The sequence below is a fragment of the Bos mutus genome, chromosome 5, assembly GCF_027580195.1.
Source record: "Bos mutus isolate GX-2022 chromosome 5, NWIPB_WYAK_1.1, whole genome shotgun sequence".
NCBI lineage: Eukaryota > Metazoa > Chordata > Mammalia > Artiodactyla > Bovidae > Bos > Bos mutus.
In genome coordinates, this window is record NC_091621.1 from 49,127,941 (window position 1) to 49,272,119 (window position 144,179).

A 144,179-nucleotide genomic window follows, 5' to 3' on the forward strand; every position below is an offset into this window, starting at 1 on the left:
GAAACACCACACTGTGATATGAAGGATACACGCTACTGAAGTTTTATTTAAAAGGAGATGATCAGCTCTAAATGGAAACCTCTTGAGCTGCAAAATCATGTTTTAATAAACAATAAAATATAATTAGTTGTATGTATACAGAAAATGTGCAGTATCACAAAAAATGGAAGAATTATAAATTAAAACAGTGAGAAATCTTTTCCCTTGTTTTTGCAATCACAAATAATTTTTAAATTATAATGCACAATCCAAGCATAGGTATGGTGAACTAAGCAATATCAGACCCAACTGCTTAAAGCATGCATCAGTATAACATTTGAAAACCAGTGTGGCACTATCAAAAATTTTTTTATTAATCATAACTTTTGATCTAATCATTCCTCTCTGAAATCTATCCTAAAGCAATAAGTAGTTAAAATATTAACTATCTTAATATGAAAATATTAAATATATAATATTAAATATTAAAGGGGAAGGAATGATACAGGATTCAAATTTATATATACAGTATGATTAAAACCATGTAAAAATAGGAGAACTATTAAAACTTATGTAAAGAAAGAAAGAAAGAAAATGCACTGTTACCAGTGACTAAAGTGTTTTCACCATGCAGAATTCTCTTTTCTTTTTTCAACTGCTCTTTTCAATTCTTTTTTCAATAAAGAACTCTTTCTTTATTGAGTCAAGAATATTTCTGCACAGAGTACATGTGCTTTCAGTGATGAGTTCTCTTCAAAAATTCCTTTAAGGCGAGACTGTAGCAAATTGATCTGAGCTAATTTTTAACTTTTTTGCTAGTGTAGAAATTCAATGTAAAAATATCTATACCAATGAGTGACAAGGCATGTATCTTATGTCCTTCAGTTGTTGTGATTAAGATGATCTCAAGTATTTTTTGCTTATCTTAAAGGTTTCATACAGGCAACTTTCCCATACACTGTTTTTTGATAAACTGCAAAATACAGAAATTAAGTTAAATAAATGAAGTACATCTATATATACTAACATGGAATACTAAGTTGTAGGATAACACATATAACATATTATCACTACCTAAACATGTCTACATATACTTATATTGGCATTGAGAAGATTATGGTTTTCTTAAGGGCTCCAGCTATGTGCCATATAATCAAGGTTTTACTAGCGCAATTGTATTCCTGAAATATGTTCTGTAAAAGCTGTGAGCCACAGAATAGGGGTTTGGGAAATTACAAACTTCCTGAAATTATTTATTAAAATTTTGAACATGTATTTATTTTCCTGGGAAGTGGATTAATAGGTTTCATTGGATTCTCAATGAAGTCTGTGGTTCTAAAAATCTAAGCACTGTCCTACACAAGTGTGATTCAGCTTACAATGCTCAAACATTTTCACTACTCAAGATGCTTAAGACCCGAAAACACTTTGAGATCTTGATAGCCCTGAATCTAACAAAGTCAAATTCTAAAATATGCTCAATAAATGTCAAATAGCATTTACAGATTTTTTATCAAGCATGAATGTCAACACTCGGAAGCAAACACCTGAATTTTAAGGTGCCCTTACAGAACTGGACATGGAACAACAAACTGGTTCCAAACAGGAAAAGGAGTACGTCAAGGCTGTATATCGTCACCCTGCTTATTTAACTTACATGCAGAGTACATCATGAGAAACGCTGGGCTGGAGGAAGCACAAGCTGGAATCAAGATTCCCGGGAGAAATATCAATAACCTCAGATATGCAGATGACAACCACCCTTATGGCACAAAGTGAAGAAGAACTAAAGAGCCTCTTGATGAAAGTGAAAGAGGAAAGTGAAAAAGTTGGCTTAAAGCTCAACATTCAGAAAACGAAGATCATGGCATCCGGTCTCATCACTTCATGGCAAATAGATGGGGAAACAGTGGAAACAGTGGCTGACTTTATTTTTCTGGGCTCCAAAATCACTGCAGATGGTGACTGCAGCCATGAAATTAAAAGACGCTTGCTCCTTGGAAGGAAAGTTATGACTAACCTTGATAGCATATTCAAAAGCAGAGACATTACTTTGGGAACAAAGGTCCATCTAGTCAAGGCTATGGTTTTTCCAGTAGTCATATATGGATGTGAGAGTTGGACTATAAAGAAGGTTGAGTGCCGAAAAATTGATGCTTTTGAACTGTGGTGTTGGAGAAGACTCTTGAGAGTCCCTTGGACTGCAAGGAGATCCAACCAGTCCATGCTAAAGGAGATCAGTCCTGGGTGTTCATTGGAAGGACTGATATTGAAGCTGAAACTCCCAATACTTTGGCCACCTGATGCAAACAGCTAACCCATTTGAAAAGACCCTGATGCTGGGAAAGACTGAGAGCAGGAGGAGAAGGAGACAACAGAGGATGAGATGGTTGGATGGCGTCACCAACTCGATGGACACGGGTTTGGGTGGACTCCGGGAGTTGGTGATGGACAGGGAGGCCTGGCATGCTACAGTTCATGGGGTCGCAAAGAGTCGGACAAGACTGAGCGACTGAACTGAACTATGACTTATCATCTAAACTGGGATCATTTAAAAAATAAAAACCTGTTCTATTAATAATTAACAAAATAGTTAAACTGAGACAGTCCCTGGCAAGCCAAAATGTATTGTTATCCTTCTTTTTTATTTTATTTTATTTTTAAACTTTACAGAATTGTATTAGTTTTGCCAAATATCAAAATGAATCCGCCACAGGTATACATGTGTTCCCCATCCTGAACCCTCCTCCATCCTCCCTCCCCATACCATCCCTCTGGGTCATCCCAGTGCACTAGCCCCAAGCATCCAGTATCGTGCATCGAACCTGGACTGGCCACTCATTTCTTACATGATATTTTACATGTTTCAATGCCATTCTCCCAAATCTTCCCACCCTCTCCCTCTCCCACAGAGTCCATAAGACTGTTCTATACATCAGTGTCTCTTTTGCTGTCTCGTACACAGGGTTATTGTTACCATCTTTCTAAATTCCATATATATGCGTTAGTATACTGTATTGGTGTTTTTCCTTCTGGCTTACTTCACTCTGTATAATAGGCTCCAGTTTCATCCACCTCATTAGAACTGATTCAAATGTATTCTTTTTAATGGCTGAGTAATACTCCATTGTGTATATGTACCATAGCTTTCTTATCCATTCATCTGCTGATGGACATCTAGGTTGCTTCCATGTCCTGGCTATTAAAAATAGTGCTGCGATGAACATTGGAGTACACATGTCTCTTTCCCTTCTGGTTTCCTCAGTGTGTATGCCCAGCAGTGGGATTGCTGGATCATAAGGCAGTTCTATTTCTAGTTTTTTAAGGAATCTCCACACTGTTCTCCATAGTGGCTGTACTAGTTTTATTGTTATCCTTCTTAAATTACACAATGACTCGTGATATCAGAAAGATTTGTCAACAGCTCTTAGTCCAGGATAGTACTTCACCCTCTAGTTCACAATGCAGCTGGATGTTCAATGTCTCCTAGTGATGGTGGGAGTTAATTTTTGTTGCCTCCATGGGAAAATATTCAAGTTGCTCTTTAAAGAGGTACTGCTACTCATATATTTATAGCATCGTTTTATATTTCAGAAATTTAGAATTATGTTCCATATCCTTCTTACTTTCAATCCAGACTTCTTTCAATCCTTCCATCCTTTTTTTTCAACATAACTTTACATTTGGTGGAGTTATGTTACCTATTTTCTTTTTTAAGAGATATTATGAAAATCAGAATCATTCACTTATTCATTCGTTTTTAAATATGTGGAGCATCTACTACATAGCAGGCATCATTTTTAGGCACTAAAGTTTCTGTGGTACACAAAAAAATGACAAAATCCCTACTCTCATGAAGCTTACATTCTAGTGTATTAGACAGAAAAATTAGATAAACAAGTTGGCCAAGGAAGGCTTCAGTGATAAAAACTCCAAAGAAGAGGTGATGGAATCCCAACTGAGCTATTTGAAATCCTAAAAGATGATGCTGTTAAAGTGCTGCATTCAATATGCTAACAAATTTGGAAAACTCAGCAGTGGCCACAGGACTGGAAAAGGTCAGTTTTTCAAATCCCAAAGAAGGGCAATGCCTAAGAATGTTCAAAATACCATACAATTGCACTCATTTCACATGCTAGCAAGGTAACGCTCAAAATCCTTCATGCTAGTCTTCAACAGTATGTGAACTGAGAACTTTCAGATATACAAGGTAGATTTAGAAAAGGCAGAGGAACCAAAGGTCAAACTGTCAACATCCACTGGATCATAGAAAAAGCAAGAGAATTCCAGAAAAACATCTACTTCTGCTTCACTGACTACACTAAAGCTTTTGACTGTGTGGATCACAACAAACTGTGGAAAATTCTTAAAGAGATGGTCCAGACCACCTTATCTGCTTCCTGTGAAACCTATATGCATGTCAAGAAGCAAAGGTAAGAACCAGACATGGAACAATGAACTGGTTCAAAACTGGGAAAGGAGAGTACATCAAGGCTGTATATTGTCACCCTGCTTATTTAACTTATATGCAGAGTACATCATGTGAAATACCAGGCTGGATGAATCACAACCTGGAATGAAGATTGCTGGGAGAAATATCAATAACCTCAGATATGCAGATGACACCACCCTTATGGCAGAAAGTGAAGAAGAACTAAAGAGCCTCTTGATAAGCGTGAAAGAAGAGTGAAGAAGATGGCTTAAAACTCAACATTCAAAAAACGAAGATCATGGCATTCAGTCCCATCACTTCATGGCAAATAGATGCGGAAACAATGGAAACAGTGACAGACTATTTTCTTGGGCTCCAAAATCACTGTGGATAGTGACTGCAACCATAAAATTAAAAGATGCTTGCTCCTTGGAAGAAAAGCTATCACAAACCTAGACAGCATATTAAAGTGCAGAGACATTACTTTGTCAACAAAGGTCTGTATAGTCAAAGTGAAAAAGTGAAAGCGAAGTCGCTCAGTCATGTCCGACTCTTTGCGACCCCATGGACTGCAGCCTGCCAGGTTCCTCTGTCCATGGGATTTTCCAGGCAACAATACTGGAGTGGGCTGCCATTTCCTTCTCCAGGGAATCTTCCCAACCCAGGGATTGAACCTGGGTCTCCCAGATTGTAGGCAGATGCTTTTACCATCTGAGCCACCAGGGAAGTCAAAAGTATGGTTTTTCCAATAATCACATATGGATGTAAGAGTTGGACCATAAAGAAGGCTGAGGACTGAAGAACTGATGTTTTTGAACTGTGGTGCTGGGAAGACTCTTGAGAGTCCCTTGGACTGCAAGGAAATCAAACCAATCAATCTTAAAGGAAATCAACCCTGAACTGGAAGGACTGATGGTGAAGCTGAAACTCAAGCTTCAGTACTTTGGCCACCTGATGTGAAGAGCCAACTCACTGGAAAAGACTCTGATGCTAGGAAAGATAGAGAGCAGGAGGAGAAGGGAACAACAGAGAACGAGATGGTTGGACAGCATCACCAGCTCAATGGACATGAGTTTGAGCAAGCTCCGAGAGACGGTGAAGGACAGGGAAGCCTGATATGCTGCAGTCCACGGGGTTGCAAAGAGTCAGACACAACTGAGCGACTGAACAACAACAAAAATAATGGGTCTGAGGTGGAAGGAAGGGCATGTTGAAGGAACAGCAAAGAGGTCATGAGGTTGCAACAGCCTGAAGATGGAAGAGAACAATTGGAAATGAGAGTAGAAAGGTGATAAGAGGATCAGATCACGTAAATTCTTGTAGATAATAGGTAAGGCCTATAGTTTTCCGTGAGTGAGATGGAAAGCTGCTGGAGGTTTTTCAACAGAAAATTTATAATAACTAACAGAATTCTGGCTGTGTGCTCAGAACAGACTGCAGGAAAGCAAAGGCTGAAGTAGGGAGACCAGTTAGAAAGTTCCTTCTATGAACCAGGCTAAAGATGGTGGCACACATGGGATGATGACAGAGGGAATGGTGATAAACGGTCAAATTGATACATTTTGGAGATAGAGGCAACAGGATCTGCTAACAGACCAGATGTTGGGGGTGAGACAAATAGAAAAGTTAAGAATGGCACCAAGATTTCTGGCCCAAGCAGCTAGAAGAATGGAACTGGCATTAACTGAGACAGGGAAACTTGCAGGAGAAGCTGGTTTGTGAGAGACCATGAGAAGCTCGGTTAAAGACACATTAAGTTAAGGATATCCATTAGACAAGTCAAGTAGGTCCCTGGAAATACAGGTCTGGAGGTCAATGGACAGGAAGAGATAGATCTGGGAGCCAATGTAGATGGTATTTAAACCCAGAAGACTGGATGAGATCACTGTCTTAGGGAATGGACAGAAAAGATGAGAGAACCAAGGACTGATCCTTGGGGAACTCCAAAATTTAGACATAAGGGAAATGAAAAGGAATCAGCAAGAGAAACCAAGATATTAATAGTATATGAACTCTGAATATGTAAAAAAGAGTTTCAGCAAACTTATTAAGGTTGAATTAATGAGAAAAATAACAGAAAACTCAAACAGAACCACTAGGAACTCTGCAATATTGCTAAAATGATGTGTTCTGCAAAGAACCATAATGAAAGGAATGCTCCACTGACTTTATTTTTTTCACGCCAACTGAGGAAGACTAAAGACAGGAAGAAGAGCTTGGACACAGATGCTGGCAACTTAGGGCACTGATACGTTCTGCTTCTTGAGTACTGGCGACATTAAAGGCCAACAGGAGACACCTCAGGGGCTGCAGAGAAGAGCAAAATGACTCACAATCAGGTCCTCAACATCTGTATACAGAGGAGCTATCTAATGCAAATTATAGGGAGTACAAAGAAATTGATTTGTAGAAGAAGTACCTTTCACAGAATATATTCAAAGTCCCATTACATCAGGTAAATTATAATGTAGTGATTTAGCTAGGGTAATTAATTTGTTTTCATCACCTATAATATCATAAAATAGGAAGTAGCAGGAGCCTCATGGTTACATACGCTATATTTTTTAAAAATCAATCTTTGCACAACTGCATATAAAAATAGGCAAAAGGCAGAGGGGAGGGAACCAAAACTTCAATTTAATCCCAAACCCTCAGCCCGAATTTCCTCATTGCTCATTCTCACCCTGAAAATTCAAACAGCTCTATACCCAGTCTCAGTATAAAGCCCAAATCTAAGAGGACTCTTTGAATTGCCATCCTAAAGTAAATAAGATCATCGGGATTAGGAAACAATAATATCCAGTTCATAAATTTAGTGGTAACAATTCTAACAGTGGATCTCCATATATGAGATAACCTAACCCCCAGTGTTTATAATCTACTGGACTATTTCAGCATCAATTCTGTACAGTCATACTACCTATGCTTCCAGTCCACCCCACTGTGGGTGAGGTCAATAATTAAATGCAGGTAGGTTCAGGATTCGGAGAAGGCAATGGCACCCCACTCCAGTACTCTTGCCTGGAAAATTCCATGGATGGAGGAGCCTGGTGGGCTACAGTCCATGGGGTCGCAAAGAGTCGGACATGACTGAGCGACTTCACTTTCACTTTTCACTTTCATGCATTGGAGAAGGAAATGGCAACCCACTCCAGTGTTCTTGCCTGGAGAATCCCAGGGACGGGGGAGCCTGGTGGGCTGCCGTCTATGGGGTCGCACAGAGTCGGACACGACTGAAGCGACTTAGCAGCAGCAGCAGGTTCAGGATTGAATGAGGGAGCCAACACCCTGGGATCATAAAGCCTTTGCTGACCTTTATTCAGAATCTGATAATAAAGAACATCTTAATGCACAGGTGACCTACCTAGATAAAATGGAAATTAAACAAAATCCTCATGACTTAACAGCTCAACTCTGAAAATAAAACTTCCAAGAATCACAGGGAAATTTACCAATGCACCAACCCAAAGACGACCATAAAATACAGCTTCAAAGAAAAACAACACCTTCAAGAAACTGGAAGGATAATTAGGTAAGATAATATCCCATCAGACAGTGACTTAGTACATAGACATCATAGTAAAGATACTGTATTAGAGGTCTTCCAGGAAATTACAAAACAGAAGTTACATTCCTGATGAAGACAGAATGACAGCAAAAGATGAAACCAAAAAATTACCCACAAATATAACGTTAATGGGTATCTAATAAGTTATAGTTAAAATAATTTAGAGGTGGTAGCTATTCAAAGTGACTATAATCAAATTTCATGAAAAAAGTAGGCTAAGGGCAAATGGCAGAAGAAGAGTGCAAGTACTGAAAATCAAAAGCAAAAGCACGTAAGATGGCTTGATACTAAAGTCAGAAGTGAGACTGGATAAAAAAAACCAAATACAACTATATTTCATTTTAAAACCCCACTTTTGGAGACTTCTGTGGTGGTCCAGCGGTTAAGTTCATGCTTTTGATTCACCAGTTCAATCCCTGATCAGGGTTATATGCTGCACTTGGCATAAACAAACAAAAAAAAACCCTTCAAACTTTATAAAAAATTTTGCACAGCAAATAGAACTATAAACAAAATGAATGAACAACCCACAGAATGGGAGAAAATATTTGCAAGCAATGCAACTAACAAAGGATTCATCTCCAAAATATACAGACAGTTCATGCTGCTCAATATCAAAAGAATAAAGAACCCAATCAGTAAATGGGCAGGGACTCCTGTGGTGGTCCATTGGGCTAAAACTCCATGCTCCCAATATAAGGGGCAAGATTCCATTCCTGGTTGGGGAACTAAGACCTGGCATGCCTCATGGTGCAGCCAAAAAAAGAAGATAAAAAAGGGGGGCAGAAGATCTAAACAGACATTTCTCCAAAGACAGACAGATGGCCAAAAAGCACATGAAAAGATGCTCAACACTACTAATTATTAGAGAAATGCAAATCAAAACTATAAGGGGGACTTACCCAATGGTCCAGTGGCTAAGAATCCACCTTTGAATACAAGGGACATGGGTTTGATCCCTGGTCAGGGAGAGGATCAACTAAGCCTATGCTCCACAATAAGAGAAGCCTACGCAGTTCAGCAAAAGAAAGCCTTCAAACCACAACAAAAAGCCCACATGCCACAACAAAGACCCAGTGTAGTCAAAATATTAAAAAATAAATTAATTAAAAACAAACAAAAAACTACAATGAGGCATTATTGTAGTTTACCCCAGTCAGAATGGCCATTACCAAAAAGTCTGAAAACAATAAATGCTGGAGAGGGTATGAAGAAAAGGAAACTCGCCTATATTGTTGGTGGGAAGGTAAATTGGTACGACCATTATGGAGAACAGTATAAATATTCCTTTAAGAACTAAGAACAAAACTACCATATGATCCAGCAATCCTACTCCTGAGTATATATTCAGGGAAAACCGTAATTCAAAAAGATGCATGCATCCCAGTGTTCACTGCAGTATATTTATAATAGCCAAAACACAGAAGCAAACTCAATGTTCATCAACAGAGGAATAGATAAACAAGATGTGGTACATATATATAATACAATGAGATTTTACTCAGCAATAAAAAAGAATGAAATAATGCCATTTGCAGCAACATGAATGGACCAAGAGATTACCATGCTAAGTGAAGTAAGTCAGAGAAAGATAAGTATCATATGGTGTCACTTACATGTGGAATCCAACAACAATAACAAAAAAATGATACAAATGAATTAATTTACAAAACAAACAGACTCACAGATCCTGAGATCAAACTTAGGGTTACCAAAGGAGAAAGGTGGAGGGAAATGATAAATTAGAAGACTGAGATTAACACATACACACTACTATATATAAAATAGATAATTAACAAGGACCTACTGTAGAGCACAGGAAACTCTACTCAATATTCTGTAATAACCTGTACAGGAAAAGAACCTGAAAAAGAATGGAGATACACACACACACACACACACACACACACACATTAATTCACTCTGCTATACACCTGAAACTAACACTGTAAGTCAATTATACTCCAATAAAAATTTTTAAAACTTAAATAGGACTTCCCTTGTGATGCAGTGGATAAGAATCCTTCTGCTAATGCAGGGGCCACAGGTTTGATCCCTGATCCAGGAAGATCCCACATACCACGGAGCAACTAAGACCATGCTCACAATGCTGAGCCTGTTCTCTGGAGTCCAGGAGCTGCAACTGCTGAGCCCCCGTGCCACCACCACCGAAGTTCAAATGCTTTAGAGCCCGTGCTCTGCAACAAGAGAAACTAACGCAATGAGAAGCCTGTGCACCGCAACAAGAGAGTCACCTCCACTTGCCACAACTAGAGAAAAGCCCGGGCAGTGTTGAAGACCCAGCACAGCCCAAATTAATTAAAAAAATAAAACGGCCAAAATACTGGAAAGAACCCAAAATGTCCAACTGGTTAACAGATAAACTATGGTCTATCCATACAAGGAAATATTATTCAGAAATAAAAAAGGACAAACTATTGGTATATACAACAATATGGATGAATCTCAAAAGCACTGTACTTAGTGAAATAAGTCAGACACGAAAGGTTATGTACTGTATAATCCCATTTGTATGAAATTCTAGAAAGTAATAAAAAGCAGACAAGTAATTGCCAAGGGTGAGGATTATAGGGAGGGATCAGAATGCGAAAAGGCATAGGAGAACTTCCTGGAGTTATGAACACAGTCTATATTATGATCGTGATTATCAAACAAAGCAGGACCTTAAGGCCCTTGACCGCCCTCCCGCATATCCTCAGCTTGCTTTTTGTCTGTGGAAAAACATTAGCCAACGAATAAGTTTAATCAGAGAAGTGAGAAAATGTAGAAACAAAGGAAAACAGTCCAACAAGACTAAATAACAACAGTTGTCATAATAACAATAGAATAACAATAATGATATGCTGAATATTATACTCAGCATGTACAGCATGTAATAACTACGCAAGACAGCTGTATAACTGTTATCCAAAGTGGGTGTTCAGCTACTCGCATCTCAAAAGCTGGTAAGTAGACAAGGCTGGTGGAAAGGAAAGTTTGCTTTATTTTGGAGATTGGCTCCCAGGGTGAGTAGGTACTGCTGTCTGTTCAAAGGCTGACTCCCCCGACTGACAGTTGGTGGGCAAGAGCTCTTATAGACAAAGGGAGGGGGCTCCATGCAGAAAACAGTACAGTCAGCTCTGACAGTTATCTTGAAATTGGTCACTGGTGCTCTGATCAGCATCATCTTGATTGTTGTAAGTATGACCCTATGTGAGCCTTTACAACCCTGTGGATTGTAGCCCATCAGGCTGCTCTGTCCAGGGGATTCTCCAGGCAAGAATACTGGAGTGGATTGCCATTCACTTCTCCAGGGGATCTTCCCCACCCAGAAACCCAACTCTTGTCTCAACATCTCCTACAAGCAGGTGGGTTCTTTACCACTAGCAGTATATATTTGTTACAATGTATATACATTTACATACTTGAACTAGTGAATATTTCACTTAAAACATTTGTCAAAAATCACAAAGTTGTAAACTTAAAACTGGTAAACTTGAAGTATGCAAACTAAACCTCAAAAGAGCCTATTTAAGAAAAGATGCTTCAGGGAGCTCTCTCGGGGCCTAGTCGTCAGATTTGGTGCTTTCACTGCCCTGGCCTGGGTTCAGTCCCTGGTTAGGGAACTGAGATCCTACCAGCTGCAAGGCACAGTCAAAAAAAAAGAAAGATGCTTCAAAAAGAGTAAGAGAAAAACTGTGAGTGGGAGACAATGAGACAGTATTAATTATCATTATCACTACCACTGTACATATACTGTATGCCAGGTGTTTGATTATATTTTATCTCAAAAACCACCAAGCAAATTAAGCATTATTATTTCTATTTTCTTCAATAGATAACAAGATTGAATAACTAGCTAGTAAGTAGCAGAGATAAGATGATTTAAGTCAGTCTAGCCTCTTTAACACAGTTATACTCTCAGAAAAGGTTCTACTTTATTGGAGTTCAAAAAGCACAGAACTGAGTACAATATGAGGTTGGGTTATTCATATAGGGAGAGTTTAACAGTGTTCATCTACGGGGAAGACAGCATTTGTAGGTATAAAGAAGATTTTTATTTTATACTTTAAATGCTTCTGAATTGTTTTAAAATACTTTAAAAACAAGTATTTTATACCTTTCAATAACTTATTTAAAAAGATGTTATATAGCCCCAAGTAGTAAACTCATAATGGGTCCCTTTCTTTTAACTGTTATAACTTTAAAACTGTGGAATATTTAGTAAAATATCCTTGTATATCCCGTCTGATATTTAAGAAATGTTCTCTAACATCTAGAAACCAACACTTGAAAATGGCTCCCATTAAACCAAACTATCTATATATATACATACCAAATAAATATTTGTTAAGTATCAGTAATCACACATTAAAATTGTGAAAGATGATGCATCACAATGGCAATGCCTACAGGTAAAACTTCTCTCTGTACACATAAGCTAGCATCTGGAGTTTTTATGTTGAACTCTTTATTAGGAGAGATACTGGGATAATCAACTGCATCTAATTAAAGTCTGCTTAGAACTGAAAATGCCTAGTAATCCTGAAGGGAGAAGACATACCAGGAGATTAAATTAATTAGCAGTCAAAGCTAATTAGCAGTAATTAAGATCAAACACAGGTGGGGTACTAGACAGAAAAGTCTGAAGATTACACATTTGGTTTTAAGACTCCCTAATGGTCTTCTTGCCTTCAGTCTTTCCTCTTCAAATTACAAACCAACACAGAACTTTTATAACTTCAGCAATTTGGTTATGAACAAAAGATCACAAGAAAACTGCAGCAATATGAAACATGCAGGAAACAAGTACTGAAAGCCATTATAAAAAAAATTTTAAGGTGGGGCTTGAACTAAAATATCTCGATGATGGGAAAGAAATAAATGATAAACATGAGCAATGGTATGAATCATAGAAAGAAATCTTAGAATACAGCAGTGACTGAGATATGGAGCTATATAAATGGTTTGCTAACCTGTTTTCCTATAATTTACAAAGAGGGAAAAACAGACTGCATGTATAAACTAAGTGGGTACTGAATAAGAAAGAAAAATCAAGGAAGGGTACATAAAATAGGTGAAGGAATTGAAAGACACTATGGTAGCCAAGAGATAAATGGATAAAGAAGATGTAATATATTTATTTGCCACACACAGCAGCTTGTGGGATCTCAGTTCCCAATCAGGGACTGAATCCATGTCCTCGGCAGTGAAAGCACAGAGTCCTAACCACTGGACAACCAGGAAATTTCCAGTATTAGGTTTAGTTAAATAGGTCAGACAGAGAAAGACAAATACTCTATGTTACCACCTATATGTGGAATCTAAAAAATAAAACAAATGTATATAACAAAATGGGCTTCCCAGGTGGCACTAGTGGTAAAGAATCCAGCTGCCAATGCAGGAGACATAAGAGATGCAGGTTTGATCCCTGGGTCAGGAAGATTCCCTGGAGGAGGGCATGGCAACCCACTCCAATATTCTTGCCTGGAGAGTCCCCTGGAGGACACAGGAGCCTGGCGGGCTACAGTCCATGGGGTTGCAAAGAGTTGGTCACGACTGAAGTGACTCAGCATGCACACATATGTAACAAAACAGAAACCGACTCAAGAGAACAAACTAGTGGTAACCAGTGGGGAGAAGGGAGAGATGCAAGGTAGGAGTGCGAGATTAAGAAACACAAATTACTATGTATAAAATAAACAAGCAACATGGATATATTGCACAGCACAGGAAAATATACCCATTATTTTGTATTAATTTTAAATGGGGTAAAACCTATAAAAATACTGAATCACTAGTTTGAGGTACACCGCAAACTAATATAACATTGTAGGCCAATTATGCTTCAATAAATTAAAAACAAATATTGTTCTAACTTAAAATAGACACTACAGTGGCAAAAAAAAAAATCATAGATTTTTTTCCCCTGGAAACTGATGCACAAGTATCATTTTATTACAGAAAGATTATTAAGGGAGAGAAAGGCTTTTTTTAAGTGGAAAAGAAGAGCTGTGCTTTGTTATAATGAATTTAAAACTTTGCACAGATATCTAGTTAGAAATATTCTAAGGACAATGAATAAAAACAATACTTTAAATGACTATATCACAAAATAGAAAAAATTTTAAGAACCCCTGCAAGATTCCCTGAAAGCTTTGATTAAACCCTCCCACTAAAATAAGGGAAGAAAAGAAGTATACTTTCATTTTAGCTACACTTTAAGTAGATTTAAAAGCACAGTTCAGTAGGTGAACATACTGGGTGTTAACTCCTTCAGGCAAAGTACAACCTCAGAAGGCTGTTAACAGAAACAAAGCTGTGTTATTTCTTTAGTGTTCCGTGAGAGATGAAGAAGAAAAGAAAACACTTACTGTCCACGAGGATACCAACGGTGCTTGGTAGTAAAGAACATTTTACTGAGTTGTTCTATCATGGGTCCTTGCTCTAAGTGTTCACTTTTTTCTTCTAATCTGGTTTTCAGTACTAGATCATGTGTTTCTTCATTGTTATGCACTGGATCTGGCCGAGGGATAGGCTACAAAATAAACAGCAGTGAACATCAACGTGTAGGAATGTTAGCCAGCATCTGATTGAGTTGACAGTAAAATAATTACCACCACAGTATCTCAAGGTGGGTAGGTAAGTCACCAGAATGGTTTCACTGAGTCGCACTGTCAGTTAGCATATCAGAATGTACTGTCCAGTGGTTATTTTTGGCTGCACCAGTCATGGAATGTGGGATCTTAGTTCTCCAACTAGGGATTGAAGCTATGCCCTCTGCAGTGGAAGTACAAAGCCCTAACCACTGGACCATCAGGGAAGTCCCCAGAAATATTTTTCTTCTCATATCAAGTTCCGGGTTTCCTTTCCAATAATAAAGTTATTACTTAAATTTATCTTCCCCCAATAATAAAGTACTTATTACTTTACTCTATATTTCTCAAAACTATAAATCGTGCCCATTTTACTTTTTAACTTAAAAGTTTACAGTCTCAGGATTTCCCTAATGGTCCAGTGGTTAAAATTTGATGCTTCCACTGCAGGGGGCTTGAGTTTGATCCCTGGTCAGGGAGCTGAGATCCCACATATCACATGGCTCATGCAAAAAAAAAAAAAAAAAATTACAGTGTCTACAGTCTCTAACATTAAAGTGAGATACAATGAAAAACCTTTATTTGAAAATGACATTTTTATATCCAAAAGGAAAATTTTTCAGTATTTTCATTTTAGCTGACTGCACTGGAATTAAATGATGCTTTATGATAATTTGAGTAGTTTCTTTCCCCAAAGATGTTAATTACTAAAAAAAAAATCTCATTTCTTCCCAACACTAGTAAGATAGCATATGCCCATCAGCAACAGTGGCTGACTAAAGCTCTTAAAAATCAGTGCCTTGGAAAGTCAGCTTACCTATATTTTAAATATTAAGAGATACGACATGTAACACAAGACTGTAACATTATATTAGTTTTATAAAAAATATAACATATATAAAATAACATATATGTATGTTACATATATATCATATATAAGACATATATATATTTATACATAACATATATAAAAGAGGCTTGCTCCTTGGAAGAAAAGCCATGACCAACCTAGACAGTATACTGAAAAGCAGAGACATTACTTTGCTGACAAAGGTCCATCTAGTCAAAGCTATGGTTTTTCCAGCAGTCATGTACGGATGTGAGAGATGGACTATAAAGAAAGCCGAGCACCAAAGAATTGATGCTTTTGAACTGTGGTGTTGGAGAAGACTCCTTAGAGTCCCTTGGACTGCAAGGAGATCTAACCAGTCCATCCTAAAGGAGATCAGTCCTTAATATTCACTGGAAGGACTGATGCTGAAGCTGAAACTCCAATACTTTGGCCACCTGATGCGAAGAACTGACCCATTTGAAAATACCCTGATATTGGGAAAGATTGAAGGCAAGAGGAGAAGGGGATGACAGAGGATGAGATGGTTGGATGGCATCACCGACTCAATGGACATGAGTTTGAGCAAGCTCAGGAGTTGGTGATGGACAAGGAAGCCTGGTGTGCTGCAGTCCATGGGGTCACAAAGAGTCAGACACAACTAAGAGAATGAACTGAAAACATATATAAGCTTTACAAACACCTTATATATGTATTACAACACAATGAAACCTTGAATTTACAAATGAAACGATTCAAACACAGACGTCTTCTTATATTCATACACTATTAATGACAACTACTACATTCTACCACTGTATTAAATGTTAGAGCACATATTCATATTTATTTAGCTTATGTACATAAAAAAATAAAGCCATTTTAAAAGGCAATCTGTAAGTACATGATGGTGGCGAACTGACTAAGTACTTCAGAAATGCAAAGTAACAAAGACATTAATGAAACATAAAACAGGAGCCAAGTTAGAGCCTTGTCATAGAGTGCAGAATGAGTTCTAGAAGGAATAAAAAACATTACAAGTAAAGCAAAGTAGGTAAAAACACAATAAACAGGTAATCTTAAAAAAGGGACCCTGAGAAAAAAAGATTATAAAAAGCTTTCACAGTTTCAGTTTTCGTGGTTCAGTGGTAAAGGATCTGTCTAAAATGTGGGAGATGCAGGTTCGATCCCTGGGTCAAGAAAATCCTCTGGAGAAGGAAATGACAACCCACTCCAGTACTCCTGCCTGGGAAATCCCATGGACAGAGGAGCATGGCAATCCATAGTTCATGGGGTTGCAAACTGTCAGACATCACTTAACCACTGAGCACTAAGTACAACAATTTGACATAAGTAGAAATAAGGAACCACAGTGTGGGAGGGAATAAGGAGAAAGTATAATGAAGAGGTTAAGAATTTGGGCTTTGGTCAATAACTACTAACTCTGTGACCTTGGAAAAGTTATTTAAGCTCTTAATTTCCTTTCTGTAAAATCTGAGGAGTAATTACCTACTTAATATAGGTTTGATGTGAGAGTTGGGACCATAAAGAAGTCTAAGAGCCGAAGAATTGATGCTTTCAAACTGTGGTGCTACAGAAGACTCCTGAGAGTCCCTTGGACTGCAAGGAAATCAAACCAATCAATCTTAAAGGAAATCAACCCTGAATATTCATCGGAACGACTGATACTGAAGCTGAAGCTCCAATACTTTGACCACCTGACTCGAAGAACTGACTCATTGGAAAAGACCCTGATGCTGGGAAAGATTGAAGGCAAAAGGAGAAGGGAGCGGCAGAGGATGAGATGGTTAAACACCATTACTGACTCAATGGACATGAAACTAAGCAAACCCCAGGAGATAGTGAAGGACAGGGAAGGAAGCCTGGCATGCTGCAGTTCACGGGGTTGCAAAGAGTCAGACATGACTGAGTGACTGAACAAGCTGCTAATGTTTCTTTTAAGGCCTCAAACAGGAAAAAAGTATTAATTTATTATTATTTTTTAAAGAAGTGTCCCTTAAACATTTAAAGTAATTTTATAAGGTCATCTCTTACATATAGAGTGAAATATTAATATGTCTTTGCAAGTTACTATCAGACTCTGAAGGATACCAGCAAACACTAGATTAGAGCCTATAGTTTTCTCTCCTTTAGGTTATTGTGTTGTTATTGTTTTTAGTCGCTAGTCATTCCTGACTTGTTGTAACCCTATGGACTCTAGCCTGCCAGGCTCCTCAGTCCATAGAATTCCCCAGGCAATACTGGAATGAATTACCATTTCCTTCTTCAGAGAGATCTTTCCAACCTAGGGATAAAGCTGAGTCTCCTGCTTAGCAGGTGGATTCTTTACCACTGAGCCATCTGAGAAGCCCCTTAGGTTACTATACTTGTTACTAAAGATCAAATGTTTTAAATATTATCCGCTATTTTCAAGTTAATAAATGTTCATTGTCTCTCTTCCTATTCCCAAACAGGCTCAATTCTAATATATCACAAATTCTCTCTGCTTTGTATAATTAAAAACATTTTCTTTCCCAGGCACACAGAAAAAAGACATTAGAATTAATGGCTTCCTCGAAGTCTAAACCAAAAGCCTCTACAGACTTAGAACTGACTTTTAGGTTGCACTTGATCTCCCTGATCAAATTTCAAAGAAAGGGTACATGAATATTTCAGTAAAAAGGAAAAACTAAAACTGTATGTCAACTTTAAAAAAACATTTAGAACTGTCATCTTGAATTTTCCTTGTTTTTCTTAAGAATTTTTAAAATTTGACTTTTCAAATTTTCCACTAAATCAACCACTAAAAAGAATTGCCTAATACTTACATTTTTACTTTATTTTTCCAAATTATTATTTTTTTGTCCCTGGTTTAAAATCTTTATTTTCCTAAACTAGAAATCATAAATTCTAGAAAAACATTTTTAGTTTTAATAAGACTTATACCTGGGCGAAAGAGAAAGAAAGATCTTTTTACCTGGATATTTGGAATATAATCAACATCTAGATGCAAATGCAAGTTACCAGAAAACCAATCATATAAATCATTTTAATTTTCTTAAAGTCAGTGTCAGTAGGTATTTCTACATATGAACAGGATCTTTGTATGCAATATGCTTTCTAGGGCCTAGACAATTAAAGGGTCCACTAGAGTTGCAGCTGGGCTTCCCTGGTAGCTCAGATGGTAAAGAATCCGCCTGCAATGCAGGAGACCCCGATTGATTTCTGCGTTGGGAAGAGCCCCTGGAGAAAAGGCATGGCAACCCACTTCAGTATTCTTGCCTGGAGAATCCCCATGGACAGAGAGGAGCCTAGCAGGCTACAGTTAGTCCTTGGGGTCACAAAGAGTTGGACACAACTGAGCAACTAAGCACAGAACAGAACAGAGTTGCAGCTACTTCCTTGAAAAAAGAAAATCCAATCTAAATGATAAGTCATGTTTAAATACAGTTATTTAATGCTATATACTTTGTGAAATCTGTAAATCTAGATTCAAAAAGAACATATTTTAACAATGTATTTTCATGAATGTTTCCTATTGTAAATAAAGTCCAATCTGTAATTGAGAAACAAAAAATTTCCAAGCTTCTACAAATTTGTATCTCTTAGCTTTAAAACAGAAAATCATGGAGAGGACCCAATTTATTTAGTTGATCAACAAATATTTATTGTGCACCAACCAAGTACAAAGGTTTTCCAGGTGCTGATGATATAGCAAAAAGTAGAACAAAACAGACAAGGCCCTGTCCTCATGGAGCTTACATTTTAATGAAGGGAGACACACAGAATAGCAGGAAAACATCCATTGTGCCAGAAATGATAAATGCTATTGAGAAAAGCAAAGCAAAGAAGGACAACAGGGACTCCAGGGGCAGGGGTACTACTTTAAATGCAGTGGTCAAGGAAGGTCTCTCTAGGTAACAAATAAGGAAAGACCTCAAGGAGAGGGAATAAACTACAGCATTCAGGCAGAGGAAGCAGTAACTACATGGGCCCTGAGGCAGGAGCTTCCTAAGTATCTACCTTAAAGAACAGCAGAGAATCCACTGTGTAGAGGGATTATGTGTGACCTCACACGAGTGATCTCCTAGACTAGAGAGGGATACTGAAGACACCAGAAAGGAGACAACTGATACAGCAAAGGAAGGGCAACAAAAAAACAAACAGAGACGGGTATGTATGCAAGGGAGTGATGATGATGACGACCATGGAATCGATCCCAGGTAAGGAGAATGTATGAGATACGAAAAGGACTGCGAAAACATGGTTCCATCAATCGATGGAGGTCTTAATGAGGGAATAAATAATTCTTGGAGCTGGGAAGCTAGGAGGAGCTGGTAGCACACTAATGGAATTCTTAAACATCTAGATTGGGAGGAAGAATTATTTGTGATTAAAACCTCTCTAGAAAACTACCATGGGCTTCCCTGGAGGCTTAGACGATAGAGAATCCACCTGCAATACGGGAGACCTTGTCCGATCCCTGGGTTGGGAAGACCCCTTGGAGAAAAGAACGGCCAACCCACTCTAGTATTCTTGCCTGGAGAATCCCCATGGACAGGAGACCTGGCAGGCTACAGTCCACGGGGTCGCAAAGAATCGGATACCACTGAGCGACTAAGCACAGCACAGTGGCAAGGAACAACCATGGGAGTGGGGGCCGCTGTAGGGATAAAAGGTCAAGAAGTCAGAGGCTGGGGTAGTAGACAGATCATCTACACGGACGCTGAAATAACAAAGAATTAGGATACAAACAGTGTTGGTGAGTGTCAAAGTACATTTAAAATCTTCAAAGAAGAGTGGAGGGATGGGGAAGGGAGGATGAGAAGTGAACTGCAGGATGACAGCAAAAAAAAAAAAAAAAAGATAAGGAGATAGCATGATTTAATGATCCAAACTACAAAGCAAGCTAGAAACCGTTAGAGAGGAGGAAAGATGACCTGGATATGACAGTGAAGAGCCACAGGGACATCTATTCTTTCTCTAGGCTCAGTAGTAAAAGGGTTTAGGAGAGAAAGCATAACTACTTAAGAGTGCTAAGGAAGCAACGGGGCTAGGGTACAACCAACTTTCTTTTAAGAGTCAGAAGGCGAAGCCAACGTTCTAGAAGAAGTTAAGGTTCTGAGAGACTTTATAAAGATCGCAAGTTTTAATAGAATGCAGATGTTTTAAGAGTTGGGAAGGACAGGAAAAGTGTCAGATTCGTGGATGCAAACAGCTATATGGAGATGAGAATCTGGATAGTGAGAAAAGACCACACAATCTTGGGCTTTTTAGTATAACTGCTAACACAGGAATAAAGCACACAACCAGAAAACTAATACAAAATAAAAATGGGAGAAGACACAATACAGTACGAGCTAGAGGTTACAGGCCAAAAGCCAGTGACTTACACCTGTTTTCTAAAAGCTGTTCAAAGAAATGAAACAGAAAAGGTACAAAATTACTGCCTATGATACCTAGCTAGAATACAAGGTAGGCAGACAAAATGACAAAATTAAAAAGAGAATACAAAATAGCAAACTAAAATTAATTTTTTCTATCAAATCAGTACTCTAGACTTAATGATGATTTTTAAAAACAGCTACCACTAGATGCATCATGTGATGAACTACTTAAGTATTTTTTCCTCAAAAAGCAAATCAAACATTTCCAAATATAGTAGAAGAAGGCTTAAAGAAAAAAGAGAAGGCAATTCACACATAAAATAATAAATAAAGACTTGGGTCAAGTTAAATAAATTGTATTAAAGTAAAAACATAGCCTCCTTTATCTAGTGCTTCACTTTTGAAGAAATATGGAAAACATTAATTAAACTAGGCCACTTAAAATTATGCCCATGTTGGCCCATTAGAAAAAACTAACCAAAAACAGGAAGAAATTCACCAAACATTAAAGGATGATCAGAACCAACACAATATAAAAGTTATGAAACAGCACTCTAAAATACAAACTTCTCATAATTTATTAGCCTGCAGTATACAGTAGCATGGCACACTGTGTTTTTAAAATTTATACTAAGTGTGTTTGATCCCTAGTCAGTAACCTGCCAAATTTTAGGCAAGAAATTGATGCCATAGTTGTGTTTAAATGGTTCACTTTGTGTATTGAAAAAAATCTTTAGAGAAAGAGGAAGAGAAAAATCAAAACAGTAAAATAAAAAAGCCAAAAGACAACACCAAATAAAGAAAATCAAACAATTCCCTTCTCTTTGGACACTGTAAAGAAGTGTATTTCAACAGCAAATTAAAAATCATAAGAGATCTGCTTATACATACTTTTGTGTGTTCATATGGAATGTCCACAGAAGGGTGGTAGCATACAATTGTCCTGGCATCAGATGTCAGAGCAAGCTCTACTTTGCTTTAAAAAAAAGAAGAATGAACATTTCAGAGACAGGTTTATACTGTATTCAAGGCAAAATGAGTATTAGAGCTCAAATCTGTTAATCACCAATCCTTGAAGAATAAATGCCTTGTCACTGGACTGGCAAAGGAGGTACCCGTATCACAGCAGACAATTCAGACCATCCCACAAAATATGTCAATTTAACTACCACAACAACCCCATTACCCATGATTTTATCTATTATCCTTTGAATTACTTGTTTTGTTAGTTTGTTCTCCAAATCTTTGGAAGAGATCTTCATGTTCATGCATCACTATTAATAGAACTTCCTTTCCTTATCTAAAAGCTACCTTCAAAAAGCTGTAAGATTACTTGAATTATTAAAGCTGAAGATCAGCAAAATACATAATCTTCCAGGTAAAGGATCACCTGAATTTCCAATCATAAAGACTGTAGCTGAACACTTTTTCTAGATCAGCATTTCTCCAAGCGCCCTTGGCATAATGCAAAACATGTAAGATTCAATCTTTTCAGGTTCAAAAAGTGCCACCTATTATCTAGTCTTATTGCATCACTATCCTAATACTTACTAAATTTACAATTAAAACTGGTGTCAAGAGATAAGAAAATATATTTTTACTAAATTTCACAATAAAACAACTTCATGGGGCTTTCCTGGTTTCTTCAGTGATAAAAGAAAATCTGCCTGCCAATGCAGGTGACAGGGGTTTGATCCCTGGTCCAGGAGGATCCCAGATACCACGAAGCAACGAAGCCCACTGCGCCACAACTACGGAAGCCCACATGCTCTAGAGCCCCGTAGCTCCAACTACTGAGTCCCCCGTGCCTAGAGCCCGTGCTCCACAAGAGAAGCCACCAAGATGAGAAGCCGGCACACAGCAGTGAAGCCCCTGCTCACTGCCACTAAAGAATGCCCAGGCAGATCAACAAAGACCCAGCAGAGCCAAAAATAAATACATAAATAAAATTATTTTTTTTTAAAAAGTAACTTAAGAAAAAAAAAATGTTGTAGCTTCTGCACATAGGACTCTGCTATAAAGGACAACATTCCATTCATATGCTACTCCTAGCTCTTAGCATACTGACTAGAACTGAATAAGTACCAAATAATTTGTGGTTAAATTAAATATTTACAATTTAGGATTATTCAATATCAACAAAAGATAAGATAAATAATTGTTTAAGCTAACGGATAAGAACTCTAAGAGAAAATCATAAAAGTAATTAACTTTTCAAAAAAACTAAAGAATGCTTCAGGAAGAAAAGACAGCATTTCTATCAGCACATCTGTCTTAGAACAAATGAAGTATTCACTGAAACACAATGATAAATGATTTTTATTTAAAACATTTATAAGTCCAGACACTGGGTAAATAAGATCACTGAAATATTTTTTAAAAACAAAATTAAAGAAAGAACAATCAGAAAAGAAAGCAGAAATACCAAAACAAGAAATAAAACAATCATTTCAGACAGAGCTAAGAGACTCATTTTTTTTTTCCAACTGGATTTCAATACGTACCAATTATAGTCATCTGGAAGAGAAGAATATGTAGATTTGTGACCAACACAATATAAGGCTCCATCTGCAAAATCCCCAAACAGTAAAATGGATTTAGTTCATTTGAGCATATGTTCTCACACAAATGTAAAGTTAGTTTTACCCATTCAACCAATATTCACTATATTCACTATGAAGCAGGGCTGTACTTGGAGCTAAGGATTCAGTAAGTTAAGATCCTGCCCTCAAAAAAGGTTCAAACCCGGCGAGAGAGGGACACGTAAACGAACAACTCCAATACGAAGATAAGCCCTGTTAGCGCAGAAGAACCGGGAGTAGAAGGGGCACACCGACAAGTCACAAAACAGGAGTATGGGTTCAAGAATATGGATATGATCTTTAGGGTGTTCTGAAGGATGAAGCAGTAAACTGGAGTTATTAGTGGATAAGTACAACGTTCCTTGCTGCTGCTAAGTCACTTCAGTTGTGTCTGACTCTGTGCGACCCCATAGATGGCAGCCCACCAGGCTCCCCCATCCCTGGGACTCTCTAGGCAAGAACACTGGAGTGGGTTGCCATTTCCTTCTCCAATGCATGACAGTGAAAAGTGAAAGTGAAGTCACTCAGTCATGTCCAACTCTTAGCGACCCGATGGACTGAAGCCCACCAGGCTCCTCCTTCCATGGGATTTTACAGGCAAGAGGACTGGAGTGGGGTGCCATTGCCTTCTCCGACAACGTTCCTTAGAGAGGTAATAAAAAGTGCCAACAATCAAAGGAAAGAAAGAACATAAAACTTTAGTGTTGGGAATTCCCCGGCGGTCCAGTGTTTAGGACTTGGTGCATTCACTGACAGGGGCTGGGTTTGATCCCTAGTCAGGGAATTAAGATCCTTCAAGCCAGGGAGCACAGTCAAATAAATAAATAAAAACTTTAGTGCAACTGGAGTGCACGGTCCATAAAAGGGGAGTGTTTAAGTGACAAAATACAAAATAAACTTCAAAATCAACTTTTCTTAATCAAAATGCTGACATTTCCTTTTTTTTAGAATACCTGCAAATTCAAACAGAGAAGGCAATGGCACCCCACTCCAGTCCTCTTGCCTGGAAAATCCCATGGATGGAGGAGCCTGGTGGGCTACAGTCCATGGGGTCGCTAAGAGTCAGACACGACTGAGTGACTTCACTTTCACTTTTCACTTTCATGCATTGGAGAAGGAAATGGCAACCCACTCCAATGTTCTTACCTGGAGAATCCCAGGGACGGGGGAGCCTGGTGGGCTACCGTCTATTGGGTTGCACAGAGTTGGACACGACTGAAGTGACTTAGCTGCAGCAGCAGCAAATTCAAAAGCCATATTTTTTTAACGGTTTGTAAAAGGTTTCTCTACATCCAGAGTAATGGTAATTCTTTTAAATATAAAGGAAAAATGTAGTTCAGTATGGTTAAAAAAAATTCTGAATAAATCTTCTGTAGAGATCAACTTCTCTCAACTAGTCTCTTGCTCCTCAGTATGGAATGCCATCCCAACTTGGTTCAAATACCACTCATCTTTCAAAAGTCAAATGCTACTCTTCCATGAAATTCTTTTTCCCTTTTCCCTGCCCGACAACCCCCATCACAGAAGAGCTGTCTATTCTGCATGCTCCACAACCAACACTCCATACAACATTGCTATACCATCTCTGTGGTCTTTTTTTTCAATGCACCAGTTATTTACATGTATCAGAGATGTCTAAACAAAGTTGCATTTTCCATCTTTGTATACCTCTCCTTTCCCCAAGGACTGTATATACTTAAGAGTGGCAATGGCACCCCACTCCGGTACTTTTGCCTAGAAAATCCGATGGACGGAGGAGCCTGGTAGGCTGCAGTCCATGGGGTCACTAGAGTTGGACACGACTGAGCAACCTCACTTCCACTTTTCACTTTCCTGCATTGGAGAAGGAAATGGCAACCCACTCCAGTACTCTTGCCTGGAGAATCCCAGGGACGGGGAAGCCTGGTGGGCTGCCATCTATGGGGTCACACAGAATCGCACACGACTGAAGTGACTTAGCAGCAGCAGCAGCAGCAGGAGTTCTAAATATAAATCCTTACTCGAATACATTAAAAAGTACCTTAACAAAACTCACTAGACCGTAAAAGATTCTTCAGCAAAATGTTGACCCCACAATTCCATTGATGTAAAGATAACAAAAATACAAAGAATTAGAAATATAACCTCATCTTTCAAAAGATTTATTAATTTTCATTATTTGTGCTAATACAGAAGTGTACTCATTAAGACAAATCAGAGGGTAATATAAAAATCATTTATACATATTTTATTTTCTTATTTGACACTGTTGGGGATCTTCTTAACTATGTATGGATTAGTATTAAAAGTCATTTGTATTCTCTGAATATAAACCAGCTAAGTGATCTACATGCTTGCTGAAAGAAAGGAGGGTTGGGTGGCAGAGGAAGGACAGAGAGAATTTACCATTTTTAGGTAGGCAAGAGGGAAAACTCAAGACAACAAGACTTTCAGTTCAACAGAAACTGCAAAATTTCTACTCTGCACTTACAGACATTTGTTTGTACCCTCATGACACATACATTCTACCTTCTATTCCAGGTATTGTTTCCATAGTTGTCTATTTTAACTACGAGTCTAAATAAATTCTTAAATGAACATCCTGCTTATTACTGTGCCCCCTATCATGCTTAATAAAAAAGAAGAGACTGCTAAACTGCCTCTGAAATGTTAATTTCTGTATAATTAATACTCAAAAAAACTTATTTGACATTTTAGCAAGAGAAAAATTCTAGATATGGTTAAGTATCAGAAATTCTAAAGGCATAATTAGGACTGATGGCAAAGTTAACGTCAATCAATCCAAAGCAACTCAATACGCCAAAAAGAATCTCCCATGAGAGTCAGTTCTCCACATCTCAAGGACTTTTCCTGTTTTATGTATATATTTATACATACACACAGTTTAATTGCATTATGATATGATCTGTAAAAGCTGATAGTCCTATTCATTTTCAAATGCTGAATTATCTTAAATTACTTCAACAAAGACAGTATAGCAGAAAGTATATTGAGAAGACACAGTTTTGACCTTAGCTCTAATTTATCAGATATGCAATTTGGTTGAGTTTCTGAGGGCCAGAGAACTCACGCTCCTTCATCTTCAGAAAGACAATATCACATGATAAGTAAATTATTGTGAAATTCAAAGTTGTAAACATCAAAAGACTTAAGGTGCTTAAAAGTTGAAAATTTTTCACAGTGGCTATATATTTCAAAAGGTTTTAAATGTCCCTTTCAGAGTACAGGAAGGCCTTTTTATTTGTGCTCGTTGAATTTTCCAATAACCGTTTGCTTTGCCTCTAATCTTTTAACATCCTTCCCTTTTGTATAAAATATCAATAGCAACAGTAATAATAATATTTTACCTTCACTAGTAATAATACAAATTGTGTAGAATAAGGGGCTTCAGGATGCAAGAGGTTAGGTAGTCCATGATTATTAGGATGACTGAGTGATGATGGAGTTATTTTCTGGGATAGCCCAACTGGTGAAGTCTACATAGACATTTTTAACTTTGCCATGGGCAGATTAACTGGTTTTCAGATTAACCTGAGTAAGGACAAACTGCTGTTTCAGGACATGGACTAGGTAAAAATTGATTAGGCCTGATTTCCCATCAGCCCTGGGGCTGAGTTCCTATCAGGGCAAAAGAGAGACTAATTGCAGCAGAGCTCTCTCCCCAAGTTCTCAACAACAAATGCTCCTAGGTAATCAAGGGCTGACTGCAGTTTTGTTTTCACTGATTTTAGTGTGTATCTAAAGACTCTTAGCAATCTCATCCTCTGTTTACTTAATTGTACTTTTATTTATATCGTTTTTAACCCTCTAGTCTTCAAATAACTCTTTTCCTCTTAACTCAGTTCAGTTCACTTGCTCGGTCGTGTCTTTGCGACCCCATGAATTGCAGCACACCAGGTCTCCCTGTCCATCATCAACTCCCGGGGTTCACTCAAACTCATGTCCATCAAGTCAGTGATGCCATCCAGCCATCTCATCCTCTGTCGTCCCCTTCTCCTCCTGCCCTCAATCCCTCCCAGTATCAGAGTCTTTTCCAATGAGTCAACTCTTCACATGAGGTGGCCAAAGTATTGGAGTTTCAGCTTTAGCATCAGTCCTTCCAATAGAAATGTTCAATTACAAATGGCAGTCAACAGGAAACATGAATAAAGAGATTAAGATTGGGCAGAGATGAGTAAAAATGTTGGCTGACTAGCTAAACATGAAAAAGAAAACCTACTGTAGCATTCTAACCATGTCTGCTTTAGAAATGGGAGAATGCAGTTCACAAACAGAGGAAAAGGGAAGAGAAAAGAAGGTTGGTCAGGAAATAAGATTTTAATTGCCTGTTTATTTATATAGGTCAATGTTTTGACTATCAAACATGTATTACTAGGCTTTGAAGAAAATATTACACTGTTTCTTCAAAAAAGGAAGAAATTACATTTTTTAAAAAAATTACATAGAAAAAATACAAATACACCAAAATATTAACAATAATCATATCTGTAAGATGGAATTGTACATTTGGCCCTTATTTGCTAATTTTAAGAACTGCCAAAAAAGTAGTATATGAGGACTTCCATGGTGGCTCAGTGATAAAAAATCTGCCTGCCAATACAGGAGACATGGGTTCAATCCCTTGTTGCGGAAGATCCCACGGGCCAGGGAGCAACTAAACCCTAGCACCACAACTATTGAGCCTGTGTTCTAGAGCCCAGGAGCTTCAACTACTGAAGCCCGAGTGCCCTAGAGCCCTTGCTCCACAACAAGAAAAGCCACCTCAAGAAGAAGCCTGAGCACCGAACAAAGAGTAGCCCCTGGTCTCTGCAACTAGAGAAAAAGCCTGAGCAGCAACAAAGACCCAGCAGAGCCAAATAAATAAGTAAATAAATAAATACTTTTTTTAAAAAAAAGCAGTATGTGGAAACATAAGTAATTCAAACCAGAAAAAGTTCCTCTTTATTAGTCCTTCACTTGGCCTCAGTTAAATCCCACTTGTGGTCTACAAAGATAACTTACTTGGTCCACATCTTTAACTCTTCATTTATAAATGTTGATATACATATACAGGTCAATCATCTTTCAAATGCACAAATTAGATCATAAAATAGATACTGTCTGACATACACCCCTTTCTATATAAGGATCTTTCCACATTATACAATATGTGGAATAGATATGCCTCCTATATAATAGCAAACATATACAATAACTAAACACTGTAAATTTTCTTCAGTGAACACATATTATGATATTATAATATTTGAAAAAGTTTAAAATCTTTTAACCATTAAAAAAAAACAACACCCAACTTACTTTCAACTGGAAATAAATGTTTCAACATAGTTCTGCTTGATATTGCCCATTTTACTGCTGCCAATGCCATGGTGAATCAAAATGCTTATCAGGTGGTATAAAGATGATTTGAAGAGAAACTGCTTTTAAAATCTGCTTCTAGATATAACAATCTTCACCCCTGCAAAAGTGATAAAGAAAAATCAGTGCTACCTATGATAAACTGAAGCGACACAACACACTGAACAGCACAAAATAAGATCACTACCTAAAACCATAGACACTAACGCAAAACTTTTTAAACAACTTTCCGCTTCCAGGCAATATAGGACAAAGAGCAACACCATCAGATGTTATAGTTATTTCCATTCAATGAGTGCACAGCCAATGTGTAATTACTCTTAGAAACAGTCACACATGCTACACAGAGCATTCTCCTTTCATAAAGCTAATGTGTCAGTGTACAACTTCCCAGGTACCAAAGACAAGATCTTATTACATCTCTTACAATGGTATTGTTTCTGATTAAATGAAATATTAAACAAGATGACCCAGCCGTGGCTTATTAAATATTGACTTAGAGAAACACACATAAACATCCTATCCTAAAGCCCCGAATAAAATTTCGCCCTCTTATATATGTATGAGATTTCTAGCTTTCCAAGGTGCTTTCACTACCATTCATCTTACTCTCATATTAATCATGGGAAGTATCTTTATTTTGATTCATGAATTAATTAAAGTACAAAATTTAAATAACTTGCTTCCAAGAGCTTCAGAGTCAATCATTTACAAACCGGGAAAGTTTGGGCGAGTCATTAAGCAATCCTCCCTGTCCCTTCCACGGTAAAACGCGGGGAAACAACTCCAGGCTGCTGTGAATAAATGACATACATCATTCGTTTGCAACTGACTATTCTATGACTATTCCCCACACCCCCATCCCTGCACAGTGATAACATCGTACTTTATCAATCTTAGTTGCTAAACTATGCAGATGACTCCTTGCACGGTCAGTACATTAGCACTGACATCCCTGAGTTCCTTTCTACAGTTTACAACCCATTTTCCTATACATTATATGCTCTTTCACAAGTGTAGAAGTTAGGCATCTCCACTTAAAAAACTAAGAACCTAGGCTCAGAGAAGTCAAATGGTTTGTCCGCCCACTTTACCGCTGCTTAATAGGTGGTATGGAGGAAACGCAAACCCCTATCTTCTAACTACGAACTGAGGAACAGAACGTTTTAAACGACATTCTCTCTGAAACCCAGGGATCAGATTATTCACCTCAAAGAGAATTCAGAGGGTATATCCCTTGGCTTGGAATTCAACTCTGAAGAATACAGGGTTGCGGGGAGCCTGAGAGGGGCTGAGGTTTGAGAAATAGGCTATCAGAACTAGCACCTTTCACCTGGAGCGTAGCTCCCACACGAAGCGAGAGGACACACGCCAGCCCTTCTGCAAGACAGACTGAGTCTGGTAATGCCAGAGGCTTTATCCTGCCGTAGGATAGGACATAGGAGACCTCAACACTTGCCAATAAGCCTCTGGGCCCGCCGAGCTTCTAGGGACCCCTAGACGGGAAAAGGACAGGGCAGCAGTTACCTGAACTGCTGCTCACCGCGAAGCCGCCATCTTGCCTCAGTCCCGGCTCTAGACGGCACAACTCCACGCGCCTTCCTGGCCCGCGGGGCACTCTGGGAAATGTAGTCTCCGCCGGAAGGAGCCCATGGTGCCGGGGTTGGGGGTGCGCGGCGACGGCGGGTGTGGAGCGGGGATTCATCCAGCCTGCTCCCGGGTTTAGTTGCAGCAGTTCGCCAGCAAGTTTACTAGCACTATCTCCAAAAACAAATTCACTGTTCCCCAGTCATATCCTTAAGAAAGTAACAAACACTGTCTTTTTTAAGTTTATACCAATAATCGGAGCAACTTGAGATCCATCCTCGGATGAATTAGGTTTCCTACGGAAAGAGACATTTCAGAGAAGCATTGAAGGAGTAGTGGCGTTGGATTTAACGTTTGACATGGGGAAGCGGGGCAACCCTTCAACCTAAAAGCCCAGCATTATGTTTTGAGAACGGTGCTGGTTATTTATTATGAGAGGAAGACGTGCAGAATCCTGAACCTTGCCTTGTATCTTAGAGGGAAGAAAAGGCCACGCTATAATGTCTTTCCGGACTATGCTGTAGGGGAAGACAGGGAGGAGAAACAGATTGGAAGGAACGATCAATGGACTCGTCAAACATTCACTGTGCAGAGCTGAAGAGAGACGAATCAAAGACGATTCCACAGGACACGTCTCAATGGCTGTGAGCCGAGTGGGAACCACTGACCAACAGGGAGGCTCAGTGGGGCGAAGAAAGGTTCACAAAGCTGAGACCAGAAAAGAAACCAGCCATGGGCCTGTGCACATAAGGAGTGAGTGTAGAAAAAAAAAAGAAAAGTACCCAGAACCTAGCCAGGAAATTCCAACGTTTAGCGGTCCGGTGGAGGAGGACAGCCAGCAAGGGCCTCTCATAAGCAGCCGGAGAGAGGCAGTGTGAAAACCAATAATACACAGTCTGAGAGTGTGTCAGGAAGAGTTTCATAAATGTAGAGTTCAGTGTCAGCAGTTTTAAAACTAATTTCCAACATGCTAACATTTTGATGTGTAATCTTGCACTTTTTGTCTTTTTGTGTATCTGTACTATGATAGTAGCTAACAGTTATCAGACACATTATGTGTACTGTTTTAAAGTCCTGTGGCCAGTAATGGAGCTGAGACATGAACCTGCCAGCCTGATTCTTCTTCAGTCTCCCTCTCTTTCACACAAACACATTATGTTTAGTTTTTCTTTTATTACTGTTAATATATTCATACATATATCAATAAACACACATACATGCACCCTAGACTATCTTTTCTAATATACCTTTATTCCACTTACCTGTGTATCATGAAAATCTTTCCTACAAACACCTTAAATATTGTCAGTTTCAAACTGCAAGCCTCCTGGAGATCATCAGGACTTATTTAGATGATCAGAGATTCTCACAGTATAAAGTTTTTTCATTATTAGTTGCTTTTATGCAACTCCTAAATTTTAAATTTATTCTACTGCACTCATTCATTCTACAAATATTTACTGAGCACTTATTAGATGTACCAAACACCTGAATAACAGTCTATGTATTTAGAGATTTCACATCAAGTGGGAACTGCAGAAAGTAAATGTATAATTGTATAAGTAATTTATTATCATTGTCTTGAGTGCCTTGGAAAAAATGCTGTGAAACATATAACTATGGTTATGATCATATTAAATTACATACGTTTAATAGCATTGATAAATGATCCCACCAGAAACCATAAGAAATTTACACCAAAAACTGTTAAGTTCTTTCTCCCTTTCCTCCATATTAATAGAACCCCTAATCTTTGACTGAGTATACATCTATTCTGAATTTTAAAATTTACATTTCCCAGCCTCCCTTTCAAACATAGGAGTGGTCATGTGACTTAAGTGCTGGCCAATGAGATATATGGACCGAACAGAAGCAGAAGATATTAAGAGGTAGCAAGGATACACAGAAGAACGATACAAAAAAGATCTTCATGACCCAGACAACCATGATGGTGTGATCACTCACCTACAGCCAGACATCCTGGAGTGCACGGTCAAGTGGGCCGTAGGAAGGAAGCATCACTATGTATCAACAAGGCTAATGGAGGTTATGGAATTCCAGCTGAGCTATTTCAAATCCTAAAAGATGATGCTGTTGAAGTGCTGCACTCAATATGCCAGAAAATTTGAAAAATTCGGCAGTGGCCACAGGACTGGAAAATGTCAATTTTCACTCCAATCCCAAAGAAAGGCAATGCCTAACAATGTTCAAACTACCATAGAATTGCACTCATTTCAAATGCTGACCAGGTAATGTTCAAAATCCTTCAAGCTAGTCTTCAACAGTACATGAACTGAAACCTTCCAGATGTACAAGTTGGATTTAGAAAAGGCAGACAAACCAGAGGTCAAATTGCCAAAATCCATTGCATCATTGAAAAGCAAGAGAATTCCAGAAAAAACATCTACTTCATTGGCTATAATCTTTGACTGTGGCTCACAACAAACTGGAAAATTCTTCAAGAGATGGGAATACCAGACCACCTAACCTGCCTCCTGAGACATATGTACACAGGTCAAGAAGCAACAGTTAGAACTGGACATGGAACAACAGACTGGTTCCAAATTGGGAAAGGAGTACAAGGCTGTGTATTGTCACCCTGCTTATTTGATTTATATGCAGAGTACATCATGAGAAATGTCCATCTGGATGAAGCACAAGCTGGAACCCAGATTTCTGGGAGAAATATCAATAACCTCAGATATGCAGATGACACCACCCTTGTGGCAGAAAGTGAAGAAGAACTAAAGAGCCTCTTGAAGAAAGTGAAAGAGGAGAATGAAAAAGCTGGCTTAAACTCAACATTCAAAAATCTAAGATCATGGCATCTGGTCCCATCACTTCATGGCAAATAGATGCGGAAACAATGTAAACAGTAACAGACTATTTTTTGGGGCTCCAAAATCACTGTGCATGGTGACTGCAGCTATGGAATTAAAAGACGCTTGCTCCTTAGAAGAAAAGCTATGACAAACCTAGACAGCATATTGAAAAGCAGAGGCATTACTTTGCTGACAAAGGTCTGTCTAGCCAAAGCTATGGTTTTTCCAGTAGTCATGTATGGATGTGAGAGTTGGACCATAAAGAAGGCTCAGCACCAAAGAACTGATGCTTTCAAACTGTGGTGTCGGAGAAGACTCTTGGGAGTCCCCTGGACTGCAAGAAGATCAAACCAGTCAACCCTAAAGGAAATCAGTCCTGAATATTCAGTGGAAGGACTGATGCTGAAGCTGAAACTCCAATACTTTGGCCACCTGATGCTAAGAGCTGACTCACTGGAAAAAACCCTGATGCCGGGAAAGATTTAGGGCAGGAGGAGAAGGGGTCGACAGAGGATGAGATAGTTGTATGGCATCACTGGCTCAATGGACATGAGTTTGAGCAAGCTCCGGGAGATGGTGAAGGACAGGGAAACCTGACGTGCTGCAGTCTGCGGGGTCGAAAAGAGTCGAACACATGAGCAACTGAACAATAACAATGAGATGTAAGCAAATGTGCCTTTGCTGCTGCTGCTGCTGCTAAGTCGCTTCAGTCGTGTCCGACTCTGTGCGACCCCAGAGACGGCAGCCCACCAGGGTCCCCCATCCCTGGGATTCTCCAGGCAAGAACACTGGAGTGGGTTGCCATTTTCTTTGGGTCTTCCCAAATGCTTTGCAAAGTACCTGACACATAGTAAAGCACTCAATCAGTACTAGCAATAATTTTACCTTGTAGGTGGTTAATAAATACTTGTGTAATAAATTTTTATGAATATCTTACCCAAAGAGATTACCTACTTCTTAGACATTGAAATGTAATCCTTCCCTTTTGACTGTCAGGAATAATCCAATGAATGCAATTAAAATTTAGAAAATGACTTAGTCTAAAATGGAAAATAATGATTTCTAGCTTTAAGTTGGTATATCACTTAGTCTCAGAAGAAAGCAAATGACATACTCAGCCGGTATCATTCCGAGCAGTTTATTTACAGAGGAATTCTTTAAGGAGGTATGAGTGGAATCACTCGGAGCAGTAGTAGTATAACCCAGGCTTGGTACTATTGGCTGTTCCTTCCAGATCAGAAGGAATAAACAGGGGGAGCAGTTCCTAGACTCCAGGAGAGAATCCTGTAGTTGGCTACCTGGAGGAGAGTTGTCAGCTGTTGAAGGGCATCGCCAGCCTGATGTGACCTTGCCAGGAACAATCCAGGGTAATAATTACTCTGACTTCTCTATCCTTTCCCTCTCCAATCTCCTGCAAGGGCTTGTCATTGGCCCAAACCAAACAGAAACCAGAGATGAAAGAACCCCCTCCATGCAGCGTTGTCTAATCAGGTTAACTTCCAGGAGAACACAGTGGATGAGGGGAAAGAGTGGATTTGGAAAAGTGAAAGGGAAGTTCTTGGCACCATGTCAGAGTAAGTGTCCTTGGCATGTTTTTGGTGCTCTGACTGTAAAGCCAGAGATTGGTAATCCAATTTAATGTTATTTAAATATAAACAGTATGATCCTCCAGTTTTAATGGAATAGGAGAAGAATTCTGGATAGCTTTGAGCAGTAATACTTTCATTGAATATGTTGATAAATCAAATAGTGAAATCAAATAAGTGAAACAACTTGGGTAGGAGATTGGAGGCTCACATCACACTGATAAATTAGGTAATAGGTGTAACATGAATTCAGGTAACACTCCATTTGGAGGGTATGGGTGGCAACCATAAGAGGGGGCTCTGCTTCTCCTTCCAGGTCGTGTGGAAGAAGATCCTGGAAGACTGCACTTCCAGACCTCACCCTCACAATCAGCCTAGAAGACATCTCAAATTGCTTGTGTAGGTTACCCCAAGGTACTTGGGGGTTACTTGTTTCCTTCAGTTTTTGAGTGACTTTTAGCTCCTCAGAGAATTTGGAACGAAGTGTAGAAATGATGACATAAATCAAACACACCTATGGACTTCCCTGGTGGTACCATGGATAGGAAGCTGCCTGCCAATGCAGGGGACAAGGGTTCGATCCCTGGTCCGGGAGGATCCCACATGCCACTGAGCAACTAAACCCGAGCACCACAGGGTCTGAGCTTGCATGCCCTAGAGCCTGTGTTCCACAAGAGGAGTCATTGCAATGAGAAGCCTGTGCACCACAACGGAAAGGAGTACCCACTCATTGCATCTAGAAAAAGCCCATGAAACGAAGACCTAGCACAACCAAAAATAAATAATTAAATGAATGAATCAAACCCACCGTGTAGTTTATTTTCCAGTTAGGGTTGAGAACATAATACATTCACAAACAAGTATCTTCTGTGTTTATATTGAAGTATTTAGAATATATAAGAGAATTTGGACTATTAAATTTGCTTTGTGGCCTGATAAATTAGCTTTGATTCTAATTTTTAAAAACTTTTTATTACAGAAAATTTCAAACACATACAAAATTAGAAATAGAAGTATAACAAACCACCACACACCCCTCATTTGGCTTCAACAGTTATCAGCTCATGGGCAATTTTGTTTCATCTATGCTCCTACCATGTACCTTTCCCTACATTATTTTGAAGCAAATCTCAAGTAGCCTATTATTTCATCTATAAATATCTCAGTGCATCTGTTTACTAAGTCACTTCAGCTGTGTCCCACTCTTTGTGACCCTATGGACTGTAGCCTGCCAGGCTCCTCTGTCCATGAGATTCTCCAGGCAAGAACACTGGAGTGGATTGCCATGCCCTCCTCCAGGGGAATCTTCCCTACCTCCAGGGATCGAACCCACATCTCTTCTGTCTCCTGCATTGGCAGGTGGGTTCAACATGCAACTTTCCAAATGGTTCATGAATGTCATATTTTCTATTGAGTTTGCTTGTTTGATCAGATCCAAATTAGATCCACACTTTTCAATTGCTTAATATCAGGTTTTAAGTCCCTTTCATTTAAGAGTTCCTTCCCCATTTGTCTTTCTCTTTTTTCCTTGCACTTCTCTGGTAAAGAAACAAAGTGTTTGTCTGGTAGAGATTCCCACAATCTGGGTTTTGGTGAGTACATCTTGGAGCAAACTTTAACATGTTCCCAAGTCTCTTGTGTTTTCCGTAAATTGTGATTCCAATTTGAACTTTTCATTAGGTGACTGATCTAGGCTTATGATTCTATGTTGAAAAGTGTGAAATAATTATATTGTTTGGAAGCAGTGTTAGAATACTTAATAGATGATTCACTGTATTTAAATTGTTTTTAATTTATAAGAATTATTTAGATGTTTGGGAATGTTTACCTATCCGAAAATTGAAGGGCTGCACAAGAAAATTGAGTATGTTAAATTTACAGGTGCAACTTAAAAGTTCAAATGTAGGTATTTAATTTTCTTTTATGGAAAGTTTCCTTAAAAGAGTTTTATTTTAGTTGCTAGTCTAATAAGCAGAATAATATTTGTAAATTGAACTTAAGGAAAAACTAGACTTTACTCTCATTTCAGTAAATTGAATGTTAATTAAAACAATGCTACTTAAACTAATCTATGGATAATCTCCTTGTGCAGTAAAGCTACCTCAAAAACACCAAAAATGCTCTTATTGGTATAAAGATGTTTTTGTCCTCTACTTTCCAAAATTATACTCAAACAACAAAACAGAGGTGAATGGCAAGAGATGCAAGAATGGCACCTGATTGAGCAGACCAAGTCTCAAACAACTGGTGTCACCACCTATTCAGGAAGAGGGGGTGAGGAAAGGGCTGAACGCTGATAATATTTGAAAGTCAGTATAAGGTGCAATTAGATCCAAGTCTCCCATACACATCAGCCCACCCTGGTCAGAAATGGGCATCTGAATCTGAGAAGCTCTGGACTCAGGAGCACCACACGCGGAGGAGGGCATGGGAGAAGCGCCCAACAGGAAACTGGTGAGTGAGTGCCCAGGTTCCCGTCCTTGTGCAGCTCTGGAATGTCAGCACCCTTTGTATTTTGAGCCTGGTCTGCAGCCTTCCCTGTGACCATATGAACCACCAGATGTCCTCCCAATAAATTCCTTATCTGTTAGTTGGAGTCAATTTCTATGCCTGCACCCAGAAACCCTGGGCATGTGGGATCTTAGTGCCCCAACCAGGGATTGAACACGCACCATCTCAGTGGAAGCACAGAGGCTTAACCACTGGCCCGCCAGGCAAGTCCTCTATCTTGCTCATAAAAAAAAAAAAAAAAAAAACAGTTCCTAGGGTGGACCTAATACGTCGTAATAGGTAGAGAATGAAGGAAAGCAGGAAGAGGTGATACGTGCTGCTAGACACATAGCAAGTAAGAACATGGGTGGGTAAAAAGGCAACATGACATCAGTGACAAGGCAACAAGGTGTGAAAATGATAGAACACAGGTATGATGGATCACGGGATTTTCAGAGCGATGATGAGATCGTCCCGACTGTGGGCTGAGGTTGCCTTTGGGGAGCCGAGATAGAAAGCAAGCAGGAGGTTAAGAAAATGTCAGTTGGTTTTGTGATTAGAAGGTAACAGGAGTAAGTTTTCTAATTGGTGAATTTAAAATAAAGAACTGGGTCCTCTCAGCTGTCTCTTTCCCGCTTCTCTTTCTGTACCTCCCTCCTTTTCCCCTCTGGTTTTCCTTTCTCCTTCTCTCTTTCTTCCTCCTTTCTTTCTCTTCTTCCTTTCTTTCCCCCCAGCCTGTCTTCTGTTCTTATGCCTGCCCACCTCCTCTGTCTTGGTTTAAGGGGCCTGCAGTTGCCTGACGGTACTAAACAATTGGGTGGCTACGCCTGCAAGTGGGAAGCAGGTTGGGGAACTATTAATAAGCTCAAAGTACTGCAGACTTAGAGTTGTTTTCTTCCATTAACTTTACTAGTAATGAAGGCAATGTTTTGGTCTCCATCTCTTTCAATGGGTTATAATTTCAGGAACCTAAGTTAGGTTTTATTTATTGGCTTCCTCAAAACCCAACAATCTGGAATACTGAACACCTGGACCACCTTAAAACCCAACAATCTGGAATATCTAACACTTGAACCAAGTGAATTAGAACAGATAAGAGGAAAGATATGGGTATTGGACCAAAAGGAATTAGAAAAACAGGAACAAGAGAAGTATAAATCAAGGTTGGTCTTATAACTGTTTTGCTTTCTGGAGCAGATCAGATAATACTGGACAGCTTTGGACCTCTCAGTGGTATCCAGGGAGCTTGTTAAAATCACAGGCGCCTGTGACTTGCACTCAAGATCTTGGGCGGGGCTCCTGCACCTGTGTGTTTCACCAGCCCCTGAGGTGATTAGCACTCCAAAGTTTGAAAACCTCTGCTTTAGAGTATATTACAACCCAAATCATTGTACTGGAAAGCAAAACAAAGTTTTCAAAACACTTCTAATCATGCTGGAAGCAGGCCAGCAGTTTTCTGCAGAAAGAGAGAGACACGAGTGAGAAGCATTTGAGACGTCAGTAGGACTGGAGAGAGATCAGTGATGGGTGGAGGAAGAAAGGTGATGGGAGTGTTCTGACGAGAAGCCTGGGCAGGGCACACCAGGGGAGAAGATGTGGGGAAAGAGCTTAGGCTGGGTAGGCTGAGTAAGCGCTCACAGGTGGAGTCATCTTGGGCAACTATTCTCTGGGGAACCTGGAAGAGTGACGCACGGAGGCCCGGGGAAAAGCCTTGCTCTCAGAGCTCCCGTTCCAGTCAGGCTTCTGGCCAACCCTCGAGTCACCATCCTCTGGAATCTTGTTTCCACTGGGAACTGGCCCAAAGAGAGGAATACCCTCCTTCATCCAGAATTAACGAGGGGCTAATGTCTCCAGGGGTGCATGCACTTAAAGCTTCCTGTGGGTAAGATGGCATTCAAAAATGCTTGGTAAAGCATCAGGTGGTGAAAAAAAGGCCAGTCTTATTACCCTGATCCTCTTAGGTCTCATCTTTCCAGAGTCTTTCCACCTTGAGATAGTGCTCCTATGACCCTGGGTGACCTCACTGGGTTCCTTCTCACAGGCTGGCATTGTGTGGGCTAACACTTTGTAAGTGCTCAGCTATTTATGTTGAAGTCACGAATATGAACCGGCAGGGTTTGTTTTTTTTTTTTTCTAAAATCAGTGTGCAGCCATTTCTTCCTCCCCCACCCACTTCCTCCCCGAGTCAGTGTTCACGAACCCTCTTCTCACAGATACTTCTGTCTTGATCGCCCACGAAACAGTTTTCTTATTCGTTAAGAAACAAAAAGTGTATTGCCAACAAATAGTTCTGCATGAAGACTATTGCTCATAATGGAAACAGGACCTCTGTTAAAGGTGACCGATCTATCATTTTCCAAACTGATCTACTCTGTCTTTAAAAAGCATGAGACAGTTTGTGAAAGAAAAAACAAAACAAAACAACTCTGTTGTCCTCCAGGAAGTCAACTTGAAAAGTTTAGGGATGAACATCAATATCCTGTGTTTTCTGTAAGCAATCACTTATGGATGAGGAATTTAGGCAGCTGTTCTCAAACAGGTGCTTATCTTCAACCTGAACTCATGGATTAATTTCCTTGACCAGTTCTTTTTGGGAGGTCTGATGCAGATCTAGCCCTGAGCTAGGTCCCAGGGATCCAGAGATGCCCAAGATAGAGAAGATCCATGACTCTGAGGAGCTCAGGTATAAATGTCCTAAGACATTACCTGCAGGGTAGATAGTACATATGTTTCTGCTATTATGGCAACCCACTTCAGTATTCTTGCCTGGAAAATTCCGTGGACAGAGGAACCTGGTGAGCTACATGGGTCACAAAGAGTCAGACACGACTGACTTAGCAGGCTGCAGTGAATGTCTGAAATATCGGTGGGAGGGGTGGGGAAGGAACAGGAAGCACTAAAATAGTATTTTGAGGAGTAAGAATTTCAGTAGAACAGGAGTCCTCTAAATTCTCCAACACAGCATTCTTAGGCCCTCTTCCCTGTATTATAGTGCAAAGGCCCTTGGAGTTTGAGTTCTGAAAGGAGCAGAGCCTGGGGAAAAAATATATATATATATATAAAAAAAAAAAAAAACTGGACAAGAAGAAGGTCTGATGAAGAGCCAAAAAAAGACTAACTAGCTAAGAGTTCTGCCTAGCACTGTTCACTTTAGTGAGGCTATTTGGTTGTTCTTATTTATTCAATACTATGGACTGGCATTTTTTGAATTTTGAGTACATGATATCATTCTCTTTCTTTTTTTAAAATTAGTTTTCCTTTTTTTTTCTTTAGTTGTATATCATTCTTTTTTATGTATATATTTATTTGGCTATATCAGGTCTTAGCTGCAGCACGAAAGATATTTGTTGCACCATGTGGGATATTTCGCTGCTAGTCTCTCTAGTTGTGGCTCAGGGGCTAGTCTCTCTAGTTGTGGCTCAGGGGCTCACTAGTTGTGGCGCATGGGCTTAGTTGCTCCTTGGCATGTAGGATCTTAGTTCTGCAAGCAGGAATAGAACCTATGTCCCCTGCATTGCAAGGCAGCTTCTCAACCACTGAACCACCTGGGAAGTCCCTGTGATATCATTCTTGGACAGCATGTAAAGAACTTTGAACACCTTTTAGACGCTTGAAATTAGTGAATTGGATTATTTTATGTTTGGAATAGGTAACACATTCAAAATCCAAAGGTTCAGTTTAGTTCAGTTCAGTCGCTCAGTCCTGTCCAACTCTTTGCGACCTCGTGGAATACAGCATGCCAGGCTTCCCTGTCTATCATAGAGTAAAAGTCTGTTTTACTATTGTTCTCCGGCTGTTTTGCAGATATCCTTATTTTATTTTTTCTGTATTTTATGGCTATAGTAAGATTCTTAACCAGCTTTCTAAGCTGAGAATAAACACTGCATCTCAGCCCTGTGGCAACCTGTCCTTCTAAAATATATCCTGTTCTACAGGACTTACATAAATCAGAAGTTTGGAGTTTATTTTCCAGATGAGTATAGTGTGAGCTGTTCTCAAAGGGGAAAAAAAAGGGTAAAGACATTTATATACAAATATATATATACATATATGTATATATGCATTCATGCTAAGAAGCTTCAGTCGTGTCCAACTCTTTGTGACCCTGTGGACTGTAGCCCACCAGGCTCCTCTGTACATGGGATTCTCCAGGCAAGAATACTGGAGTGGGTTGCCATTTGCCATGCCCTCTCCAGGGAATCCTTCAGACCCAGGAATTGTCTCCTGTGTCTCTTGCATTGCAGGCAGATTCTTTGCTGCTGAGCCACTGGGGTATTATATTTTATATATATAATATTTATCTAAGAGAATTTCATGCCATCAAACCTATCTTGGCCAAACAAGCTATACTGACAAGTTTTAAAAGAACTGGTTTCCTGGGCTACCCTGGTGGTCCAGTGGTTAGGAATCTGGACACGGGTTTGATCCCTGGTTTGAGAACTAAGATCCCACGTGCTGCTGGGCAACTAAGTCGGTGCATCACAAATACTGAGCCTGTGTCTAGAACCTGTGTCAAAGCAACAAGAGAAGCCATGGCAATAAGAAGCCCAAGCAATGCAACTAGAGAAAGGCTGCACGCAGCAGTGAAGACCCAGCACAGCCAAAAATACAAAAGAGCTAGTTGCTTAAAGTGCTTTACAAAAAAACCTGCTTTCCTATAGAAAACTATACACGGTCCTCATCAAGACTACAAAAATAATAGCCCTATATGTTATGAAGTGTTCTAAGTACTTAATATGTATATTTGTATATCACTGAACTTTCACAATAAGCACATGAAGTACACCTTCTAGGTGAAGCAAAGATCAGACAAGCAAATTGTTTTCAAATCTAGGTGGGGCTTCAGTGCCCTCACTCTTAATCTCCATGACTCTCATTATCCATTCTGATACAGAATAGTCAAAAGAAGTCACTGGCAACATTTTTGCTGTTTATTCAAAATCTTTCATTCTCAAATTTTAGGATCTATCAACATTACCCACGATGTTTACATGCAGAGTTCCAGGCCTCAGCACTGACCTAGAAAATTAGCATCTCTGGAAAAGGGCTCCCGGAATGCTATTTTAACCAGCGTTGTGGATGATTCTAAGGCAGGTGGCTTGTAAACACGTTGTGACAAATATACCTGTGGCAGTTTGTGTTTCTCAAAGTTGGCCACAGTCGTATTTTCTATCATATGTATACCCTGCTAGTTTCTAGAATATGCCGTTCTTCTTTGAAGAGAGGGGGACCATGTCCCCTAGCTTTCAAACTGGGTGGGTTTTTATGACGAGAAGTCAATGAGTAGATTATGGCGGGAGTGATGCTACCTGATTTCCAAGGCTAGGTCAAAAAAAAAGGCGATTCAGCTTCCACTTTTGCCTGCTAGAACACTTGTTCTTGGAACCCAGCCACCAGGCAGTGAGGAAGCCCAGGTTTTTCCAGGGAGAGGCCCATTTGGAGCAGGACTAACAGCTCGTACCAACTTGCCTGCTGTGTGAGCCACCCTGGAAGTGCTTCTGGTTCAGTCAAGCTACCCAAGCTGACACAGCATGTAGAGAGATGTGCCTTCCCTGCCAAGCCCTGCCCAAATTGCAGATTCAAGAACTAAATAAATGATTATTGTCCTTTTCAGCACTAAATTGAAGCTGATTTTTTATGCACTAGATAACTGGACTAGAACCCTTCTAATCCCATATTCACTCTGCCTTTCTTCCTATCAAGGTGGGTTCCTGGACCTCTCTGAAATATTCTGCCAGTATCTCTGTCCAGTGTCATTTACTTTCCCAAATTCTTCTAATGACAGAACTACTCATTTCAGAGTTCTAGATATTCAAAGTTCTCATTACTGCCTCTGAGGCTTGGTTTCTCATCTAAAAAACAACAGTAATAAGACAGCCTACCTTATACACTTTATCATTAAATGAGATAGTCCATGTAATCATTTAGCATCACGCTAATGACATTTTCTCTTGTTATTCTTACTAGGTTTCTTGCATTCATATTCTCTATTCTTTAATGCACTAATTTTTTTTTTTTTTTTCTTACAGCTCAATGCAGTTCGCAGGCTTTCTAGGCCTGGCATGCTCCCCTGACCAAGTCAGATTCTTCTTCATCCTTAAGGATGCCACTTCTCCTTTGAGGAGCCTTCTCTGACTTCTCAAGCAATTAACGCCTCTCTGTGTTCAAATAACATCTTGAAGGAACCTCTACTATGTCCCTTAACGCACTGAATTGTAATTGTTGACTTGTCTCTATTCTCCACTGTACTCTTCAGTTCTTGGGAGGCAGGGTCAGCCTCTTTGTATCCTCATCCACTAACACAGCACCGGACACTTATTAAGTTACCGTCTACTGTCTGTGCTACTGGGCGAGGAAATTCCGTAGCTAAGTAGTTAAGGGGTCCATGTTTTGGCAGATCTGCCTCGGAACGAAACTTCCCACACAACCTGGGGAAAAGGGAATGTCTCTGAGCCTCATTTGTAAAGTGGAGGAAGCACCTTAAGGTTGCTATGATGAGAAAGTAAAATAATACCGCATAAAGTCCATCACATAGCAAGCAATCAATCATCAGGGTGTTACGAAATGGTTCCCCAACAATCCGATTTTCGGGTACCCTCACTTTAATCCTTTAGCATCCCAGCACTCTAAGGGTAATCCTTCTTTTAGGGATTACTCTCTAATCCTCCACTCCTAGGTCATTCCTCCAGCGATTCAATCGGCAAGTCAACCGCTAGGGCCAGGCATTCAGAAACCATTCTTATTCCCCGCCCCCAACTCTCTCCAAATCCTTTTCTTTTAGCTTTCCTAGGACTAAGGGGTGTACCGAAAAGGCTCGACTTATGCAAAATTTAGGCACCAAAATTCTGGCTAGAGTTTCACTGGAAAACTTTAGAGACCCTACTTGGGAGTTTCGGTGTTTCGCTTCCCTTTGAGGAAGGAGCCCGCGATCAGTTTGACCTGTCTTTTGCCCACCGCCAGCCCAGACCGCGCGCAATGCAGTAACGTTGAAAGAGCCAACGAACGGATGAATGGGCTACGTCGGCGGCCAGGCCTCTGTTACGTCGCCCAGTGGCGCGGGCGTGGCCGCGGATAAGAGGCCTGCGGGGCGCGGACCACTCAGTGCCACCAGCGAGCGGCAGGATCGGCCACGAGCGCCGGAGCTCCGCGCCGCCCCGTGCCGCCTCCCCCAAGTCCCTGCCCCGCCGAGGCGCGTCACTTCCGCCACCCCGAGGCCGGGGTTGGGGCGGGGAACGCGGGGGAGGGGGCCAGGTCCGAGGGAAGCCCGCCCGCGCCCGAGCAGGAACTACATTTCCCGAGGGGCCTTGGCGGCGGCGGCAGCGGAGGCGGGCGCGGCAACGTCCCCCGGAAGTGGAGCCTGGGACTTCCACTCGTGCGTGAGGCGAGCGGAGCCGGAGACGAGACCAGAGGCCGAACTCGGGATCTGACAAGATGGCCGGGCTGCCCCGCAGGATTATCAAGGTAACCGCCTGGGCCTCCCGCCTCTGTTCTTGCCCTGTCGGCGTACCGGGCGGCTCGGCCCCTCGCTTTCTCCGGCCCGCGGCCCGCGGCAGGAGGCCCGAGGCAGCGCGGAGAGGATTTGGATGCGGCGGCGAGGGAAGTCGGGTGCTGGGGAGGGGGCGCCGGGGAGACTTCCGGCCGCAGTGGGGCAGCCGGGTGGCGGCGATCGGGGGCCCCCAGGAGGCTCCCCCGCGAGCGGGGAAGGCCTGGCCCGCGCCTAGGCGGAGGGTGGGGCTGCGGTGTTGCGGGACTCTGGTTTTGGGCGCGGGCCTCCGCGGCCTCTCGGACCACCCCAGAATAGAGGCCGCGGGCGCGCGGGAATCTCGGCGGGGCCCGGACTCCGGGCAGGGGTTGTGGCCCGACGCGGTCACTCGGCCTCGGAGCCCAGTCTCGGCCGGGGCGGGAGTGCAGGGGTGCGGTAGTCGCAGGTTCAGAATGAATGAACCGGGAGGGTGAGGCCGGGCGGGGCCCTGTGCCTCAGGAGGCGGCTCCGGGAGGGCCGCGAGTCCTGCAGCGCCCGGCACATGCTCGCCCCTTGCTGCTGGGGTCCAGGGACTTGGGGGCTCCGCGCCCCACCGCCCTCGCTTCCGCGATCTCCTCTGCTTTAAATGCGTTTCCGTTCGTTATCTCAGCGAAGTGATTTTACTCTGCTTGGCAAACTCTTCGAGAGCTGTTTCTGTTTGGAGGAAATAGTTTTAACGCGAGACCGGGCGGGAATTGGGGGAGAGAGGTATGGGGGACCTTGTGAAATTTTGGCCTCTGGATTTCCTACACTTTTTAAAAATCGTTTTTTGGTTTCTTATGAATATATACTTTGACAAGTACGAATAGAACCGTAGAAAATTCATCTTGGTTTTGTAAGTTCTTTACAGAAACATCAAATGCTCAGATGTGAAATGTTCCTTGAAGTCCACGAAGACAAAACCTTGAGAATTTTTGGTCATTTTTAATGAAGGAAATTAGTTGAACCTCTGTGTTGCTCACTATGCGAGTTCAAGTGCCTAAATTGCAAAAACATTTGCTGGCTATAACCTGGTGAACGTGTATTTAACTTGTCGTTAAAGTTTGGGGGAAGATGCAAGCTAAGTGAAGTGATAGGCCTGTTGAAGGATGATGTATTTGTGTAGTGTTCCTGCAGTTGCAGTGAAATATATCTGAGATGGGGTGTCTCTGACCTAAAGGTTCTTGATTTAGAGAAATACGACGTGTTTTGTAAGGTAGAAAGTCTTACTAGAAAGTACAGAAGTAGGACAGATTGTCATTGTGCTCTGGAGTCTGAATGATACGACCCTTCGTAGTGTTGCATAAAACAAACCTTCATTTGTTGTATTAAGGATTTGTCTTTGACTCTGTCCAAGGCAGTTTAATGGCTGTGTGCTTTGGAGGGTACTTACGATGTGGTTTTATATGTAATATAATCGCATGGCCGCAATGGTCATGTTTATGGAGGCTCCAGTTGAATATGAGGGATGGAGGATAGGGTTATACACAAAATATCCTTGGATTTTTATTTACTGTTATTCAGGTTATCGAATAGGTACACAGTACACATTGACATTCAAGATAACTCTCAAAAATACATAATGAACTAAATACTTTACATATATTTTTCCATTTTTGCTTAAGGTTGGATATATTCTGCAATAATATGAAAGCCTTGGATGGGAAAAATAAATTCTGTGGGACTTTGTATATGAACTTACAGATAGGACTTGAAGCAATAAGTTGAAGGCTTGAGATAACATCTCTAGTGAAAGTTTCCTTGGTTTGGATTTTATCTTGCAAGAGGTGGTTTTACTTCAATGCCATTTATAGCAAAAGGAACTGTTTTCTCCTGTTTCTAGGATGGATTGAACCATGCTTATATTATGTAGGCTTTTATTTTTTATATCAGAATTAAGAAGTTTGCCTGTTTTCTGTCAACTACAATACAGGGTTCTATGTGGAATATAATGGTGGTGGCAGTGGGGTAGCACTGCTGTCCTGAATGATGGGAACATAGTGTCTCTCATTGGCCAGTGTGATGCTTTCTGCCTCAAAAAGGGCATTATTTACATTTGCAAAAGACTTCAACCATTTGGTACCTGCAGAAATCTTGTGAAGTGAACGATACATGTTTTAGGGCCTAGAAACCCATTCAAAGGACTTTTCCTAGGGCTTTTCAAGGCTGGCAGAGGAGGCAGAACTTGGATCTTGACCCAGTGTGACCTTCCCCTGCCTCTTGTTATTGTGAAATGACATAATACATGTAAAAGTACCTTAACAACTGTAACTATACACATAAAGATGATTTTTTAAATTACTCTTCACCCAGTTGCTATTACAGTTAAATTCCCATTTCTTATCCAGCAGCAAATTCTGTAGGCTCTATTTTTCAAATCTCAGATAGTAAAGAGTCTGTCTGCAATGTGGGAGACCTGGGTTTGATCCTTGGGTTGGGAAGATCCGCTGGAGAAGGAAATGGCAACCCACTCCAGTATTCTTGCCTGGAAAACCCCATGGATGGAGAAGCCTGGTGGGCTACAGTCCATGGGATTGCAAAGAGTTGGACATGACTGAGTGACTAACACACACATACACACCCACACCCACTCCTGAATCAGATATGTTTTCCTCTCTCTGAAACCACTATTCAGTTCCATCATTTGTTGCCTGGCCTACTGTATTGATCTTTTAAACAGCAGCTAGTGTTACTTTTAAAAATATAAATCTAGTCATTCTCCCACTCAGAACTCCGCAGAGGTTTTTCATTGTGTTTCCTCCTAGCTACAAGGCTCTCCATGCATCTGGGATCTACCTCCCTCTGAGACCATGTCCTGCATTTCTCTCCTTGGGTCACCCCGTTGCAGCCATCCTGCTGCTTTGCTGTACCCTGAACAGTAAGAGGCTCTGCATGTTCAGTCACAGGGCTTTCCTTCTGTTTATCCCATTGCTTACTTTGCCGTATTACTCGGTTCTCGACTTACATGTCCTGTCCTCAGAGAGGTTTACCTAAACTGTCCTAAAACTGGGTCCTCCCCCCTCCCCCGTGCTGCTGCTGCTGCTAAGTCGCTTCAGTCGTGTCGAACTCTGTGTGACCCCATAGATGGAATCCCACCAGGCTCCCCTGTCCCTGGGATTCTCCAGGCAAGAACACTGGAGTGGGTTGCCATTTCCTTCTCCAATGCATGAAAGTGAAAAGGGAAAGTGAAGTCGCTCAGTAGTGTCCGACTCTTAGCAACCCCATGGACTGCAGCCTACCAGGCTCCTCCATCCATGGGATTTTCCAGGCAAGAGTACTGCAGTGGGGTGCCATTTCCTCCCCAGTAATTGCTCTTTATCCCCTGTTTCCCTCTTTCCTGTGTAGCACTCATCATTACTCAAAGTTTCCTCTTTGTCTCTTCTGCTGCTGCTAAGTCGCTTCAGTCGTGTCCAACTCTGTGCAGCCCCATAGACGGCAGCCCACCAGGCTCCCCTGTCCCTGGGATTCTCCAGGCAAGAACACTGGAGTGGGTTGCCATTTCCTTCTCCAATGCATGAAAGTGGAAAGTGAAAGTAAAGTCGCTCAGTTGTGTCCAACTCTTAGCGGCCCCATGGACCGCAGCCTACCAGGCTCCTCCATCCGTGGGATTTTCCAGGCAAGAGTACTGGAGTGGGGTGCCATTGCCTTCTCCGTCTCCATGAAACTCCATGAAGGCAGGAGTTTGCTCAGATCCCTCCAACACATCTACAGATCTAATGCCTAGACTTTGAAATACTGATTGAATGAATGCTATTCAGTCTCTTTGGAAGAAAACTTTAGGAGAGTTATTCTATATAATTTATTGTTACTGCCTTGTAGAGTCTATCTGAATTGATGTCTGAGCTGAAAGTTTGTAATTCTACCCATAAGATTCATTAAAAACAAAATAAATCAGTCTTTTGTTGACTAGGAAATACATGGAGCACTTTTGAAAAGTTCTGAAGGATACGTAGAGGAAAATTAAGACTCATCTGTTATTCAGCATTCTAGTTCCCCTCCCCAGACAACCACAACTTTTATTGTATGTTTCTCCTGAAAGACCAGAGAGACTTAGCGAGTCTGTGTTAGGCCTGTTCCCCTCCTCCCCAACAAGTGGGCTTCCCCGGTGGCACTATTGGTGTAGAACCCGCCTGCCAAGAGGAGTCATGACAACCCACTTCAGTATTCTTGCCTGGAGAATTCCGTGGACTAAGGAGCCTGGCAGGCTACGTACAATAGGATTGCAGAGTCTGACACAACTGAAGCGACTTAGCACACACACATCAAGTAAATACTATATCTTAATTCCTCCCTTTGCCCCTAAATAGATCTTTGAGGTGACTAGTTTTTTGTAAAGGACTGCTTTGTGAAACCTTGTGGTTAGACCTTAATTTTACTAATTGCATATTGATAACTTCTAGATTGTTCCCTGTCTTTTGCTATACAGACTGCTGTGATGTAGTCTTACACAGTGATATTTTGCAAATGTATGAGTTACACTACATCTTGGTAGTTACGTGTTTAGCTTGAATTATAGAATTTGCTTTTCTTTCCTCTTTTTTTCCTGGGCTAAACGTCTTTTAGTCTATATAAAAATGACAGAGCAATTAAAGCTTAAAGTCACATGGGGTGAAAGCTCCCTAAAATAAAAGGTCCTCCTTAATCTATCTGTCATAAAGAAGCAGAGTTGGAAACAGATAAAAGAGATCTGTAGTTGTGGCTTGGTTAAAAACAAATTTATGTGTTTTACATGTTACATTGACAGAATGATATTCCTTTAATTTTCTTCTCAAAATTAATCATGAAATAAATAAAATATAGCCTAAGCAAATAGTTACTAACTTACTCAAGGAGTTGACTTACTTGATTAAAACCTAGCTAACCAACCTTCTGAGATTAGAGTTTAATCAGTTTTTCCTATAATTTGTTTTTCTGTTTCATGAGGTTTAGTTTCAAATTCTTAAAAATGTAATTTGAAACTAAAGAGAACTGAAGACTCAGTACAATATCAGATTTCTTAAAAATGTAATCTGATGTTGTACTGAGTCTTGAGTTCTGTTTTTTATTTTAATAATTTTTATTTTGAAAAAATAGGGTTTTTGTCACTAAAAGTGATACATATTTTAATATCATTTGATATGTATTTTAGTACATAAGGTAGTTTTTAGTAAGTAATTCAGAAAACCAACCCCTTTTTTATGCCCTGAAAATCTTTGGCTGATAATGTGTTTTTTTCCCATTTAAGAAAAAAAAAAGGCATGAAAAACTTACCAAGATCTAAACCTGCACTTGTTATAAATTGTAATAAAAACATTTTTAGGAAGCATATAACCCTATATAGTAAAAATATGAGTAGAAACAGTGTGGTTTTTAGCTCTTGTGGTGGTGGTTCCAATTTAAGAATCAGGTGTATTTTTTGCATATGACTTCTGGGGATTCAGGTTCTTGACAAGCTTATTTGTGAACTCCCTCAGGCTCCATGGATTCCAGGTTGGAGTCCCTGAACTGCTTTTGGTGATGATTAAACTTTCAGGCTGTATGGATATTGTTTAATATACTACCTGATGTTTTGATTATGGAATGTAGGCATAATTGAAAGTAGGTTAAAAATAGCAGGCAGTTGAGTTTTTTTTAAGCTCCTCTTTGTCATGCACTTTGTTCAGCCCAGATTGATCAGCTCTCACACAACAGAAATTGAGTTTTGTCAAATTATTAAGTACTTCCTGAGTAACCAGCATTCTAAATAATTGTATCAGAAATATTTCTCATTTGCTTTGTAGAGGTTCTGAGTTTTTTCCACACTTGTGATGACTTCCAGCTTATTATCCTTCTACTTCTCTGATGAGGAGACTGTAGGCCAAAGAAGTTGGATGACTAAGATTCCTGGCTGGCAAGTTAGTATTTTTACTTTTTTCCCTGTGCTGTCACTAGTGATTTGTTTTACCTGTGTGTAAATGGATTTAGGAAGAAAATAACTTTCCTGCCTTGGATTCAAGTAGTATGGATTCTGAACAGCCATTTGAGTCTGAGTTATGGATGCATAAACAGTGAGGAATACATAGCAGAACCAAGGAAATAAGGATGGCATTCAGCAGGGGCTTTGGACATTACAGTTCTAGTCAGCCCGGTTCTCATGTGGCTGCTTAATGTTACATGATTTTACTTGTGAAAACCAAAGTGGATCTGAAAGGCACAGTGTATGTAGCAGTGTTACATTAAGAAATAAGGATTCTTTTTTTCCCCCCGTATTAAAGATTTCTTCTTGGTTTATTTGCAAATGTAATATAGGACATCAGTGTGGATTTACAAATTAGGAGATGAAAAATAGGGATTCAGTTAACTTCAGTTAAAATCTTAGCAGCTTTTTAATATGCTTCCCAGGTGAAGTTTTTTTGTTTTTGGTCTTTTTAATATTAAGTAGTCATCTTTGATTGTAGATTACGTAGGATGTAGGATCACCATAGTCTTAAGAGAGTGAGATCTGTGGCCCTGGCATTTCTGGTGACAGAAACTATTAAATGTGTGGTTGGAAGAACTGGGGAACTGGGAATCTACAGAAAGAATTCTTCATTATCTAGTTTTTCAAGAGCTGCACCACACCTTTGGGGTGTTGTATGTTTGTTAAAATTCTGGATGTAGCTATTGTAAAATCCCCTGAGGATATTTAGGAATAGACATTTTTATAATTTGGAGCTGGCCTATAACTCAGATGTTTCTGAATAATTAGAATTTGGCTGTAATTTGAAGTACATTTAGGTACTGATTTCAGAATCTAATGTTGACATATTTTGCCTTTTTTTTTTTTTAATTGACTATTTTGTCTTCATATTTTCAAATTCCTTTAGTAGTAGTCTTGCCTGGGAAATCCCATGGGCAGAGGAGCCTGGGGGGTTACAGTCCACGGGGTCGCAGAGTCAGACCTGACTGACACGACTTAGCATGGGATAGCGTTAGTTTTCAGTGCTGTCACAATATGCCAGTATCAGAGGTTTGGTCTGTTTTGGGCAAATCGGTTTTTGTTTTTAAGAGTCTTACAATCCAGTGATTGAAGGCTCTGTAGTCTAGAAAAATACTAGAAAGAAAGGCAATAAATGTTATCTTTGTGTCTGGAGACTATGGGTGCTTTTTATTTCTTCATAGCTTTCTAAGATTCCTTTGTAGTTTACACTAAGGAAAGTTGTTGCTGTAAAGTCAGTGTGTTTTTAGTGACCTTTAAGGGTCATTGGGATTACCATCCCCTTTACCCTCTTACCCTGTTGTTCAGTCACCGTGTTGTTCAGTTGCTCTGTCGTGTCTGACTCTTTGCAACCCCATGGATTGCAGCATGCCAGGCTTCCCTTTCTTTCACGATCTCCTCGAGTTTGCTCAGACTCATGTCCATTGAGTCGATGATGCCATCCACCCATCTCATCCTCTCTTACCCCCTTCTGCCCTCAATCTTTCCCAGCATCAGGGTCTTTTCCAAGAAGTTGGCTCTTTGCATTAGGTGGCCAAAGTATTGGAGCTTCAGCTTCAGTCCTGATGAATATTCAGGGTTGATTTCCTTTCGGATTAACTGGTTTGATCTCCTTCCTGTCCAAGGGACTCTAAAGAGTCTCTCCAGCACCGCAGTTGGAAAGCATCAATTCTTTTCACTCAGCCTTCTTTATGGTCCCAACTCTCACATCCGTATGTGACTACTGGAAAAATCATAGCTTTGGTTATATGGACCTTTGTTTATGTCGGCAAAGTAATGCCTCTACTTTTTAATATGCTGTCTAGGTTTGTCATAGCTTTTCTTCTAAGGAGCAAGTATCTTTTAATTTCATGGCTGCAGTCACCATCTGCAGTGATTTTGGAGCCCAGGAAAATAAACTCTGTCACTGTTTCCATTTTTTTCCCCATCTGTTTGCCATGAGGTGATGGGACCGGATGCTATAATCTTAGTTTTTTGAATGTTCGGTTTTAAGCCAGCTCTTTCACCTTCATCAAGAGGCTCTTTCGTTCCTCTTTGCTTTCTGCCATTAGAGTGGTGTCATCAGCATATCTGAGGTTATTGATATTTCTTCCAGCAATCTGGATTCCAGCTTGAGCTTCATAATGCAAAATTCAGACTTAAATTGGAGAAAAGTAGGGAAAACCGCTTGGCCATTCAAGTGTGGCCTAAATCAAATCCCTTAAACACCGGAAGTGACAAATAGATTCAAGGGATTAGATCTAATAGAGTGCCTGAAGAACTGTGGACGGAGGTTCGTAATGTTGTAGAGGAGGCGGTGATCAAAACCATCCCCAAGAAAACGAAATGTAAAAAGGCAGAATGGTTGTCTGAGGAGGGCTTACGAATAGCTGAGAAAGAAGAGAAATGAACGGCGAAAGAGAGAAGGAAAGATACACCCATCTGAATGCAGAGTTCCAAAGAACAGCAAGGAGAGGTAAGAGAGCCTTCTTAAGTGAACAGTGCAAAGAAGCAGAGGAAAACAATAGAATGGAAAAGACTAGAGAGCTCCTCAAGAAAATTAGAGATACCCCTTACCATTGGACAGTGGCAAAAGTGGCTGTAGTAAGCTAGAAAGAGCCCAAGGCCAAAGTTCAGTCTTCTATAACCTTGTGATTTGTCTGCCTTCTTGTTATCCATTCATAAAACATTAAATTTAAACATTAAGTTCAATTAAATGGATGTTTATTGACTGCATAGTATGTATTCACTAAACCAGGTAAACAAGACAGGTATCCTTGTCTGCTGAAACAGTTGTGAAACAAGAAATTACTGTGAGGTGTGTTATGAAAGAAGGAAAACCTGGAGTATACCATGGTCAGAGGAAAGGCATCTGCTGAGGAATGCTTTTAAACGTGAAGAGGAGGAGGGAGAGAGTGGACGCAGGGAATAGCAAATATGAATACTGGAAGGGGAGAGACAGGACGAATGTACAGTAGATTGCAGAAGTCCAGTGTGGGTGGTGGGTAGTGCCTTATGTAGTTCAGTTAGGGGCCTTTGCGTGAGTCCTGTTCAGTACTGCAGTTTGCCTCGAGATGGAATGCCTCTCTGGGGCGGCAGGTCTTCTCCTGCTGTCCTGGGCCCCTGGATCTGGGGGCGTCTGGGGTTCCAGTGAGAGGGAAATACAGAGCAGATGGGGAAATACATTTGAGGTGTCACTGCCTCAGACCGTAACCTCTCCAGTGTGTTTGAAACAAGATGTTTTTCATTCAGTAAGCCTAAAAATAGATTGTCTTATACTCATTTACATATTAAATTGAATTTTGTGTTTTCCACTCAAGGGAGGGTATATACCTACTTAATTTCCTCACTGCCTCAGAGAGACTAAGGAAAAGTACTTTCCAGTAAAATTCCCCCGGCACTTGCACATACTGTTATTCTTGCTTGGGCTTTAAAGAAGTCATTTCTTTTCATAGTGGATGGCACAGTGATTGACAGCTATAAAGCTTTTGAAGTCTTTTACCTTAGTTATAAAAGAGCTATCCCCATTAGGTGATAACCGCTGCCCCCCCAACCCCCCACCCCCTGTGAAGTACTGTCTACCCTGTCTTTATTGTTGTAGTTCAGATAAGGGTTAAACTAAAAGTGTTGCAATCTCAATTCAGGTTCCTGCCACTGACTGTGATTAGAAATCAGAACACTTGGCCAGACCTTGTCTGTTTCTTATCACAATCTTTTTCCCGTTTAACTGGGCGGGTTGCTGATGTATTGAGTGGTAGGAACTAGAAGATATTTTCTGTGAAGACTTGTTTATAATCTGAGCAGTTAGTTTATGGTTGTGCATCAGAACTATTTGGGCATTTATAAATTAAACAGTTGTCAGCCCCAGCTTGTTTTTTTGTTATGTTTTGTCTTAAGCTCTCCAGATGATTTTGTAGGGTGTACCTTGCAGAAACAGTGGCCTTGCATGTGCTTGGCTTCAGTGCAAAGGTAGGTAGAATGTGGTGGAATTAAAATCACATGTAAAGCTACCTTCTCATATATAGAAAACAGGCATCAGTGAGGACGTTGAAGACTGACATTCTGAGACCCCTCCAGATTGGTATAGGGAAAGAGGTTTTTAGGGGGGTGACGTTGGAGCTGAATTTTGAAAGATAAGGGGAAAAGTGGAGTGTGGGGAGAAGAATGTTATTCCAGGTTAGATATACCAAACTCTAGGAAGACACTTGAGCAGTGCTAAAACCGTAACGTGAGTCAGCACTTACTCGCTTGGCCTACAGACACTTCATATGCAGTCTTTTAATTTGAAGTTTTTTTTTCCTTTAGAAGTGTAGTTTATGGATTTATAGTCATTTACTAAAAATCCAATTAATATAGTAATACAGAATGTACATACTAAAAATAATCAAGTAATATGGATAATTATTTCCCCTTTACTTTCTTTTACTATTCTGATTTCCACTTTGTAGATAAAAATGAATATGAATGTGAAAACTTACTGAATATGAAAGGAAAACCAAATGCTTCCATTTTTTGATGTACAAATCACATATCATAAAATTCATTCTTTTAAAATGTATAATTCTGTGTTTTTAACATATTCACAAAGTTGTGCAGCTATCAACACTATCTAACTACAGAACTTTTTCATCACCTGAAAAAAGAAACCCTCCATCTTCAGCAGTTCTCTCTCCTTACTCCCTCAGCCCCTGGCCACCACTTAGCCACTTTCTGTCTCTATGTATTCACGTATTCTGGGCATTTCATATACATGGAATCACATAATATGGTTTTGGTGTGTGAGCATGTTTTCAAGGTTAATCCATATTGTAGTATGTATCAATACTTTATTCCCTTAAAAACTTTTTTTGGGGGCTGTTTTTCTAAATAAATACTTTAAAGAAATTAAATGTTGAATGAAGCAAAGCAGAAGTTTTAAATCTGTTGGTTTCCATAAAACTAATCACATTTGAAATCTGCATTGCTCTAGAAAATTTAAGAAATTTCTTTAGCCTTGTGAGCCATTATTATTTTTAAATTGTCGGTGGGCAGTAAATTTTTATTTTAAAGACTGAATTTCGGGAATTCGGTGGTGGCCCAGGGGTTAGGACTCAGCACTCTCACTGCTGAGTGGCTGGAATCCACTGCCTGCATTCAGCCCTTGGTCAGGGAATTAAGGTCCTGTAAGCCTAGCAGAGAAGCCAGAAAAAAAGAAAAAAAAATTGGATTTTATCGCTGGATACTGAGAAATTTGAGCCAATTCTGGTAAATAATGAGTAAGAACCAGCATTGACTTTTATTTTTGTCTCAAGGATTAAGAAACTATGTGACCTTGGCTGAGTCAGTTTCCCTGGGCCTCCATTATATCTAATTCCTTTTTTAAAACTTTTCATTGAGAAGAAGCTATGATCATTTAATCCTGGAACTGGTTTTCCTTTTTGGCTTTTAAATTGGTCCTTAAGCAGTTCTCAAAAAAAAAAAAAAAAAAAGGCACAACTGCTGAGTAGTAGCAGTATTCTGAAATTTTATATAGCTTTCTAGTATAATTAATAAGAAGGCCTTTGTCCTGGGTTTCAGGTGTCTCCAGTTGCCTACCAAGTCTACTTAGATGTCTTGAAGACGTTTTAAAATAAATTTTTATTTTACAGTGGAATATATTCATTATGCTGTTACCCCTCCCTTGCATCAGTACTTCCAGTGTTTCTTTTCTTTATTAATTACATTAACATTAACTGAGTTGCCTGCCATTTACTTCTCTCCCCACCCCCTTAGACATTCAGTTTGTTACTAAGCCAGTGGATTGAACCGTAGAAATTCCTCTGCTTCTCCTAACCTATTCCTGTTTCTCATCCTTTCAATTATCTTTGTATGTGGGCTCTTACCCTCTCTGTACTTTTTTTTTTTTTGCATTAATCAGAGAACTCATCTATCTTCACTTACACACACACGTGTGCATACTCTCTCTCACTCTCTTCATTTTCCACCTTGCCACATTATTCTAAAAACACCCAGTGTGATCATGGTGAACTTAGGCTCGAGTCATATTCCTTGACTTGGCAGGTAAGGCTTTTTCACAACTTGGTCTTTTCTTCATTGGCGTTTCTTTCCTTGTCTCCCCTCTCCCATACAACTTCTGATACTGATGGTATTTACAAGTTAAAATGATACATTTTGTAACTTTTGAATTATGCCACCTTGGCAAGAGAACATCCTTCGTATGAAGTGTTACTGCCCAGCATTCTGTGTTGGTTGAGTTTGGGTTATTTTCTTTCCTCTCTTCTTAGAGAATCTTGACTGTAGTCATCTTGGTTATATTCCTAGCATCCAGTATATTGTGGTTTAGAAACTAGCATACTATTTTCCAAATGAAAAGAAAAGCAGGCATTAATTGCAGTCGTTTGCTTTATTTTCTAGGATCCTATAAAGGCACTCTAGGAAACAAATGTCCTATTGTTAATTGAGTCATCGTAGTGAAAAAATTTTTTTAACTTTTGACAAATAAAAATTGTAGGTATTTAAAGTGTATGAGGTGATGTTTTGATGTATGTACACATTGTGAGATGATTACCACAAGCTAACATCTGTCCTTACCTTTGTTGTTTTTGTTCTGGTGGTCAGAATACTTAGTAGCAAATTTCAAGTATACCATGTATTAACTATAGTCAGCTGTTGTACATTAGGTCACAAGAACTTATCTTCTGAAAGTTTATATCCTTTGATCATATCTTCTCTTTCCCTCCTCCTCACAGACTCTGATAACCACCCTTCTAATCTGTTACAAGTTTTACTTTAAACAAATTTTTTTTAAGATTCTGCACATAAGTGACACCATGCCTTTCTGTGTCTGGCTTGTCACACTTAGCATTGTATCCCTGGGTTCATCCACATTGTCACAAATGGCAAGATTTCTTTCTTTTTTACAACTGGTGAAAAGATAATTTGTTCTCTGTAATCAGACAAATACAGTATTTGACACTACTTGGGTCAGAGTTTTGAGTGCCTTTTATATGCTTATGTTTTGTTTTATTTTACATTCTTTTTTTGGCTACACCATCAGCTTGTTTCCAACCAGGGATTGAACCTGTGTCCTCTGCAGCGGAAGCCTGGAGTCTTAAACACCAGACCACCAGAAAAGTTCCCCATGTATACTTCTGAAAATGCCTGCCCTCGTGGTTCCTGCACAGATACACTAGCCTTTTGTTTTCTACTGCTTAATTGATAATAGTGGGTTAGTTGTAACCGGGCCATAAGCAGGTGGTGCAGAAGCCCAGCGTCACCGCCCGTTGTTGCAGGGATTGCACCAGCAGGTCTCTACTGTATTAGTATGCAGTGGGGCTTGGATAGCCAGGAAGCTAGTCCTCATCCGTGAGCAGGCTTTCACTCCTTAAGCCTCTCAGGTAGGACTTTACAATGCAGGTGTTGAGGTTACCATCTTCTGAGGTGGTGAAGTGGTAAAGAATCCACCTACCAATGCTAGAGACGCCAGAGACAACAAGGGTTTGATCCCTGGGTCAGAAAGGTCCCTCGGAGTAGGAAATGGCAATCTGCTCCAGTATCTCTGCCTGGAAAATCTCATGGACAGATGAGCCTGACGGGCTACAGTCCATGGGGGTCACATGGATTGGAAGTGACTGAGTGAGCACGTGTGTGCACGCACATACACACACACGCACACATATAATGAAAGAAGAAAATAGAACTTGCACATGTTTCCTCTTTTATAACAATTTTCATGTTTTAAGAGTACACACATATACTCCTTTACTGGAAAGTGTTTACTTGATTAGTTCATTTGGATCATCAGGCCAATTAGGGTTATATATTTATGTAAATTATGACCAGTGTATGTTAATATTTTAAACATTAAGAGTATTAGTATGCTGAGTATCAACTGTGTTCCTTATACTGATTGTTGACAGGTATCTGTTGTTTATGGCAGATTAAAACAAATACTTGAGATAACTTTTTCTGCTTGGTACATATCAGCTACTTCATTTTGCTGTTAGTTGGCATGTGTAGTCAGAATGTTTTAATTAAAATATTTGATTTTAGTATATAAACACACTAACATTCATTTTTATAAAAAGATCGTGTCTCCCCCCCCAACCCCCAACACACACCTATTTTTTTATTTAATTTTTGGGCCTCTTCGTGTGGCATGTGGGATTAGTTCCCAGACCAGGGTTGCAACCCACACCCCCAGTGGTGGAGGCGTGGAGTCTCAACCACTGGACTACCAGCAAGTACCAGAGATTGTGTCTTTTAAAGCCCCCTTGGATACATGTTGCAATCCAAGTCCAAAGATTCATGTTATAATTATAAAATTGTAGGTGTTTTACATGATCATACTATTTATTCTGTCATTTATATTATAGAGTTAATCATACAACTTCTGTTGGAAAACAGGTGTCTTGAAAAAAATGTGATTGTGAACTACAGAAATGTTGCCCATTTTGCTCAGTATCAAGAGGCTTATTGTTCTCACATCTACTGAAAATGATTTATAGTGAAAGTGAGAAAGATTGAGATGGGATATTTGTATCCTCTGGCAGGAAAATCACTTTCCTTAATATTGATGTGTGCAGCATGCTTTTTTCTTTAGATTATTTTTGACGCCCAAATGTGTGAAGTTGTTACCTCAAAGTATTACCAAGCTGTATACAGAATTGCTGGACCCTAAATCTTTAATCAGGGTACTGGAGGTTACCTGGCTGGGGAGAAGCTGGCTGTATAGTCGTTGGGAGTTCTCCCATGATTGTGAAATTTTGTTTGGGTCATTCACACTTGGGTGTGGCTTACTTTGAGCATGTTATCAGATTGTTTTCTAAAGAGCATCTAGCTGAGGTCCTCTGCTTTGAAAGGAGAGGAAGGGTGGGTCTTAGTTGGTACAGGGTTGGTCCTGACTTCTGTGAAACTCACTTTGATACCAATATATCACCTTTGAGTCCTGAGTTTGATTATTTTCTCCTTATTGGATGTGGGCACTGTGGCTTCCACCAGTGTCAAGTGGAGGGGCTCCCAGACACCTGGGGACTGAGGTGCTTGTGTGGGCAGCTCTAGACTTGGCATTTCCTTAACTGGCACCGCTGCCCTCCTGCTTCTTAGCTGTCCTTTGTGTCTTGCGGAGTGTGGAGGGTCAGGGGGTGGAGTGGTACCAGGCAGTGTGCAGGCTGGGCTCGTCCGTTGCTCTGGCAGTTCTGTGGATGCCTGCGAGCTGTCACACGTATCAGGTTGTTTCTTAGGTGACTAAAGGATGAAAAGATGTTTCAAGGGACTGTGGATGTAGCAGCTATAGGACGCACACACTGTGCTAGAGCAAATTGAAGGTATATTTTCTGTTTGTATCTCTGATACCTGAGAAGGAAATGACACCCCACTCCAGTGTTCTTGCCTAGAGAATTGCATGGACAGAGGAGCCTGGTGGGCCATAGTCCATGGAGTCGCAAGAGTTGGACATGACTTATCTACTAAATCATCATCATCATCACACCTTTTAGTTATAAACTCCTTGTCATTCTCCTAAGTCTGGGGTCAAAAACAAAGAAGTTGAGGTTATTAAAATTTAGCCACTGAGAGAAGGACCTCCAGCTGGAATCCAGAACTCTAAAGAGAGTCTAGCCCTCTGATGTGGGTTCCAGGGGGATGCTCTGACAATCAAACTGGTTCTTTGGGCTGGAGGGCCATCTTTGTGGCATTAGGAATCATGTTCTTTTTTTTTTTTTTTTAATTTATTTATTTTAATTGGAGGCTAATTACTTTACAATATTGTATTGGTTTTGCCATACATCAGCCTGAATCTGCTACGGGTGTACACGTGCTCCCCATCCTGAACCCCGCCCCCCCACTCCCTCCCTGTACCATCCCTCTGGGTCATCCCAGTGCACCAGCCCCAAGCATCCTGCATTGAACCTGGACTGGCGATTTGTTTCTTATATGATATTATACATGTTTCAATGCCATTCTCCCAAATCATCCCACCCTCTTCCTCTCCCACAGAGTCCAAGAGACTGTTCTATACATCTGTGTCTCTTTTGCTGTTTTGCATTCAGGGTTATCGTTACCATCTTTCTAAATTCCATATATATGTGTTAGTATACTGTTGGTGTTTTCCTTTCTGGCTTACTTCACTCTGTATAATAGGCTCCAGTTTCATCCACCTCATTAGAACGGATTCAAATGCATTCTTTTTAATGGCTGAATAATATTCCATTGTGTATATGTACCACAGCTTTTTATCCATTCATCTGCTGATGGACATCTAGGTTGCTTTCATGTCCTGGCTATTATAAACAGTGCTGCGATGAACATTGGGGTACACGTGTCTCTTTCAGTTCTGGTTTCCTTGTTGTGTATGCCCAGCAGTGGGATTGCTGGGTCATAAGGCAGTTCTTTTTCGAGTTTTTTAAGCAATCTCCACACTGTTCTCCATAGTGGCTGTACTAGTTTGCATTCCCACCAACAGTGTAAGAGGGTTCCCTTTTCTCCACACCCTCTCCAGCATTCACTGCTTGTAAACTTTTGGATTGCAGCCATTCTGACATGTTCTATTTAATGGCCACACTCAAGAGAATATTCTATTCTAAAAGACTCCCCGCAGAGGCTAACAGCTCCTGCCTCCTTGAAAGCACCGGATAGGAGGATGGTCCCTCTAGAGTACCAGTTCTGAGTTAATATAAGAATGCGTGGATGGAGAGGCAGGCAGCCGCACAAACAGCCACATTTCTAGAAGTTTCTAAGCAGTGCGCAGGGCAGTGGTAGAGGGAGTAGGAATGAGCAGGTGAAGGACCCGGGGTCATGGGATTATTGGGCTGGCAGAGCCAGTGGCCGGGGAGGTTCTAGTCTGTTCTGCCTCATGGCAGCTTTATGTGATCACTCTCCCTGGACCTGGAATCGGGCCGCACCAGCTGCCTCTAGACCATGGACCCGCGCAAAGTGAGCGAGCTTCGAGCCATCATGAAAATGTGTAAGCAGGACCAGAGCGTTCTGCACACCGAGAAAGTGCGCGTCCTGGGGGAGTAGGTGGAGAGCATTGGGGGTAAAATACTACCTGCTGCTCATAAAACTAAATCGGAAGAAAATACCAAGGAAGAAAAAACATAATAAGAAGGTGGAGGAAAACAAAAAGACAGACAAACCCATCAAGTGAGGAAAGTGATCTAGAAATTGACAGTGAAGGTGATTGAACCAGACGCTGATGCCTCTCGGGAAATGGGAGATGAAAATGTAGAGATGACTGAGGAGATGATGGATCAGACAAATGATAAAAAAGTGGCTGCCATTGATGGCCTAAATGATGGTGGTGAACTCCAGAAAGCCATTGACTTGTTCACAGATGCCATCAAGCTAAATCCTGGTTTGGCAATTTTGTATGTCATCAAATTAAGAAGTCAAATGCTGCCATCTGAGACTGTGACAGCTATTGAAATAAATCCTGATTCAGCTCAGCCATACAAGTAAGTGGCAGGGGGAAGCACGCAGACTTCTGGGCCATTGGGAAGAAGCTGCCCATGATCTTGCCCTTGCCTGTAAGCTGGATTATGATGAAGATGCTAGTGCAGTGCTGAAGAAAGTTCAACCAAGGGCCCAGAAAATTGCTGAACATCGGAGAAAGTATGAGCAAAAACGTGAAGAGCCCAAGATCAGAGAAAGAGTAGAAAGGGTTAAGAAGGCTCGGGAAGAACATGAGAGAGCCCAGAGGGAGGAAGAAGCCAGACGACAGTCAGGTTCTCAGTTTGGCTGTTTTCCAGGTGGCTTTCCTGGGGGAATGCCTGGTTATTTTCCTGGAGAAATGCCTGGAATGGGAGGGGGCATGCCTGGAATGCCGGGAAAGCCTAGGCTCAATGAAATTCTTAGTGATGCAGAAGTCCTTGCAGCCGTGCAGGATCCAGAAATTATGGTGGCCTTCCAGGATGTGACCCAGAACCCGGCAAATATGTCAAAATACCAGAGCAACCCAAAGGTTAGGAATGTCATCAGTAAATTGTTGGCCAAATTTGGAGGTCAAACTTAATGCCCTTCTGACGTAAAGCCCCTGCTGGAGGAAGAGCAACTTAGATCACTTAATGGATGTTGCAGTGATACAAACCAGCGTACCGCTGACCTTCTCATAAAGAAAGCTGGGGTGCTTTGAAGATAATCCCTTCCCCTTTGCCCCAAATGCAGCTAAAAACATTTTACAGCGGTTTGCCGTTAGGGTATTCATTCAGATGTTTTCTGACTAGAAATTAAAAACTTGAAGCAATTTTTAAACCTTAAAAATATTTAAAATTAAAAAGGTGTATTAACCCCTACATTTTTCTTTACTAATCATTTTGATTTTTTCCTCTGAATTGATTAGGCAAGGAAGATACATCAATATGGAAGATTTATTTTTCCAAGTTTGAGTGAAGTAAAGATTTGTTAGTGGGAGGCTAATACAACATTTAAATAGATAAAGTCTGAGTTGGACATACAGTTACTGAGGCATTTTGATTTGTCTTTTTAATTGCTTTGTTGTTATTATTTTAAATGATTTACTTCTGTAACTCTTGGGACCACCAGTGTTGCAGTAGGACCTGGGGAGGGACTGGAAGTATTTGGCAGGGCAGCAGCCGTCTTACTACATCTTATATCACATGTCCTCTTGTGCACATGCGTTTAAATCTTACACTGTGGTGAAGGCATGGTTTTTATAATGCTTCAGTAAAATTGGATTACTTAGCTCTGTTCTTGTCTGATATCTAAAATAAATGTTTCATATTTCCACACAAAAAAACCAAACTGGTTCTCAGTGTGGAGTAAGCTGCAGATTAGATGAATGTGCTGCTGGGATATTGGGTGATGCCTACAGGCACTTCAGGTGGGCTGGAAGCCTGGAAGAGGCAAGTCCTTTCTTGCAGTTTTAGCACCCACCTGTGTACAGAGGTTAACAGCGAGCCCCTGGAAGAGTAAAAATACGGTTTGCAAAGTCCCACCCCCAGAATCATAAGTATAGAATTTATTTCAGTTGAAAGATATTTAATCTGGCACAGATAAAAATTTCCCAGTGTAGAGGTTTTAAAGACAGAAACTGTCTGACTTTCTGGTCCAGCCCTTGATAGGGAAGAGCAGGAGTCCCCTGAGATGTGGCGATATTTGGCTTGACTTGAGTCCTGCAGAGGTAGGAATATATACAGGTTTTTAAAATGTGTGTGTATTTCTTTTGATTCTTTTTTTTGAAAGCATTATGTACTCTTTGTTCCATATCGTTAAATCCCCCACTTTGTTTAGTCAGCCCTCAAATCTCAGGAAAGACGGAACTGCATGCCTTCAAGTGGGGATTAGAGAGAGAGTATGCCAAGGGAGACAAGGTCGCCTGTCCTTGACCCTGCATCAGCCTTAAGGACACTGCTTCCTATATACTACCAGAGCAAATTAAGAGACATGTTTATTCACCTAACGTGAATGCAGAGGTGTGAAGCTCTGATGGATGCTGAGGATTCCAGACTCTTAACTGTGATGTATGAGAAGAGCTCTTGACTATAGAGTGGCCTTTTGGTCTGTCTTGATAGGTTTCTGTGCACATTTCTGAGGATTAAATGAAACTGTATAGTATATGAACATCCAGGTCAATTTTAAGGATTAATCCAGTTGTCAGTTCCTGCACCTTAGAGTTCTAACTAAATGCATCTAGCTATCCAGTTCTTTAGGCTCTGAAAGTTCATGTCCTGCCCAAAGTTTGGCCATTTATTAGTAGTTTAATGTCTTAAGGTTTCCTTTTGTGTATGTGGTTCTGGCATTGTACATGCTATAACCCAGACAGGGTCTTTTAGTTGCAAGCATTTTGCATGTTTAGTGATTTTTATTGAGTTAGGAGTTTAGCAGCAAATGGTGTGCCCTACCTTGTTGGCTCTTGGGTTTTCTCCTCTTTTCTCATTTCTCTTGCATTGCTCCACTGCTTAGATTCTCTCGTGTCTGGTCAAATTGTGTTGCTCCTGCCCCCAAATCCTAGCAATTACTCACTCAGGCTTAGAATAAAGAACCCTGTTTCCCTAAATTAAGACCCGTTTCCTTCCCTCAGTAAGCTCATGACACATACTATACTTTTTTCTTTTAAATCAACTTTAAATTTACATACAATTACATGCACTCATTTTAAGTGTACAGCTTGAGTTTTGACAAATGTGTACAGTTATGAAACCACCATCCAAGTTAAGATTCAGAACATTCCATCACCCCAGCAGAACACTTAATTAAAAGATCATACTGTTTTGAAGTATGTTTTCAGTTTATATAGAAGGAATATTTTTCTACACTGTTAGATTTATAGCATCTTTTTCCCCATAGACTTTGCTGTGATTTAATCTTTGTTCTGAATTTTAATTAAGGATTGTCTTGATGAGACATTATTACTTTGAAAATAGGGTTATTCAAAATGCACATTCAGTTTCTTTAGGTGATTTTATTTAGTGTTCTTGTTTTTTGTTTTTGATAAGTAGTACTTGCACGTTACAAAATTCAACAAAGGGGTACTCCTTGAAAAGTGTCCACGACCTCTGTGTCCCAGTCAGCAAATTCCTTTTCTCAAAGAAGCCGTTGTTTACTTGGACAATTTAAATCAGTTATTTTATGATTTTGTAACATTTTTTTGGTTCAGATGTATTTCTACATAATATATTACTCATAATATGTTACTCATAATATATTACTCATAATAGCTCACGTTGCCAGCAGGCCCTCATTCCAGCATTTATATTCTTTAAATGTTTGATCACGTTGTTTTAGAGACTCAGGCTGTCTGGATGAAGTGGATGAATTTGACCCAGTATTACTGTACACAGGTGCTCTATCAAATAATACTTCGGCCTTAGTGTGTAAATTTGTGCCTATTTCAGTTATATTAAAATCTGAGTTGTTGTGGTCATTTTTTCCTCTGGCTAAATAGCACAGGACAAAATAAAATCTGAAATCACAGAAGAATAAAAAAAATTATATGTACTGAGTTATACTTCAGTTGGATCTCTTAAGATTATTTAACTTACAACCAAATTGATAATCTGTGAAATATTGAAATCTTTAACTTCATGTTAGTTTGGTTTCTTGAGCAATTTTATTTCAAATTCTGCCAAAAATCTTGAGGTAGAGGATGGAATCTTTAATATGTCAGCGAGTTAGTATTGAGCAAATTATCATTATTAAAGTTGAGGAATGTAACTGTTGGAGCCTCATGGTTGCTAAAGGGACAAGAGAAACAAGCCTGCTTCCTCCGGTGCTTATTAGTATTTGGTCCTTTTAAGTGCACAACCTGTACAGAGGGTATCAAGGCCAGAACTTTTTAGCAGAAGTTTGAGATAGTGTGTGAAGATTGGGTTTGAAGTTTTAAACAGTCTTCTTTCTGCGTACTTCAGCGGGTGTATAGCCACTGTCTGGCTTGTTAAAGCCTTGAGCCTACCATTTTTGAAAGTTAGATCTGTTCATTCATTTGGAATGTGAGACACTGTGGTGCTCAGTTTTGGGACTGTAAACCTTAGTGCGTACGTACTCAGTCGCTTCAGTCATGTCCAACTTTTTGTGACCCTGTGGACCGTAGCCCACCTGGCTTCTCTGTCCAAGGGATTCTCCAGGCAAGAATACTGGAGTGGGTTGCCATGCCCTCCTCCAGGGAATCTTACCGAGGTGGGGATTGAACCTGCGTCTCCTACGTCTCCTGCATTGGCAGGCAGGTTCTTTACCACTAGCTTCACCTGGGAAGTCTATAAACCTTAGACCTGGGCCTTGACCTGTAGGAGCTGGTGTGGCTTGGAGACTGGCAGTAGGGTGGCAGGGCGTGCCAGGGGTGCCCTTCTGGAGGAGGCGCACCCCTGCTTTGCAGCAATATTAAGTAGCATTTAGTCAGTTGCTTACGTGTTATGTGACAATTGATTTTCAAAATGGTAGAAATGCTGCTTTGTGGGCAGAATAATGTCTTATGGCTTAGACCTACTTCCTGATTCTCAGGAGCTAAAGGATTTTGTCTATGTGGAGACGTGTGGTAGGAGCATAGAGTCTGGGGCCAGGCTCTCTGCACTTGATCTCTAGCCCTGCCAGATACTAGCTTGGACATCCTCACTTGACCTCTCTGCTTCTTTATCTGCTTAAATATACTAATCTTGATCTAGGGTGGTGGGGAGGGTTAGAGTACAGAAAACAGAGCCTAATGTAATTCTGAGCCTTATTTAATATTGCAGATTACTGTTTTCTGATTTTGCAAAGATACTGCCTCTCTGTAAGTCTAAAAAGAATGAACATCTTTTGTGTGGGAAAGCTATGATTGTCATTTCATGTTCAACAAAATAGATGATATTAAACATAGCTCTCTGAAGTGGGGCATAGATTTTTAAAGTAGAGCAAATGTTCATTTGTCAACAGTCGGTAGGAAAATGGGATGTTTGGGATAATCATATATTTTGATTTTATTAGAATTATATATATATATTGAGAGAGAGAGGAAGAGTTAATTTTGCGTGTGTTAGACAGTACTAAACTATTTTTACAAATACTAAACTGAAGTTTTATTCTTTAACCCAGAGTGTTTAGGATCTCGCGCTGCATAACTTCACGGGGTGCCCCTCATGCAGACTGAGCGGCACGTTCTTGGAGTTGTGCAGTGTGGCACAACTTGTGAAAGGATGCTTATTCGGAGGAGGCAGAACTCTCAATATCTGATTGTTTCCTCATTTATCATACAGTTGCATGCACAGTGTGAAAAAAACTTAATTTTTCCTTTCTGGTGGTTTGGATTTCAGACAGAACTGTGTCAGTGAGACAGTTGGATTGAGAGGGCAAGTCTGGAGCAACTGTAACTTGTTTTTGTTTGCCTCACTGAAAATTTCAGCTGCTCTGCCTCCATCTGTCTTATTGTCTGTTAATATCAACAGAGGCCTTTCCTATTAGTGGAGTCCTCAAGCTTTTAGCACTTGAATTTTCCTGTGATTGCCATGTTTGAAACCTGAAGTAACTAGTAATCAAGGAAAAGGATTGAATAGATGATGTCTAGTAGTGGTAGAGGTGTAGCTGCTAGCTGGTAGGCCGGCCAGGGGAAGTGCCTATTTATGTCATTTGGTTTGCAAAGAATATTCATTATCTATAAAGCAACCAGGAAAGCACCATGCAGTGACATAATAAATCAAAAAGTGTAAACGTATTAAACTGTTTCTAAGGACTTTTGTCTTTATCAGAACAAATATGTGCTGGAATATTAACCAGATTTTGGTTATTAGGAGTATGGCAATTTTAAGATTTCTTTTTTTTTTCTTTTAATGAGCAGGTGAAATAATCTTGGGGGGAAAGCAGGTACCATAAGCAACAAATTTCTTCCTTATTTAGATATTTAAGCATTGGCATAGATGCTGGGGATATAATACTGTATGCATAATATCCCTTTTCTCAACAGGAAAGATGAAATATTGAGTATTGAACAGTGATTACACAAGGTTAAAGAGTATTACAGAAGGGGACTTTCCAGTAGAAGGAAGCATACAGCAGTAAGATTTAATCCATTCCAATAATGTTCAGCCAAGTTTAGTGCTAGAGAGAACCTTTGAAATGTCTAAGGGACCACATTTTAGTAGGTGGAGGAGGTAAATGAATTTGTATGGTTTTATACAATTAGAACTGGAATTAAATTCAGATTCTTAGCTCTAAAGTTTTTTCCCTAGGAGGTACACCAGGCTGCCTAGTTGAAGTTAGCTGTCTAATGTGAAGTTAGCTCCCTCTTTAAAGGCCCTTAAACTTGGTAGAAGTTCTTTGATAAAGAGATTACCCAGCTTCAGTGCTCTCCTCCTCTGACCCCGCTTAATTCGCAAAGATAGCTGCTGCTTAACCTCTTCACCCCCAACCCAGGCCATTAGCTCTTAACCTTCACTTTCTTTTCTAATTTAGACTTTATTTTTAGCAAGCAGTGAAAGCCAGCTTTGGCTGTTTTAATCCGCAGTAGTATTTACTGGGTTATGATATATCTAACACAGCCTTCAGGAGCTCCAAAGGGAGAGGCAGCTAGGAACAAGGCTCAGACTCACATCACTGACTTCACTGCGGACGTTGCATGCATCACACACTGCAGTGTGGTTGCTGATGCTACACTTGGCTGTCTATGGGTAACTCCTGCTGTTCCTTCCAGAAGGGATTCTTATTTCGTATCTTTAGTTTCTGAAGCACAGGTTTTGAATGCGCCTGGGTCTCACATGCTGGGTTGCAAGAGAGTTGGGAAATAAGACTAAAGCTTCTGTTGAGGCAGGTGAGGATCTATGAAGGTTGGGGAGTGTAATCTCCAAATATATGGGGAGTGTAATCTCCAAATCTTCTAGCTGTTGGGTAAAGGAATGACATTGCTGTCAGGTAAAGGAATGACGAATGTCTTCTGTGAATCTCCTTTTGCCTTATGGTGCCAGGCAGGCCTATGTGTGACCATAGATAATTTTTCTTTTCCTGTAACAGTTACTTCAAATTTTTGCATTCTTCTCAAGCTCTCAATCTGAACATTGCACTAAGGAGGAGGAGGGGAAGGTATGAACAAATGGGGAATTTTTATCATTGCTTAATAGTGGACCAATTTATAGATAAATGGCTAAGCTTACACATACGGGCTTTAAAATGAATTTCCAACTTCAAACAATGAGTTAAAGCTTGGAGAAAGAAACCCATAGTCTAGATCATTTTTAACTTATCTGAATTTTTTGAAATGTTACAGGTTCACTGGTTTTTGCTGGTGTAGCATCACTCATAATTAGTGTTCACCATACAGGAACAGGCATTCAAAAATCTTCTCTATTTCTGTTCAGGATAAATTCAGAAGACACCCTTACACGTCCCCTCACAGAATCTTAAATATGCGAGTTTTTTTTGTTTACAGTTTATTAACAGTGCCTTAAGTGCCTTGGCCAATAGCAACCCCAGTGATGAGGTTTTACTGTTTTTCAGCCCTCCCTTCATTCAGAGTTCCAAGATACCATTCCGAAGATGGAATTCATTAAAACAGTTACGTTATTCAAATCATTAAAGGCTTATTTTTATTTTTTGTCCTACAGTCCAGGCCATAAAGTTTATGGCATCCATCAAATAAGAAATCAGGAGAAATGGAGAAATAGCTTCTATGAGTCTACTCATGTCTAATTACAGTGCTGGGTATTCAAAGGACATTTTTATCACCAAGAATTTCATGAGTGTTACATGAAGGAGTAGTTGATATCGTCTTTAACTGTGATGTCAATATTTACAAATCCTATGGAAAAAAACGAAGGGAAAAAAAAGATGGAGATGTAAAGTTTCCAGAAAACAAAGTGTCTTTAGAAACAGCCAAGAAAAAATATGCCCTGATCTAGTCCTGTTGTTCATCTAGTGTCTCTGACTCAAACCTGAACCTACTCCAAGACCTTGACATTCCCATTCTAAAATGCATCTTTAAAAGACTGACTTATGTATACTTTATGAAATTTTAAGTCAAGAACAGTGTATGCTTTATACTCAGGTTGAAATGAATTCCTGGGGTGGGAGGGGGCAACGGACTCTCTTACTCAGAGTTAGTTGATACAGTAATACTATGAGCAAAGTAAGGAATTAATACATTTGTTAGTAAGTTTGTATTTCAGAGTCACAAGAACATTTTAGAGCACAATGATTTGTGCAGTATGAGAGATAAAATGGCTTACCATATAACAGATAGTTTGAGGTCAAAATTATGTATGCCTTTCCGTCTCCAGGGGATCTTCCCAACCCAGGGATCGAACCCAGTCTCCCACATTGCAGGTGGATTCTTTACCAGCTGAGTCACCAGGGAAGCCCAAGAATACTGGAGTGGGTAGCCTATCTCTTCTCCATCAGATCTTCCCAACCTAGGAATTGAACCGGGGCCTCCTGCCTTGCAGGCGGATTCTTTACCAACTAAGTTATCGGGGAAGCCAAAATTATATATGTCAGGTTTTAAATCAAATATCGCATATTTTTTTTACCTTATTTATTTCAGTAAGACTATATACTTTTTCATTTGACAGTCCCAAAAGAAAAATAAAGGTGACATGGTTTAATTTACCTTTTTCATGAAGCACTTCTACATCACTGTGAAGCCTTCCTTAACTTCTGTGCTATTTTATTGTCATGACAAACATTTGAGATTTACTGTTGTTATACTGTAGTGGTTACTCTTTTTCTTTTTTAATTTTATTTTGGCTGTTCCAGGTCTTAGTTGCAGAGAGAGAAATCTTTGTTGCTGTGTGCACGATCAAACAGAGATCTGATGTGAGCAGAGATCTCAGATCTGCATGATCTGAGCAGAGGTCGAGCCCCAGGACCCCCACTTTGGAGTGCAGAGTCTTTGAGCCACTGGACCACCAGGGAAGTCCCTGTCAGTGGCCACTCTTGGTTCATCATTTTCCTCATGTGTAGAACGGGTGTGAGGATTAGAGGAGTTAATGATACATTTCAAACATCAGGATTTGACCTAGTTTGTTTTTATTACTTGAACTTTTCTACTCTCTGTGAGTCAGGAAAGTTTACTTGATAATTGCATGGAGCCCCTGACCTCATGGAGTTTACTGACTAGTGGTCGGGAGTATAAGACACAGACTGCAGCATGTCCTCGTGCGTTTAGTGGGGAACAGTAGATGAGGGAATCAAGGAATTCAGCCTAACAGCTTTCCTTGGTGGATACACAGTTTGTTAGTAAGAATTTTCAGATTTTTGTCCACTGTCAGTGATTGAAATAATTGTACATGTCGTTCCTGGGGTGGAAGTTACTAACACAGCAGGTATGGTAATCCTTCTCATTAGCTCTGTGTGGAACCTGAGTGTGCTTGCTTTTATTCCTGGAAGAAACCTGTATTTAGCACTTAAAACTACCATTTGGTAGCTGGAATGCTCATCTTCAAATAGTGTAGGGTCCAACTAAGTTAACCAGATTATTGTGCTAGTTATAATAAGGGGAGTGGAGGTAATTAATGCACAGGAAACTGGGAGTACAGGGGAGATGCTTCCAGACTAATCAGACCTGAGGAATAAGTTGGTCAGATATACTTAGCCTTTGAAAAGTCCTTCTTTGACTCCTAAGTCTCCATTCCTTTTCACTGAACTTAACACCAAAGTATTGATCTGGTCTTGGATAGAGGAGAAAAATTAAAACAGATTTCTTGTGCAACTCATCCCATCCCATCTCTTGGGTATTACTCCAAGTAGAATGGTATTACTTTCCTAACAGTTACTTAGCAGTCTGACAGGAAGTAAAGTTTTTCAACAAAGTGTGATACCTTGGTCTAAAATCTAAGATTTAGCCCTTAGTATCCAGAGCCTTTGAAACAGTTACCTCCATTTTTCCTTTTCTGAATATACCACCTAAAAACAAGTATGTGGGAGTAGAAAAAGGGAGAAAAAGGAGGAAGAAGAGGGTGTGCCTTGTGAATATACCACCTAAAAACAAGTATGTGGGAGTAGAAAAAGGGAGAAAAAGGAGGAAGAAGAGGGTGTGCCTTGAGAATCATCATTCTCATCTAAGTTTAGAATAAGCCGTTTTTAAAAAACGGTGAGTTAGGATAACGTGATTAATTTTTATGATCATCAGATTTTTCATTTACCAAGGAAAAGGAATTAAAAGTAGATTATGTCTTATATCCACTAGGGGGTAGTGTGAGCCATAAAAATTAAAATTATTTCTCACTGATTAACCTGTTTCATCATGAATTTGCCTTGTTTGAATCAGTTTTTCTCCATGCAGTGTTTTTTAATTGCTATAAGTCATCATTTTCAAATACAGTCTTATGACTGTAACAAACAGTAACACACATTCCTGTCTCTAGTGATTGAGATGTTTTGACTTTACTCTTTTTTGTTTTTTTTTGTCTGTACCCTCTGGCTTGTGGGATCCTAGTTCCCTGACCAGGGATCGAACCTCTGCCCTTTGGAGTAAAAGCACCTAGTGTTAACCACTGAAGCACCAAGGAATTACCCTGACATTACTTGTTTGTGAAGAATTTTCTGAGGGGAAAATAGGGCTTCCCTAGTGGCTCAGACTCTAAAGAATCCACCTGCAATGTAGGAGACCTGGGTTTGATCCCTGCGTTGGGAAGATCCCCTAGAGGAGGGCATGGGAACTCACTCCAGTATTCTTGCCTGGAGAATTGCCATGGACAGAGGATCCTGGTGGGCTACAGTCCATGAGGTCATAAAGAATTGGACATGACTGATCGACTGAGCACACACAGGGATACTTTAAAGTTTCTCTACCAAATTTTACTCATTATATGAAATAAAGCAAGTTATTCTTTATGACCTGCAAGTAAAATTATTATATAACAGGATTGTCTTCTGTTTCACTGTCCTGTTTGGTAGCTACTAGCTTCATGTGCAGATTGTAGTTGAAAGGTGGCTAGTTCAAATTGATATGTGCTGTAAGTATAAATTACACACTGGATTTTGAAGACTAAGTATGAAAAAAGATTATAAATTATGTCAGTAAGTTTTACATTGGTTATATGTTGAAATGCTATTTTGAATATATTGGGTGAAATAAAACATTAAAATTAATTTTATCTTTTTACCACATTACTCTTTAATGTGGCTACTAGAAAATTTTAAATTACACATGTGACTCATAGTTCTTGTCAACAGCACTGCTATGGAGAAAAGCATTCACTGACCCATTTTTATCATGATGTACCTCTACCTGGCATTATGATTTGTAAGGAAGTAATACAATGAGGAAGTTGAGCACAACTTTGGTTTTGTTCCTAAGGCAGCTAGAATACATATGGTCACTTCTATAATTAAAAAGACATACATGTTTCTAAAATTTATTGTGTTAATAAGCAAAATCATATGATAAAAATCATAGGGCTCATGGATAAGATGTTAGGGACATAATACTCAAAAAACATTGGTTATGTTTTTTAAATGCCCACTTAAATGTCAAGGGTGAACTTGCAGATGCTCTCAAGTAATTTACAATTGTGTTTATAATGAAAAATTGATCTTTGCTTTATTGATAATCGCCCAAAAGAATTCCCTGTTAATATTTTAGAGTCATTTAAAGATATAGTGACAGGTTGCAGTAGACAGAGTAGGCATCACTGAGGCATTTCTCATTTCATGACTTATGATAAGAAATTGATGAGTTATTTAGTATACTCAGATCTTAGATGAGTTAAAAGATTCACAATTGCAGTTTTGTGTTTCAGAGAATATTCTAAAAGGGGGAAAATCTAATTGCTGTAGGTATAACATGTGGGGGTTTACATGCAAAGTGTGTTAGTTTCTCAATTGTGCCGGACTCTTTGCGACCCCATGGACTGCGGCCCACCAGGCTCTTCTGTCCATTGGGTTCTCCAGGCAAGAATACTGGAGAGGGTAGCCATTCCCTTCTGCAGGGGATCTTCCGGACCCAGGGACTGAACCCTGGATCTCCTGCATTGCAGGCAGATTCTTTACCGTCTGAGCCATTAGGAGGTGTATATATGAATAGTTAATAAATGGGGCAACTTTTCACACATGCAGATTACCACTGTTTCTAAAAATACTGTTATCTAAAATTTTACCGTACATAATTCATTACCATAGAACGTGTGAGACCTTATACTATTTCATAGTGAAGTGAAAGTTGCTCAGTCATGTCCAACTCTGCAACCCCATGGACTGTAGCCTGCCAGGCTCCTCTGTCCATGGAATTCTCCAGGTCAGAATACTGGAGTGGGTAGCTATTACTTTCTCCAGGGAATCTTCCTCTAATCCAAGGATTGAACCCAGGTCTCCCACGTTGCAGGCAGATTCTTTACCAGCTGAGCCACCAGGGAAGTGTACACACATTATTATTGAATCTAAAAACAGAAGTCCTAATAAATGGAGTTTAGTGTTATTATTTACAGTGGTGTCGTTCTGGGATTAGCTCTTTGAGTCCCAAAAGAGCTATTGATAATCAGATCAATTTGATGTTATTTAATTCCTTTGAAAGTATTTGTAGCATGAACTGCTGTATGCCTTCGGTAAAATGAGATATTTTCCTTGAGACCTAATCTTGTTGCCACTTAAATTCATATTCTGCTTTTATGTACTTCCCTTTCTGTTTTTTAGTAACCAGTTTTCTAAACATAGTCTACATTACTTTTCTATTTTCATGGCCTAACTTGAGTTATACTTGAGATTCAGTCCCAGGATTGCTTTTAAACAGATAGGATCACAAAATGCAACTAAAAGTTATACTCTGTTTTCTTTAAAAATGAATACTGTTATTTAATAAATCTTGAGACTTGTTTCTGTGCTTTGTTCTTACCCTGTATTATTTTTCAGTTGGTTATGTGTGGACTGGCCTTCTTATGTGACTTCATTTGTCAAGTCATTTTACAATGTTATCTCATAGCAATTCTACATAAGAGGTAATGTTAACTATATAGCTGAGGAAGCTGAAGCTCAGAGCAGTGTAAATTTCTGCAGAAATGTAGTTAAGTGAGGCAGTAATAATTTGAACCTGTTGTTTCTAAGACTTGAAGAATACTTCGCTGTCTTTCTGCCAAAGGATAGTATAAAACTAGAATGTGTCTCAAGTTAACTGTGTGTGAGTAGTAGCAGAAGGATTTTAGTTCCTACCCAGTTTTTGCCTTTTTAGGGGAAAAAATCGACAATTTCTGTGGGGGAGAGTTGTTCCATTTGGTTTGGGTTTTATTCTCTTTTTCCTCCTGTAATTTATGCTGTGGGTTTGTGCTGTGTAGTCAGATAATTATGCACGGGTATTCATTATCTCAAAATCCATTAGAACTTGAGAGCACATAAAAACTATTACAAAAAGTTTTGCATATCCAAGAGCTTATTCTAGAATGTGTTCCGATTAAATCTGATACATGATCAGCTCACATGATGCATTTAATATGTATGTTTTTAAGAAAGTGTCTGATTTTGAGGGTGAACTGAAGATGAGGAAGTGAAGCTCCATCTGTCTGTGACGATTGTACTGAGTGATTCTGACCCTATTTTCGGATGTGACCTTGGAGGGCTTTCTGGTAGCTTTTTATAGCTTTGAATAGAGCTGCCACTGTTTTGTGTAACCAGGGAGCGGTGTTTTGGGACTCTTGGACCCCAGCTTTTTTCCCCCAGCCTCTCTATTGATGACTTTCTAAAAATATGAAGAATTGGGATAAAACAAAAGGAGGATGGAGGTGAGGAGTCAAAATTCAAGGAATTTTACCATCACTTTTCTCATTCCTTTACACCTAATATTCATCCTAATATCTTTACTTTTCCTCCTAAAAGTGAAGACCAGACTCCTGTTCTAGTTACATTTTGGAAAATTGCCTAAGATGGGAGGCTTCTTTATTGCCTCTTGAGATTTTTAATGCTCCAAAAATGTTTGACTTTGTTTGAATCTAAAGAATATTTTGCTGAAAGTAGTTTATAGCATTTCAATTTTTTATTTGCCCTGGCATTGGAATGATTAAAATCAAGCAAGCTAGTCTTGAAGCATTACTCTAAATGGCTATGAGTTTAACACATTTTGGAAAAGAATTTGATTTTATACCTGCATCTTATGACTATTCCAGTATATAACTGTACTGATAGAGAACTCTTTTCTAGTATATGCATTACAGGCTGTAGAATGAAGTAGTGTAAGGTTTATAATTTTTCTCAAGTGAAATCAGTATAGTATTCTCATTCATTGTTTTTCATATCTAGAAGCTTAAATACTGCAGTGTTCTAAGTGTTTTTGACTACACATACATATTCAAAATGTTGAAAAGCACTGAGCACTCAGTTGCTCAGTCGTGTCCGACTTTCTGCGACCCTGTGGATTGTAGCTGGCCAGGCTCTTCTGTCCAAGGGATTCTGCAGGCAAGGCTACTGAAGCCATTCCCCTCTCCAAGGGATCTTCCCAACCCAGGGACTGAACTCTGCATCTCCTCCATTGGCAGGTAGATTCTTTACCATTGAGCCACCAGGAAAGCGCTGAAAATGTACTACTCATGCGTAATTGACTGGAGATACATCAATACGTTTTTAGAGGGTGATACAATTAATATTACCATGGGAAGTTGTTAGAGCTTAAACTTGATCAACTTCTGGTTGTTGTTATCATTCATGGTTTATTCTGTTAGGGTTTTGTTCCAACCTTGTATATATATTATAAACATAAAATTTTCAAAAATGATGCATCACAAAATTTTGAGTAAAGAGTTTTCTCGTGAATTTTATGTAGATGTTTTTCTTGTCAGCCTAGTGACATGTATACTAATGTCTCAGAAGATGATCGTTCTTCAGAATATAGTTCTGATTAAGATGACACGAATATTAGACCAACAAAAAGAAAACCTTAGTGATTGATTCTGATACAAAAAGTGAAAATGAAACTCACATTGCTGGAGTGAGCTCTTTTGCTTATATAGAAGAGTGGACTGAAGAAATTTCGTGAAAATTATAAGACTTTTCATCTGTGTCAGTTGTAACTATTGAATGTAATAACCTGCATAGTGTCAGTGAAATAATTAATTTTTGGCCAGCTAAGAGAAAAATCGCCAGTCACAGGCGTTAGTTTCTGCAAAAATCCCCTGGTCAATAATGAGCTAATATATAAAACTATACATACTATTGTCAGTTTGTGTGTTGAATATTAACATTTTTCTGACTAAATATCTATAAATATAGATTATTTCTCCTAGTACCTGAGTGGATTCTTTTTCTTGTGTTGTGTGCATCCTGCTTTGAATAAAAACTGCTTTAATGTTAAAGATGGAATTTCTGATGGTTTATTCCTTGTTCTTTGTATCATTGAATAGATTCATGATTCAGCAAGTGTTTATGGAACATCTGTAGTACTGCACACTGTTCCAAAGCTGAGGATTCAGCAATAAATGCAACAAACACAAATCCCCTCTTCCGAACAAAATAAGAGGGATATAGTACGTTTAGAGTGCTAGAGAGAAACTATGTAGGGGGTGAGAAGGAGCCGGGCTAGAGGGAGGGTGTGGGATAGGGTGGAAAGGTGTTTGCAGATTCAATTATGGAGGCTTCACTGAGAAAGCACATCTGAATGGAGATCTTGGGATCTGATGAAATTAACACTTAGTGGAGTTCAGTTCAGTTGGTCAGTCATGTCCAACTCTTTGCAACTCCATGGGCTGCAGCACACCAGGCCTCCCTGTCCATCACCAACTCCTGGAGTTTACTGAAAGTCATGTCCATTGAGTCAGTAATGCCATCCAACCATCTCATCCTCTGTCATCCCCTTCTCCTCCCACCTTCAATCTTTCCCAGCAACAGGGTCTTTTACAATGAGTCAGTTCTCCCCATCGGGTGGCCAAAGTAATGGAGTTTCAGCTTCAACATCAATCCTTCCAATGAATATTCAGGACTGATTTCCTTTAGGATGGACTGGTTGGATCTTCTTGCAGCCCAAGGGACTCTCAAGAGTCTTCTCCAACACCACAGTTCAGAAGCATCAATTCTTCGGCGCTCAGCTTTCTTCACAGTCCAACTCTCACATCCATACATGACTACTGGAAAAATCATAGCCTTGATTAGATGGACCTTTGTTGACAAAGTAATGTCTCTGCTTTTTAATATGCTGTCTTGGTTGGTCATAACTTTCCTTCCAAAGAGTAAGCGTCTTTTAATTTCATGGCTGCAATCACTATCTGCAGTGATTTTGGAGCCCCAAAAAATAAAGTCAGCTACTGTTTCCCCATCTATTTGCCATGAAGTGATGGGACTGGATGCCATGATCTTCATTTTCTGAATGTTGGGCTTTAAGCCAACTTTTTCACTCTCCTCTTTCACTTTCATCAAGAGGCTCTTTAGTTCTTCTTTGCTTTCTGCCATAAGGGTGTTGTCATCTGCATATCTGAGGTTATTGATATTTCTCCCGGCAATCTTGATTCCAGCTTGTGCTTCCTCCAGCCCAGCGCATCTCATGATGTGCTCTGCATATAAATTAAATAAGCAGGGTGACAATATACAGCCTTGACATACTCCTTTCCTGATTTGGAACCAGTCTGTTGTTCCATGTCCAATTCTAACTGTGGCTTCCTGACCTGCATACAGATTTCTCAAGAGGCAGGTCAGGTGGCCTGGTATTCCCATCTCTTTCAGAATTTTCCACAGTTTTTTGTGATCCACACAGTCAAAGCTTTGGCATAGTCAATAAAGCAGAAATAGATGTTTTTCTGGAACTCTCTTGCTCTTTCCATGATACAGCGGATGTTGGCAATTTGATCTCTGGTTCTTCTGCCTTTTCTAAAACCAGCTTGAACATCTGGAAGTTCACGGTTCACATACTGTTGAAGCCTGGCTTGGAGAATTTTGAGCGTTACTTTACTAGCGTGTGAGATGAGTGCAATTGTACGGTAGTTTGAGCATTCTTTGGCATTGTCTTTCTTTGGGATTGAAATGAAAACTGACCTTTTCCAGTCCTGTGGCCACTGCTGCGTTTTCCAAATTTTGTGGCATATTGAGTGCAGCACTTCACAGCATCATCTTTTAGGATTTGAAATAGCTCAACTGGAATGCCATCACCTCCACTAGCTTTTGTTTGTAGTGATGCTTCCTAAGGCCCACTTGACTTCACATTCCAGGATGTCTGGCTCTAGGTGAGTGATCATACCATTGTGATTATCTAGGTCGTGAAGATCTTATTTGTACAGTTCTTCTGTGTATTCTTGCCACCTCTTAATATCTTCTGCTTCTGTTAGGTCCATACCATTTCTGTCCTTTATTGAGCCCATTTTTGCATGAAGTTTTCCCTTGGTATCTCTGATTTTCTTGAAGAGATCTCTAGTCTTTCACCTATTGTTTTCCTCTATTTCTTTGCACTGATCACTGAGGAAGGCTCTCTTACTTCTCCTTGCTATTCTTTGGAACTCTGCATTCAAATGGGTGTGTCTTTCCTTTTCTCCTTTGCTTTTCGCTTTTCTTCTTTTCACAGGTATATGTAAGGCCTCCTCAGACAGCCATTTTGCTTTTTTGTATTTCTTTTTCTTGGGGAAGGTCTTGCTCCCTGTCTCCTGTACAGTGTCAGGAATCTCCGTCCATAGTTCATCAGGCACTCTGTCTATCAGATCTAATCCTTTGAATCTGTTCTCACTTCCACTGTATAATCATAAAGGATTTGATTTAGGTCATACCTGAATGGTCTAGTGGTTTCCCCTCCTTTCTTCAATATAAGTCTGAATTTGGCAATAAGGAGTTCATGATCTGAGCCACAGTCAGCTCCCAGTCTTGTTTTTGCTGACTGTATAGAGGTTCTATATCTTTGGCTGCAAAGAATATAATCAGTCTGATGTTGGTATTGACCATCTGGTGATGTCCAAGTGTAGAGTCTTCTCTTGTGTTGTTGGAAGAGGGTGTTTGCTATGACCAGTGTGTTCTCTTGGCAAAACTCTATGAGCCTTTGCCCTGCTTCATTCTGTACTCCAAGGCCAAATTTGCCTGTTAATCCAGGTGTTTCTTGACTTCCTACTTTTGCATTCCAGTCCCCTATAATGAAAAGGACATCTTTATTGGTTATTAGTTGTAGAAAGTCTTGTAGGTCTTTATAGAACCGTTCAGCTTCTTCAGCGTTACTGGTCATGGCGTAGACTTGGATTACTGTGATATTGAATGGTTTGCCTTGGAAACAGAGATCATTCTGTTGTTTTTAAGATTGTATCCAAGTACTTCATTTCGGACTCTTTCGTTGACCATGAGGGCTACTCCCATTTCTTCCAAGGGATTTTTGCCCACAGTAGTAGATATAATGGTCTGAGTTAAATTCACCCATTGCAGTCGATTTTAGTTCGCTGATTCCTAGAATGTCGACATTCACTCTTGCCATCTCCTGTTTGACCACTTCCAACTTGCCTTGATTCATGGACCTAACATTCCAGGTTCCTATGCAATATTGCTCTTTACAGCATCGGACCTTGCTTCTGTCACCAGTCACATCCACAACAGGGTGGTGTTTTTGCCTTGGCTGCATCCCTTCATTCTTTCTGGAGTTATTTCTCCACTGATCTCCAGAACCATATTGGGCACCTACCGACTTGGGGAGTTCATCTTTCAGGGTCCTCCTATCTTTTTGCCTTTTCATTCTGTTCATGGGGTTCTCACGGTAAGAATACTGAAGTGGTTTGCCATTCCACGTAGGGGAAAAGGAAAGCAAAGCCCCTGAGGGAGGAGTATGCGTGACAGGTTGAAGAAGCACAAAGCAGCTAGCCTTGCTTTAACAAAGCAGATGAGGAGGGTGGTGAGGATTGGGAAGCATAGCTGAAGATGACTAAGAGGTAGGTGGAATAAATGCATTCTTTTGAGTGGGAGGTTATAAGGACCTTGATTTTTAAAAGGTCTGTGGAATACAGACTAGGTAGGGGCTGGGGGACTCAAGGTCGAAGCAGGCAGAATAAGTTAGCTGGCTGTTGCAGCCTGCTGGGTAAGAAATGGTGGTGGCTGGGATCAGAAGTGTAGCAATGGAGTGATGATCAGAAGTATAGCAGTGTCCAGACATGGGTAGGTTCTGAAGTTTAAGCCAGCAAGGTTTGCTGATCAGATTGGATGGGTGAGGTATGAAGGAAGAATTGGATCAGTTGGAAGGATGGACTTCTGATTGACTCAATGAATGCTCTGAGGAGGAGCAGGTTAAGGGTGGGAAAGGTCATGCTAAGTTTGGGATGGTTACTAGAGATTCAGGAGTAGCTGTCGAGCACGGGGTTATGAATAGGAGGATGATTCAGGGAGAAATCTCTGCAGAATATGCATTTGGGGAGGCTTCATACATGGAGTGGATTGATCATTTAAATTCACCAGACTAGATGAGATCACCTTGGAGTGTGTAGGCACAGTAGAAGACCTCAGACAGAGCCCTGGTGCCTTCTGTAGTGTAGTGTTGGCATGAGGTTGATACCATGCATCTAGGAAGAAAGCCAGGAGAGAGTGGCTGCAGGAAGCTGGATAAAGCCTTGCAAGGAGAGCACAAACCAGCTGGGTAAGATGATGCTTTTAAGTCAGTTAAGGTGAAGGTTCAACATTAGCCATTTGATTTAACCATGTGGGACTCACTGATGACCTCAACAAGCAAGCTGGCAGCTAAAGCCTGCTTCGAGAGTTGTGTTCAAGACCAGAGCAGAGGAGGGAGGTTGGAGACATGCAAGTTTAGATGACTTTCAAAGAGGAGTAAAGCAATGGGGCAGCAGCAGGGGGCGGGGGGGGGGTGGTGGTGAGTCAAGTCAGGGTCATTTCCTTCCCCTTCTTTTTTTTTTTTTTTTTTTGAGAAATTACATTAGGTTTGTACAGTTGGGGAAAATCCAATAGAGGGGAAACGGTGATTCAGGAGAGGAAGGCGATGCTAGAACAATGTCCTTGAGGAGGTGAGGAGTTAAGATCTAAAGGAGAGGTTGGTCTTAGTCCAGAGTGACAGTCCTTTCTCCCTTAGTCATGGAAGAAAAGGTGCAGAGCACCTGGGCCCATAGGTGCAGGTTGGTGTGCAGATGCGGCAGTGAGCTTCAGGAGGGGTTTCTGTTTTCTCCTGTAATACAAAACAGGGTTGTCAGCCAGAAGTGAAGAAGTGGATGGAGGTATTGGAGGTTGACAGGAGAAAGAATGTTCAGTTAATTAGGAGCGGGAGAAAGGTGGCAAAGAGAACTCATGATATTGTTGGGGAGCAGTAAGGGTCCATTTGAGCTTGGTTCAGTTTCGATTTTAGAGACTAATCAGCTTGGAGACTAGCCAATCTCCAGCCCTGTTTAAGTGCCTCGGCACTTGTATTTCCTTTGTTCCATTAGATTTTTCAGAGGGGAGATTTTCAGTGACTTTAAAAACTAGTTTTGCTTTCTAAACAGCTTGGTTTTTGTTAAGTTTAAACAGCAGGACCTTACCTATGCAGTAATCCTATTGTTCTTTTCTTTTTTTCCCCCTTTTCTTTCCCATGGGTATAAGATCAATTTCATTAGTCTAATCTTATTCTCCACATATTTGTAGACATTTGTAGCTGCAGTTGTACATGATGTCATCAGTATTTGCTGGTGGTTGCTTTCAGCTGCTTATGATGATTTATGTTTTCTTTGAACTTTACATTTTATAAGGTAAATAGAAACCCTTTGAGAGATTGGAGAGGTTCTTTTATATCCAATTCCAAGGAGTAAATTTCTCTTAATTTTTATTTTGGTGTTTAGCAAAACGGTATTTGTTTCACAAGTGTGTTATGTTTTTCTGTTGTAGGAAACCCAGCGTTTGCTGGCAGAACCAGTTCCCGGCATTAAAGCAGAACCAGATGAGAGCAACGCCCGTTATTTTCATGTGGTCATTGCCGGCCCTCAGGATTCCCCCTTTGAGGGAGGGACTTTTAAACTTGAACTATTCCTTCCAGAAGAATACCCAATGGCAGCCCCTAAAGTACGTTTCATGACCAAAATTTATCATCCTAATGTAGACAAGTTGGGAAGAATATGTTTAGATATTTTGAAAGGTAAGTGTTATCTTTATTATCATATGCTGTTAAGAATTTTTCCTTTTTTCTCGTAAACATTCCGTTTTGAGAATCTGAATATTATAATCTTACCTTATGAAGACCGCAGAAGTATGGGAGGGAAACACAGCAGTTCTGGGTTGTTTTCATGTATGGTCATTCTGGGCCTGTTGCCTTTGTAGATAAGTGGTCCCCAGCACTGCAGATCCGCACAGTTCTGCTATCGATCCAGGCTTTGTTAAGTGCTCCCAATCCAGATGATCCGTTAGCAAATGATGTAGCGGAGCAGTGGAAGACCAATGAAGCCCAAGCCATAGAAACAGGTATTCAATATTCATTCTCCTTCTCGCCACTTCCACTTTGAAAAACAATCTGTACCACAGTTTTGGTTTTTTTGGGTCGTGTCTTGCTCTGCTTGAGGAGTCTTAGGTTCAGAGAGATCGAACCCAGGCCATGGCAGTGAAAGTGTCAAGTCCTAACTGCTGAGCTGCCAGGGAATTCCTGTGTATCACCTTTTCAAAAACTTAGTTTTAACTGGGAGAAGAAAAGCTCTCTCTTAATAGTATGTAAATAACCTCTTGCCAAAAGACTTTCAGACTCCATCTTAGGGGCTACTACATGACTCCCAGATTTAAAGAGGAGCAGTGGTTGGGAGATTTTGGATTGTTGGATAAACGATTTCACAAATGTCTGAGTGCCTGCCATTCATTTAGCTATATGTAAAGATAACGGAAGACCTTTAAACTTCCTTGAGCTGTTTTTGCAATCTGTTTGATTAAATTAAACTGTGTGTCCATTTATAGTTAGAGAGTTTGAAAGCAATAAGCTTCTTGCTACAAATTTTAACAATTAATGAGGAGCATCATATGAGAAAGGAAGGAGACAACTCTTTTCATCCTTTAGAATTTTGTAGAACTTTTGAATTCTATTGTAATGTTTTGGTAATTAGATGTATAGACAGTCTTTTTGCCCTGACCTAGATTATAGAAAATGACATGAATTTAAGAAATTGTAGCATGCTGTTTTCATAATTAACTTAATTCTGTTTGTTTACTTTGTATAGAGTTTGGAAAGGAACATATTGAACTTAAGTAATAATCACGTTTGTTTTTGTCCACAGCTAGAGCATGGACTAGGCTATATGCCATGAATAATATTTAAATCGATTCGATCGTCAAGTGTGCATCACTTCTCCTGTTCTGCCAAGACTTCTTCCTTTTTTGTTTGCATTTAATGGACACAGTCTTAGAAACATTACAGAATAAAAACCCAGACATCTTCAATCCTTTGGTGATTAAATGCACATTAGCAAATCTATGTCTTGTCCTGATTCACTGTTGTAAAGCATGAGCAGAGGCTAGAAGTATCATCTGGATTGTTGCGAAACGTTTAAAAGCAGTGGCCCCTCTCTGCTTTTATTCGTTTCCCTCATCATGGTTTAAGTATAAAGCACTGTGAATGAAGGTAGTTGTCAGGGTTAGCTGCAGGGGTGTGGGTGTTTTTCTTTATTTTATTATTATTATTTTTTTTTTGGTAGGGGGGAAGGTAGTTTTATTTTAATTTTATGGGCTCCTTTCCCCCTTTTTATGGTGATCTAATTGCATTGGTTAAAAGCAGCTAACCAGTTCTTTAGAATATGCTCTCTAGCCAAGTCTAACTTTATTTAGACGCTGTAGATGGACAAGCTTGATTGTTCGAACCAAAATGGGAACATTAAACAGACATCACAGCCCTCACTAATAACATTGTGACCTTGCTGTCAAGTGTAGAATCCTCCCTTCAAGAAAAAGCTTGTGACCATTTTGTATGGCTTGTCTGGAAACTCCTGTAAATCTTATGTTTTAGTAAAATATTTTTTGTTATTCTACTTTGCCTTTGTACAGTTTCTTTTACTGTGTTTATTTCATTTTCCCAATGTGACAATCGTATTTAAAAATTATAAAACTGATGGAACATTCTATTTTGATCTTCACCATCTGACAAATTGAATGGCGAGAGGTAGATTTTGCCAATTTCTTTTCACTGATGCAGATTTGTGTTAAGATATATCACTGAATGAAGTATTTATAAGCTGGCCCTGAGCATGCCTAAAACATCAGTATGTGACATTTTTTTTTTTACCTCCTAGAAATTTGAAATAAATGTGTGTGTGTTGTCTGATTAGTTAGGCGATCATCGGTGTCTTGCCACAGTGTTTGGAAATTACTGTTCAGGAGAGTCACAGCACAGCCACACCAGTGACTGACTTTGTGTGGGACTTCTACTTGTGCCACAGTTGTGTCTGGCATTTGAGTTATGACCTTGCTCTTAGTTCTTATCTCAAAACTTCGTGTGTGACCACTGTTATTAGAAAACAGCAATCTCGTAATCATTTGGGGTTTGCTGAGGCATTTATCAGTCTTTCTTGCAGAAGTGCTGAGCAGATCTCAAGCAGTGAGCTTGCATAAGCGTCATCAGAAAGGTTTCTTCCTTAGAGGGCATCAGATCCTCAGTTAATGATTCTTACTGTCATCCCTGTAATATTTGGTGCAGGAGCTCCTTTTATTCTTTGATAATCTGCAATTATCTGCATTGACGGAGTTCTTCCCCACCACAAAGCTGTTCTTTCCCACCTTTCCATATCTAATTCCCAAGTCTTGTTATTTTAAGACATTAATGTAGTCAGTCATAAATAAGTATGTAAATGTTAACCTGTGGGTTGGAACCTTTGTCTCTTGCAGTTTAAGGTAATGGATATTGTAGCCCATCTGGATTTTCCCCACTCTTATTCTCATACCTTCTGGAGTTTCTTCAGAATGTGGTGTATTTTATTGTGCTCCTATGTAAGATGAAGAATATCTATTAAAATTACATTTTCAACATACAAAAGTTTTTGATGACTGGTAACTGGTATCCTTCAATAAATGCGTTGCTTGGAAACAAATATTAGTTTAATTCAGAGTAAAATTGTTCACAACCCAAATATTATAAATTTAAAAGCTTAATAGCAATTGTCATTTGTAACAATTGTTGGTCTCTTTAGAGTTGTCTTACAACTAAGGGAACTGAATCTCATTCTGGGGCCAAAATGAGTGAACACTCAAGCAGTTAATAGAGATCAGTTTTATTTATTGCAGGTGGCATTGCTCAGATGATAGCTAGGATGACATAGTGATTTATAAGTTATAAAATTCCAGATTTAAATCTATTGACCCACAAAAATGTATCTAAAACAGGACTCTGATGTCTACTGAGTTTTTGAGTTAGAGAAGTACAAATATGTGAATTCCTAATTTCACGGCAACATGGTTTTTTCCTTTGTAATTTTGATAAGAGCCCCCATTGTTTTGATAATACTTGCTTCCCCAACCAGTGGGATGAAACAAGAGCCAGTGTGTTGGCTGGGCTCTCTTAGAATTTAAGGGGCTCTGGGAGAGGCCAAGATAGAGTTTGAAAACTGGTAGCAACATCTGGCTTTGGGGCTTGTTTTCCTTGGCCCACACAGCATGGTTGGTTAAAACATTTTGAATTCAATGCTGACATTTTAGAAAAATTGGGAGAATCGCGTGAGAATCTAGAATTCTGGTAACTTGAATGATCTAAAGTTCTGATAACAGGAAGACGTGACCTGCCTTATGCAAGGCACCTGTTGGGAGGAGCTGAGTAGTAGCCTTCCTAAGATGAGCTTGTCATTCTTGTACTAAGTGATTCTCAGGCTGGTTAGAATCCCCTCCCAGCCCACCTGCTCCTCTCTGTAATCCTTTTCCCTTGACTTTGTCACTCCTTAGCTTATGGATGTACTCCTACTTGTCAGGGGTGATTAGGTACCTGAATGTGACTGGCATAGGATGTTCCCTCGTGGACCTCCTCATCTTATGAGGGATGCGGCTGGGGCACATGGACAAAGAGCAGTGGCAGCTCTGATGGAGAGGGGAAGTAAGCGCTTGGGAGGGACTGCTCTTCTGGATTCAATACCTCCAGGCAGGGGACCAGCTTGTGCAGAGCCCTGGGAGCAGAGAAGAATCTGAGTATATTGATAAATGGCTTCTTGAACATCAACTGCCCATTCAGAAGCTTTTCTGAAATCTGGAGGGGTTGATATGAGCCTTATGTTTTTCATGTGATTTTTAAATTTTGTTGTCTCCTTTGCTGTGATTCGCTTCCATGCTAGTGTTGGTCCGCTCAGAAGCTGCCTGATGAGATCTTAGATTTGAGATATGTATAACTTAAACCCTGCTGTAGACCAAGAGCATACTTTAATACAAAATTTCAGAAGCATTTAAAAATAAACACAATACCTAAAAAAGCCATAGGTGCTATGGTTTAGCACTCGTAAAGGAGAGTATGGGGTGGGAAATCCTGTAAAACATTAACAGTTTTAGCTAAATGGAACTAAATGGTATGGGAATAATAGGAATTGGCTACTTAACTCTAGCCATATCAACTTTTTGTTAGTTGCAGTTGCAAAGGTTTAAAAATAACAGCCTTATCTACAAAAGCTGGCCAAAAGAAAAAGGTAAAATGCCATGATTATAGGGCAGCTAATTCAACAGTCTATTTTAAAAAATGTAATTTCATTGGAATAATGTATTTTGGGACTGGGGGCAACATTTCATTTAACCGTGCAGCATGCGCTTAGTTTAAGAAATTATATTGGGGGTTATTTTTAAATGACTTAATAAGATCACAAAAACAAAACATGTTGAATGTAATAACTTGGAATATTAAGAATAAAAATCTGTACACCACCACCCAGACTGATGATACTTTGTTTCCTTAACTGTATCTTCCACCCCCTGCATTAATTTCCTTTTTTTTTTTTTTATTATTGAGGTCGGAAATTGGGAGGATTTGTTCCAAGAGTTGGTTTTGCTACATCTTTATGTTACAAATTGGACAAGTTCCCTATTGGCTGCAAAACTGGGATTTGGACTAAAATTTTCCTTGTTAAGTATAGAACTCAACCTGAAGAGTCTGGGTCCTTCCTCCTCCTGGCAATTTCATCTTTGCTACCCATTAGCTGATTTAATTTGATATGTGCCAGTTGTAGCATTTCAAGTGTATGAATGCAGACTTGCTGATAACCAAGCTGAGCATCTGTGGACTTGATGTAGTTTCTGATTGGTTGGAGAAGCGTATGGTAAGTGCCTGGATACTTAGACCTTACTGTCTCTTGTAGCAGAGCAACAACTGAATCCCATGATCTTGTAAAAGTTTATTTCATGGTGCTCTTTAATGAGCTTTAACATTTTCTGCTAATCAGTTTTACCTATGGGACAAAAAAGCTTTAGAAATAGGAGAGACTTGATAGCTCAGGTTCCCTATTGCAGAATAACTAGTGCATTTCCATTTTATATATTCCTCATGCATACTCACCCACCATGTGACTCCTATTGAAATAAACAGTTCATGATCTAGATTGTTGTGGTTCAGTCTCTCAGTCATGTCTCTTTGCGACCCCATGGACCCCAGGCACGCCAGGCTTCCCTGTCCCTCACTATCTCCTGTAGTCTCCTCAAACTCATGTCCATTGAGTTGATGATGCCATCTAACCATCTCATAAAAATGGAACACTTCATGAATTTGCGTGTCATTAGTAAATTCCAATAGCTCTATAAGTTTCATTATCATCTAGTAAGTTCACAAAGTATACTGGTTTATGTTCTAAGAGTAGACTGCTCAAGAAGACTGACTTAGATCTGTCAAGCAGCTTAGACGTGATAGGTTGGTTGCACCCGATTTCAAGTTGGTGCTGTTTTCCTTATGTTTTGGCAGGAAGTAATAGAACTGTGAGTAACCAAAGGAGTAGGACCAAATGGTTGCAATCCGTGTTTTTTCATTCTGAAGCAGTAAATATTTTGGGCTTTCCAGGCCATGGGTCTGTCTCAGTTACTCAGCTCTGTCAGTGTGGTGAGAAGACATCCGTAGACAGAAACAAATGGGCGTGCTGTTCTCTGCTCGGACAGAACTTTAGTTTTCACGTCAGAGTATTTTCCCCCCAACTACTGAAAATGTGAAAAGCATTCCAAGTTTGTAGAATACACACAAACAGGCTGGGGTCTCCATTTGACTTGTAGGAGAAGGAAATGGCAACCCACTCCAGTATTCTTGCTTCTTGCCTGGAAAATCCCATGGACAGAGGAGCCTGGCGAGCTAGTCCATAGGGTCCCAAAGTCAGACACAGCTGAGCACGCGCGCACCAGGCTGAGTTAACCCCTGCCTACTTGACAGTGCCTGATTACTTGCTCTTGTGTTATAAGCAAGATATGTCTCCCCCCCTTTTAAAAAGTGATGTGTCCATGTTAACTTGCTTCAGTCGTGTCCAGCTCTTCGTGACTCCATGGACTGTAGCCCGCCAGGCTCCTCTGACCATAGCGATTCTCCAGGCAAGAATACTGGGTGGGTTGCCATTTCTTCCACCAGGGGATCTTCCCAACCCGGGGATTGAACCTGCATCTCTTAGCTGCATTAGCAGGCAGGTTCTTTACCACCAGCTCCATCTGGGAAGCCTTTAAAAAGTGGTATGTTAACTGTTACTCCAATAACAGGAATGATTTGTGCAGGTGTCACTTTTCTGCTTTGATATTAACATACTTTGAAAGTTATACAGATTGGGCATTTATCAAGCCCTGTTTTGTTCATCTGTGATATATTTTCATACCAAATTTCTCAATGTTCACAGGAATGAACTTTGAACTCAGAATGTTCAAAATTACACAGGATTTGATTTTTAAAGAAAATCTGTAGAGACTTCTTTAAAAGTGACCTTTGACAGGAAATTCTGTGTAGTTTTTCAATTAGCGATTACTGAAAGGAATTCTTATCTCTGGCAGCACATTTCTTTGCTGTCTATCAAATAGATGACAGTAACTTAACCCCACCCAATCTGTACATTTAAGTTGATGCGAGTTTTATAAATAATGCAGTACACACCTTTGACCATATTTTGATTGTGCAACTTGAAGCATTTTTGTTGACTAGGTTCCCAGAAGTAGGTGAGAGTTATATGTTTTTTTTTTTTTTAATTTTTGGCTGTGTCAGGCCTCCGTTGATACAGACTTTCTAATTGGGGAGAGCATGGGTCATCATTGTGGTGGCTTTTCTTGTTGCTGAGCACAGTCTTTAGGGCACGTGGGCTTCAGAAGTTGCAGCTCCTGGGCTCTAAAGCACTGGCTCAGTAACCCTGCATGCGCTTAGCTGCTCCATGGCATGTGGGGAACTTCCTGGATCAGGGATTGAACCTGTGTCTCCTGCACTGGCAGGTGGATTCTTCACCACTGAGCCACCAGGGAAGCCTGCATTTAAAAATTTAATAGTGGTGCTACATTGCCACACCAGTTTATTCTGGCATCCTTAACCTGAATACCGTTTTTGTCTGTATAATATTCCACCATGTGGACACATTACTAGTTAACCATTAGGGCTTTGGGCCTGGGCATTTTATTTCCATGCCTCACCAGTTTGGTTACCTTACCTTGGTAGGTACATTTGTGTCCGCATTCCTTTAGATTCCTGGTGTATTAACTTGATCAAAAGGTATGTTTGATTACACATACCTCTTACTATACAGTAATAGCCAAATAAAGTGTTTTTTATTTCACTATGGAATGAATTTGAGTAAAAACTGAGAAAAGCAGTAAGATATACAGTACTATTATGTCTGGCACTAGTGTTTAGAACCAGATAACGTGATGTCCAGAGGGTAGTACTCCACATATTGGGAAGAACAACTTCTGGGAACATAATCAGTTGAAATCACATCAAAGTAGAGAAATATAAGACTAGTTTCTGAGTAAATTAAGGTCTTTGCCATAATGCAGTGCCAAGATAACACTTAGGGGCCTTCCCATCTTACTGCTCGAATTTAGCCAAGGGAACTTAGTCAAGTAAAAGTGAAAGTTGCTCAGTTGTGTTCGGCTCTTTGCGAACCCATGGACTCTACAGACCATGGAATTACAGAATACTGGAGTGGGTTGCCTTTCCCTTCTCCAGGGGATCTTGCCGACTCAGGGATCAAACCCAGGTCTCCCGCATTGTAGGTGGATTCTTCACCAGCTGAGCCGCAAGGGAATTAGTCAGGAAGGTACTAAAAGTTAAGGCGAGGAGCAGCACCAGGGATGAGATCACTTTTCAACCTGAGTTTTGTCCTACAGTTCCATATAAAATGTATGAAAGTATTTGATTGGGAATCACATTTTCAAATAAAAGATTTTTGTTTTTGAAAATGGTACATGTCTTAAAAAATAGAGCTTACATCTTCAAGGACATTTTCTGATGTATAAATAACTCATCTCTGTGCCTTACTAGAACATAAGCTCCTTGAGGGTAGAAACTTTTCTATGCTGTGGCACTAACGCTGGGCATAAAGCAAATGCTGACCACTGTGCAGCTAACAGTGAATGTTGCATTAAGAATTTATGAAACAAGGTACTGTACTGGATGGAAACTTCATTTGAGGACCATCAGCTACAACATTCCAGCTGTAACATATCTGTCACAAATCATACTTTAATAAATTCAACTAGTGTTTAACTAGTTCTGTGTAAGAGATCTGTAGAAAATTCTTGTATTCCAATGTGAAGACGTTAGAAAATGCCAAGCTTTCTCTTTTCTTCCAACTTAACAATCTTAATCAAAACCAAATGAGATCTGAGTAGAACTTTTATGTGAGGATTCTAAAGTTGATCTTATGTAAACAATTATTTTGGGTAAATAAAATGGCCTCACCAGTCACCTTTTTGAAACAGCTGTAATAATTAATTACCGTGACCATAGTGTAGAAAGTATCTGCAACATATTACACCAAAGTACTCAGGATAAGCCAACCCCCTTGAAAATTAACAATTTAACACTAACTCCATTAGGAAAGGAGAATAGCAATAAATAAGAGAACCACAGTGGCATGACTGATGTCCTGTACAAGATGGAAAACATAGAGTGGGAGAGTAATGGCAACACCTTACTGGTGAGCCCTTTTACGTTAGTTAATTCCACTATTAAGAATCATAAAAAGGAAGTGTATAAGTAAACGACTAGCAGAAAATTATATGGCCATCAATGGGAAGATAGTAAGTAAAGCTGTTACTGTGGAACACCAGACAAGTTTTCACTTTGACAGTGCTAAGCTGTGTTAAAAAAAAACTCATTTCCATTTTTTATTTGATGTTTCCAAATATAAAAAAAGTCAAGATTCTTACATCAATTATCTCAAATGAGACCATGCAAAGCAAAGTGTATACAACAATCATTTCCCCTTCAGTTCTGTGTGATTGACAGAAAATTGAATGGCGTATGCCTGGTTGAAAAATTTCACCAGTTTACAAAAAAAAAAAACAAAAACACCAACAACCCAGCAACAAACATGCAAGCCAGTTGCTACTTTGTGTCTACAAGTTACTTTATAAACTTTTTTAATTAGGAGGCACAGTGAACTGAAAATTTTAGCTGCCCAAATTTATCTTGCTACCCCACAGAAAGCACAGGTGACAGTCCCAACACTGTAAACTCTGGAGAGTTGAGCTAGTAGACACTATTGGTTATCTACAGTAGGGTCAGCTCTTGAGTCTGCAAAAGTCGGCTTTTTCTCTTAACAGAAATAAGTCTCCTTAGGGCCTTTCCTGTAGGAAATTTTGCTAGGCTGGGTTCCAAAAGAATAGTGAAGTGTGAAATTTAAAGTGTGACAACTGAAGTATTTTGATGCATTATACAAATTTTTCCTAGTTGCACAGACTAAAGACAGGTGCTCTGCTAAACAGCACTGAAGAAAATCCTGACCCAGTGGTACTACTTACTCCAAATGTTTCTGACCAAAGAAAATTATACAACAATATTTATAGGCTCACTTTTAAGAAATGGCTGACATTAATACTGTACATATTTTACATGTCAAATACATAGTCCAAGAGTTTATAAAATAAGTTCATGCATTATTACCTCTAATAATATCATATACAAGATACCCAGCCCCCCTCCCCCAGTACTTCTGACATTTCAGGTGGACACAAGTCTTATATACAAAAACAATCCAGTTCTCTCTGCTGCGTTAAGTATATAATTTAAAGAAACTTCAGAGATTACTGAGAAAAAACTACAAAGTGTCAATCTGTGGGATTTAAAATGTTTCCTTTAAAAAAAAAAAAACACCCAGAATACATAACCTCTGTACAAAGAAAAATATAAAAATTCTGGATGATCATGTTTGATCACATTACATAATTTAGGATGAAATGTCATTGGTTAAGTTTTTTTACTTTACTCATTCCTTTGACAGCATTCATTTGTGAACTAATATTTATATTTAGTTCAGCTGCATTTACGGCACAAGATCTCATTTTCAAAACAGTGGCACCAATTTTCCTTAAGTGTAACAGTATTCTATTTTTAGCAGCAATGATGTTTTTAAGGTTGACAATTTAGAGAACAAATGTGTAACTATGTTTACTTTCTACTTTATATTCACCAGTTATGATGTTTACAAAAAGCTAATGGCTACATATGGAATCATCTTTCACTTTACCCCACCTCATTTCTCGCTTGGTCAGCAAAGTACAGACAAGGTATTCATGTGTTTCTGTTAGGTGGGATTCTTGGATTTAAGTGAATATAAAGACAAGTGTAAGACAAATTCTTAGTCCAGATATGTTCCAGAGCCCCAGTATTTAGTTACATAATACCTACTGACCAGCTATAAAAGATGAGATGTTGCCTTAACAAAGGTCTGTAACAGCTTAACAAATTTCTCAACTGTGATCAGTCAGCATCGACTGGCCTTTACCAGCAAGTTTAACTGACGTCACTAAATTAGAAAACCGAATGTTTTTAAAATTAGTTTACACTGAGGGACGTATAGTTCTCATGTATTCTGTGCGAAGAGAGATTATGGATAAAGGGAACTGGCCATGGAGCATGTTAACTCAAATTCTAGGAGTACAGTTTTCATGATAAGATGTTATCTACTACATGCAATTTGCTTATAGTACCTGCCTAACAATCACTAGCTCTATAGAGTTCAACTTTGTCTTAAAGTGACTGTTGAGTCCCTTTACGGGAATTGGCCATATCAGGTGATGTAATACCACTTGTGAAAATTGAGACAAGTTGACAAATTCCTGAAAATAGGGTCATATAGAAAAAACAGTCCAAATCTGGGATCTATGAATTAAAATTGTGATCCTATGAAACATGTTTTTGGGTTCATGGACTGCTTTAATATCAAGAATTATTGTCATAAATTCCCCAAACAGAAGGATTTGTTGAGTATGTGAAGATGATTTTGTGTGTGTGTGTGTGCTTTGTAAATGACAAAACAATTTGAGGGGGAAAACATACCCACAAATAAGTTGATGTGCCAAAACCCACAGACTGATAGCAAATGGACAAACACGGAAAAACAAAATGCTGTGAAATGCCAACCAAAATAACACGGTGGGTGGGTGGACTGGAGTAAGGGGGGTACAGTTAAGGCATCTAAAAAAAATTCCACATGGCTTTGGCTTATTAAAATATTTTACACTATCTTTTTTTTTTAAAGAAGATTTGAAAGCATCTGAAAAACATGCAAATTGTTTGAAAATCCTGCATGGCAAATTCAGACAGTTTGCAAGCGTCATTCAGATGTTTGTCAAGGATAATAAAGAAGCCTCTGCCCACAAGACTGCACAGGGTGGAAGAGGTCTTTGCAATTCTCTCTATCTTACACTAGACGGCAGCCCAGAGGTCTGTGCAGCAGTTACAAACAAGGTGTTACTGTCTGCAAGGGAAGGGACTGTAGAGTTTCCATTGGTGGGAGAACAACCCAGCTTTAGTTTTTCCAGATACTCTGCATGTACAGGCTTATGGCACTGGAGAACTTTGATGGCATCTTCTACTTTGAACCACTCTCTCTTCCTTCCTAAAAAATACCAAATGAAATAAAAATAAATGAAGTTAACTTACAATTTTAAGATAACTCAAATTGGGAGATATATATTGATCTTCTCTAAAAAGCAGCCAAAAAATAAGATGCAAACTGAATATATATATATAGTATGAATTTAAAGAATTCAGATAGCAAAAGGAAAGGGAATTTACCTATATTAACAGAATCTTCCCAGTCTTCTAATATTTCAGTGACAGTAAGAACATAAACGTATGTTCTGTGCTTTCGGTCTTGGTTCTGCTTGAATATAAAAAGAAAAGCATTTTAATCTACAAGAGCTAGTCATGTACATGTTTCGAGTGAAGAATTCAGTGCGGCGTACATCAGCGTAGTTTACTTGCCAACACAGGCAAGTGTACTCAGTCATAGAACCCTCAGCAGCAGCGTGAATTTATGGAAGACGAAACATGAACAGACTTACTAACCTAGACCAGGGCCCCTCAACCTTGACCATTTATTTCATCACCCAGGATGCAGTTGGTTTCTTTTTTTTTTTTTAAGAGACACTGATTCAGTTAGTCTGAGAGGAGGCCTGAGTACGTAAAAGCTTCCTGGTGAACTATGCACAGCGGAAGTTGAGAACAGTACAAGGATAGTCCATTTCTAGAATGCCATGTCCTATATGCGCCAACTCAGTTTTTACTCCTATTAAAACTGCCACCTAGCCTTGTGTCTGGGTTCAAAATCAAACACAAGCTGGCCTTAAAGGAAGGGGCTCACCTTCACCTTGATTAAAGGTAACCTTGTTTGCTATAGTCTAAGACGTCAGACAACTGCCCTAATTTTTTTACCACAGATCTCCCAAGTAATTCACTCATTCAGTATCTTATGTCTTTGGGAATGAAAGAGAACAGGAATAAAATAGAGGCCTCTCTCACTTAAAACATTATGCTTAAGGATCTGTCATCTTAACTCTATGCCTGGAAAATCAATACACTTCTTTGCTATGTTCACAAATTAATCAAAATCACCATGGTGACTAGGCAGGAACATTCTAATTTTCCCTTATATTTTTCTAAAGGGAAAGGTACACTGATTACCATTTTCTGTTCAGATTCTAGGAAATTTAAATAGTATTTGTAAAGCACTTATTACTGTTGCCTTCCCATGTTACACAAACATGAGAAGTTTTCTTTACAAATCTTGTCAGCATATTCACATATGTACTATTATGTGTACCATGGTTACTCAGTTACAGAAAACTCACAATGTTTTTCAGTTTAACCAGGAGATGGTGCTATTTAACTGGGTAAAGCAAGTGGTGAATTCTGGAAAATTATGAACTTTACTCTTTACAGGTACTGTATTCTGGGAGTCATCAATTCTACCAGGTGCTGTATAATCAGAATTTTTTCTGATTTCTGAAAAAGGCTAAAAGATAAAATCTTTAAGGACTGTATATTTATAGTCCTATCAGCAGGCTTACAGGGTATCTTGAAAAAAAAAATCACAATGTGTCTGATATACCATGTATCTAGGTCTGAATCTCATATGAAAATATATTTGAGAATAGCTTGGGTCTCATGACCTGACCTCACTTCTCCCCACCTTCCATGGAATACCTGTCACTTTCAAATTTCCTCTGCACAAATTCCATTCTGCCTCCAGCAGTAACAAACTATAGCAGAGAATTCTAATTCTGTGCTTCTAGTGTCTAGTCTGTGCATCTGAGTTTTGCATCCTCACAGTGCCCTTTTAGGATAAAGTTGTTATGCATATCATCCAGTGTTACATGCTGAAGGCAAAGGGTTCATTTCCAGGCAGTATCCATGAGAGACCTAAGCCCTTAGGTGATCCTGAGAATATTGTAGTAATGGTATATGAAAGTCAAGCAGCTTCCACTTCCCTCCCTCCTACATCCTTATGATTTCCTTGCCTACTGGTAGCTTCAGAGGAATATCTACTTCAGGCTGCTGCCAGATTACCTGGCCTGTTAGGAAGGAAGAAGTCATTAATTCTATCAGCAAAATGAGGATTACTTTTGTAACTCACCTCAAATATGCCCAGGAGTCTGCCCAATTTTCCTTTTACTCCAGCCTATTAAAAAAAGACGAAATATAAAATTTTTATATAACAAAATTTATATGCAAGTTGTTTTCTCTGTGTTACCCTTCCACTGCACAGTCCTGTTCCTTTTACCTGGTGCTGTGACAGACTGCAACTTCAGTGTGCGCCACAAACCCAGAATGAAAACAGGCTGGCACGTGCTTTCTCTGAGAATGCTTCTCCCTTAAGACTCGTCTCTAGAAAACCTTTTCAATTACACACCAACACCCAGTGAGAACCTTATCACTCACTTCTCATTATGCCCTAACTGCTGTTCAAGAAGTTTTTATGGCACTTGATCTATGCTGTTTTGCTCCTGAGTAAAAGCAAGTTCCATCTCCTCCCAGCTGTGAGAAGACAAGCAGGCCAAGTGTGCGTCTGTGCATGTGTGTGCCCTCATTTTACTGAGCTTTAAAACAAAGCCAGTAAAATAAGAGCAACCGGCTTCCTATATGTATGTCTGAAAATGAATTGTAGCACATGATGAATTTTTTTCTCTGTGCATTTTTGCTCAGTTAACACTAACCTTGCTTTGGGGCAAGGCCACCACGTTATATATTGATCACTGATGAGACTAACTGTTATATAACTGTGTGTTATTCAGCTCTGAGGGATTTCCACATTGATTTTTAACTATTTTACCAGGTAGAAAAAAATAATCTGCTTACCAAAGTGCTAGCTGTAGTCACACGCTTTAAAATGTTGAATTAGACAACCAAACAGCACTGTGTGACCTGCCTGTCCTCATGCCTCTTCCTCGGTGTACTTAGCAGACTGCCTCGTTTGTGAACCTTACCCAGGATGCACGACCCTCCCTCCGTCTTACCTCTTCGTAAACCTCCCTCACAGCAGCGCCATCAGGCTCTTCCTCAGGCTCCATTCCTCCTCCTGGGACAATCCACTGGTCTGGATACCGACTGCTGCTCACCAACAGGACCTGCAAGCCCGACCATAACTGTAAACCCCATCCCCAGAAGTACTACAGACATTCACATTTATTTGTTCATGCTACAGCAGCAGAGTTGGGCAATTTCAACAGAAACCGTATGGCTCACAAAGCCTAAAATACTGTTTGGCCTTTATAGGAAACCCTGCAAATCCAGGTCAAGAACAGCATTAAGCCTGAAATGTGCACACAGTTATAAAACAAACGAAAAACCCCATATACTGTATTAATACAGAGTAGTATCCTGCCAGTTCACTTTTTAACAGTATCTGAAACAAGAAGTAAACATCCATCCTATAAGTGAAAATTTGTGCACTAGGTTAGGTTGGAATTCACCCAAGTTGAGAGGATGGGGGTGGGGAAAGACTATGATAAATAACCAAATGATGTTTATGAAAGTGCAGGCGTCTTGACCAACTTGAACAGAAATGTCTGCAAAATTACTTAGTATATTGCCTTCAAGCAAACGCAAACAGTTCTCTCCAGAAATTAATCAGCTGAGAGCAAAGCTTGATCCTCAGTGCAGATTCTGGTTTTCTGACACTGTGCCAACTGTCTGCCCAGCTTTGTCCCTACTGCCAGATAAAGGGCTGGCCCTCGGGAATTTATAGCCAGCCCAGGGTTGACCTACAAGAGTAAGCTCCAGAACCCAATCTCCCAAATGGAAACTTCCAGGCTGACACCAGTTTACAAGTCCCACCTTTCCCCCAAACCTCAAGAAAATTGGGTTGGGAGATGAGGGAATAACTTCAAGTGCATAACTCCCCTCAATCTGAAAAGTGGCAGCACGCCTTGGCTATAGACATAGCATCACCCCATAGTGGTGGATCAACTAACACTCAAGGGACCTGAGCACGGTTTCTCTCAATTCTGATCTGGACAGGACTTTACTACAACACTCCTCCAAGTATATAACAGGCAGAAAAGAGGCAAGTCCAGAGAAAGCACTGTAAATTAACAATTGACAAAGCCTTAGCTAAAGTACTAATGGGGTTTCCCAGATGGCTCACTGGTAAAGAATCCACCTGCCAATGCAGGAGACGCAGGTTCGCTCTCTGGGTCAGGAAGATACCCTGGAGGAGGAAATGGCAACCCACTCCAGTATTCTTGTTGGGAAAATCCTATGGCCAGAGGAGCCTGGTGGGCTACAGTCCATGGAGTCACAAAGAAATCAGACATGACTGAGCACCCAAAATACTAATGGCTGACACTGAGGGCACCACCAAGTCCAAATATAGAAATTCTGGTAAAGTGAAATGTAAGACAGCCTTAAATTTAAGCTTTCTTAGTTATGTCTTCCCCTGCAAAAAGAAGTAACTATCCTTGCAAGGCTGTTGAGTGTTAAGGAGTATAACATACCTCAGACCCTAGCCTACCTGAGTAGGCCAAGCACACTTGGCCTCCCTGTACTCACTGCAGTGAGTACTGCTGGCCATCACAGTTGGATCTTCTGCTTTCCCACCAACTGAGTTGGATTCATCTGTCAAGACAAGCTTGTTCCCCAGATTTTGCCAGTTGCACTTGTTTTTGTAATCACTGAACGTTAATGATAAAACGAGGGCAGGAAGTAGTTATCAAAAAGGCTCTGCAAAAATCCATTAAAGATGGGTTGTTGAAAGTTGCTATCAAATTAAGTATGGCTAAGATTACTTTAAAAAAAAAGACTGGAAGAAGGAAATTTTAAAAATCGAGAAAGTCAAAATCCTACTTTATACAAAGTGAACTGCAAATCAGATTTTGCCTTTGGATTTTATTCAAAAAGTATACTTGCCAATTGTCTATAGTATTCAAAGGCTTTGACCCTGTATCAAGACTGGCAAATGAATATGTTTTTAAGTTAAAACAAAAAATGTTTAAGGTACAAAAGTGTTATATCCTGTATCATGGAAAAAGTAAATGGTAACCACCAGTTCTGACCACAGAGCTGGAAGCTTCTTTTCCTGGTTCCTAGGCATGAGTTAGGGATAAACTGGTTTCTAGTATCTGGATAAAATTCTTACTGCCTAATTTTATGCTCTAAAAGCAACCTCCTTGATCACCTTCATAATGGAACAGGGTGGTGCAGGGAACTAGCCACCAGAAAAGTACATCTTCAATGACTAAACAGGGAGTTTCAAAACCATCAATATTCATAACATTTGAGTTCTGAAAAAAAATGAAATTCAGTGTCATGTATCTAGGTCAATGACTAATATGTTCCTATTTGACCACAACGGTCTTTAAGAGCTAAATTACATAAGGTTAATAATGTTGAAAAACCATTAGTACAGTCTGTGTCTGTTTTTGAACTAACACTTAAGCTTCCAATTTAAAACCAAATCTTTATCTACAGGATATCACTGTCATATGACTGAACTTCTCTTCCAAATGATTTAGCTGAGAAACCAAGAAATTGTGCTGCAAGAGTCCCCTGACATTCCAAAGTGATTAAATTTTATCAAGCCATTAACTCCAAATGTATCTTTCCTAAAATGATCAATTTTAAATGAGTAATACCTAAGGTATAGCATCCAAATGTTTAGATGATCAGTATCTAAACAACTAGCTTAAGAGATCTGATAATGAGCCTTTGGTGATGGTACAGATTTGGAAACTGGTATGTTATTAAGTACTTGCCTACTCATCTTGAGTACCTGGGAGTGCAGATGAGGTCAAGGCTGTGTGGTAGGGGAAGGGGGTGCGTGGGATTAAGAAAAGAAATCTGAACAGTATAAGCAGAGACAAGGACAGTTAAAACCCCTACTATAGACTGGAAGACTCTAAACCCACACCACAGAGCATTATTACTCAGTATCTCCCTCTCAATTCCTGCAAAGCCATCTTCACATTCTATAACATCCCCCGTGTGCTAGATCTACAATGCAGCTTTAGGTACAAACTAATGCTCTAAGAAAGGTCTTACTAAAAACAAAAACTTCTGGAAAAGGGTTCTCAGACTATCCACACTTTTGTCTCAAAATAATGCTTATCACAATTTTTAAATTCTATAGCTGCATTAACCTTTACAGACTTCTTTCTACTCTCAGACAACTAAAAAGCATCCATAATTTTACTGGCTTCACAATCCTAGGTTGGCTCTTAGATGTCTATGATGCAAAATCTGAGAGAAAGTGGTGAAATCTGCTGGAAGTTGTGCAAGACAAAAGGTGTGCAGCTGCTATGAGGTAAGTCTATTGATATCTGCCACTAAATATATATATATGCGAATGAATATATTTATGTATTAGGTTGGGAAAAAAGTTCATTCAGATTTTTCCATAAGATGGTACGTAAAAATCCAAACAAAATACTTTTGGCCAGTATTTGTTGTTGTTCAGTTGCTAAATCATGACTGACTCTTTGCAACCCCAGGGACTGCAGAACACGAGGCTCCTCCGTCCTCCACTATCTCCCAGTTTGCTCAAAGTCAGGTCCATTGAGTCAATGATACTATCTAACCATCTCATCCTCTGTTGCCCCCTTCTCCTCCTGCCTTCAATCTTTCCCAGCATCAGGGTCTTTTCCAATGAGTCAGCTCTTCACATTAGGTGGACAAAGTATTGGAGCTTCAGCATCAGTTTTTCCAATGAATATTCAGGGTTGATTTCCTTTAGGATTGACTGGTTTGATCTCCCTGCAGTCTAAGAGACTCTCCAGTATGTTCTCCAGACCCACAGTTCGAAAGCATCAATTCTTCGGTACTCAGCCTTCTTTATGGTCCAAATTTCACATTTGTACATGACTACTGGAAAAAGCATAGCTTTAACTATATGGACCTTTGTCGGCAAAATGATGCCTCTGCTTTTTAATATGCTGTCTAGGTTTGTCATAGCTTTCCTTCCAACCCCAATAGTACTGTTATTTATGAAAGAAATGACCAAAGCTTTAAAATAAATGGTACTACTGTAGTAACAAAAGATAGGTTACAAAAACTCTTTCAATAAGAGGATACACTAACAGCTGACAGGTCCATACATGGTCATTCATAGGTTTTAAATTCTCTTTCAACTACTTTTCTAGACCTATTAGATTTTGTGCGTCCGACAAGATGACAAAGACGAAAGTAGACACTTAACTTTCCAGATAAGCCAGAGCTGAGACCAAAGGAAAGATTTATAAAAAGGAGGCTAGTCAACCCACCAAGTTGCAGAATTAGACTTGAATCACATTCAAACCCCAACGCCAATGGCATTAGAGTGGTAAAAAGTGAAGACACTTCTTCCCCAATTCGACCTGGCCACCTTCATATCAGGATTCCTCCTACTACACTATCAGAGCTTATCCCTCTTTTCATGTATTGGTCAATTATCAGAATAAAACACTATTCACTTGGCATTGTTGAGAAGTTGTTTTTCATATGTGTTTTTCTTAGATACCCAATGTTTCAAGATTTGGAATAGAGGTATTTCTCACTTTTAGTAGCAACAGTATAGTGATAGTCAACTTGGAACCAGTCCTGAATCTTGCTGGACAAAGGTCTGTTTGTGATTTGGAATAATATTCCAATAATATTCTATAATATTACTCTATATCACCCAAGTCCTCCTCACTGAGGGATGTGTAAAAGCGTGTAAACTAGGATATGCTGTTCGATGTCTACATAATACAGCCATGCCCTCAGAGGCGGGAGGTACATGGGACTGTTGGTTCCCTACACCAAGGGGCCCCAAATTGCCCTTCGTGGTTCAGCTTTTACCCTTACAGTAGCTCTTGGTCACAGCCTGCCTCCAGGAACAAGAGAAAGTGAAAGCTGCTCAGTCCTGTCCAACTCTTTGCAATCCATGGACTCTAGCATACCAGGCTTCTCTGTCCATGGAATTCTCCAGACTAGAATACTAGAGTGGCAGCTGTTCCCTTTTCCAGGGGATCTTCCCAAAGCAGGGATGGAACTCAAGTCTCCCACATTGAAGGCGGATTCTTTACCATCTGAGCCACCAGGGAAGTGAACAAGTAGTCACTATAAATTACTACATCTTTCTCAGAAAAAACAAAGTTATTCAGAGAACCCCTTAAGTGATCCCTAAATATAAGAATAAAGAATTTTATTTTGCAAATTGTATCTATAGATTTAGAAGCTGTTTTGGGGTTGTTGGTCTTTCTCTCCCACATTATCACAAACAAGAACAACATGAATGGTTAAAACTCTCTCTATTGTACTTAACAGTTTCATAGGCATTTGGCCAAAATTAGGGCAGCAGTATATTAGAAACACCCACTACGCACACATACATTTTAAAAGGTAGTAAGTTACAATAATAGTTAATATATCCACTAGCCACTACCAAGTTCTATTACTCAGCAAACTAGTACTACTTTTTGGGTTACAGAGGCAGAGTGCTATCAGATCAGAAATAAAGACACATTCTGTGAAAACATATTTAACCCAGATTATATGGATTGGTAGATCATGGTAAGCTGAGTTGACCATGACTTTTTTCTCCCAGCATGTTAATGTTCTGAAGTGATGGGATAAACTTGCACAAAACTGGAGAAAGTCTTGGTGATATACCAAAATCCGTAAGAATAAAAACGGATGCAAATCGTACATGAGGGCCTTCCCTTGAAGAAGTGGCTGATTGGGTAGGCTAAGCAGCCCTTCTCTAGGTTTAGGAAAGCTGCAGGCACAGATGAAGGAGGCTGGTGACATCTCCCTGCAGTTAGAAAAGGCCACCTTTGGATAGTTAATTCTGATGAAAGTGGTTTCTATTTGAAGTAAGAACCTTTAGGGACTCAACGCTCTTCATACATGTCTGAAAAGGCTTACTGATTCTAGGGGTTAAAGTACTAGTAGAGAGAAACCGTAATATTTCTTAGTAGTAGTGTTAGTTGCTCAGTCATATCCAACTCTTTGCAACCCCGTGGACTACAGCCTGTCAGGCTCCTCTGTCCATGGGATTCTCCAAGGAAGAATACTCGAGTCATTTACCACTCTCTTCTCCAGGGGATCTTCCTGACTCGAGGATGGAACCTGGGTCTCCTGTATTGCAGACAGATTCTTTACCATCTGAGCTACAGGGAAGGCTTAGTTTTTGTTTATTAGAGCTCTGGTTTAGAGTTCCACAGGTTTCAAGACCACTGGCTCAGCGAGCTCACAAGCCAATTACAACAAAAAGTCCAAATGCAAGTTCTTAAGACTGTATGTTTCTCACTTGCAACTGTGCCTGGATTCCACCCAGGATCAAGTCATTTCTGTTTCTCTCTTTAGAATGCTATCCTATTTTGCTGCCAGATCATCCCCAAACTTGAATACATCTAAAACTGAAATACAGCAAGCAACTCCTTAATCTTACACTGAAGGTGCTCTTCGTTTTTCAGCCACTATTTTTTCTCTGCTCTCCTAAGCTACAGTTCAATTAGACCACAGCCCCAAGTCTTGCTCTGTTTATGATGTTTGGTCCTTCCTTACCCACTCACTGAAATCCAACTCCGAATGACTCATACTGGATCTTAACTCTGGAGCACCTCATGGTACTTTTGCCTGCATGCTAAGTTGCTCAGTCATGTCTGACTCTTTGCGACCCTGTGGACTGTAGTGCTCTTGGCTCTTCTGTTCATGGGATTCTCCAGGCAGGAATACTAGAGTACTAGTAATACAAGAATACTAGAATACTAATTTTGCCCTTTCCTACTCCAGTGGATATTCCTGACCCAGGGATCTAATCCATGTCTCTTTTGTCTCCTGCACTGGCAGGTGGGTTCTTTACCGCTAGGACCAGATGGGAAGCCCGACAGTACTTCACCAGCACTTTATTACATTTTATGGGCCTCCCTGATGGGTCAGAGGGTAACGAGTCTGTGTGCAATGCAGGAGACCCGGGTTCGATCCCTGGGTCTGGAAGATCCCCTGGAAAAGGGAATAGCAGCATCCCACTCCAGTACTCTTGCCTGGAGAATTTTTTGTGGAGCCTGGAGGGCTACAGTCCATGGGGGGTTGCAAAGTGTCGGATACGACCTTTTTTTCTTTTTATATCAGTCATCTGTCTAACCTCCTGCTATACGGAGCATGTTCCTTAGGAGCCGACACTTTTCATCTTGCAGCCTGGTTCCAACCATCATATATGCAAATACATTCAATGGAATCCATTTCAGGTTCCCTTTTGTGAATGTACTGCCCACTTTCACTGCAAAGGCAGAGATCCCAGCTCCTCTATGGAATACTTATTTGTTGTCTTGACTGGAAGCCGAGCTGTCAAAAGTTAGGGTGGTTCCCCATAGAAATAACTAGTTGGAGAGGATCAAATGAACAAGAGATTTAGAAATAAAGGGCCTGGGCTCAAAATGATCTGCCAGCTTCTGTGACCTTGAGACAAGTTACTTCCATTGCCTAATTTCTTCCTTTACAGATGCTAATGTTTATTATCTAACTCAGGGAAGAAAGAGATGCAATGGGAAAATACATAAAACCACACCCCAAAGAATAAAAACTGCTGTGAGAACACCCTTCCGTCCTACAAAAACCTATTCTAAAGTCTACTTAGAACCCCTTAAGTAGAGAGCCAGACTGGAACACTGCACAGCTTGAGGGTCAAAAAGCAACTACTATTTTATTTCACTTTACACTCTATAAACACAACTACAGAAACGAAGATCCTGAAGATCTAAACCAGACGTTAAAGTTGGCTGTGAATTATTTAAAGAATTCCAGAGCCTTCCCTCAGAGCATATTCTCTAACAAACTGATTGACTTGGTTTCGCAACCTCCAGGTTATCAGATTTACAAAGTTTTACGTAATAAGCTTATCTAATAAATTCTTCAAATCTTGCTCTTTATTTTATAATGGCACTGGTCTCTTGATTCCACTAGAGGCTAGGAATCTAGCATTTATTACAGTAGCTGCTAATGCTAAGTCATTTCAGTCGTGTCCGACTCTGTGCGACCCCATAGACGGCAGGCCACCAGGCTCCCCCGTCCCTGGGATTCTCCAGGCAAGAACACTGGAGTGGGTTGCCATCTCCTTCTCCAATGCATGAAAGTGAAAAGTGAAAGTGAAGTCGCTCAGTCGTTTCTGACCCTCAGCGACCCCATGGACTGCAGCCTTCCAGGCTCCTCCATCCATGGGATTTTCCAGGCAAGAGTACTGGAGTGGAGTGCCATTGCCTTCTCCGTTATTACTGTAGAAACAATTTCAAAGCAGAAAACCAACTCATTTATCTGCTACGATCAACATCTGATGCTCTCCTCAGACTCTTGCTTTACCATTATTCACACAATACAGACCGTTTCAATTTCCTTCCATTTCCCATATTTTCCCCTGGGAACCTTCGTTTTTTACAAAGCCTGAATTCCACGTTCACATTATGGCAAGACTTCAAAGTCACTACTTTGAAAAGTCTTCCAAACTCAGCCTTGGACGATCTCACTCATTCAGCAAATCTTGTGCACCCAACTGCTCTGGGCCTAGCCTTGTGCCCAGAGCCCAGCATCAGCAGGGACCAGATGCTGAATTCCGACTCTACCATTTCCTAATTACCTCATTTGGGCAAAGTACTTCTGCTCTGCAACTGTCTCCTCACCTATACGCCTGCAGTAAGAGGAGTAAATGTAACAAACTTAAAAGTCTTCAGGCAGTGCCGAGCACCTAGTAAGCACTCAACTAAGAAAATAATTACACAATAGTGAGTCAATCAGATAAGATTCTTGACCTATCTTGATAACTTCTGGTAAGTGTATTATTTTATATTTAAAGTTTGCTTTGTGCTAACGTGGTCCTTCCCTCAAGGACCTTCTAATCTTTTTAACAGAATGCACTTAAAAAGCCCTTTGACTTTGTAAATGCTAAAAGCCATTCTCTACTTTCTGGCTCTCCTAAACAGGCCCAGCCCCAAAACATCAACTTCTCTAGAAAACTCCTTTGGAATTTAAGTTTAAATTCCAATAGAGACCCCCAACTGAGCAAGGGATCAGCACTAAAAGGCTAGGTTTCTTTTCAAAAAATAAAGAGTTTGAAGAGCACCATTCTGAGGTACTTTGATTTTTGTTAGCATGACAATATAAGCCGCTGAGAGTACACTATGTCATACTCATCCTAACTACAAGGACTAGCAATAAGGAAGCCATTAAATTCCCACCTCCAGCTTTAGCTTAATATTTTATTGGACATAATTGGATATGGAAGCAGAATTCAATGCTTTTCCTGTCTAACCATTTAGAAGTGGCAATGCTACAAGATTTTCATCAGCTACCAATCGACTACTACTATTGCTCCACGCAAAATAAAACTAGTGAACCATTTTTAAATTAAATAAGCGAAACAGAAGTAAGTATAAATTGTTCTCCAGAAAAACCTCAACGGCCTTACTATCAACCCAATGCTGATGAGTGAATTAAAAGAAGACTGCTGCTTCCTCTTAGAACAAGAAAGACTGCTTCTCGCCAGATGTCAAGAAAAACATAGCAAAGAAGCTCTGATAATATGCAGAGGTAGAGACTACCGTCGGAAAATGGCAACTTTGCCCACCTCTAGTCCCCCTTCTCCCTTCTGGTGATTCCACGTTTTTCACTACCCATCATTCTATAGTCAAAAAACTTTAAAAGAGGAGGGTTTTTTTTTTTTTAATCCAGTATAAATACGCCAAGTGCTTGTAAACTAAAGGATCCACCAAAAAGTGGAACTGACAGAACCAGACCGAATGGGTTTTTATTTTAAAGCACGGGGACTGTCTGGATATTCCATAACATGCCTACATTCATCTGAAGCCACAAACTGCTATTTCAGGGGAGAGGAAAATATAATAAGAGGCAGAAGGGCTGGGGCTGCAGCATTCACGCCATTTCTACTCTCTGTTAGCACTCAAGGTTTTATTTGGTTTCACGCTCCATTTGCAGGTTAAAGTGGTGACTCCCGCTAGGCGGGACCAAGATGGCCCGGGACCCTCCAGGGGGCCAGGAGGCGTCTCAGCCTCCCGTCCTAACCACGACCCAACGGGAGAGCGCAGGGCTGGGCGAGCCCCTTTGTTTCCACAATCAACCCAGAGAAAGGAAGGAAGGAGAGAGGGAGGGCGGGAGGAAAGGAGGGAGGGGGCTAATCCCTTCCAGCCCGGAGGCTAGACAGAGGGTCTGCTGGGAAGGGGATGGAGACAGGGAAGGGCAAGGGCAGAGACCTCCCATCCCGGCCAGCCCGGACTCCCACACCAACCCCGCCCCGGCGCCCTAGCGGAGGGGACCAAGCGCGCCGGCCGCCCTCACCTCGTCCTCCTGCTCGCTCCGGAAGCACAGGCACGCCGCCCGCTTCTTGAAGCCCTCGCGGTCATACGTCCGCGTCTGGTTGGGCTTGAACTTCATCATAGAGGCGGGTTCTTGCTGCCGCTGCTGCCCCGGCCGCCGCCACCCCGCCGGGCAGTGGGGTCGAGGGCGAATCGGGGCGCAGGGAAGCGAGGAGGCGGCGCGGGGAAGGGCAGCGAGGCCGGGTCAGTCCCGGAGCAGACGACCGCTCCGACGCGGGGCAGAGCGCGAGCGTCGGTCACTGGAGCCCGGGTGCCGGGGTGGAAGCGCCGCCTCTGCTCGGGCGTCCGCCGCTCTCCATGGAGCTCGCCTCCGCTCCCTCCTGCTGCCGCCTTCGCTGCCGGAGAAGGCGAGGCTACAGGCTCGCGCCACGAGGAGACAGTTGCAGAAACCGGCGCCGACTGGGCAGCAGCGCCGCGGCAACTTCGCACCGCCCCCTTCGCCATATTTAAGGGGCCACGCACGCCCCGCCCCCCTCGGCGCACCGCCCTGCGCGCCTGCGCGCCCGGAACCGTTGCAGCGGGGGCGGGGCAGCGGGGGCGGGGCCTCAGCCTTCAGGCGGCTGGATTTCGGCGGGGCGGTCGGGCTGGTGCTCCGCCCCAGCGCGGGAGAACCGGGCTGCTAGGTAGGTGCCAGCGAATGGAAAGAAGCAAAGACGTCTCCCCCCGTGTTTATAAGTCCCGTAATATTACCTGCGAGGACCTTAAATAGCCTCTGCACGAGCAGGGCCTAGCCACATTCCTCCTCGGCAAAATCTCTCCTGGTCAGAAAACGCCTGGAGGCCCCGTTGCGCTGGCAGCCTCTGTAGTGACTGCGTAGACGTCCAGAGAGCGCCCGTCAAGTGCGGGGCGGACGAGGGAGGCCTGGAAAGGTGAAGAAGACGTTGATGAAGACGTTTTATTGTTTTTGTTTTCCAGGGGAAGGGAGAAAGCACATTTCCTTTTTATTTTTTAATCTTTGGTTGGGGGTAGGCGTCGCTTGTATTCTTTAAAGAGTCAACTCAAGCTTAGACGTTTGTTAGAAGCCCTGGATAAAGGCTCCCATTTTATCCTGCCCTCCAGAATGCACTCATCAATGCTGGCTACTGCTAATATCTTCTGAGTGTATCTCTTGCTAAGTAACAGACATGGCCAGGTGTTGGGGCCGCCATCACCAAATAGAATGGAATGTCTCCTATCTAGGGGCGCTCAGTCTCTCCGGGACTTGGGACAAACGATTTTTGTGTTTTCACACAAGCGCCAGGATAGGAGCCAGGAGACCTACCTTAATGTTAAGGAGGTTGGTAAGGACGCTCAGGGGAGACCCTCACCCAGCTCCATCCTGTCACCTCCACAGGGCCCGGGCCGCCTAGGTCCAGCCCCATCTGACAGTTCAGTTTTCATTCCTGGAGGGCCTCCTGAGTGCCAGACCCTGGCATCTCAAACCAGCCCCTGCCCTGCCCGGAGCGTAGGCACCTGAGAGCAGACAAATATTAAGCAATCACCCAAGAAAGTGTAAAATGACAAATGTGACAAGGTCTCAGGTGATAGAGGGTTTTATGGGGAGATTTGACCAGATCTGCAAGTCAGAAAAAGCAGCAGGCCAAGAGCTGAGGCTGAAGGAGGAGGAGGAGCTAAGTAGACCGGGAGCATTTTTAAGGCGGAGGGAACTGGGACTTACGGGAAGAACAGAGAGGGGGGTAGTGAGGAGAGTCCTCAGAAATGAAAGAAAAAGACTAGTGTGCCTGCAGACGGGTTCGGGGAGGTGGGTTCCCCTTCTGGCCCAGGGAACTGAGGATTGACCATTCAGAGGAGGGGGAGGGCTTTGGAGAGCTCAGAGTGGGCATTAGTCTTGTTTTTCTAGGCCTTGACCTCTTTTAGTTTAAGAACTACTGCGTGTAACTCATCTTCTTGCCCTCAACCTAGCAGGTGCAAGATTGTACAATGACTTAATGTTGAATAAGGAGAAATTAGGTTTTACCAAGGCACAATTGGAAACCTTATCAAGGCTATGCAGAGACATTTTCTAGGCCTTAACTTTCTTATTGAAGCCACTTGAAGTTTATTTCCAGATTTACAAACAGGGACAGAGCACAGCTAGGTAGGGACCCCAGTTCAGCTAACATGCAAATATTATTTTTAAATCATTGGTTCAAATTGATACAGTGATTAATCTCACTGTAGTCTTTTTAAGTGACAAGGAAGACTAAGTTTCTCTCTGCTTAAAACTCTTCAAAGGTCTGGCTTCTAGCTGGCATTCAATAAATGCTGGTTGGGTGAATGTTGGTTCCCTCAAGTCCTTCCTATGTAGTAATTATGTGAGGTGAAACACCAATCAGGATTAACTGGGGAGGAGAGAGGAAGATGCACGGAACCAGCTCACCAAAGGCAAGAAAGGCAGCAGCACAAAACTAGTGAGTGTGAGCACAGGGTTACATGCTTCTGGCTCCAGACTGTAGGACTTGGTTGAAAACATCTAGAGTTCAAGTCTCACACGTGCCTAACTACCATAGGTAGCTTTTCCTCACCTCTCAAATGTAGTATTTATACTATCTTGTACAGAGCTTAACTAAGCTACAAGCATGGATCTAAAAGTCCTTTAAAACTGGAAAGCATTTAAAGAAACGAGATTAAGGTATTAATAAGGAAATTTTCATTGAAGATCTCTTTCTCCCCCCTTTCATCAGGGATTTGAGGAGTAATGGAGAGGGCCTTGGGAAGGGCTCTGGGTTTTTGCATTATGAGGGAGGGAACTTTATTTAAGAGGAATTCTGCAACAAATCATTGAAAATGAATGCTTTGATACTGTGAATAGCAACTGCCACCCCTTTTTGTTAACTGATTAACTTAATACATTATTGCAATTATTTGAGAGAAACCTAACAGAAAAGGAAACTTGTGTGACATATGTTAGGTCTTCATTTCCCTGTGTCGGTTCCTCACACCCCAGCTCAAAGCTCCCTCCTTAGTGTTGTCTAATGTGTATTATCCACCTGAAAGGCACTGTTCAAAGCTTAGATCATATCTAGCCAGATCATAGTTGAGATAGATGCAAGCTTGTTTTTCCTCCTCAGGGCCAGTTAGGACTGGACTACTCTGGCTGGTTCCCTTTGGGATCAGAGTCCAATTTCAAGTTAATCGCTGTTTAGTTCACTTACCACAGTATTGTCTTACATAGAACTTATTACACACAGAGCCTCTTCTTGTACTATTTTCAAATGTTTGGAACCCCAGAGAGGGAAACAGTTTAACACTGCCTGTATAGAATACTTCTTTGACCTGGGTTCTTTTAACAATGTCTGTGCAGGGAGCTTGCTGCCTTCTGTGGTAACTGACTCACAATGTTACCATGAAGTAAACACCTTCTGTGATAAAACCAGTCATGACAAAAGATCCTTTCCTGAGTCTTTCTCATCATAATAACAGCCAGTCTTTACTGAGTGTTAGCCAGTGCTGGGTGCTTCTCATGATCTCATATAAGTGACACCAGCAGCAGCTCTTCTATGAAGCAATTCCTATTTATTGTCCCCATTTTACAGGCAAAGAAACAGAGGGCAGTGTTCTGTCTTTGTAGTCCAGGTTCTTAACCCCTGCACTGTATTACTGTGTGCTTATCTTGCTTCTATTACATGATAATTATTTCGTGTGTGTTGTGTTCAACACTGGAGTTTCTTTCTGTTTTAAAATGAAAAGGGAGCTTTGTTTAAGGTGGAATCTGGAAGAGATAGTCTTAACAATGAAAGTGGAACTCTTGGATTAATTTCCTGTCACCTAAAGTGACTTTTTTTTTTCTTTTACCAAAGACAGACTACAATGGAGTGAGAAAAGTTTGAAAATGGAAAAGCCTTAATAGGTTCGAGCTTTAGGGTTAAAAATCCTAGGCAGCCCACTCCACTATTCTTGCCTGGAGAATCCCAGGGATGGGGGAGCCTGGTGGGCTGCCGTCTATGGGGTCGCACAGAGTCGGACACGACTGAAGCAACTTAGCAGCAGCAGCAGGGTTCATCAATCCAACCCCCATTTGCAGAACTTTAAAAGTAGACTGTTTTGACCATTTAGAATCTTCTCTTTCACTGAAATAAAGGAATGGTTTCCAGATTTGCAATTCATTTTCTATTTCCTCAATTCCTGCTTACTGTGGAGCACTTTGTTTCATGAGCATCATGTTTGTAATGCAGTTCTCTGTGGCTAATAAAAAAGTTTACTGGGAAGCACACTTCCTCCTTTCCGTCTTTATCACTCAGAGAAAGGTGTACACCGAGTGCTTATCTCCTCGGCAAAGGCAATGACTTGACATTTTCACCTACTCCTCCAGGACAGCATTTTGAACTTCTGCTTCATTTGAGGAGGGTTGTTTTTGCTACCCAACAATTTTACATTTTTGTTTGGGAATAAAGGCAAAAAAAGGATGTCTGCTCATAAGAGAATCCATGTTAATCAGTTGCAATATACAGACCTTATTTTGCTCTAGAGTCAAACAACAAAAGACGTTTAGAAGACAATTAGGAAGTGTGAACGCTGAATATGTTATGATATTAAATAATTACTGTTACTTTGGGGGCCGTGATCATGTTTAAAAAGGGGAGTCTTTACCTCTTTGATCAAAAGTGAGAGCAGGACTAACACAGCACAGAACACATCACAGAGGAATGGAGACAGCAACAGTGCATGAATGACAGCAATGACAGCGAGCATCCGCCGAGTGCTTCCTGGCGAGTCTGCTCTACACACCTTCCAGGTGCTCATTTACAGACGAGAATATTTAAGTACAGATGAACTAAGTAATTTATCTGGTTCACAAAACTGGAAGATGGCAGTGGACACAAGAGTTGAACTCAGGATCTCAGAACTGTAATTATCATCACAGTGACAAACATTGATGCAGAGCTGATAAACAGAAGACACAATAGCAGTCTCTTATGGATGCCTAACCTTCTGCTAGAGACCATGCTTTGTTTAGATAAAGATAACTGGGAGGTGACTTTGCACTCAGAGCTCAAAAGTGTGCAGCCTGGGACAAGTCCTAGGCCACCTGGAAGTTTTGTATATGCCTGAAGGTTGAACTAAGTCTTTGAATGCACAACAGGTTCTTATATAAAAGTGTAGGAGAATTTGAAGGAAGGAGGTTGTGAAACTCTAACAAATATAAATAAAAAAGACTGAAAATTAGTACATTAAAATATTGACAGTTGGGTGTCTTTATTGCTGGGATCGTGAGGGATTTTAAAAATTCTTATTTATGCTTTTCCTCACTTTCCAACATTTCTACAACATACATATATCACGTTGGTGACTTTTTTAGGAGGAAAATCTTGGAAGTCATAAAGACAAGAACTAGCTTTTATCAAACTCCAGCAAAGGTTAATTGTATCTGTTTATAGTGACTAAAACAGAGGAGGTCTTTGACCTTTTCTGGCTGTTTAAAAACTTGTAGGTCAGATCCATATAAGTTCATTAATTTGGTTCTGCATAGCTGAGTTTATCTCTTTCTCCCTTATATCTGTAAGTCGAAAGGAAGTTATTCATTGATAGATATAAAAACCAATCCTAGATTATACAGATGTGCATTGTTTTTGTAGGGTTTGGTTTTTTTCTTTCACACTGTAGGTTACTACCAGTAGATGTTCCGTATAAGGAGCCTCTAAAGGATCATGAACCTCTTGGAATTGTATGCAAATCTCTGTGTGTTTGTGAACATATATATCTTTTTTAGAGGAGATGAGTTCACAGTTTTCATATATTTTCAGGAAACCCCTCAAAAAGATTAAGGACCACTACCTGAAGCAGACCCACCTATAAGTCCCAGACAAGGACAAAAGGAGTCTGAGTTTTTTATTAGGAAGCTAGAGTCAAAGTTGGAATCAGGTGACACTGTCAGTCCAGATGTGGGGTTCAATAATAAGATATTACAGTCATGAGTTGCTCATAAGCTTGTAAATAAAAATTCAGATTGTAGGGACAGAAATTGTCTAGAACCAGATAGAACACAGCAAAGGCAGTTTTAGTAAATACCTGTCACATGAAAAGGAATTGATTTAGATTTGGGTAAGACAAGAATTTTTCCAGTAATACTTATAGGTCAATATGAGTTAATGTGGCTGAGCTCCCAGATAACTATGTGATTATTCCAACTCTCCTTCCTAAGAGGTCTCTCCACATGCTGTGAACAACTTACAAGAGATTCAAGGATGATGGACTCCCTGCTTTCAGTTACTGCCTTACCACCTTCATTAAATTTACAAATATGTCTGAGGCTTTAAAACCTTTAGGGAGTGACCATAGAAAAGTCATCATCACCATCATCATCATACTTGAAACCATATCTTACAAATGCAGATTACTATAGGGTCAAGATGTTCCACAAAATAATAATGATAGCATTTGGTTTGGGTTTTGTAGCTCAGAGAATGAGAATAACTTATTTCAAAGATTGGATGGTTAGTTGGACTGGTTGATGGAACACTGGCTGAGTTTATTTCTTTAAATTCAATACTTTTGTGGAGGATACAAAAAAAATAGAAGACCGAGTTCTTAACCTGAAGACACTTGCAGTCTTTTCAGGAAACATGAAACAGTACAAAGTAGTATTTCCATATAGAGTTCAGCATTTAATTCAGGGTGGTCAGGTGCTAAATTACAACCATATTCAGAGGCTAGCTGAGGGCTCTTGAAAATTGCTGTTTGACAATAACACACATATGCATACACGCCTGCATACACAGATTCCCCCTATCTCTAGTGAAGGTAGCTTTCATTATCAGTTTCCTTTCATTTTTGAAAAGAAAATTAGTGATACATTAAAGTATTGTGTTAGAAGACATCTTCTATTTCAGTTTTATATTCTTCAGGGGTCTTCTGTATTCCAGTTTTTTATCAAGTCACATTAGTTTAAAAGGCAAACATCCATACACAGATGCATTTTCTATTGATGAATTTTTCAGGCTGAACATTTATATATCTAATCATCGAAAAAAAGTATTGTTCTACTTTATTTCTCAGAGTCAGGTAATGTCAGGATAAACATTTATTTAAGCCACACATAGTGTAGTTTTTCGGCATTTAAGAGACACACTTGCATTTCATAGTTTTGCTTACCATTTAAATCTCAACCATAGTTTTTCAAATATGGTACTATATGTGAAGACTTGTCTTTATCTCTTTTAACTTTTTGGAAAAATTAATGATAAAATTATCTTTGGTTTCTACTTATATGTGGGTTAATTAGATAAGAGATTTTTAAAATTCATATTTGAAGAAACTAGGGGAGGTTTGGGGCTTCTCAGGTGGCGCTAGTGGTAAAGAACCTCCTGCCAATGCAGGAGACATAAGAGATGCAGGTTTGATTCCTGGGTGGGCAAGAGTCCCAGGAGGAGGGCATGGCAACCCACTCCAGTATTCTTGCCTGGAGAATCCCGCGGACAGAGGAGCCAGGCGGGCTACAGTCCATAGGTTTGCACAGAGTTGGACACAACTGAACTGATGTAGTACATGTGCACAGGGAGGTTTTAAGACAGAATACATCAATATGTACTTGAGAAAAATCTCAGGGTTTATGTTAGGTTTGAAACTGTAGTACAAAATTGTGAGATACCTGATCACAGAAGCACGAGCCATTTGTCCATAGGTTTTCTAACAATGCCATTTGCCAAAGCCACTGTGACAGTCTAGTCTATAGGGAACGGCACACTGGGCTGAAAGACAAGCTCTCTGGGTTCTGATGGCAGTTCCTTTATTATCTTCAACTGTTTTCCTTCTGAAGTGGAAGTATTAATACCTGCCCACCCATCTCTCAGAGGTTCATGAGGACAAACTGCGATAATAATTAAAAACACTTTTGGCAAAACAGAATGAGTTCAAAATTTGGAGATAAACTTCTTTTAAAAAATATTAATTTATCTTTGGTTGTGTGGGGTCTTAGTTGTGGCAGGTGGGCCTTTCATCGAGGTGTGTAGTCTTTCTAGTTGTGGTGCACAGGCTCTGCAGCATGTGGGGTCTTAGTCCCCCAGCCAGGAACTGGATCCACATCCCCTGCATTGCAAGGCGGATTCTTAACCACTGGACTCCCAGGGAAGTCCCTTAAGATAACTATCTAAGAAAAAATTTGATTTAAGTGAAAATCAAATGAAAGTATAACAATAGTCGCATGTTTCCCCCAGACTGCTACAAAAGTCCAGGAAAATTCTGTTTAGGGAGACTCTAAATTCTCTATTACTTTCAAAGCATTCTTTCCCACAGTGGTGATTCCAGCCACATGCATTCTGTGAAACAGCATCTGCCCCTTACTCTGTTGCTGGTAAAGTATAAAGAGCGTGGGAAAAGATGAATGATTTGGAGAAAAGACACTTAGGGTAGAAAGATTACTGTTAACAAATGGTTGTTAAAGTTCTTTAAGAAAGGGTTCCACCTAAGGATTTGTGGCAAGCTTATCAGATAGTCTAGTCACCATCCAAGGCAGCAATGGGAGAAAAACTCTTCAGGGTGTCACTTAAGAGCCTGTGTTTTCTTTTTCCCAACTTCGTATCTTTACACCACCTCTCATTTATCTGTACTCCTTGTTTAACATTCCTCTCTTCCCCCAAAGCCTTGCTAGAAGTGGGAACTTCAAGTCAATAAAGGCTTAAGTACATTTTTCTTGAGGAAATTTCAGAGTATTTCCTGCTTTTGTCTGTAATTCATGATATTGTACCTGTTTTTCTTGGGTAAAAGAAACCAATGGCTAAAAACTTTCTAAATCTTTCTCCTACTGCTGCCTACACCATCTTGAAGGCATTCTTGTTTACCCATTGCTGGTACTGAGAGCTTTTAAAAGGCTTAAATCCATATTGCTATTCCAGAATCTTTGAAAAAAACAAATGTCTATAAATGGTTATATAAATTACAATAGCCACTTCAAAATTTACTATGTAACTATTTTTTAAAAGACTAAGTAGTTTCTAAAAACAAGGCAAGAACTTGTAACAAAGTTAAAGTGTAAGAAGTACATATAATACAGTCATAATTATATACAGATCCTTGAGTATAGGTGGGTTTTTTTCCTGCATGCTTTTCTATATTTTCCCAATTTTCTTTCATTAGCATGTTTATATTAGAATAGAATGCCTTTGTATTTTTTTCCCAGCCAAATCTTAATCACTTTCACATTGGTTAATAAGAATAAAATCATGTATAATCTTAACAATAATTATTAAAAAAGAATTCTGGGAGGATTTGGTGAACAATGAATGAATGAGTTCACTTCAGACCATTCACCTTTAAGTCAGTGCTAGAGCTCAGTCTGTTATGTGCAAGGTAGGAAGTGGCGAGGTTACTGTAGCTTTGTGATAGACTTCATTTAACCTCAGCCACTGCAGGCATGGATACCTCGAAAGACCCCATTACTGCCCCCCACTTCATCCTTCACTATATCTTTCCTTTCCAACTTCCCATTTTATTTCCATGTTTCTCCAATGACTTAAATCAATGGGCAGGAAGGGAGGGAAAAAAATGAAGCAGGTCAAACTTAAAGGCATAGGAAAGATTCTTTTTTCCTTACTTCTATCTCTGCAGGCAGGAGAGGTCCCTTTGGACAAGTTCTGAGAAATAGAACTATTTCATGTGACTGAGCACTCAACTACTTCTGCCAATGGAGCTTGTGACCCAGTTGTGGGAGTGGAGTTGAGTTCCCTTTTATTTCTTCAAGTGACTTTTTAAAAGGCACTGGAACTTGTAACAGTTTCTTTCTTCCTCTCTTTCTTTTGAACACTAAAAATTCACAATAATAATTAATATTATCCTGTTAACATTTTGTGAAACTGATCAAGGCCTAAAGCAGCTTTTCTGGCATAAGATTTTTGCAATATCTAATGTTATGTGGCAGTCTGGATGGGGGCGGGGGGGAGTTTGGGGGAGAATGGATACATGTATATGGTATGACTGAGTCCCTTTGTTGTCCACCTGAAACAATCACAACATTGTTAATCGGCTATACCTGGGTACAAAATAGTAAGTTTAAGAAAGAGATTGTTGCAATATCACATTCAATAAATTTTTGTGGGCGGAGACTGAAGTCATAGAGTAGTGCATATTCAGAAGCCCCTTAAACTCTCCATTAACTCTCTAAATATACTCAAAATTAACACCAAATAAATAAAGTGTTCTGTGATATTCAAGCAATATTTTTTCAACCTTTAAAATATTGTGGAGGAAAACTGTCTCTAGAAAATTTTGCCTTTGCTGTTTATTTTGTAACATATAATTTGTGCAATTTAGACAAGTCCCCTAAGTACTGTCTAGTAGGGAAGAAAAATAAATATTTGTAAGTTGAGAAAGAAGAACAATAACAGATGTATGTCCAGAGTACTACCCGCTCTAGGACTCCAGAAGGCCAGCAGCAGAAGTCTTAAAATGAGAGTTTCCAGGCAAGATAAAGAAGAGGGGCCCAGGCTAAGGGAAGATCATGTTCAAAGGCACTGCTGTGTGCAAAAGAATCTTTAGGAAAATGAAAGCTACTTGCTGAGAATAGCTGAAGACAAGGCCGAAGAAGCAGATACTAGTTACCTCACAGAGCTAAATGCAGGGAGTTTAAGGAGTTTGGACTCTGTTGTATAGACAGGAGTTATCAAAATGACCTCAGAAAGAGTTTTACTGGGCCAGCGCAGCTGTTGTAAAATAGCTTTAGGCTTGAATGCCTCTAAGTGGGATAGGTCTTTTCCAGGTCCATACTGCCTCCTGCTTGGCTATATCATATCATTAACTTTGCACATTTAAATACCTGGCAGTGAGGAGCCTGGTGGGCTACCGTCTATGGGGTCACACAGAGTCAGACACGACTGAAGTGACTTAGCAGCAGCAGCAGAAGGCATTGTCTCAAGAAACCTCCAGGTAGATGATGGAGAGCCACGGAAAGACTGGACTAGGACAATGGCATGATCCAATTTGTAATTTAATAAGGTTAGGCATACATTAGAGAACAAGTTTTGTGACAGCTGGTGGCACAAACTGGAAGGAAAGGCTGGTCAGAAAGATTATTTAGAAGATAGAATCTATAGGACTTGGTAACTGATCAGGTGTGGAAGATGAGGGAGGAAGTCTAAAATGGCTTCTAGGTTCTTTCTCTGATAAAGTGGTAGATTGGGGTATCATTCACTGAGATGGCTTTAAAAAGGAAGTAGCAGGGCAGAGGCAATGCAGGGATGTTCAATTTGAGACCAGGTAAGTCTAAGGTCCTGTGGGCAAGATGTCTAGCAGGCTAGTAAGATAGATCCTGTGGACATCCCGATCCAGATCCAAGCCACACTGTTGAGCCCAAGCTTCTCTTAATTCTGTCTGTTCACCATCTTCCTTGGCTGTATCCCAAGGAGACACTAGACTTCCATTCTCACTTGTCCCTACATACCTCAGTTCTCAATTTGTATGCATCCTGTAGAGGTTTTAAGGAGGAGGAATGCAATCACGTTTCATCTTCTTGTGACTATTCCCTCCCTCTTCCACCTGTCCCCAAGGTTGTTTGTGCTATTATTGCTAGGAGGCAGTTGTGACTGCATGGTTAACCACCCAGCAGCCCAGGCTGAGAGTTGTGGGCTGTATGTGAACACGTCTGCCAGCAAGAAGTGGCAGACACTCAGCCTTGGCCTTGAACACATCTGGCACAGAAGGCTTCCCCGTCTGGTAAAGATGGGCTAATTTGTCTGTAATAGGCCCCTCTACTGGAGGGGGTGGAGCTCAGGCTCAGCTGTTCATGGTGCTGGAACTAATGGCAAAATCATACTTAGGAGCTTGCAGGACACCTGCAAAAGAATTTCTCTGGGCCATAAAGCATTTGCATTGCCTTCAGTAATTTGAAGGTTTCTCCTCTGGACCTAAGAGGAGTTTGGGTTCTATTAATAAGATCTACTTAAAGCATGCCTCAAAATTACCAAATTCTTATGTGACTTGGGCATGTGAAGCTATCTAGAAGATGAAACAAATGACTGGCGAGTGCAAACCAGGAAGGACCTCCACCCAGCAGGTATACTCAGTGGTATCCCTCCACAGAAACTTAGGGCTCTGCGAACCTCAAGTAGCTCCTTGATGCTTTGGGTAATCTACATAGTACCCGTTGAGATGGTGGGAAGGAATATCTGGGTTAAGGGTGACAGAAGATCCCCTGGAGAAGGGAATGACTCCCCACTCTACTATTCTTGCCTGGAGAATTCCAGGAACAGAGGAGCATGGCAGGCTAGAGTCTATAAGGTCACAAAGAGTCAGACATGCCTGGGCGACTAACACTTTCTCTTTTCAGGGTCATTGATGCTTATTTGAATACATTTGTATATTTGTGTTTATTTTAACTATTAAAATGCTGGTTGACAAGCTTGGAAAAAAAAGAAAAAAGGAAGCTAAACAAACATAATTCCACCATCCAAAAGTCCTCTCCAAATCATCATACCTTTTGATGAGTCTTTAGCCATATGTATTTACCCTGTTCCTCTTCCTCCCTCTCCAGCTATATTCCGAGGTTGGAACATTTCCACCAATCCAGAAAGTTCCCTTACCTCTTTGCAAATAAGTCTGCTTCCTTCACCTGCTCTCCACTTTCCTAGACAAACACTCTTATGATATCTATTGCTACAGACTGGTTTTGCCTGTTCTTGAAATTCATATAAATGGAAGCATACAGTTACACTGAGTTTTATAATTTTTTAAAAATAGTAACATAGGTGAGTCATTTCTATTTCAATAATATTTATCCACAATATCACTTTTAATAGAAAAATAATGTTGATTTTTTATGAATGCACTGCACTATATTTATTTAAGCAGTTCCTACTGATGAGTATTTTGATTTTTTAAATTCTCTTCCTTCCTTTCTTCCTCCCTCTCTGCCTCCCCTCCTTCCTTCTTTCTTGCTATAATGAACACCCCAGATATTACTCTCACTATAAGCAAGACTTTGCACACAAGGCAACATGAGATCACATTCCTAGAAGTGGAATTGTGTAAATTACATATTTTTGAAAAAACACACTGTAAGGAATATTGCCAAATGGAGTCCAGAAAGACTGCCTTAGTTTATTTCCTAGTATTATTAAAACATATAAACTTGTTTTCTCACACCCTGACCAACATAAAGAATTTGCGGGGGGAGTCTTATCATTGTCAATTTCACAGCATAAACATGGTATCTCATTTTAGTCTTTTATTATTATTAATGAGGTTGAAAACTTCTGAGAATTTAATTTTGTCATTTTATAGTGATAGTAAATTTTTTCTTAAAAAATACATTTTCCAAATAACTAGTAAACTGGTTATGGGAAAAAATGATCCTATTAAAGACGGAGGGATTAAAAAACAAATCAATAATAATTTTAAAAAGCCACTAAGTGAAAGGGAACTAAAAAGCCTCTTGATGAAAGTGAAAGAGGAGAGTAAAAAAGTTGGCTTAAAGCTCAACATTCAGAAAACCAAGATCATGGCATCTGGTCCCATCACTTCATGAGAAATAGATGGGGAAACAGTGAAAACAGTGTCAGACTTTATTTTTTGGGGCTCCAAAATCACTGCAGATGGTGATTGCAGCCATGAAATTAAAGGATGCTTACTCCTTGGAAGAAAAGTTATGACCAACCTAGATAGCATATTCAAAAGCAGAGACATTACTTTGCCAACAAAGGTCCTTCTAGTCAAGACTATGGTTTTTTCCAGTGGTCATGTATGGATGTGAGAGTTGGACTGGGAAGAAAGCTGAGCGCCGAAGAATTGATGCTTTTGAACTGTGGTGTTGGAGAAGACTCTTGAGAGTCCCTTGGACTGCAAGGAGATCCAACTAGTCCATTCTAAAGGAGATCAGCCCTGAGTGTTCTTTGGAAGGACTGATGCTAAAGCTGAAACTCCAGTACTTTGGCCACCTCATGCGAAGAATTGACTCATTGGAAAAGACTCTGATGCTGGGAGGGATGGGGAGCAGGAGGAGAAGGGGACGACAGAGGATGAGATGGCTGGATGGCATCACTGACTCGATGGACATGAGTCTGAGTGAACTCCAGGAGGTGGTGATGGACAGGGAGACCTGGCGTGCTGCGATTCATGGGGTCACAAAGAGTCGGACATGACTGAGCGACTGAACTGAACTGAACTGAAGGATAATTTAAACCAGGACATACCTTTGATAATTCCAGAATGATTAAGAGAGAGCCAAATAGCCTTTGTCCAGGTTGTCATACTATTCAGCAACAAAGTTAGTTAATGAGGTTTGAAAACTTTTCAACCTTTTGTGTCAAATCCTAGAGTAAGCAGATACTATCCTGTTAGTGCATTGTCATTTTATTTCAAACTGTAATTATCATCATTATCAACAAATATAAACAAAGAGTTTCACTTTGTCTAGCACTAATGAGAACCACTGGTGGTTTTGTTATTGTTCAATGAAACTTGAGATAGCTCAGATCCTTGTTTGTAGATTTGAGGGTTGATTAAATTTACCTCAAAGGTCACTTTAAGACCTAAAGTTCTTAATATATATATAGAAATTTATCACATTCATAGTAATGTTAGTAATATTTATGTGATAATAAAGATTAGTTAATAGCACTTTGTTAAGTTCTTGTTTTTTGGAATGTCCACAGAGCCATTTAGAAATCCAGTTAGCGTATACTCAGTAAGAAAGAGTGAAGTTTCTGGAGTTGTAGGCAGTTCTGGGTCTGAAACCCAGCTCCATCACTTACTATCTGTGTGACCTTCAGCTAGTTCCTTATCCTCTCAGTTTCTACATTTGCTCATTTTTAAAGTGGGGTGTAATACTGTCTATTTCATGGGTTGTTGTGAAAGGTAAATACTAAGCACTTAAATCATTTCCTGACACATAGGAAATACACAGGATATGGTAATTTCTATTATTTTCTATCATCATCACCACAATCAACACAATCAGGAATGTATAGAATCAAACCGAATAAACATCACTTTATCATTCATCATTCTATTCTAATTTATATTTGATACTTTTAGATTGATTATTCATATTATCAAATATAAAATAAGTCTGATTCCCTCACTCTATCTGGAAGGTTATATTAATAGAAATCTTTCTCTACTCCTTTGCAGGTTCTTCTTTCTAACTAACCTACCCTCTTGAATTGGTGGTATCTAAGAACAACAGACTGGTTCCAAATAGGTAAAGGAGTATGTCAAGGCTGTATATTGTTACCCTGCTTACTTAACTTATGTGCAGAGTACATCATGAGAAAGGCTGGGCTGGAGGAAGCAAAAGCTGGAATCAAGATTGCTGGGAGAAATATCAGTAACCTCAGATATGCAGATGACACCACCCTTATGGCAGAAAGTGAAGAGGAACTAAAGAGCCTCTTGATGAAAGTGAAAGAGGAGAGTGAAAAAGTTGGCTTAAAGCTTAACATTCAGAAAACTAAGATCATGGCATCCAGTCCCATCACTTCATGGCAAATAGATGGGGAAACAGTAAAAACAGTGGCTGACTTTATTTTGGGGGCTCCAAAATCACTGCAGATGGCGACTGCAGCCATGAAATTAAAAGACGCTTATTCCTTGGAAGGAAAGTTATGACCAACCCAGACAGCATATTAAAAAGCAGAGACATTACTTTGCCAACAAAGGTCCATCTAGTCAAGGCTATGGTTTTTCCAATGGTCATGTATGGATGTGAGAGTTGGACTGGGAAGAAAGCTGAACTCTGAAGAATTGATGCTTTTGAACTGTGGTGTTGGAGAAGACTCTTGAGAGTCCCTTGGACTGCAAGGAGATCCAACCAGTCCATCCTAAGGGAGATCAGTCCTGGGTGTTCATTGGAAGGACTGATGGAAGCTGAAACTCCAATACTTTGGCCACCTCATGCTAAGAGTTGATTCATTGGAAAAGACTGTGATGCTGGGAGGGATTGGGGGCAGGAGGAGAAGGGGACGACAGAGGATGAGATGGCTGGATGGGATCACTGACTCAATGGGCATGAGTTTGGGTAAACTCCGGGATGGACAAGGTGATGATGTATTGGTGATGGACAAGGAGGCTTGGCGTGCTGCGGTTCACGGGGTCACAAAGAGTCAGACATGACTGTGCATCTACTAAACTAACAGTCCAAGATTCAACATTAGCAAAAGGATTGGATTCCAGGTTTGTGGCCTCCAGAGCCCATTGCTCTTTGCACCACACTGCATGATCTCCAGGAGGAGGACTGGCAGGTAGTGACATCTGTTATCTGACTGCCCCATTGTGTCAGGTGTATATGGGTGGAACTCCAGAACTTTTGCAGGTACGTAGTACTGTATTGAGGTGTGGGAGAAGGTGGGTGCTAGAGTCTGCTTTCCATGTGGCAGAAGAGTTTCAAATGTCACCACTAGCTTGTCATTGATATTTAAGTTCTTTTTGACTCAAAGGAATGTTTCCTATTAAAATGTGAAATTTTGGGTGGGGGGGCATCTATGGTAAGTGTTTTGATAACCTTACCAGTTCAAGCTCAAATGACATAAGTTAGACAGTGAATATATATACATATATATATTCTTGAAAGTGAAAGTCGCTCAGTTGTGTCTGACTCTTTGGTACCCCATGGAAAGTCCATGGAATTCTCCAGGGCAGAATACTGGAGTGGGTATTCCCTTCTCCAGCGGGTCTTCCCAACCCAGGGATTGAACCCTGATATATATTTAATTTATATGTATAATATAAATATATATAAATACTTTTATGAATATATACTTATATATTATCTATACTTATATAAATATATAGTTACTTATATAATGCATAGTTACTTATATAAATATATCATTACAGTTGCATGTACTCTATTCACATAGAATATAGAGTTACATATATAGTTATATATATTTATATGGAGAGTTATGTAGTTTCTATCTAAATGTGTTAAATTAGTTTTTTTCATCTTCTGGAGCAAAATTTTAATTGTTCTTGAGTCATCTCTTAAATATTGCCATTTAAGTGAATCTAAAGAAGAATTTTAGCATTTTAATTTTCTAGAAGATTAATCTTATAGATGTATGCTTTGATATTTTTATCAGTGTTGCATTTGTACATAAGAGTAGCTTCTTTTTTCTTATTCTAAAGCAATACATTAAGTTAAAGCAATAAGATTCCTACTTTTCCTTTTTGCTGTTTTAGATCCTTCACAGTGGGCTCGATGAAATATTTCTAGAAAGATGTAAATACCTTACTGAGTCTTTCTTAGTAAAATGTCAAAGTTTTAAAAAGTTTTTTTTTGACAGAAATGTCAAGATTAGAGCAAGATTATTATTGTTTGCATTTACGGGGAGAAATAATTTGTTGTTATAAAGGAGTTAATGACTGGGTTTAGTGCTTTCAGGCTCCAAAGAAGGTATTTTTAAAATCAAAGGTAGCCTGACAGGAGAAAAATGCACACCATTAGATGCAATTGCTATGTAAATGGTCTTTTTGTTTTAGAGTGCAGTTTATAGTAATTGAAAAAAATCCCATATGCCATTTTCATTGGTTACTCCATTTGTTTTCTTTCTGTGTAATTGAATTTCACACAAAAGAGAGAATGAAAACTTTTGAATACTGAAATACTGAAGCAATATTTTCAGGTGCATCATTGTATTTTCTATAGATTCTTTAATTTTAGAGCTTAGCTCTTGGTAAGTATTCTCCAGGGTGTATATTTATGTTTGTGTGTGTTTGTGTTTTATGAGACTCGAAGAAGGAGAATGACATCTCTTTTGAGACCAACCTCTGATTCCATTGAATGTTACATTTCTTAAAACATCAAAAAATTGTCTTTCAGTCACGTTTTGGGTTTATTTCTGACCATTTGCCAAAGCAGGCCTTATTGCAATTAGGAGACAATTCTATTTCACATTTTGTAGGGCTGTGTATCCCAAACTATAGAAACACAGTTATATAGGACTCTGCCAGACAAACATCATCAAAAAACAATATTTGAGATGCAATTCTATATCACGGCACATTTTCCCATGTTTCTTTGTCAGTATTTGGGTATTTATACCTGGATAAAATGAATTTGCGGAAAAGTCAGTATGTCCTCATTTTGAAGCAGCAAATCTTTGCTACTGTTTCATTTTATGAATGATGTGGGGCATTGGCATGTGGGAATCAATGGGAAAGTATAAGACTTAGAACAACATTCAAAAAACTTAGAGAAATGACAATGAAAATGCCTTGCATGGAGTTCAGCTATAAACCTATAGATATGAGGAACAGAATGGTTTGCCTTCAAGCTTCATTGGTTGTTTTGCTTTTTGTAATTCAGGTCTGCTATCTAGAGTTACGGCAGGCAAAAGAAATACTTACACGGAATGTTCTGAATATAGATCTCTGAAACTCATTATACTAAGCTTTTACGTACTGGAAGATGGTTCTATGAGACTCAATCATGTGAGCCATTGGGAAGAAGGAACTAGTGCGGTTTTCTGGGTGAGGATCGTGTTGATGGGTGAGAGGAAAAGAAACCAATATTCCTTAGGAAGAAATGGAGTAAGCAAGGTATAAATGACAGAGAGGAGTGCTTGTTCATTTATATCAATATTTTCCCTCGTTTGACAACCATCCACTTCAGCTATGTGTGAGGCCCTTTACTGGATTGTGGTCAATCTGAAAAAATGCCAGTGGGACTGATAGGCTTTGGTATATTATTACCATTATACATTCTATTTCTTTCTTTTTTAAAAACTGAGATATAACTAACATATAACACTGTGTTAGTTGTAGGTGTACAACATAATGATTTGATATATGTATATAGCAAAATGATTACCACAATAACAGTTATAATTTTTATCTTGTAAGGAGAACTTTTAAGATCCACTCTCTTAGCAACGTTCAAATGTGCAAAACAGTGTTGTTAACTATAGTCACCATGCTGTACATTATATCCCAATGTAATGTATATATTTATCTCATGACTGAAATTTTACACCCTTTGACCACCTTCACCTCTCCCACCCCATGGCCCGATACTGACAACCACCATCTGCCTTTCCATGTCATTTTAACATGAATGTATTTTGCCCAAAATTTAGTTTGACTTGAGTGCAATTAAGAATCATCATTATTGGGGCTTCCCTGGCAGTCCAGTGGTTAAGACTCTGTATTGCCAGTGCAGGGGATGTGAGTTTGATCCCTGGTTGGTGAATAAGATCCTGCATGCTGTGTGGTATGACTTGAATAAATAAATGAGACTGTCGATACAAGAAAAGAATATTTATTTTATTCACTTGGACAAATACGTGCAATCTCATCTATGAGATTGGTCTGTGAAACTTTGGTCTATGATAAAGGAACAATATGTTTATAGTGTTCTTATTCATAATTATGCATAATGATTGTAAAATGCAGGTCTAATTTCTGGCTCATATAAAGGGTAGAGTAGGCAATATATATCATAGCTCAAAATTTTAGATTCTTATAAGAAAACTGGTCTTAAGAGAGGATACTCCTTTTGTTTTTAGTTGATCTTTCAAAAGAGATAATGAGTAGATGGGGATTCAATATGCCCCAATCTGAACTTTAAGAATCATACTTTTTAAAAAAGCCTCACGGGAACTTTCCTGGCAGTCCAGTAGTTACGACTCCATGTTTCCTGTGCAAGGGGCACAGGTTCAGTCTCTGGTCAGGGAACTAAGATCCCACAAGCCACACCATGGGGCCAAAAAAGAGCCTCATCCCTGTTTATTGAAATCATTTTGCTATTGAAAATTGTATACAACAGTCTTCTTGGTATAACCACCTACACTGTACATTTACATTCCATGTTAACTTGGAATGCTTTGGATTAGTTTCCACACTGCATTTGTGTGAACATTTTATTTCTAGAATCCATTGACTCATTAGGATCTGCATAAAATACAAGTGTAGTGGCAAAACAGACCCTTTCAAAAAGGAATAGTCCAGGAGCCTGGCAAATAATTTCTGAGTGTTGCAGCATTTAGAAAAGTCCTTGAGTCTAAATAAGATACAGCCTTCAAACATGTACTTTTGTAACAAGCAGAATGGTTGTTGTTGGGTGATAGTTTCCCATGGGTCGCTCACATTTCTCCATGTCGTGTGAGCAGAGGCATTGATTGTACTGGTTCCAGCCCCTCTTTTCAAAGATACTTGTATAGTAAATGGCCTTGAAAAATAGAAGTACTACTTCCTGCAGCAATGGAACATGTTTATTTGCTGCCAATTATGAAAGATTCTAGAAGCTCCAATGGCTCAAGAGGTAAAGAATCTTCCTGTAATGCAGGGAATACAGGAGACACGAGTTCACTTCCTGTGTCGGAAAGATCCCCCGGAGAAGGAAATGGCAACCCACTCGAGTATTCTTGCCTGGGAAATCCCATGGACAGAGGAGCCTGGCAGGCTACAGTCCATGGGGTCGCGAAAGAGTCTGACACGACAGAGCACACACATGTAATGAAAGGTATGAAAGAGTCAGGGCTCCTCTCCTGTCATGCAAACCAGTGCTTGTGCAGATGGTATCTGGCCCCCTTCCTGTCATCCTGTGGAACTCTGGGACTCTGGGAACCAGTGCAAGAATGTGCTGATACTTTGGTTAGCGGTATTGGTCTGAGTGGTACATTCTTTTGTGTCTTACTCAGGAGTATCATGGTTTGTACCATCATTCATGAATCCATGGCAGGCTTACAGGTTAATCTGCAGGGCATAATCTCAGAACCTCCACAGTCCTTGGCTGTCAGTATCATAATTCATAAATAAATTTCTTCTTCATGTGTGCCTGTCATTCTGATGACCTTACTATTTTTTTAATTAAAATTAAAAATGTCTTTTCCATTATGGTTTATTATAGCATATTGGATATATCCTGTGCTATATGGTAGGACCTTGTTGTTTATCCATTCTGCATATAATAGTTTGCATCTGATAGTCCCAAACTACCAATCCACCCTTCCCCCACTCTCCCTCCCGCTTGGAAATCACAAGTCTCTATGTCTGTGAGTCTGTTCTTGTTTCATAGATATGTTCATTTGTGTCATATTTTAGATTCCACACGTAAGTGATATATGGTATTTGTCTTTCTCTTTCTAACTTACTTCACTTAGTGTGGTAATCTCTATGTCCATCCATGTTGCTGTAAATGGCATCATTTCATTCTTTTTTATGGCTGAGTAGTATTCCATTATATATATATATCACATCTTCTTTATCCACTCACCTTTTAATAAACATTAGGTTGCTTCCATGTCTTGGTTATTGTAAATAGTGCTGCTGTGAACATTGAAGTGCATGTATCTTTTTGAATTATAGTTTTGTCTGGATATATGCCCAGGAGAGGAATTGTTGGAGCATATGGCAACTCTATTTTTAGATTTTTGAGGAATCTTCATACTGTTTTTTATAGTGCCTACATTTTTATAGCGCCTACATTCCCAACAATGTAGGACAGTTCCCTTTTCTCCACACCCTCTCCAGGATTTGTTATTTGTAGATTTTTTAATGATGGCCATTCTGACGGGTGTGAGGTGTAGTTTTGATTTGCATTTCTCTAATAATTAGCGATGTTGAGCATCTTTTTATATGCCTATTGGCCATCTATGTCTTCTTTGGAGAAATGTATTTCTAGGTCTTCTGTCCATTTTTTGATTGGGTCTATGGCCTTACTTGGAGAAGGAAATGGCAACCCACTCCAGTGTTCTTGCCTGGAGAATCCCAGGGATGGGGGAGCCTGGTGGGCTGCCGTCTATGGGATTGCACAGAGTCGGACACGACTGAAGTGACTTAGCAGCAACAATGGCCTTACTAGCTGTATAATTAATAAAAGAAATGAAATAATTGCCAATCTCCTAAAATAATACTTAAGAATCTTAGCATCTTCTTCCTTTCCTACACTATCCCCCATCTAAATTGTTAACTAGGAGTCAACTTTGAATTTAAGGAAAGAAAAATTGATTGAATCATTTGCCCCTATGAATTCCTTGTTTGTTCAGACATCACTCATTTTAAAAAGAGAGAACTGAGAACACCAATGCTGGTATCTGCCAAGGGTAACAAAGTAGGGAGCCTGGCCTGTGATGGAAGATTTACTGAGTTCAGGTCGTTTCCAGGATGCTCATTTATGACTGGTGCATGCTTTCTCTTCTTGTGAGATGAGGAAGTATTATTGTCTTTCCCCTTAAGATTTAAAAACAATAAGATAGGATCTAGAAAGGTAGTGTGGCACAACGGTTAAGAGTAAGACCATGGAGTTAGCTGTCGCGGTTTATGATCTGGTTCCATCTGTGTAAACTTTGAGCCAAGTTTCTAATGTCTTCCAAGTTTCAGTTCCGCCCCCTTTAAAATAGAAATGAGAACAATATTGCCGTGTCACAGAGAATAGCCGTGATGATGAAAGGAGAGGAGGCCAGGAGCACTGCAGGACACCTAGTGTGTGCTCATCAAATGCTGGTTGTTACCATTAGCTTTTTGGTAAATATGTACCTGACAATTAGTGAGTGACTTGGAAAGCTGATTGACAAATCATGCAATAGCATCCTTCATCCAAGACAAATTGTTTTCAAGATGGTGACAATTATGGATGGAGAGATCGGTGGTTGATGTCTTTGCTGCCATTAGTTCATGTGGTTTCCCTAAGAATTCTGTGTTCCTTTCTAGGTCTTGCTTGGAGTTAATTCAAGGTCTGGATCTTTCACAAATGATTTGGCTCTTAGGTGCTCAGAAATTTCATTTCTACTTCAAGAACTTTATAGGAATTCCTCTCAGAATAGAAGTAGCAGTGTCAAGCTTCATGGCCAAAGAATGGGTTTAAGCTTCACTTTTATTTTCTCTTACAACCATATAAAAATAATGTTTTTTCCTCTATTATTTGTATCTTGCAAAGTCAGAAAGCTGACCTTATGATTCTACTATCTTCTATTTGCATAGTTCACAAAAGCTACTGTTTAAACCTATAATTCATTTTTTTTTAAGTTTAAAACCTTTACCTATGAATTAGTAAAAAAATAGAAATGTAGGGGTTTTGGAAAATATTGCTGTCCAGTGGTTCTCAAACACAGTGAACAAATAACGTATTCACTGCTCCATGAAGAAATGAGAAAAACAAGTATAAATAAAAATTTCATCTTAAAGTTAAATGTAAGAATAAAAGTCGTTTATTCTGACATTGTGTTCTTCCTAAATTTTAGTGTTATTAAAATATAATATTTTCTATGAAGTGCTGTTTATGTACTGGGTTTTAAAAAATATTTTAATTTGGGAAAAGTGAAAAAAAGGCAAATTCATATTCCCTTAATTCTTTTTTAAAAATTGGTTTTGAAGTAGAAAAATATAAGATCCAAGGGTAATTATAATAGCAATCACTTATGCAAGGCTTCTTACTAGGCCTGGTTCTAAGCGATTTACAGACATTGATTTATTTAATTCTTGAAATTAAAAGATGCTTGCTATTTGGAAGGAAAGCTATGACAAAACAAGATAGCGAATACTTTGCTGTCAAAGGGGTCCATATCATCAAAGCTATGGTTTTTCTAGTAGTCATGTTTGGCTGTGAGAGTTGGACCATAAAGAAGGCTGAGTGCCAAAGAATTGATGCTTTTGAACTATGGTGCTGGAGAAGACTCTTGAGAGCCCCTTGGACAGCAAGGAGATCAAACCAGGCATTCCTAAAGGAAATCAACCCTGATTATTCATTGGAAGGACTGACTCTGAAGCTGAAGCTTCAGTACTTTGGCCACCTGATTCAAAGAGCTTACTCATTGGAAAAGATCCTGATGCTGGGAAAGAGTGAAGCAAAAGGAGAAGGGGGCAGCAGAGGATGAGGTGGTTAGATAGTGTGGTTGACTCAGTGGATATGAATTTGAGCAAACTCCAGGAGATAGTGGAGGACAGAGGAGCCTGGCATGCTGCAGTCGATGGAGCTGCAAAGAGTCGGACATGACTTAGCAACTGAACAACAATAAAGGAACTCTATGAGTTGAATACTGATATTATAACCAAGTTTCTCAGATGGACTTCCTAGGTGGCGCAGTGATAAAGAATCTGCGTGCCAGTGCAGGAGACGTAAGAGATTCAATCCTTGGGTGGGGGAGATCCCCTGGAAGAGGAAATGGCAACCTGCTCCACTATTCTTGCCTGGAAAATTCCATGGATAGGGGAGTCTGGTGGGCTATAGTCCATGGGGTCACAAAGAGTTGGACACAACTGAGCATGTGCGTGCACACACACAACCAGTTTATAGATCAAGAAACAGAAACAGTAGAATTGAGTAATTTGACTCAGGTGACACAGCTCAAACAGTAAAGACAGGGCTCAAACCCATGATTCTGGATCTAATATCTTCCTTAGAAGAATCCTAGAAACTTTCATTGAGCTAGAAATCTGAACATTGTGTATTTGAATATTTAGAGGACATTTTGGCAATATCTATCTATCAAAAGCTTCAAAACAGTGTCTGTGCTTTGACCCAGATTTCTAGGAATTTATTCTAAAGAAACAAAGAATTATGCCAAAACGTATGTAATGTAAAAGGGCATTGATTATAACACTGTATACATTGGAGAAAAATAGAAACTAATTAAATGCCCCCATAGAGGGAATTATTTAAATAAGTGAACAGCCATGCAAAGGATAGTAATACATAATTTTAATTGTTTAAACTGTGTTGCACAAAACCTTGGGGTTTATCATCTGACATGAATTAGGGCTTTGCAAATATTTTGTCTGAACTTTATAGATGCTGATGAAGATTGATACATCACTGTCTCCAGTCACCCCTGATTGAAACTTTTTGTCTTTATAAAACATAATCTCATGGGTTTATTTTAGGATGAATAAATGTTCTACATTAGACTAGCAACCCATCTTTATGGGCTGACAGATACCTTTTTTATTTGTTTGTTTGTTTTACGAGGATGCTTTGTAGACTAAGTCTATTTTCAACACCAGCTCTCTAGATATGGTGTTATGAGTGTTCCCATTAGGGTTTTCTTGCTGGCCAGCCTTGTCAGCCTATCTCCAGTGTGTTCCTTCTACTGAACCCAACCAGATTCACTTCACTAAACTAGCCAGTGATCTGCAGAGTTCCTGAGAGGGAGATTCTTACCATTATATTTTATTCTGCTTTATGTATTAACAGTCATATAAAAAGCTTCTTGGATCTAATCAATAATATTTTTCCTTGAGACTTCTGAAAGTGGTTAGTGGATCACTGACTAGTGTGGACAACATGAATAGCTTTTTGCAATTAAAAAATCTTGAAAATGTTACTGCATCACAGTGTAAGGGAAGAGGCAGGGGTGTTAACAGACAGTTGTGAATTTGCTTTAGCTGTTCACTAGCTATGGAACACGGCAGGTTATTTTATCTAAAAATGGAAATTATTATCTTTCAGGTTGTTATGAGGATTACAGAAGGTACATTTAAGCACTCAACAAATGTTGACATAGAAAGAGGACAGCTAATTTAGATAGGGGAGTTGAGGAAGTTGCCATCAATATGATTGTTTATAACCATCACCCTAAATACCAGAGATAATTTTAGACATTTCAAGTAATAGAGAGGGTTGTATTAAACTCTTAGCTTTTAAAATGTTTTCTATTGTTTTACACTCAATCTCTAATTTATATCTATTTAGAATTTTACAACTTATATTAAAGACTGTATTATACTCACCCTTTGCTGTGTAAATCTTGAAAAGTTCTCTAGCCAAAGGCAATAAATTTCACTCTGGCAACATCAAAGGCTATTCAAATAATGTGAATATAAAGTATTGCACAACTTTTAAAGTTTATGGTTCATTTGTACAAAGACTCACTTCATATCTACTTGGCCTTTTGGCTAAGATCATGTGTAGTACAAAGATTCATTGCTGTAGGAGAAGTATCTCAATTATTTTCTGGTAGTGTCAGTAATTTCATGGAGTTCTATTTCTATTCTCTCTCTCTTTCCCTCCCTGCCCCCCCTCAGTTTTCCTTGGCTCTCCTTATTTGAGTTGGGTGACCTTCCTATAGGCTTCCACAGTTTTTGAATCCCAAAGGTAATCCGGGGTGCACTGTTCTGTCACTTTATATGGGTTTCCTCCAAGAGATTGTAAATTTGCAATGGGCAAGAACTCTGAGTGCTCCAGGCCAACCCTCACCCACTGGCTCCCGCCACCTACAGCTGTGCCACTACTATCTGCCTGGGGTCCTGCACTGATCCACCTTGCCTTCCTCTCCATTTATGTCAGCCCCGATTTCCCAAGTCATCTCTCATCCTTCGAACTCTGATCTCCATATGGCCTCATTATCCCTTTTCTGACTCTATATCTCACTCCTCCTCAACTTTTGAAACCCTTCCATGGTAGCCTCACAACATCCCCTCTATACCTCACTTCTCTGAATATTCTCTTCACCTTCTTGCTACACTGGAGATCTGGTTCTCCCCAGGACACTGGTTCTTTTGCAGGTGTTTGCCGTTTTCTCTCCAACACTCCTTGTGTAACTAAAAGTGGGGTCTGGCTACTCACCACTCAAAAACTAATAAAGAGGCAAGGTTGGTGGAAAGGAAAGCTTGCTTTACTGTGGATGCTGGCAACTGGGTAGAGGAGGGCAGGCCCTGTCCAAAGGTTGACTCTCCCCACTGACAATCAGTGGTCAAGAGGGAAGGGGCTACATGCAGAAACAGCACAGTCAGCTCTGACAGTCATCTTGAAACTGGTCATTGGTGGTCTGACCAGGGACACCTTGATTGTTTTATGTGCAGTTAATCTTCAGTTCCAAGGCCAGTTTGTTTCCATTTATTTGAGGCCAGTTCTTGGAATTGTGGCAGTTTATGTCAGGGCTACAGTCTGATCTTCTTCCCTGGTAGCTCAGCTGGTGAAGAATCCACCTGCAATGCAGGAGACCCCGGTTTAATTCCTAGATCAGGAAGATCCCCTGGAGAAGGGGTAGGCTACCCACTCCAGTATTCTTGGGCTTCCCTGGTAACTTAGTCAGTAAAGAATCTGCCTGCAATGCAGGAGACATGGGTTTGATCCCTGAGTTGGGAAGATTCCCTGGAGGAGGCAAGGCAACCCACTCCAGTTTTCTTGCCTGGAGACTCTCCATTGACAGAGGAGCCTGGCTGGCTGCAGTCCATGGGGCTTCAAAGAGCCAGACATGTTTGAATGACTAAGTACAACAGTCTGGTCATTGTGTAGTTAACTTCTTCTGCCTGGTTGGAGTTTCAGTATCTATAAGACAGCTCACAGGATATGGCTCAGAATATTATCTATAGCCCTTGAGAAGGAACTAAAGGTTCCTTTAGAGAAGGACTTTGCTTACTGACTAAACTATTATTATTTAGTCTTATTGGACTATTTTTCTTTGCTTCTGCATTTTCTCATTTCTCTGATTAAATTTATTCTTTGACTGAAGTTTTTCCACAGACAAAAGGCAGGTGGAAGACCTTGATAGGGAGGGACCACAGGGTCCTGCGCCTTTTCACTTGAGCCTACAAGCAGGGTACATACAGTGGACTGAATGTGACCCCCACAAATTAACATTAATACCTAATCCCCAGTGTGATGGTATTAGGGCCTTTGGGAGGTGATTAGGTCATAAGGGTGGAGCCCTTATGGATGAGATTAGTGCCCTTATAAAAGAGACCCCAGAGAGTTCCCTCTGTCCCTTCCACCTTAAGAGGACACAGGAGAAGATAGCCATCCATGAACCAGGAAGCTAGTTCTCACCTGACACCAAATCCACTGATTCCTGGATCTTGGACTTTCAGACTCTAGAACTGTGAGAAACAAATTTTGTTATAAGCCACCCAGGCTCTGGCAGTTTTGTGATAGCAGCCTAAACAGATTAAGACCAGAGGTATTCTCAGGACTACTTCCAGACCATTTCCAACCCCACCCTCAGCTCTCCTCACTAGCTCTCGCTCTCAAGCCATTCGTCTGTTTCCCACTTGGTTGTCTTTTGCCATGTCCTTCTTCACACATACACTTTCCTTCCTTAAGCATGTGGCTCCAGATTCCGCTTTCCCACATCACTCCTGTCAAACTTCCTGATGGCTGTTTTAACCTCATGGGTTATTTTTTCAAATCTTTTCTTATTTTTTGGGGGTGGGTGGGATTCTCTCCTCCCGTGACCCTGCCCTAACCCCACCTCATGACACTCACTCCCATGGTCAATCCTTAGACTTGTCCTCTATCAATAACTGTGACCCTTCTCTCATCTCAGTTTCAAGTGAGTATTATAATGGTATTGTCATTACCATTACTATTTGTACACAATTTGTTGAATTGAACTACTCATGAATTGGGTAACCACAGCAAATGAATTACTTTCTTTCAACCTCCTTTCTTCTCTCCAGAGGCTGTTGTGTGAGGAGTTGAGATCATATATTGGTGATAGAATATGGGAAATGAGGGAAAGGAAGCAAGAGGAACTGAGCCCTAAAAGGATGAAGGGTTTCGAATTAAGCCATGAAGAAAGAGGTAAAGCCTGGGGGACAGGGAAGTATAGAAAAATGTTCTATCCTGGAGGAAAAGGATGGCAGACCCACTTGTCAGGAGGTGGATGCTGGCTAAGAAACAGTAAATAGATTGTAGACTAGAGGCTTGCAGGGCACATAGAGATGGAACAGAGAGATTAAAGGCAGCCCAGGGGATGCAAGGAGTAGAAAATGTTCCAGAGCACACAGTAGGGGCTGAGTAAATACTTGCTGAATAAATGAATAAGTTATGTGACTACAGGTTTCAGATTTTGTTGTTTTCTCAAACTGGGGCTAGAAGTGCAACAGTGTCACATTTTAAGCACAGGGGTGGGGAAGGACAAAGCTGCTGCTGGCCTAATTTCTTGTGCAAATTAGAAGTGGCTCCAGATCTGGGCTGATGGATTAGAAAAGGGCATCTCCTTTTTCAGGTTCTAAGCAGCTTTCTGTCAACAAGTGTGCTCTGTTTTACAGCACTGCCATCTTTATCCCTAGGTTGGGGGCAGGTGGATAACAAGAACGTGGTCAGGTTCTAAAGTCCACTCTTCTTCTTTTTAAAAAACGTTTCATTTATTTGGCCACACTTGGTCTTAGTTGTGGTGCTTGGGATCTTTAGTTGAGGCACATGAACTCTTCTTTGAGGCTTGTGAGATCTAGTTCCTGACCAGGGATTGAACTTGGGCTCCCTGCCTTTCGAGCACCGAATCTTAGCCACTGAAACACCAGGGAAGTCCCTCTAATGTCCATCCTGAAAGTTGTCTTTATACTTTATACATGCCAAGTTGTCTTTATACTCTTTGGACTTGGGCTTCCGTAGTTTCTGAAGGGAAAAATTTGCTTCTTAACTTTTCTGCTGTGACCTCCCTTTTGCTGTAATAGTTGAGGTCAAGGTCTAGTTTGAAATGAAGATGTGGGAGACTGAGGGTGTAAGTAAGAGATTTCTATTTCTTGCTGGGGGTAAGTAAAGGAAAGCAACATGGATTTATCACGGACTCCTCTTCACTTTCTGTGTCAGACATTTGTTATAGACACTTACCTCATTTTCCATCCTTACAACGATCTTCCCAGGCAAATATTAGTCACCATTATTCTTATGAAGGTCCAGAGAGAGCCTACAACTTGGGCCAGGCACCAAGTGAGGAGTGGAGTGAAGATTCAAGCTCAGGGTTTGAATTCCCTGTGCCACATGGTTGCTGGGTTTTCTTCTGGTGAAACACATTGCCAGGTGTAAACTCAGGAGGATAGGCATTGTTTTATTTTTTTCACCTTTGCATGCTTCCCAGAGCTTATCATCATCCCCAACACTAAGAAAATGCTAAATGGAGGTGTGTGGGGCTGAATTGAATGTGGATGAGCAAGGGCTGCTGACCAGCAGTCCACCTTCTCCCCACAGTCATTTTCATGTCAATCATCGGAATGCTGTCTTCCTAATTTGCTCTTCCAGCTTCCCCTCTCAGGGAATGCTTCTCACTAGGGGAATCTGCCTGGTCCAGTGAGCTGTGGTCATTTGACCCTCCAAGGGAGATCTGGAAACTCTTTTCCTAGTGGGTCCCATTGATCCTAGGGGCTGACTGTCTCCTTATTGTCTCTGCTTGCCCTTACTTGGTTCTTATTTCAAGATTCTTGAGAAAGGTAATTTTTAGCTCCCTTTTATTGACCTCAATAAAAGCACTACACAGCCTGGGTATCTTCAAATCATTTAATTAAATTCAGCTCATTGATTTTGAAATACTTAATAAGCCATTAACTGTTTTGAAACTTAAGTTGATATGATGCAACTCTCAACAAACTTTAAAATTCACTCCCCTGGATTAGCTTTGGTTTGATTTTCAAACTTGCCGAAGTCATAGAGTTAGTAAAGGTAAACCTTTTAGGGTTTGGTTTGAGTGAACTTCCCTGGTGGCTCAGACAGTAAAGAATCTGCCTACAATTCGGGAGATATGGGTTCCATCCCTGGGTCGGAAAGAGCCCCTGGAGAAGGGAATGGCAACGCACTCTCGTATTCTCACCTGGAGAATTCCATGGACAGAGGAGCCTGGGGGGCTACAGTCCGTGGGGTCACAAAGAGTAGGACATGACTGAGCGACTCACACACTTAGAGTTACTCTGTTGCTCACAAGCTGACCTGATTTCTTAGCTTCTATAATTTAATAAAAAATAGTGCCTACCAGAAATCCTGGGCACTGCCCTAAGTGTTTTTCTCACCTGTAGATTTGGGATAATAATAGCACCTGCTTAATTTATCAGCGTTGTCTTGAAGATGACATGCAGGCATGTGTGTGGCATCCTTTGGATGGAGGCTGGTGTGATGACTGCTCAACAGTATTAGTCATTGTGATTCTCATTAGTAATAATCTTGTCTGCTGAGAAATACAACCAGCCCCAGAAATGCAGTGCTGCTCTGGCCATTGCCATTTTAAATGGTACTGTTCTGAAGACTGTTTGTAAATCTATCACCAATACTCTTTTCTTTCTAAAAAAACAATTAAAATAACCCTTTAATCTTAGGATAATTTCAGATTTATAGGAAAGTTGCAAGATGGCATGGAGCATTCCCCTGTATCCCTTACCTGCATCTCACTTATTTGTCACACAAATAAGCCAACATTGGAACATGACGATTAACTAAACCCCAGGCATTTTCATATTTCAGACACGTCCTTTTTCTGTTTCAAGATCCAAGGTAGGATACCGCTTTGCCTTTGGCAAATGCTCCCTTCTTCATGAAGCAGTCGCTTCTATCAGCCTTATCTCTGTCCTCTGTTCAGAAGAAATGCCACAGGGAGGCACCTGGCATGCTCAGGTTCTGGCATTTGCAGCTTGTAGCTCTTCACCTTTTCTCACCAAGCACTTTCTTACATTCTGACACACCCATGGGACTGGTCTGTAACTGTGCCACTCTCTAGCTCTGTGACCTAACTTAATCCTCTAGGAATCCTCAATTTTCTCATCTGTGCAAGACGGGTAATAATAATTCCTTCAGGGCCTGGCACATAGTGACTTAAATGTTAATTGTTGCTTTTGTCATATCATTGTGCTTTCTGCTTCAGATCATAAACCAGCCTAACTCTTGATTCTGCCCATACTTTTTCAATCCTCTGATGTTATCACAAATATTACTCTGGTTATTAGATGAGTTTGCTGACTCAGAGGCTGCTTAATTGACAGAGAAGTTTAAATGCCTCTCTTTAAAAGCTTTGCTACTTTCCTTCCCTTATAGAGAACTTAGGGATGTGCACAGTACCATGAAAGAGAATCTGAAATATCAGATTCCCAAGCTTTCTTCCAAATCCTCTCCCACTCTTTATTTTGGTCTGTCTTATTCCTAGAACTCCCACCACACTGCCTGCAAAGTGGGGGAGGCCCACCCATCTGTCTGCCATGGGAACAGAACTGGCAGCTGGGGTCTAGGGTAAGTGATTTTGAGTATTCAAATCGTCTTCAGTGGGATGCGCTTGGGTCACATGGTGTAATCAGGAAATTTCATGCAATTTGACATTTCCCACCAGAGTTGCTTAGGAACGTAAGGAAGGCACTGGCTCTGAATGGCAGGACAGTAATAAATTAAGCAGTCACAGGTCCAGCCATCTGCCGTAAGTAAATTAAGAGCATAACCCATATGGGATTTATCTAAAATAGCGATTCACATTTTTTCTCCTGTCTTCTCATTTGTATTCCTCTTTATGTGGACTCTCTAAATTGACTTAACTTTGCATAGAATATCCAAGCTGTCTTTATCTCCCACCCTCTCCTCCGCATTCAGCAGCCAACCTCAGATTCTCCTGTAGCCGACTAGCGATGTCCTGTGTAATGGAGGATGATTCTGACATTTTGTTTTGAGAATTGCCTGACTGGAGGCCGATGCATTTGAACTGGGAGTTCTTAGCTATGCCTCTGCAATGTCCTTCACCCTTTCTCATTTATCACCTGCTTTTAGTCCCTCCCCATCTCAGGCCCTACTGCCTTTCATCTGTCCTCTCATCTTGGTGGGTTTTTTTGCTCTTTGTCCACTAGTCATTTTTATAAACCATTTTCATCATGCCACCCTCCAGCTCAAAAGTTTGCACTGTCTACAGAATGAGCCAAATGTTTCTACCTCAAGTTCCTCCCTCAAGTTCAAACCTGCCTTTAAACCTCATCTACTTCTTACCAGTTATTACTCTCACTTCACAGTCTGTTCTCTTGACTTCCTCCAGAGCACATCCACTTTGTCCTGCCTCATTTAGTTTAGTATTTTAAAATTACAGCCTGCTTTATTTTTTTTTGCTTAACTGTTTGATGTTTCTAATTCAATTGTAAGCTCCTTTTTTGTTGTAGACTCCATTCTATGCTTATCACAGTTCTAGACACCTGGAGGTGTTTGCTGAATACTGAATGAATAAATGCTTTGCCACAGTTTTGTTCTGTGGGATGAGATAAGGCAAATAAGTAAGACATATAGTAGGTGAGATGGCTGTATGCTATGAAAAGAAGTGGAGGAAGAAGGGGGTTACAAATGTAAATAAGATAGTCAGGAAAGGCTTCCGGAAACAACCTTAAGGGAAAGATGTCAGAGTGGTGAAGCTGAATTCTGTAAGGCAGAGATTTAATCATTTAAAAAAATCTTTCCTTGGTATAGCACAGTTACATGCACATGTTGGAAGAATGCAGTGGGAATGGCATGTATCATGGTGTCAAGACACAGAATATCATTCAAACGGTATTTTTTAATACAAAGGGGCTTCCCAGGTGGCAGTAGTGGTAAAGAACCCTCCTGCCAAATTTAGGAGATGTAAGAGATGCAGGTTTGATCCCTGGCTCAGGAAGATCCCCTGGAGGAGGGCATGGCAACCTACTCCAGTATTCTTGCCTTTCCTCGCATGGACAGAGGAGCCTGGCAGGCTACAGTCTGTGGGGTCCCAAAGAGTCCAACTCTTTGTGACTTCATGGACTATACAGACCATGGGATTCTCTAAGCCAGAATACTGGAGTAAGTAGCCTTTCCTTTCTCCAGGGATCTTCCCAACCCAGGTATTGAACCCAGGCCTTCTGCATTGCAGGCAGATTCCTTACCCAGCTGAGCCTGATGACTTAATACACACACAAATTAATTTGATGTGTATGTGTGTTCATAAAAACAAAGACTACAAGGAAATACTCCAAAACATTAACAGCAGCTCTAATGATTTATTGCAATTTTAGCTTTAGCCTTTGTATTTCCTCTAATTTCCATGCTTTCTGCAGAATGTACATATTTCTCATAGATTGGATAAAACAAACATAATAATACCTGCTGGGGCACCATTAAGTTTGGGGATTCTCAAGTAAACAGAACCACGAGGATGCCCTTTCTCTCTGTGAACGTAAGGTAAAAAGCAGCCTGACCTTAGGATAGGTTGCATTTCTCCGTAGGCAGCTCCCCAAGGCTCACAGAGCGCTCCTCCCCCGCTGGCGTCTACAGACTTCTCCTTTCAGGAGGAGGCCAGCCTAAACCAGCAGAGCAGGTTTGGGGCAGCGAGGTGCAGCGTGTGGGGAACAGAGTAGATTTCCATCCGGGCTTATTATGCCTGCAGCCAGACAAACGACCACTCCAGTGGCCTCACCACGCTTGCCCAGAGGATGATCTGCAGTTTCAGATCCAGGAAGATGCAGAATCTGATAGCCCAGTGTGTAAACAAAGAAACAGGAGGGGAAAAAAGAGATGCTTTTGTGCCAAACAAGGTTTCTAGGCAACTACTCATGTAACTACTTCAGTGTCCCCAATCCTTTAGCTTTGCTGACCTTTAGCACCTGTCTGATAAGTTCATCAGATTTCCGTAACGAAAGAGCTGACATATGGGGAGGAGGTGATCAACATTCGACTCCTGATTCATTTTCTAGCCTCATCTCCATCATTTCTCCCTGTGTTCCTGTTTTAACAGAAGATGACCTTGGTGTCCCTAGACTATTCTGTCTCCAGCTTCTGCCCATGCTGGTTCCTCTGCCCAGAATGCTTTTCCTGGACCTTGCAGTCTATTCCAGGTTCAGTCCAAGTTTCCCTTCCTTTGGGACCCCTTTCTTGTATCACCATCCCCTTTAATTCTCCCCCACCTCTGTCAAAGAAGCACAGAGTACCACATGTATATGTCCATGACCAGGTCCTTTTTTTTCTTTAAGATGTCTAAAGAAATGTGTGTAACATATTGAAAAAAAAAAAAAAAAAGAAAAAAAACATGTGTGAGTTCCCTGGAGGAGAGGATTTTACCTTATCCACCTTCATTTTCAGTGTCTAGTCTGTTTCTGGCACACAATGGAGGCTCAGAAAATGTATATTTGAACCAGTGAATTTTCAATGTAGGATATACATGGCTTCTTAAGAGTCCAAAATGTATGTTGAGTTCCATCTAGCCATCCATCCACCATTCACCCGTTCAACAACCCTTATCAAATGCATACTGTGACCTAGCACTGAGACAGACATGGCCACTGTCATCATGAAAGCTATAACCTAAAGTGAAGACTGATATTGAGCAAATAACTACAGCTTTATTTTTCCCTGAACTATTATGACCCGAGATCCAGTTTTATATATTTTTGTTTACCACCTATCTCTGACATTAAATATAATAAGCTCTAGGAGAGCAGGGGCTTTATCTTGCTTGCCACTTTGCAGGTACTTGATTAATATCTGTTAACTGAATAGACTACAACTAAGGATGGGAATTTCTGATGTGTTTAAAACATGCATTAACACCACCCACCTTCAGGCATCTTCCAAATGAAAAATGATTAAGTACTAAACCCAGTGTGATGCATTGTGGTGACAATGATTAATGTCTTATTCCCAACTTCAATTAGAATGTCTGAGAGACTCGGTCAGGGTGACACCAAAGAATTCTGTGATAGAAACTCAGTGACTGCTTTTCAGCTTTCAATTAATTTTGTGATTTTCCTGGTAATTTCAGGGAAAGGCTTTGTTGGAGCCTGACCGTGTATTAATAATAGAGGACACAAAATAGAAGATATTAGGTCAGCAAAGAACAGCTAGGATAACAATTTCTAACCTGCTTAAGAAAAGGGCATTTGCAGTGGTGTCTGCCTTGCATTTATAATATTACTTAGTTGACAAACATATCAAAATGAAAAAAGCAGGTGACTGTTCTGCTGCTGTCCAGTCTCCCTTCCCTTGGAACCTCCTTCCCAACTAGGGGCCTGGGTTTGACCCTGGTGTGCTGAGAGCTTGCATCATTGGTGGGGAGGAGCAGGTGTCCCTGGGGGACTGTTCTGTAAGATGGAGAGGCTGGGAGGCCCTATCTGTGAGGGAAACCAAACCGTGGCCTGGGGAATCCATGGAAACCAGATCAGGGAAAGTTGGGGAGAGAGAGACGAACAGAGAGAGAAAAATACAAGACAGAATGTATCAGAAGCTTGAGTCTGCAATGACACTGAGTAGCTTAAACAAAAATTTATTGTCTCACAGGTCCAGAGGTTGGCAGAATTGCTTTCTTTTGAAGATCATAAGGAAAAAAAGTTCCAAGCCTCTGTCTTAGCTTCTGGTATCCTCAGATTCTCCGTGGCTTATGGATGGCATCCTTTCTGTGTTTTCACATTGTCTTTTTTCTGCATTTGTGTTCTGATTTCCCTTTTTCATAAGGACATCAGTCATGTTGGATTAGGGCCTACACTAATGACCTTGGGCTTCCCTGATATCTCAGTTGGTAAAGAATCTACCTGCAATGCAGGAGACCTCGGTTCAATTCCTAGGTCAGGAA

At 40.2% G+C, this 144,179-nt stretch overlaps 3 protein-coding genes and 1 pseudogene across 4 annotated transcripts; 2 read left to right on the forward strand and 2 right to left on the reverse strand.

The window, feature by feature from the left end:
* Positions 1-14,349: 14,349 nt before the first annotated feature.
* Positions 14,350-30,335, reverse strand: MRPL42 (mitochondrial ribosomal protein L42). The gene is made up of 6 exons (XM_070370925.1): positions 30,259-30,335; positions 29,448-29,525; positions 28,672-28,831; positions 23,296-23,359; positions 21,683-21,767; positions 14,350-14,517 (listed from the first exon to the last, which is right to left on the reverse strand). Exons 3-6 carry the CDS (start codon positions 28,739-28,741, stop codon positions 14,350-14,352), a joined length of 387 nt encoding a protein of 128 aa, XP_070227026.1. The 5' UTR covers positions 28,742-28,831; positions 29,448-29,525; positions 30,259-30,335.
* A 14,184-nt stretch (positions 30,336-44,519) lies between these two features.
* On the forward strand, positions 44,520-84,869 carry UBE2N (ubiquitin conjugating enzyme E2 N). Its single transcript, XM_005889068.3, has 4 exons — positions 44,520-44,677; positions 82,756-83,002; positions 83,185-83,325; positions 84,123-84,869. The coding sequence occupies exons 1-4, from the start codon at positions 44,648-44,650 to the stop codon at positions 84,161-84,163; spliced, it is 459 nt and encodes a 152-aa protein (XP_005889130.1). The 5' UTR covers positions 44,520-44,647; the 3' UTR covers positions 84,164-84,869.
* Positions 60,469-65,239, forward strand: LOC138987947 (hsc70-interacting protein pseudogene; annotated as a pseudogene).
* Positions 84,870-93,736: 8,867 nt separating the features above from the next.
* On the reverse strand, positions 93,737-108,188 carry NUDT4 (nudix hydrolase 4). 2 transcript variants are annotated; one of them, XM_005889070.3, is made up of 5 exons: positions 108,056-108,188; positions 97,771-97,881; positions 96,891-96,935; positions 95,051-95,135; positions 93,737-94,871 (listed from the first exon to the last, which is right to left on the reverse strand). In XM_005889070.3, exons 1-5 carry the CDS (start codon positions 108,152-108,154, stop codon positions 94,669-94,671), a joined length of 543 nt encoding a protein of 180 aa, XP_005889132.2. In that variant the 5' UTR covers positions 108,155-108,188; the 3' UTR covers positions 93,737-94,668. The 2 variants fall into 2 exon arrangements, with proteins under 2 accessions (XP_005889132.2, XP_005889131.2); XM_005889069.3 differs by having other exon boundaries at positions 95,051-95,138.
* Between the last annotated feature and the right edge of the window lie 35,991 nt (positions 108,189-144,179).

Excerpts from the sequence above, each read along its gene's own strand:
- MRPL42 (XM_070370925.1), bottom strand. The coding sequence starts at position 28,741 with ATGGCATTGGCAGCAGTAAAATGGGCAATATCAAGCAGAACTATGTTG. Across the intron at positions 21,768-23,295 it reads CTTCCAGATGACTATAATTG|CAAAGTAGAGCTTGCTCTGA; the intron begins GTACGTATTGAA and ends TTTTTTTTAAAG. Across the intron at positions 14,518-21,682 it reads TTCCATATGAACACACAAAA|CCTATCCCTCGGCCAGATCC; the intron begins GTATGTATAAGC and ends TTTATTTTGTAG.
- UBE2N (XM_005889068.3), top strand. The coding sequence starts at position 44,648 with ATGGCCGGGCTGCCCCGCAGGATTATCAAG. Across the intron at positions 44,678-82,755 it reads TGCCCCGCAGGATTATCAAG|GAAACCCAGCGTTTGCTGGC; the intron begins GTAACCGCCTGG and ends TTTCTGTTGTAG. Across the intron at positions 83,326-84,122 it reads AGCCCAAGCCATAGAAACAG|CTAGAGCATGGACTAGGCTA; the intron begins GTATTCAATATT and ends TTTTGTCCACAG.
- NUDT4 (XM_005889069.3), bottom strand. The coding sequence starts at position 108,154 with ATGATGAAGTTCAAGCCCAACCAGACGCGGACGTATGACCGCGAGGGC. Across the intron at positions 96,936-97,770 it reads TGAGGGAGGTTTACGAAGAG|GCTGGAGTAAAAGGAAAATT; the intron begins GTAAGACGGAGG and ends TTTTTTTAATAG. Across the intron at positions 95,139-96,890 it reads GACTCCTGGGCATATTTGAG|CAGAACCAAGACCGAAAGCA; the intron begins GTGAGTTACAAA and ends TTTATATTCAAG.